At 41.3% G+C, this 141,985-nt stretch overlaps 1 protein-coding gene, 1 non-coding gene and 1 pseudogene across 2 annotated transcripts; 2 read left to right on the forward strand and 1 right to left on the reverse strand.

The window, feature by feature from the left end:
• The first annotated feature begins 924 nt into the window (after nucleotides 1-924).
• Nucleotides 925-116,783, forward strand: SAXO1 (stabilizer of axonemal microtubules 1). Its single transcript, XM_053572052.1, has 4 exons — nucleotides 925-986; nucleotides 96,653-96,832; nucleotides 105,515-105,717; nucleotides 115,637-116,783. The coding sequence occupies exons 2-4, from the start codon at nucleotides 96,810-96,812 to the stop codon at nucleotides 116,638-116,640; spliced, it is 1,230 nt and encodes a 409-aa protein (XP_053428027.1). The 5' UTR covers nucleotides 925-986; nucleotides 96,653-96,809; the 3' UTR covers nucleotides 116,641-116,783.
• Nucleotides 56,723-61,819, reverse strand: LOC128596822 (glycylpeptide N-tetradecanoyltransferase 2-like; annotated as a pseudogene).
• Nucleotides 116,784-129,833: 13,050 nt separating the features above from the next.
• Nucleotides 129,834-129,940, forward strand: LOC128580037 (U6 spliceosomal RNA). The gene has a single exon (XR_008378398.1). It is a non-coding gene; the product is annotated as a U6 spliceosomal RNA (small nuclear RNA).
• Nucleotides 129,941-141,985: the final 12,045 nt, after the last annotated feature.

Here is a 141,985-nt window from a genome sequence, read left to right on the forward strand (position 1 = left end):
TGCAACTTACAAGGGTATATGTGAAACTTAGTAAACGTAGAATATAAATGTCTTAACACAATAACAGAAAATTCCAAGAAGGCTTTGTTAACCAGTGTGATGACAATGTGTCAAACAGTCTATAAAACCAGTGTATGGTGCCCCATGATCGCATTAATGTACACAGCTATGATTTAATAAAAAAAAATTCTTTGCCTAGGCCAGTGTCTAGAAGAGTTTTTCCAATATTTTCTAGAATTTTTATGGTTTTATGCCTTATGTTTAAGTCTTTTAGCCACCTTGAATTCATTTTTGTATATGGTGGGAGGGAGATATAGGTTCTTTTTCTTTTTTCTGCATGTGACTATCTAATTTTCCCAACACCATTTATATATATATGTATATATATATAGTTTGGAGATTCTTCTTTTTTTCTTAGAGACAGTTTCACTTTCTTGCTCTGCTGTGGGGTCACAGCTCACAAAAACCTCCAGCTCTTGGGCTTAGGTGGTTCTCTTGCCTCAGCCTCCAGAGTAGTTGGGACTGCAGGTGCCTGCCACAACACCTGGCTATGTTTTGGTTGCACTTTGGTTGGGGCTGGGATCAAACCTGCCACCCTCGGTATATGGGACCAGTGCCCTACTCCCTGAGCCACAGGCACCCCATGTTGGAGATTCATTAAGGGTACACAGAACCAGATTACACTGATTGCATTTGTTAGGTGAAGTTCCTATTATAATTGTGTCTTGCCCCCAAAAGGTGTGTTACATGACCCTCCACCTGCCTCCCTCCTTCCCTCTCTCTGCTCTCCATTTCCCCCAACCCCCACTGTGTACTAGGTCATTAATTGTCCTCATATCAGAATTGAGTACATAGGATTCTTTTTTTTTTTAGACAGTCTCATTATGTTGCCCTTGGTAAAGTGCCATGGCGTCACACCTCACAGCTCAAACTCCTGGGCTTAAGCCATTCTCTTGCCTCAGTCTCCCAAGTAGCTGGGACTACAGGTACCTGCTGAAACGTCTGGCTATTTTTCGTTGCAACTGTCATTGTTGTTTAGCTGGCCCAGGCCGGGTTTGGACCTGCCACAACCACTGTGTTATGGGCACCAAGCCAGTACATACGATTTTCATGCTTCTCCATTCTTGTGATGCTTTACTAAGAATAATGTGTTCTACTTCCATCCAGGTTAATATGAAAGATGTAAAGTCTTCATCTTTTTTTATTTTTATTGTTAAATCAGAACTGTGTACATTAGTGCAATCAAGGGGTACAATGTGCTGGTTTTATATACAATCTGAAATATTATTAAACTGTTCAAAGTAGCCTTCATGGCATTTTCTTAGTTATTGTATGTAGACATTTGTATTCTGCATTTAGTAGGTTTCGCCTGTACCCATTCTAAGATGCACCATAGGTGTGCCCCACCCATTCCCCTCCCTCCACCTGCACCTCCCCCCTCCCTTCCCCTCCCTTGGCCCTTTCCCCATATTCTTTTTTTTTTTTTTTTTACTGTTGGGGATTCATTGAGGGTATAATAAACCAGGTTACACTGATTGCAATTGTTAGGTAAAGTCCCTCTTGCAATCATGTCTTGCCCCCATAAAGTGTGACACACACTAAGGTCCCACCCCCTCCCTCCATCCCTCTTTCTGCTTCCCCCCCCATAACCTTAATTGTCATTAATTGCCCTCATATCAAGATTGAGTACATAGGATTCATGCTTCTCCATTCTTGTGATGCTTTACTAAGAATAATGTCTTCCACTTCCATCCAGGTTAATACGAAGGATGTAAAGTCTCCATTTTTTTTAATGGCTGAATAGTATTCCATGGTATACATATACCACAGCTTGTTAATCCATTCCTGGGTTGGTGGGCATTTAGGCTGTTTCCACATTTTGGTGATTGTAAATTGAGCTGTAATAAACAGTCTAGTACAAGTGTCCTTATGATAAAAGGATTTTTTTCCTTCTGGGTAGATGCCCAGTAATGGGATTGCAGGATCAAATGGGAGGTCTAGCTTGAGTGCTTTGAGGTTTTTCCATACTTCCTTCCAGAAAGGTTGTACTAGTTTGCAGTCCCACCAGCAGTGTAAAAGTGTTCCCTTCTCTCCACATCCACGCCAGCATCTGCAGTTTTGAGATTTTGTGATGTGGGCCATTCTCACTGGGGTTAGATGATATCTCAGGGATGTTTTGATTTGCATTTCTCTAATATATAGAGATGATGAACATTTTTTCATGTGTTTGTTAGCCATTCGTCTGTCGTCTTTAGAGAAAGTTCTATTCATGTCTCTTGCCCATTGATATAAGGGATTGTTGGCTTTTTTCATGTGGATTAATTTGAGTTCTCTATAGATCCTAGTTATCAAGCTTTTGTCTGATTGAAAATATGCAAATATCCTTTCCCATTGTGTAGGTTGTCTCTTTGCTTTGGTTATTGTATCCTTAGCTGTACAGAAGCTTTTCAGTTTAATGAAGTCCCATTTGTTTACTTTTGTTGTTGTTGCAATTGCCATGGCAGTCTTCTTCATGAAGTCTTCCCCCAGGCCAATATCTTCCAGTGTTTTTCCTATGTTTTCTTTGAGGATTTTTATTGTTTCATGCCTTAAATTTAAGTCCTTTATCCATCTTGAGTCAATTTTTGTGAGTGGAGAAAGGTGTGGGTCCAGTTTCAGTCTTTTACATGTAGACATCCAGTTCTCCCAACACCATTTATTGACTAGGGAGTCTTTCTAGGTAAGTTCTTGTTTGGTTTATCGAAGATTAGGTGGTTGTAAGATGTTAGTTTCATTTCTTGGTGTTCAATTCGATTCCAAGTGTCTATGTCTCTGTTTTTGTGCCAGTACCATGCTGTCTTGACCACTATGGCTTTGTAGTACAGACTAAAATCTGGTATGCTGATGCCCCCAGCTTTATTTTTGTTACTAAGAACCGCCTTAGCTATACGGGGTTTTTTCCGGTTCCATACAAAACGCAGAATCATTTTTTCCAAATCTTGAAAGTACGATGTAGGTACTTTGATAGGAATGGCATTGAATAGGTAGATTGTTTTGGGAAGTATAGACATTTTAACAATGTTGATTCTTTCAATCCATGAGCATGGTATGTTCTTCCATTTGTTAATATCCTCTGCTATTTCCTTTCTGAGGAGTTCATAGTTTTCTTTATAGAGGTCCTTCACCTCCTTCGTTAGGTATATTCCTAGGTATTTCATTTTCTTTGAAACTATGGTGAAGGGAGTTGTGTCCTTAATTAGCTTCTCATCTTGACTGTTATTGGTGTATACAAAGGCTACTGACTTGTGGACATTGATTTTATATCCTGAAACATTACTGTATTTTTTGATGACTTCTAGGAGTCTTGTGGTTGAGTCTTTGGGGTTCTCTAAGTATAAGATCATGTCGTCAGCAAAGAGGGAGAGTTTGACCTCCTCTGCTCCCATTTGGATTCCCTTTATTTCCTTGTCTTGCCTAATTGTATTGGCTAGAACTTCCAGCACTATGTTGAATAGTAAAGGTGACAGAGGACAACCTTGTCTGGTTCCAGTTCTAAGAGGAAAAGCTTTCAGTTTTACTCCATTCAGTAAAATATTGGCTGTGGGTTTGTCATAGATAGCTTCAATCAGTTTTAGAAATGTGCCACCTATGCCTATACTCTTCAGTGTTCTAATTAGAAAAGGATGCTGGATTTTATCAAATGCTTTTTCTGCATCTATTGAGAGGATCATGTGATCTTTATTTTTGCCTCTGTTAATATGGTGGATAACGTTTATGGACTTGCGTATGTTAAACCAGCCTTGCATCCCTGGGATGAAGCCTACTTGATCATGATGCATGACTTTTTTGATGATAAGCTGTAATCTATTGGCTAGGATTTTGTTGAGAATTTTTCCGTCTATATTCATGAGTGAGATTGGTCTGAAATTCTCCTTTTTGTTTGGGTCTTTTCCTGGTTTTGGTATCAGGGTGATGTTTGCTTCATAGAATGTGTTGGGGAAGATTCCTTCTTCCTCAGTTTTTTGGAATAATTTCTGCAGTACAGGAATAAGCTCTTCCTTGAAGGTTTGATAGAATTCTGGAGTGAAGCCATCTGGACCAGGGCACTTTTTAGTTGGAAGCTTTTTTATTGTTTCTTTGATCTCAGTGCTTGAAATTGGTCTGTTCAGGAGGTCTATTTCTTCCTGGCTAAGTCTAGGGAGAGGGTGTGATTCCAAATATTGATCCATTTCCTTCACATTGTCAAATTTCTGGGCATAGAGTTTCTGGTAGTATTCAGAGATGATCTCTTGTATCTCTGTGGGATCAGTTGTTATTTCCCCTTTATCGTTTCTGATTGAGGTTACTAGAGATTTTACTTTTCTATTTCTAGTTAGTCTGGCCAATGGTTTACCTATTTTATTTATTTTTTCAAAAAACCAACTCCTTGTTTCATTAATTTTCTGAATGATTCTTTTGTTTTCAATTTCATTGATCTCTGATTTGATTTTGGATATTTCTTTTCTTCTACTGAGTTTAGGCTTAGATTGTTCTTCTTTTTCCAATTCCATAAGATCTCTTGTGAGATTGTTGATGTGCTCTCTTTCTGTCTTTCGAATGTAGGCATCTAAAGCGATGAATTTTCCTCTCAAAACTGCTTTTGCAGTATCCCAGAGGTTTTGGTAGCTTGTGTCTTCATTGTTGTTATGCTCAAGGAAGTTAATGATTTCCTGTTTTATTTCTTCCTGCACCCATCTGTTATTCAAAAGAAGATTGTTTAATTTCCATGCCTTTGGGTGGGGTCGAGCATTTTTGTTAGAGTTGAGTTCCACCTTTAGTGCCTTATGGTCTGAGAAGATACAAGGTAAAATTTCCATTCTTTTGATTCTGTTGATATTTGTTTTGTGTCCCAGGATATGATCAATTTTGGAGAATGTTCCATGGGGTGATGAGAAGAATGTATATTCTTTGTCTTTGGGGTGGAGTGTTCTATATGCGTCTATCAAGCATAGTTGGTCTAAGGTCTCATTTAAATCTCTTATATCTTTGTTTAATTTCTGTTTAGAGGATCTGTCCAGCTCTGTAAGAGGTGTGTTAAAGTCCCCTGTTATGATGGTATTATCAGATATCATATTGCTCAGACTGAGTAAGGTCTGCTTCAAGAATCTGGGAGCATTTAAATTGGGTGCATAAATATTTAGAATTGAAATGTCTTCTTGTTGTAGTTTTCCCTTGACCAGTATAAAGTGACCATCTTTGTCTTTTTTGACTTTAGTTGCTTTAAATCCACATGTATCTGAAAATAAGATTGCAACTCCTCTTTTCTTCTGAATTCCATTTGCCTGAAAAATTGTCTTCCAACCCTTGACTTGGAGCTTTAATTTGTCTTTTGAAGCCAGGTGTGTTTCTTGCAGACAGCAAATGGATGGCTTGTGTTTTTTAATCCAGTCAGCCAATCTATGTCTCTTCAGTGGGGAATTCAAGCCATTAACATTTATGGAGATAATTGATAAGTGTGGTAGTATTCTATTCGTCTTATTTGGTGAGAGTCCATTGCTTAGTTTTATCTTTTGCATCAGCGTGGAGGTTAGGTTCTGTCCTTTGATTTCTGAGTTCTTACTTTGCTGCTGATCCATTGTGGTGGTCAGTGTGCAGAACAGGTTGAAGTATTTCCTGTAGAGCTGGTCTTGTTGTGGCGAATTTCCTCAATGTTTGTATATCTGTAAATGATTTGATTTCTCCGTCAATTTTGACGCTTAGCTTAGCAGTGTACAGAATTCTGGGCTGAAAATTGTTCTGTTTAAGTAAATTAAAGGTAGATGACCATTGTCTTCTTGCTTGGAAAGTTTCATTAGAGAAGTCTGCGGTCACTCTGATGGATTTGCCCCTGTAGGTCAACTGGCGCTTACTCCTGGCAGCTTGCAGAATCTTTTCTTTTGTCTTGACTTTGGACAGGTTCATCACAATGTGTCTTGGAGAAGCTCTGTTAGAGTTGAGGCGACCTGGGGTCCGATATCCCTCTGAAAGCAGTGTGTCAGAATCTTTGGTGATGTTTGGGAAATTTTCATTTATAATATTCTCTAGTATGGCTTCCATTCCTCTGGGGCATTCTTCTTCCCCTTCTGGAATTCCTATAACTCGTATGTTGGAACGCTTCATAAAGTCCCATAATTCTGACAGTGAACGTTCTGCTTTCTCTCTCTTCTTTTCTGCCTCTTTTACTATCTGAGTTATCTCAAAAACTTTGTCTTCTACCTCTGAAATTCTTTCTTCTGCATGGTCTAACCTGTTGCTGATACTTTCCATTGCATCTTTAAGTTCCCTGATTGACTGTTTCATTTCCTTCAGCTCTGCTATATCCTTTTTATATTCTTCATATCGTTCATCTCTTATTTGATTCTGTTTTTGGATTTCCTTTTGGTTATTTTCCACTTTATTAGCAGTTTCCTTCATTGTTTCCATCATTTCTTTCATTGTTTTCAACATGTGTATTCTAAATTCCCTTTCTGTCATTCCTAACATTTCTGTATAGGTGGAATCCTCTGCAGTAGCTACCTCATGGTCCCTTGGCGGGGTTGTTCTGGACTGGTTCTTCATGTTGCCTGGAGTTTTCTGCTGATTGTTCCTCATGAGTGATTTCTTTTATCTGTTTCCTTGCCCTAATTTTCCTTTCACTTCCTCTTGCTCTTTAAGTTCTTGTGCCTGTGGACTAAGGGTTACAGGACCAGAAGTGTGAGAAGGTTGAGGAGCAAAAAAGGGATGAAAGAAAGGAGTACCGAGTGATAAGAAAAAAAAGAAAGATAGAGAAAGGAGAGGGGGTGGAGATAAGGAATATTGACAAAAAGAAGAGAGGTACAGAAAGAGGGAGACAGGGCAATATAGGTGTACAGTAGGGTACTTTGACACAACCTTAAAAAACCCCACCTTCTGGGAGTGCCCAGTTTGGTGGTTCCCTTGAGGTCAGCAGCTCTTTGCTAACCTGATCAGACACAGTACCCCCCCTCCACCAAGTAGAGAGGAAAGACAAAAATGCTATAAATCAAACCAAAACAAGCAAACAGAAAACTTTACGGGGATACAATTGGGTGAAAAACCAAATGATAGCGGTAGAAACACTAGCAAAAATGAAGTTGTAGTTATTTAAAAAGGCAGCAATGGGAAATTATAATTAAACTAGAAAAGTTGAGAAAGAAAAAGGGATCTGTATGGAAAAGATTGAAATTAAAAAACAAAAGAACATCAACAACGTCAAAATAAACAAACAACAACAACAAAAAACAACCAAACAAAAAAAAAAGAAAAAATACACAACCAAAAACAAAGCAGTTTGTATATGTTATTGAATATTGTCTGGGCAACACGTGATCTTCTGGGGTATGAGATGTTAGTCACAGTTCTGATACGACTGGAGGCTGCTGATTTCTCAAACCCCAGCAGGTAGACACCCTAAATCTCTCTTCAGCCCACTTAAAAGGCACTTTGAACTTGTAAACTTGCTGAGCAGAAGCTTTCCCAGCTTTCTCGCTGGAATCACTGCTTAAGTGGCTATCCGCTTACCCAGTGTGCCAAAACCGGTCTTACTCTGCCCCTGAGGGTTAGGGCTGCAAGGCGGCTCAGACCCCACCCTTAGGCTACTTGGTTGCTGGGTTACAAGCTCCCACCCGTTTCTAGCTCTGCGACCCTGAGGGCAGAGCTTGCCGGGGCAGATCACTGACAATGGTTCCGTGTGACCCACCGCCAAACACTATTAGCTCTGTCTGGCTCAGCGGCTCAGACTGGGGCCCTAGACAACGGCCAAAGTTCTCCGCACTCCCGCTCAGGCCTTCCCCAGGGCAGTTCAACTCAGTGCCAAGCCCAAGGACATCAAAACAGTTCACAGGTAAGGCCTTTCTGGTTTGCAGTCTCGCTGCTACTGAACTTACAGCTGTGGGCGGGTTTAGACAGATTGAACACACGCGACCACTTGCTGGTTTTCCACTGTTTTAGTCCTCCTCTTGGGGTCCAGAAGTCTGTCGCTGACTCCCTGTATCCTCATAGGAGTGATGATCGGCAGTTCCCACCAGCCAGAGATGCCTGGAATCCTATCTCCCCAGACTCACGGTGCCCAGATGAAGGAAGCTGTTACTCGGCTGCCATCTTGCTCCGCCTCCCTCGTCTGTCTTCTTTAGAGAAGGTTCTATTCATGTCTCTTGCCCATTGATATATGAGATTGTTGGCTTTTTTCATGTGGATTAATTTGAGTTCTCTATAGATCCTAGTTATCAAGCTTTTGTCTCATTGAAAATATGCAAATATCCTTTCCCATTGTGTAGGTTGTCTCTTTGCTTTGGTTATTGTCTCCTTAGCTGTACAGAAGCTTTTCAGTTTAATGAAGTCCCATTTGTTTATTTTTGTTGTTGTTGCAATTGCCGTGGCAGTCTTCTTCATGAAGTCTTTCCCCAGGCCAATATCTTCCAGTGTTTTTCCTATGCTTTCTTTGAGGATTTTTATTGTTTCATGCCTTAAGTTTAAGTCCTTTATCCATCTTGAATCGATTTTTGTGAATGGGGAAAGGTGTGGGTCCAGTTTCAGTCTTTTACATGTAGACATCTAGTTCTCCCAACACCATTTATTGAATAGGGAGTCTTTCCCCCAAGGTATGTTCTTGTTTGGTTTATCGAAGATTAGGTGGTTGTAAGATGTTAGTTTCATTTCTTGGTTTTCAATTTGATTCCAAGTGTCTATGTCTCTATTTTTGTGCCAGTACTGTGCTGTCTTGACCACTATGGCTTTGTAGTACAGACTAAAATCTGGTATGCTGATGCCCCCAACTTTATTTTTATTACCAAGAACTGCCTTAGCTATACAGGTTTTTTTTCTGGTTCCATAAAAAACACAGAATCATTTTTTCCAAATCTCGAAAGTATGATGTTGGTATTTTGATAGGAATGGCATTGAATAGGTAGATTGTTTTGGGAAGTATAGACATTTTAACAATGTTGATTCTTCCCATCCATGAGCATGGTGTGTTCTTCCATTTGTTAAAATCCTCTGCTATTTCCTTTCTGAGGATTTCATAATTTTCTTTATAGAGGTCCTTCACCTCCTTCGTTAGGTATATTCCTAGGTATTTCATTTTCTTTGAAACTATGGTGAAGGGAGTTGTGTCCTTAATTAGCTTCTCATCTTGACTGTTATTGGTGTATACAAAGGCTACTGACTTGTGGACATTGATTTTTATATCCTGAAACATTACTGTATTTTTTGATGACTTCTAGGAGTCTTGTGGTTGAGTCTTTGGGGTTCTCTAAGTATAAGATCATGTCATCAGCAAAGAGGGAGAGTTTGACCTCCTCTGCTCCCATTTGGATTCCCTTTATTTCCTTGTCTTGCCTAATTGTATTGGCTAGAACTTCCAGCACTATGTTGAATAGTAAAGTTGACAGACAACCTTGTCTGGTTCCAGTTCTAAGAGGAAAAGTTTTCAGTTTTACTCCATTTAGTAAAATATTAGCTGTGGGTTTGTCATAGGTAGTTTCAATCAGTTTTAGAAATGTGCCACCTATGCCTATACTCTTCAGTGTTCTAATTAGAAAAGGATGCTGGATTTTATCAAATGCTTTTTCTGCATCTATTGAGAGGATCATATAATCTTTATTTTTGCCTCTGTTAATATGGTGGATAACGTTTATAGACTTGCATATGTTAAACCAGCCTTGCGTCCCTGGGATGAAACCTACTTGATCATGATGTCTGACTTTTTTGATGATAAGCTGTAATCTATTGGCTAGGATTTTGTTGAGAATTTTTGCATCTATATTCATGAGTGAGATTGGCCTGAAATTCTCATTTTTTGGTTGGGTCTTTTCCTGGTTTTGATATCAGGGTGATGTTTGCTTCATAGAATGTGTTGGGAAAGATTCCTTCTTCCTCTATTTTTTTTTTTTTTTGGAATAATTTCTGCACTATAGGAATAAGCTCTTCCTTGAAGGTTTGATAGAATTCTGGAGTGAAGCCATCTGGACCAGGGCATTTTTTGGTTGGAAGATTTTTTATTGTTTCTTTAATCTCAGTGCTTGAAATTGGTCTGTACAGGAGCTCTATTTCTTCCTGGGTAAGTCTAGGGAGAGGGTATGATTCCAAATATTGATCCATTTCCTTCACATTGTCAAATTTCTGGGCATAGAGTTTCTGGTAGTATTCAGAGATGATCTCTTATATCTCTGTGGGATCAGTTGTTATTTCCCCTTTATCATTTCTGATTGAGGTTACTAGAGATTTTACTTTTCTATTTCTCATTAGTCTGGTGAAAGATTTATCTATTTTATTAATTTTTTCAAAAAACCAACTCCTTGTTTCATTAATTTTCTGAATGATTCTTTTGTTTTCAATTTCATTGATCTCTGATTTGATTTTGGATATTTCTTTTCTTCTACTGAGTTTAGGCTTAGATTGTTCTTCTTTTTCCAATTTCATAAGATGGAATTGTGAGATTGTCGATGCGCTCTCTTTCTGTTTTTCGAATGTAGGCATCTAAAGCGATAAATTTTCCTCTCAAAACTGCTTTTGTGTTATCCCACAGGTTTGGGTAGCTTGTGTTCATTGTCGTTATGTTCAGGGAAGTTAATGATTTCCTGTTTTATTTCTTCCTGCACCCATCTGTTATTCAACAGAAGATTGTTTAATTTCCATGCCTTTTTGTGGGGTTGAACATTTTTGTTAGAGTTGAGTTCCACGTTTAGTGCCTTATGGTCTGAGAAGATACAAGGTAAAATTTCAATTCTTTTTATTGATAATTGTTTTGTGTCCCAGGGTATGATCAATTTTGGAGAATATTCCATGGGGTGATGAGAAGAATGTATATTCTTTATCTTTGGGATGGAGTGTTCTATATGCATCTATCAAGCACAGTTGTTCTAGGGTCTCATTTAAATCTTTTATATCTTTGTTTAATTTCTGTTTAGAGGCTCTTTCCACCTCTGTAAGAGGAGTGTTAAAGTCCCTTGTCATTATGGTATAATTGGATATCATATTGCTCAGACTGAGTAAGGTCTGTTTGAAGAATCTGGGAGCATTTAAATTGGGTGCATAAATACTTAGAATTGAAACATCTTCATGTTGAATTTTTCCCTTGACCAATATAAAGTGACCATCTTTGTCTTTTTTGACCTTAGTTGCTTTAAATCCACATGTATCTGAAAATAAGATTGCAACTCCTCTTTTCTTCTGAATTCCATTTGCCTGAAAATATTGTCTTCAGTCACTCTGATGGATTTGCCCCTGTAGGTCAACTGGTGCTTACTCCTGGCAGCTTGCAGAATCTTTTCTTTTGTCTTGACTTTGGACAGGTTCATCACAATGTGTCTTGGAGAAGCTTGGTTAGAGTTGAGGTGACCTGTGGTCTGGTATCCCTCTGAAAGGAGTGTGTCAGAATCTTTGGTGATATTTGGGAAATTTTCTTTAGTATGGCTTCCATTCCTTTGGGGCATTCTTCTTTCCCTTCTGGGATTCCTGTAACGTGTATGTTGGAATGCTTCATAAAGTCCTATAATTCTGACAATGAATGTCTGCTTTCTCTCTCTTCTTTTCTGCCTCTTTTACTATCTGAGTTATCTCAAGAACTTTGTCTTCTATCTCTGAAATTTTTTTTCTGCATGGTCTAACCTGTTGCTAATACTTTCCATTGCATCTTTAATTCCCTAATTGACTGCTTCAGTTCCTTCAGCTCTGCTATATCCTTTCTATAGTCTTCATATTGCTCATCTCTTATTTGATTCTTTTTTGGATTTCCTTTTGGTTATTTTCCACTTTATTAGCAGTTTCCTTCATTGTTTCCATCATTTCCTTCATTGTTTTCATCATTTGTATTCTAAATTCCCTTTCTGTCATTCCTAACATTTCTTTATAGATGGAATCCTCTGCAGTAGCTACCTCATAGTCCCTTGGAGGGATTATTCTGGATTGGTTCTTCATGTTGCCTGGAGTTTTCTGCTGATCCTTCCTCATGAGTGATTTCTTTTATCTGTTTCCTTTCCCTAATTTTCCTTTCACTTCCTCTTTCCTTTTAAGTTCCTGTGCCTGTGGACTAGGGTTTTGATGAGTCCTTTTGGTACAGGACCAGAAGGATGAGAAGTTTGAAGAGCAAGAAGGGATGAAAGAAAGAAAGAAAGAATGAAAAGAAAATAGAGAAAGGAGAGGGGGTGGGTAAAAGGAATATTGACAAAAACAAGAGAGGCACAGAAAGAGGGAGACAGAGCAATATAGGTGTACAGTACAGTACTTTGACACAACATTAAAAACAACCCCAACCTTTGGGGGTGCCCGGTTGGGTATTTCCCTTGAGGTCAGCAGCTCTTTGCTAACCTGATCAGACACAGTACCCCACCTCCACCAAGTAGAGCGGAAAGACAAAAGTGCTATAAGTCAAACCAAAATAAGCAAACAAAACTTTACAGGATAAAATTGGGTGAAAAGCCAAGTAATAGGGGTAGAAACACTAGCAAAAATGAGGTTCTAGTTGTTGAAAAAGGCAGCAATCGGAAATTGTATTTAGGCTAGAAAAATGGAGAAAGAAAATAAAAAATCTGTGTGGAAAAGGTTGAAATTAAAAAACAAAAGAACAACATCATCAAAATAAACAAAAAACAGACAAAAAACAACTCAAAACAAAGCAGTATATATATCTTGTTGAATATTGTCTGGGCAACAGGTGGTCTTCTGGGGTATGAGATGTTAATCGCAATGCTGATATAACTAGAGGCCTCCACTGATTTCTCAAACCCCACAGGGTAGACACCCTAAATCTCTCTTCAGCCCTCTTAAAAGGCACTTTAATCTTTTAAACTTGCTAAGCAGAAGTTTTCCCAGGAAAGTGCTTGTCGCTGGAATCACTGCTGAAGTGGCTATCCACTTACCTAGTGTGCCAAAACCGGTCACACTCTGCCCCTGAGGGTTAGGACTATAAGGCGGCTCAGTCCCCACCTTTAGGCTGCTCAGTCACTAGGTTACTAGCTCCTGCCTGATCCTTGCTGTGCAACCCTGAGGGCAGAGCTTGCTGGGGCAGTTCTCTCCCAGTGGCTCCCTGCAGCCCACATCCAAACACTATTAGCTCCTTCTGGCTCAGCAGCTCAGTCTGGGGCCCTAGACAATGCCCAAAGTTCTCTGCACTGCCGCTTAAGCTCTCCCCAAGGCAGTTCAACTGAGTGCCAAGTCCAAAAACGCCAAAACAGTTCACAGGTAAGGCCTTTCCGGTTTGTAGTCTTGCTGCTACTGTACTTACAGCTGTCGGCGGGATTAGGCCGATTGAATACACGTGACCACTTGCCAGTTTTCCACTGTTTTTGTCCTCCTCTTGGGGTCCAGAAGTCTCTCGCTGAGTCCCTGTATCCTCAAAGGGGTGATTATAGGTAGATCCCACCAGCCAGAGATGCCTGGAGTCTTTTTTTTTTTTTTTTTTTTTGTAGAGACAGAGTCTCACTTTATGGCCCTCGGTAGAGTGCCATGGCATCACACAGCTCACAGCAACCTCCAACTCCTGGGCTTAAGCGATTGTCTTGCCTCAGCCTCCTGAGTAGCTGGGACTACAGGCACCCGCCACAACGCCCAGCTATTTTTTAGTTGCAGTTCAGCTGGGGCCGGGTTTGAACCCACCACCCTTGGTATATGGGGCCGGCGCCTTACCGACTGAGCCACAGGTGCCGCCCGATGCCTGGAGTCTTATCTCCCCAGACTCATGGTGCCCATATGCAAGGAAGCTGTTACTCAGCCCCATTTTGCTCTCTCCTCTGTTAGACAGTAAGTTATTGAAGGCTGTCCCAGTGTGATGAAGTTGAGCCCATTTTCAAGTCAGACATGTCACAGCTATTTCTTTTCTTAAAGTTTCATAGTTCTCTTTATAGAGATCTTTCACGTCCTTTGTTAGATAAACTCCCAAATATTTCATCATCTTTGGCACTACTGTGAAAGGAATAGAGTCCTTGACTGTTTCTTCGACTTGCCTATTGGTGTATATAAAGGCTACAGATTTATGCGTGTTGATTCTGTAGCCTGAGACATTGCTGTATTCCTTGATCACTTTTAAAAATTCTAAAAGTTTTGTAATAGAATCCGTAGTGTTTTCCACATATACAATCACGTCATCTGTGAAGAGTGAAAGTCTGATCTCTTCTGACCCTATGTGGATACACTTGATCGCCTTTTGTTCCCTCATTGCAATGGCTAAAACTTCCATTACAATGTTAAAGAGCAATGGAGACAATGGGCAACCTTGCCTGGTTCCTGCTCTAAGTGGAAATGATTTCAATTGAACTCCATTCAATATGATATTGGCTGTGGGTTTGCTGTAGATGGCCTCTATCAGTTTAAGAAATGTCCTTTCTATACCAATTTTCTTAAGTGTTCTGATCATGAAGGGATGCTGGATATTATCAAAAGCTTTTCTGCATCAATTGAGAGAATCATATGGTCTTTTATGTCTTAGTTTGTCTATGTGCTGAATTACGTTTACAGATTTACATATATTGAACCAGCCTTGAGACCCTGAGATAAATCCCACTTGGTCATGGTGTGTAATTTTTTTGATGTGTTGTTAGATTCTGTTTGTTAGGATCTTATTGAGTATTTTAGCATCAACATTCATTAGTGATATTGGTCTATAATTTTCTTTTCTTGTTGGGTCTTTCCCTGGTTTAGGGATCAGGGTGATGTTTGCTTTGTAGAATGTGCTGGGTGATATTCCTTCTTTTTCTATATTTTGGAAGAGGTTTAGTAGTATAGGTACTAGTTCTTCTTTAAATGTTTGGTAGAATTCTGACGTAAAGCCATCTGGTCCTGGGCTTTTCTTTTTAGGGAGATTTTGTATAGTTGATGCTATTTCAGAACTTGATATAGGCCTGTTCAAAATTTCCACTTCGTTCTGGCTAAGTCTTGGTAGGTGGCGTACTTCCAGGTATTGGTCGATTTCTTTTAGATTTTCATATTTCTGTGAGTAAAGTTTTTTGTAATATTTGTTAAGGATTTTTTGAATTTCTGTAGGGTCTGTTGTTGTTTCATCTTTACCATTTCTGATTGATTGAAATTGGGGATTTTACTCTTTTTTTCCTGGTTAGGTTGGCCAAAGGTTTATGTATTTTATTGGTCTTTTCAAAAAACCAACTTTTGGATTTATTGATCTGTTGTATAATTCTTTTGTTTTAATTTCATTTATTTCTGCTCTGATTTTGGTTATTTCTTTTCTGCTGGGTTTGGGGTTGGAATGTTTTTCCTTCTACAGTTGCTTGAGATGTCACATTAAGTTATTAACTTCCTCTCTTTCCATTTTCTTGAGGAAGGCTTGCAGTGCTATAAATTTCCCTCTTAGTACTCCCTTTGTGGTATCCCAGAGGTTCTGGGTTGTGTCTTGATTGTTGTTTTATTCCAAAAATTTGGTGATTTCCTTCTTAATCTCATCTATAACCCATCTATCCTTTAGCATAACGTTATTGAGCTGTCATGCTTTTGTATGGGTATGCAGGTTCCTGTTGTTATTGAGTTCAACTTTTATTCCATGATGGTCTGAGAAGATGCAAGGAATAATTTGTATTTTTTAAAAATTTGCTGAGGTTAGATTTGTGGCCTAGGATGTGGTCAATTTTGGAGTATGTTCCATGGGCTGATGAGAAGAATGTGTATTCAGTTTTGTTGGGATGCAATGTTCTGTAGATGTCTGTTAAGTCCCGATGTTGAATGGTTAAGTTTAAGTCTAAAATTTCTTTGCTTAGCTTCTTTTTGGAGGATCTATCCAGCACTGCTAAAGGGATGTTAAAATCTCCAACTACTATGGTACTGAAGGAAATTGAGTTATTCATGTCTGTTAGAGTTTCTCTTATAAATTGAGGTGATTGTGGTTGGGTACATAATATTAATAATTGAAATCTCATATTGAGTATTACCTTTAACAAATACGAAGTGTTCATCCATATCCTTTCTTATTTTGGTTGGTTTAAAGCCTATGGCATCTGCGAATAGGATTGGAATGCCTGCTTTTTTCTGGTTTCCATTTGCCTGGAGTATAGATGACCATCCCTTCACCTTGAGTGTATATTTGTCTTTTAATGTAAGATGCGATTCTTGTATGCAGCGTATATCTGGCTTGAGTTCTTGTATCCAGTCAGCCAACCTGTGCCTCTTCAGAGGACAATTTAAAGCATTCACATTAATTGAGAATATTGATAAGCCTTTAGAGATTCCGGTGGACATTTTTAATCCTTTTGCAACTGTGGGAAGTTGGAATTTGATCAAAATTTTCTGGGTGGGTTTACTTTTGTGGTGGAGGTTTATGCTGGTCTTTATGGAGGATAGGTCTGAGAATATCCTGGAGAGATGATTTAGTTAATGTGAGTGTCATTAAAGTATTTAATTTCTCCATCATAAATGAAACTCAGTTTAGCTGGGTACAGGATCCTGGGTTGATCCTTTGTTTTAGGAGATTAAAAGTCAATGAGCATCCTTTTCTAGTTTGAAAGATTTCAGCAGAGAGATCTGCAGTTATTCTAATATTCTTCCCCTTGTTGGTGATGGTTTTCTTTCATCTGGCTGCTTTCAGAATTTTCTCCTTCATATTACCTTTAGTGAAATTGGTTATGATGTGTCTATGATTCAATTTCAGAATCTCTTGGCATGTGTGGAAAGTTCTCTTTCATAAGCTCATGGAGAAGAGACACTGTGCTTTGTGAAGTCACTTCATCGCTTTTGGGGATCCCTATAAGATGAATATTGATTTTCTTCGAATTATCCCAGAGCTCTCTGAGAGAGTGATCTGTTTTTACCCTCTACTTCTCTTCTTGTTTGAGAGTTTTGGAGCAATCAAAAGCTTTGTCTTCAGTGTCAGAAATCCTTTCTTCTGCTTGTTCCATTTTGTTACTGATGGATTCTACTGTGTTTCTCAGATCTTTGAGGGCTGCAAATTCTTGTCTCAATGTGTCAAAATCTTTGGTTATTTGGTCTTTGAATTCATTGAATTCTTGAGACATCTTTTGGGTTACTGCTTGGAATTCTAATTCAATCTTATTTGCTATCCGGATTCTGAATTTGATTTCTGACATCTCAGCTATTTGTTTGTGCATGGGATCTTGTGCTGTGTCTGCCCCATTGTTCCTTGGGGGAGTTGATCTACTCTGATTATTTGTATTGCCAGAGTTTTTCTGTTGATTTCACCTCATGATTGTTTTTCACCATTGCCTCTGGCCGTCCTCAGAGTTGGGGAGGTGTCTCTCCAAGATTAGACCCCAGCGGGATCACTCTGTTGTTGCTGGATCTTTGTAGGGAGTGACCCTGTGTAGTTCCTCTATGGCTGCCCCAGCCAGGGAGTTCTGGTTGTGGAAGCAGCTCCGGAGTGTGACATACCCGGATCCAGCAACAGGGTGGAGGGTGGTACACACGGTTCTGGGAGTGCCTGGCACCCAGTGACTTTGGCATAGAGGGCCCAAGGCTCCAGCAGTCTCTGGCCAGGAGAAGGGGTCTGCGCAGAGGCAGGGAGGGCCCCGGAGGGCACACAGCTACTGGAGTCCCTGGCCAGATGTGCGGGCTGGTGTGTAGGCAGGGTGGGTACAGGAGGGAGGATGCATGATTCCATAACTCCGGGAGTTCCTGGTCAGGGCGTCAGTCGCAGGTGGTGGCATAGCTTTTATGGAGGTCTGTGTGGGTGCCGATAGCTGGTCGCCTGAGGCGCAGCTCTTATGGAGGTCCGGGCAAGTGCCAATCCTCTTCATCTTTTTTTGATGGCTGAATACTATTCCATGGCATAGCATATACCATACCTTTTTAATCCATTCCTGGGTTGGCGGGCATTTAGGCTGTTTCCACATTTTGGCGATTGTAAATTGAGCTGTGAGAAACAGTCTAGTGCAAGGGGTCCTTAAGGTAAAAGGATTTTTTCCTTTTGGGGAGATGCCCAGTATTGGGATTGCAGGATCAAATAGGAGGTCTAGTTTGAGTTCTTTGAGGTGTCTCCATACTTCCTGCCAAAAGGTTGTATTAGTTTGCAGTCACAGAGCAGTGTAAAAGTGTTCCTTTCTCTTCACATTCATGCCAGCATCTGCAGCTTCAGGAATGCTTTTATTTTCTCCCCATTCAGTATGATGTTGGCTGTGAGTTTGTCTTATATAGCTTTTATAATTTTGAGATATGTTCCTTCTATGTCTAGATTGTTTGGGGATTTTATCAGGAAAGTGTGCTGGATTTTATTGATTGCATTTTCTGCATCTATTGAGATGATCATGTGGTCTTTTAGTTTCGGTTTATGTGGTGAATCATATTTATTGATTTGCAAATGTAAACTATCCCAGGCATGATGGTGGATTATCTTTTTGATGGCTGTTGAATTTGGTCTGCTAGTATTTTGCTGAGGAATTTTGCATCTATGTTCATAGGGATATTGGTCTATAGTTTTCTTATTGTTTCCCTTCTGGCTTTGGTATGAAGCTGACACTAGCTTCATAGAATGATTAGGAAGGACTCCCTTCTCGATGTTTTTTTTTTTTTTTTTTTCCAGACAGAGCCTCAAGCTATCGCCCTGGGTAGAGTGCCATTGCATCACAGCTCACAGAACCTCCAGCTCCTGGGCTTAAACGATTCTCTTGCCTCATCCTCCTAAGCAGTTGTGATTACAGGCGCCCGCCACAATGCCCAGCTATTTTTTGGTTGTGGTTGTGATTGTTGTTTGGCAGACCCAGGCTGGATTTGAACCCACCAGCTCTGGTGTATGTAGCTGGCGACTTAGCTGCTTGTGTTACAGGCATCAAGCCCCCTTCTTCTCAATGTTATAAAATAGTTTCCGTAGAATAGGTACCAATTTTTTTCTCTTTTTTCTTTCTTTTCTTTTCTTTCTTGATGGAGTCTCAGTTGCTCAATTTAGATGCGGTGTCATCATTATAGTTCACTGCAACCTCAAACTCCTTGGTTCAAGTGATTCTCCTGCCTCAGCCTTCTGAGCAGCTGGGAATAAAGTTGTGTGCCACCATGTCTGGCAAATTTTTTTTTTTTTTTGAGAGAGGTCTTACTTTCTTGCCCTTGCTGGAGTGCTGTGGTGTCATAGCTCACAGTAACCTCAAACTCCAGGGCTCCAGAGATCCTCTTGCTCCAGCCTCTTGGGTAGCTGGGACAATAAGCACTCAATACAGCGCCCAGCTAGTTTTAGAGATGGGATCTCGCTTTGTTTTTTAGAGACAGAGTCTCACTTTATTGCCCTCGGTAGAATGCTGTGGCATCACAGCAACCTCCAACTCCTGGGCTTAGGTGATTCTTTTGGCTCAGCCTCCCGATTAGCTGGGACTATAGGTGCCTGCCAGAACGCCCGGCTACTTTTTTGTTGTTGTTGCAGTTTGTCCGGGAGCAGGGTTCGAACCCACCACCCTCAGTATATGGGGCCGGTGTCCTACCCTTTGAGCCACAGGCACCACCCACAGGGTCTCACTCTTGATCAGGCTGGTTTTGAACTCCTGATATCAAGAAATCCACTTCCCTTGACCTTCCAGAGAGCTAGGATTATAGGTATGAGTCACTATACCTAGATTGCCTGGCTAATTTGTATTTTTTTTTCTTTTTTGAGACAGAGTCTCACTTTGTCACCTCCAGTAGAGTGCTGTGGCATCACAGCTCACAGCAACCTCAAACTCTTGGGCTTAAGCAATTCTCTTGCCTCAGCCTCCTGAGCAGCTGGGACTATAGGCACCTGCCACAACACCTGGCTATTTTTTTTTTTTTTTTTGGTTGTAGTTGTCATTGTTGTTTAGCAGGTCTGGGCTGGGCTTGAACCTGCCAGCCTCAGTGTATGTGGCCAGTGCCCTGTGGGTGCCACCTAATTCATATTTTTTATAGAGACAGGGTCTTGCTCTTCTCAGGCTGGCCTCAAATTTCTGGCTTCAAGCAATCCTCTTATCTAAGCCTCCCAGAGTGCTGGGATTACAGGTGTGAGCCACTGCTTTTGGCTACCAATTCTCTAATTCTGTGTCATCTGGGGATTTTTTTTTGTTGTTGTTGGGAGATTTTTTTTTATCACTGCTTCAATCTTGCAGCTCAATCTCTCTTCAGAATTTCTATTTCTTCCTGATTCAGACTTGGAAGATTGTGTGCATCTAAGAACTTACCTATTTCCTCTAGGTTTTCTAGTTTGTTCACTTAGAAGTTTTTGTAGTATTCATGGATGAAATTTTGTATTTTTATTTTTATAAATTTTTTGAGACAGGGTCTCTGCTGCCTGGGGTAGAGTGCAGTGGAGTCATCTTAGCTCACAGCAAGCTCAAACTTCTGGGCTTAAGCAATCCTTATTCCTTGGCCTCCAGAGTAGCTGGGACTATAGGTACATACCACTATACCTAGCTCTTTAAAAATTTTTTTTTGTAGAGGCAGGGTCTCACTATGTTGCTCAGGTTGGTCTCAAATTCCTGGCCTCAAGCAGTCTACCTGCCCTGACCTCCCAAAGTGCTAGGATTATATATGTGAGTCTCTGTGCCTGGCCTAATATTTTTTATTTCTGTGGTATTGGTTGTAATGTCTCCTTTTTTATTTCTGATTGAGGTTATTTGAGTTCTATTTCTGGCTAATCTAGCTAGTTGTCTATTGACTGTGTCTATCTTTTCAAAGAACCAGATTTTAATTTTTTTTGATCTGTTGTTTTGTTTCCATTTTATTTGGTTCTGCTTTGAGCTTTGTTATTTCTTCTGGGTTTGAGTTTGGTTTGTTCTTTTTCTAGTTGCTTGAGATGTGACATTAAGTTATTAATTTGTGGTCTAAGGTGTAGACATTTAAATCTATAAACTTTGTCCTTATGGCTGCTTTGCTGTATCCCATAGATTGTTTTTTTTTTTTTTCCTTTTTTTTTTTTTTTTTTTGAGACAAAGTCTCAAGCTGCCCCCCTGGATAGAGTGCTGTAGTGTCATAGGTCACAACAACCTCCAACTCTTGGGCTCAAGCAATCCTCTTGCCTCAGTTTTTCTATTTTTAGTAGAGACGGGGTCTCGCTTTTGCTCAGGCTGGTCTCAAACTTGTGAGCTCAAACAATCCACCCTCTTCGGCCTCCTCACAGTGCTAGGATTACAGGCATGAGCCACTGCGCCTGGCATATCCCATAGATTTTGAAAGCTCGCATTCCCTTCGTTATTCAGTTCAAGGAATCTTTTGATTTCTATCTTAATTTCATCATTGACCCAAGGGTTGTTCAGCAGCAGGTGGTTTAATTTCCTTCACTTTGTATAGATTGTTTCTCTAAGAATTGATTGGGCGGTGCCTGTGGCTCAGTGAGTAGGGCTCCGGTCCCATATGCCGGAGGTGGCGGGTTCAAACCCAGCTCCAGCCAAAAACCACAAAAAAAGAAAAAGAATTGATTATTTTGCTGTAGTCTGAGAAGATACATGGTATGATTTCAATTTTTTTTTTTTTTTTAGTTTGTTGAGACTTGTTTTGTGCCCTAAGATATGCTCAATCATGGATCATGTGCTGATGAGAAAAATGATATATTCAGTAGTTTTTGTAGAATGTTCTGTAAATGTCTGTTAGGTCCATTTGTTCTGGAGTTCTGTTTAAATCGAGTGTGTGTTCATTTTCTGCTTTGATCTTCCATTTCTGTCAGTGGAGTGCTGAAGTCCCCAATAATTAAGGTGCTGCTGTTTATTTCTTTGCTTAGATCTAGAAGAATTTGCTTTATGAAACTGGGAACTCCTGTGTCAGGTGCATGTATATTTGGGATTGTTACATGCATGTATCTCCTTGTTTAATTGCTCCCTTAACCATTATACATGTATATTGAACATTTGTCTTTTTTTTCTACTGTTGTTTAAAGTTATTTTATCTAATGAGAATGGCTAGACCTGCTTACTTTTGATTTCCATTTGCATGGAATATTTTTTTCCCATTCTATTACCTTAAGTTTGTGTGAATCCTTGTAGTTTACATTGTGTTCCTTGGAGACAGCAAATATTTGAGTTGTGTTTCCTCATCTTTTAAGCCAGTCTATGTTTTTTAAGTGGGGCATTCAGATTGTTCACATTGAGTGTTAGTATTGATATGTGGGATGGAGATGTTGTTCTGTTCAACATGTTGGATGATGACCTGGTTTTTTTCCTCTTATGCAATTGTTTTACAAGAGCTGTGAGCTATAACTTTTGGGTTTTTACACTGGTTGGTGTCTATTGTTCTATTGCATGTGTGATGCACTTTTGAGCTTTTCCCGTAAGGCAGTTTTAGCAGTGACAAATTCCCTTAGAGTTGGCTTGTTTTGGAAAGACATTATTTCTCCTTCATTTAACTTAGTTTCACAAGATACAGAATTCATAGCTGAAAGTTATTCTGTTTAAGGACAGTAAAGATAGGACCCCATTTTTTTCTGGCTTATAGAATTTCTCTTGAGAAGCCTGCTGTTAGTCTGAATTTTTTTTTTTTTTTTTTTCTCATGGCTCATAGGAATTTCTCTTTCATGTTGACATTAGCCAGTCTGATAACTATATGCCATGGTGATTACCTTGCAGTGAATCTCCCGTGTTTGTTGAGCTTCTTTTATCTGGATGTCTAAATCTGTAGCAAGACCAGGGGAGTTCTTCTCAATTCCTCCAATAGGTTTTCTAGGCTTCTTGTGTTTTCTTCTTCATCTTCTGGGAAGTCTATGGTTCTTTTTTTTTTTCTTTGGTAGAGACAGAGTTTCACTTTATGGCCCTTGGTAGAGTGCCATGGCATCATACAGCTCACAGCAACCTCCAACTCCTGGGCTTAAGCGATTCTCTTGCCTCAGCCTCCCGAGTAGCTGGGACTACAGGCGCATGCCACAACGCCCGGCTAAGTCTATGGTTCTTATACTTGTCTGTTTTACATAATCCCATATTTCTTATAGACTTTGTTCATTTCTCTTGATTCATTTTTATTTTTGAATGGGTTAAATTTTTTTTTTTTTAGACAGAGTCTCAAGCTCTCACCGTGGGTAGAGTGCCGTGGCATCATAGGTCACAGCAACCTCAGGCTCCTGGGCTTAAGGGATTCTCTTACCTTAGCCTCCTAAGTAGTTGGGACTACAGGTGCCTGCCATGATGCCCAGCTATTTTTTAGAGACGAGGTCTCACTCTGGCTCAGCTTGGCCTCAAACCTGTGAGCTCAGGCAATCCTCAGCCTCCCAAGTGCTGGGATTACAGGTGTGGCTTCTGCTGTGTTTTTTTGCATTTCCCTAAGTGAATTTTTCATTTCCAGAAGTTCTATTTTTTTTTTTATCATCTCTTTGTAAATTTTTCATTCATTTCCTGAATTGATTTTTTTGTTTGTTTGTTTGAGTTGGTTTTCCTTTTTCTCTTGAATCTCATCAAACTTCCTTTCAATCGACATTTGGACTTCTTTATCTGAAATTGCAGTCCTTTATCTGTATTTTTATTTTGGTCTATGATTTTTATACTTGGCTGTTTTACACAATTTCATATTTCCTATAGACTTTGTTCATTCCTCTTGATTGAGAGAGAGCTGGTGTCCCTTCACTGTGATTTTTCATATTTACAGAGTTCTTATGCTGATTCTTTTTCATCTGGAGCGGCTATCCCTTCTTGTTTTTGGATTTTCTTTTGCTTATATATGGCTTCCTCCCTTCCTTAAAGGGAGTATCTGTAGCATATGTTAGGCATGGTCTTTTAGTTTTATTTGTGGGTACTTCGGGGGTCTAGGTTCTAGATGGAGGCCTTGGTTAAAGATATCCTTAATGTTGTGGTTTTTTCAAATGCTAGGTATTTGTAGGCTGTAGCAATGGGTGGATTCCCCATCTCTTGTTGAGAAGAGAAGTTGGAGGTTTTTGAGATCCCCCAGCCCTGTGGTCTTTTGAACAGTGTGAATTTTATTGACACGCCCAGTTTAAAACTCTGAGATGGTAGGGCTTGTGGGTAAGAACCAGCCATGCATTGTATAATTGAATCATAAATGTTGTAATGGGCCGTAAAAGTTGTCTTCTCTGCTAGTAGGTAGCACTCATAGGAAAGAGCCAGCTGCAGTGTTGTTTTTTTCTGTGAGACCTGGGACCAGCTCTAGTCTATTAGAAGCACTCAAATGCCCCAGGTTGCAGATGGTACCCTGGATCTCTCAGGGGACTCTTTATTCCCTACCAAAGCAGAGTTGGTTGGAGGAGTGAGGTGGGCAGGGATGGTTTGGGTGAGCCTGCCTTCAGGCTCCACAGGCTGGCACAAGACCTTTCTTGGCAGGGGTCATAGGTCAGCTCCTTGGTCACTTGGTAAAGCCACCAGGGAGGGTCCGAATTGGCCCTAACAAGTCACAAAGTCTGCTGCTCCTGGGGGAGGAGTTTTCTGGAATTCACAGTATGGCAAATGGGAATGAGTTTTATGTTTTCTTTCTTCCCTTGCCCTGCTGATCTTCTTCTGGTGTCCAGCTACAAGCAGCAGCCCAGCTAGCTGAGTTCACCAACAATGATGAGCAGGCTGGGACCTTCCCTGCCCAAGATTCCAATTTGGACTTGAAAGTATGGCTTTCCTATGGGAGAGCCCTGCACTTGCTTTGCAGTTTAGCGCATGCAGGTTCCCTTAATTCCCAAGATTAGTTCACAACTCTCCCCTCTATGCCCCTGACCAGCATAATCAAATCCTGGGGCTATGGAATCTGGCCTGTGGGCCTTCTTCTGATTCCTCAAGTTCAGTTCTGACTCATGCCATAGAGAAGCATCCTGGTCCTGAGTTGCCTATGGGATGCTCAAGGAGGCTCAATGTCTTTTCACTTTGAGGTTTGCCCGGCAGCAGCCAAGGCAAGCAGACACCAGGGAAGGACAATGGTCAGGGAGCTCACAGTCTGACACCCCTTGGTCTGTTGCAGGTCTTTAAGAGAAAAGGTGTGAATCCTACTCTCTGTGGAAGCCTTGATGTAGTGATGCCTCAATAGAGGGGAAGCAGCTGCTCCTGAGAATCTTGGGTCAATTGTCCCTTGGGGCACCTGTGCTACCCAGCAGCAGTGGGTGGGAGTGGGGAGGGAAAGTAAAACTGTCTGAATGGTTGAGAGCTGGCACTCTGGTCATCTTTGTCCCTCTCTCTAGAAAGTAGCCTGCCTGCAATGTCCAAGCTCTGACCCACTGTGGTCACTGCAGTCTGGAAAGGAGTTGGAAAATATTTGTGTGGAAACCAATGACAAGGAGACTGAAGTGCTAAAGCTCCCTGGGCAGGACAGAGGCACATAATGGATGAGGAAGCAGTGTACTGTGCCTGCTGTCTCTGCTCAGGTTTGTGGTGAGTTGGAATGACCTTAAGGGTCTATAGTCTACCACTCTGTTCTCAAGAAGCTCCCAGTTCACTGGCAGCAGCTTTGAGGGTTGTGAGGGTAGAGAAGCTCTTTAGCAGCTCAGGAGCCTATAGTCTGCCAGAAGTGTGAGGGGGTGGAAAACAAAACCCTCACCTACACTTTCCATGGGATTCCAAGTTCCTTGCGGGTTGATTCATGCCAAAATCTTGCTCCTTTCTGATCTGCTCCACAAGTTCTTCTCATGGAATCCCTGGTAGGTTCTGGCACTTTTCCCTCACTTGAGTACACCTGAGGTTTTCTGTTTGTTTGTTTGTTTACCATCTAAAATTTTTCCTTCATAAGACAATCTGGCAACCAATGTCTCTAGTCAGCTATCTTGCCCCACCCTTACTCAAAACCTCTCTAAAATTTTAAAAATCAGTGATCTTCAGACAACAAAGTGGCCCCTGTTCTCTATTGTGGCATTTTTCTAGGTCCAGAAAACTTCCATGTCAGGACCCTGAAGGTGTCTGCAGAGGCCTTCTGGAGCCTCTGCCAGTGACTTTAGAGAAATGAGGAAACGGAGGACATATGTGACAGACCTGAAGGTGGACAGATGTTTTCTTTTTTTTTAATATAGCAGCATAATTTACTTTTTAAAAAATTTTTTTATTAAGTCATATACACATAGATCATGAAGACATTTATGCATAATTTTGCACATTATGCAAATGTGTTGATTTTTTTTATACCATCTGACGCAGTTACATCAAACCAACATAGCTTTCACCTCATTTACTTGATTATTGTGCTAAGACATTTATGTTCTACACTTGACAGATTTGATTTGTCAGATGTTTTCTTGACTTCTTCAAAATTATTTTATTTTTTTAAAAAATTTGTTTTATGGGTAGCGTCTATGGCTCAAAGGAGTAGGGCGCCTGCCCCATATACCAGAGGTGGCGGGTTCAAACCTGGCCCTGGCCAAAAACTGCAAAAAAAGTATGTTTCAGTAAAAGAGAAAAATTGATAAAAAAATTTTGTTTTGTTATTGGGGATTCATTGAGGGTATAAGAAATCAGGTTACACTGATTGCATTTGTTAGGTAAAGTCCCTCTTATAATTGTGTCTTGCCCCCAAAAGGTGTGTGACACACCAAGACCCCCACCTCCTTCCCTTCTTCCCATTCTCTGCTCTTCCCTTCTCCCACTCCCCTCCTTTCTCCCCTCTCTGTTCTCCCCTTTCCCCAGCCCCCACCATGCACTAGGTCATTAATTGTCCTCATATAAAAATTGAGTACATAGGATTCATGCTTTTCCATTCTTGTGATGCTTTACTAAGAATAATGTGTTCCAGGTGCGGCTCCCATAGCACAGTGTTTATGGCACTGGCCACATACACCAGGCTGGTGGGTTCAAGCCCAGCCCAGCTAAAACAACTATGACAACTGCAACAAAAAAAATAGTTGGGCATTGTGGAGGGCACCTGTAGTCCCAGCTACTTGGGGGGCTGAGGCAAGAGAATTGTTTAAGCCCAAGAGTTAGAGGTTGCTGTGAGCCGTGACACCATGGCACTCTACTGAGGGTGGCATAGTGAGACTCTGTCTCAAAAAAAAAAAAAAGAATAATGTGTTCCACTTCCATCCTGGTTAATACAAAAGATGGAATTTTTAAATGGCTGAATAGTATTCCATGGTATACATATACCACAGCTTGTTAATCCATTCCTGGGTTGGTGGGTGTTTAGGTTGTTTCCATATTTGGTGATTGTAAATTGAGCTGCAGGGGCGGCGCCTGTGGCTCAAGTGATAGGGCGCCAGTCCCATATGCCAGAGGTAGCGGGTTCAAACCCAGCCCTGGCCAAAAAAAAAAAAAAAAATAAATAAATAAATAAATTGAGCTGCAATAAACAGTCTCGTGCAAGTGTCTTTATGGTAAAAGGATTTTTTTCCTTCTGGGTAGATGCCCAGTAATGGGATTGTAGGATTGATGGGAGGTATAGCTTGAGTTCTTTGAGGGTTCTCCATATTTCTTCCCCAAGTTAGTAAGTGGCTAGTTAGAGTATATGACTTTCTCAGGTCTCATTACTTTTGGGGCATGTTTGATCTGTTTCCTTCTCCACACTCTAACTTCCTCTGCTTGTTGCCTTTGCACTAGCTTTTTACCACTTCTCATTTCAGGGAATGAAAGAGATTAAGTAGAGTTTAGTGTGCTGTTTACAAACTCCAAGAAGAGGGCCTGGTTTGGCCATCTCGTGACTTGTATGGTTCCTCTGGCATCTGAGCTCCTTCCCAATTGGCTGAACTCTGAGAGGCATGGGGTTATATAATACAGACTGGGCAGCTGGAGGAGGGGGCTGTTTCGTGTAATAGCAGTATGGGTAGGAAGAAAAAATTATTAGAGGAGGAAATAATTGGCCTTCCAAGAACCTTTGCCAAGATATCCTTGAGGATAAAGTCAGTGAAAGACGAGTCGAATGGTAGTATAATTAGCTGGATTTCCAACTCACTGAATAAGCAGGCCCAAAGAGTGTCAATTGATGGCTTTTTTCCTGCTTACAGCATTATCACCAGCACCATGCCCTAGGACTCCACCATTAGCCTTGTCTTGTTCAATATTTTTTATCGAAATTGGGATGAAGATTCAGAAGGCAGCCTTAAGAAATGTATTAGAAATGCAAAATGAGAAGAACATGTTAAAAATGGTAGATAATAAAATGAAGATCCAGAATTATCTTGACAGGCTGGAATTTTGGGCCAAAAACAAGCTGAGACTTAATAAGAAAACATATGAAGTTCTGGGTTTGGGATGAGAAATCAATTACACATATGCGTTATGGAAGAGGTTTGTCTTGGCCATAGTTTGTAAAATGCCTTTGGGTTTTAACTTAACTACAAGTTTAATCTGATGCAATGGTCTGATGTGTCTGTGAAGAAACATTAATTCAGCATTAATTAATTAATACTTAATTTCAGGCTAAATGGGAGATAGGTGTCTAGGTCAGCAGATGTAATTGTTTCATTGAACTTTGACCTGGTCAGACCACTACTGAAGGATGCTTTTCCATGTGGACATTTGATTTTTTAAAGACTACTGTCCAGTGACCAGGATGACCAAGTTATGAAGAATGCATTCTGGAAGTGAGAAGACTTGACAACATCGATGGAGATGGATTGATGGTCAACTAGTATTTGAAGGCTATATTTCACAGAAGAGGCTTTGTGCTTGTTAAGGATGGTTCAGAGTGTAGAACTAAGACCTGTAAATGGTGACTTCATGACTTCATGAAAATGGATTTCATTAGTCAATACTAATAGCATTTATAACCATAACTACTTGAAATAGATATTCTTTGACCCTTGAGCTGAGTGTATACCTGTGGTATGCTGTGGTAAGGATTCCTACAAATCGGACAAAAGATTTGACAAAATGATTTATGGGGTCTTTCAACACTGAGAATCCAGCTTTTTGGGAAGAGAGAGGATATTTATTTTAATATGATTGGAAAAGGTATGATTGAACTTGAAAGGCTACTACAGAGCAAAGAACTATGATATGAAGAATAAGCTGAGATGCATATGTGCCTGAAAACCCAAAGAAATTAAGAGGGTTCTTAAGGCATTAACATAGAAAGCACATGTGCAGACTTTAGCCTCCTGTCTCTGGCCATTCTCCTCCTGAATCTGCCTTTTCAGTGGGTGTCCCTGCTTTATATGGGAGCCCTTTGATAACTTTTGGGTAGTATATAAAAAAGCTTTATCGGTTGCTTCTCCAACTTTCCATGATTATGTCTACGTGTGGCCGTTCATACTAAGGAGGCTTTTGTCGGCTAGCCCGGGACACTAGCCACCATGTGAAGCAATGCTTTTGTGGGAAATGTATTTCAAGCTTCCAATAGCCAGCACATGGACTTTTGAAACATGTTCTATTGCAAAACTGGAATGACCCATGTTTCTCTTTTCCCTTACGATGTCCCACTTCGCACTAACCTTGGAGCCTTTCCTAAACTGGGCTCTGGTCTTGGAAGCTTTCCTTGCTCATTGCTGCCAGCCATGGCAGTTCCTGAAATTCTGACACCTCTGTGAATCAAGTTGTCTTCTTTCTCTTCCACTGCACTATCTAGAAATGGATTTTATTAAGGTGCTTTCTTCTCCAAAAGGAATTTGAAGAATCATAAATAACTTTACATGATCTAGTACAATATAAAGAAAAACATGGTGAATGGTTCTATGACATCTGTCCAAATAGAACACTGAGCATGCATTTAAAGTTTCTGCTTTGATATTCTTAGCTGCTTAGGCTTTTAATCCCTGAATTAAAGGGGGAGGAGATAGGTGTGGATTTTTTTTTTTTGCACTTTTCTGGCCGTGACCGGGTTTGAACCCGCCACCTCTCCCACATGGGGCCGGCGCCCCACTCCTTTGAGCCCCAGGTGCCGCCCCAGGTGTGGATATTTTAAAATGATGCTGCTGATACTAATGGGAGCTACTAGAATGGTTATATTATTCAGGATTCTTGATTTAAATGGACACAGGCTGGTTTAAGCATGCTTAAACAAATGAAAGCAGTTTGAAGGTTTTCTGGGAAGTCTGAGTTTTTGTTTTTGTTTTTTTAAAATATCATTTGTTCTATAATAAAATTCCCAGAGGGGAGCTTCTGACTGGCCAGGCCTTGGTCACATGTTCAGGCCTTAGCACAAACATGGGGGTTCGAGGGTATCCCAGTTTTTGGTTTTCATGGTGGCACATTCCTACAGATTAATATGGTGGGAATTTGCCAAAGGAAAGGCTTAAGATATTAGGTGTCTGAAAAATGGCTAGTAATGAGGGTGGATATGTGGGCACTTAAGGGAAAGTCATATCTTGATGTACTTGCATTGCTAGAAATTGTTTATTAAGCTTAAAGCCAATATTCAATTGTTTATTATAAGTAGGTTAGAAATTGAATTAAGAAAATAATTGCAGATGATGGGCAAAGGGAACAGAGCCAGGAGGGAAGTGGATCAGAGAAAAGCAGGTACACATTCGGACTACAGGACCTAGGATGAGAAATTCCGTCTGTTGTAAGGGCAACAGCTTCAAGTCTGGCCCTTTAAGACAAGCGGACTGTCTAGAACTTCACCCCTTCCCCAGCGCGACTCAGGGCCCAAGGTTCTTGGGCACTTGGAGGCCAGGCTGGCAGGTGGGACTCTCTCTGGAAGGGAGTGAGCTTGGGGTTGGAAGATTTACCAGAAGGCACAGGGCACTGAAATCATAAACGCTTTCATCTCAAAGGAGAGAAAAAAAATTTCTCAGGGAGGTGAGGGAAAAGTGCCCCTCCCCTCCCATTTCTCCGTATGGCGGGGCACCCCACTGCCCACAAGGCTTCCCAGGGGCTTAATTGCTCATCTTGGGGATTGTGTGCGTGGTCTAATTAGGGTCAGCCTTGACGTCCTGCACCTGGACTGTGTTCCTGTTCCAGATTTTGTTTGTATTACAATCAAAAGTAACTGGAGAATGGCTTGGCTCCTGTAGCACAGTGGTTACAGCGCCAGCCACATGCACCGAGGCTGGCGGGTTTGAGCCCAGCCCGGGCCAGCTAACCAACAATGACAACTGCTACAAAAAAATAGCTGGGTGTTGTGGTGGGCGCCTGTAGTCCCAGCTACTTGGGAGGCTGAGGCAAGAGAATCACTTAAGCCCAAGAGTTTGAGGTTGCTATGAGCTGTGACCATAGCACTCTGCGGTAGAGGGCAACATAGTGCTCCCCCAACCCCGCCAAAAAAGTAATGGAGAATGCTAAAAGTAAGAAGTAAATCAATGCAATTAAGGTAGTTAAACAGTTTAGAAAATGCAAGCCCAACAAGAACCATGACTAAGGGTTCAGCACCTCCCTTAATGTATGTAATAAAAACAGAGCTAGCTTGGAGCTAGTGGCTGCCACAGGTCCTCAGGCATGCCTTGGAGGTGGTCAGTCCTCTGACCCAGCTTTTAAAAAAACTTTCTTTTCATGTCGTGACTATTCATTTTCCCCTCATTCTCTCCGCCAGCTACTGGGAGAGAACTCATTGCATAGTTTGAGGCTGGTCCCCAACATAGCTAAATGCAGAAAAATGAACATAAATTATTTTTATTTATGACAGAGTCTCAACTTAGGCTAGGGTTTATCTGTGGCACAAATGGACATTTTTGTTTTGGGGTCCTCTCCTGTGTATTGGAGGGTGTCTGGCGGTATCCCTAGCTACTATCCACTAGCTATCAGAAGTATTCACCCAGTTTTGACAATCAAAAATATTTCTGGACATTGTAAAATGTTCTCTGGAGGGCAAAAGTGCCCTCAATTGAGAATTACTGGGCTAGAGGCATTCTTAAGCCACAGGCTATGATGTGATAGCCTTGCCCTAATGGCTTCACAAGAGGAATAGATCTTCTGCTGTTGATGCACCGTTCAAAGCTCTCACCATGCATGTGAGTATTCTGCACCTGAAGTGTACCTGAGGATTAACTCGAGAACTGTTTGAAGGATGCCAATTTCTGGGCTCTGCCTTCAATGTACTCTGACTCTGCGGGTTTGAGGCCCAGGGATCTGCAAGCTGTCACAATGAGCCTTGAGGATTCTGACACAGGTGGGCATTGGACCGCACTTGAAAGACACACAGCTGTTCCCCTGAGTGTCGATCTCAAACACAAAAGGAATGTATTTCTTTGAAGAGATGCAGTCATGAGACTTCCAAATATTTTCAATCATTGATTAAAAAGAAGCAAAGTAAAGATGGTGTCTGTTCTCAAAAGAGTTTTTTGGCAGAGGTTGTGTGGAACCAGCTTTGATACATCAACACTGGAACTCATTGCTGTCTGTTGCCATCAGGAAAGTATTTTCTCTTGTTTTGAGCTTCGATTCGCCTTCAGTCTTTCTCAGGGAAGAACCTCCCTCCCTTCCCCCCAGTTTTTCCTGCTTTCCCTGTCTCACTGGTCTGTTTTGTGGTCTTGTTCACTGACTTCCTAACCCCTGCAGCAGAACAGAGAACAATGTCTCTCAGCATTGCTGGCTGTTGATAGTGGGAGGTCCGACCTTTTAATTGTGCCTGGGGATGGAGGAGACAGCTGGGTAATACCTATACTGTCAACAAAGTGGAATCAAATCTATGAAGGAAAATTCCATCCACTGACAGAGCATCTTGTAGTTTTTAAACATATTGTGGGTTCTTTCTTGAGCTACTGGGTTCTATTTTTTACTCCTGCCCTACCTAGGACTAATCACAGTGCTGTTTCTGACTCAGAATAATTTTTCTAAAACTATTAGGTGACTTTGACAATTTATAGTTTTCCATCAATTAAGGACGCACACACACCTAAATTTAAGCCCCTATCCTGTCTTTCCAGTTACTTGCCATGGTGAATCCCAGGTTCACCAAACTCTGATGTCTTTACTAACTCCTGTATGCTAGTTGTACTAACTGGCACCTTGCATATTAACTACAAACTAGCAACCTGGATTCCAAACTCAGCAGACTATATAATAGATGAACAGGGCCAGTTTACAAACTGGGTACCTGACAAATATTTTTTTCTAAAAAGTGGAATTGGTTACTAACGTGAAATCTCCTGAATTTTAAAAATGGACTTCTAGTTTCTTTTGAAAAGTCAAAAGATGTGACAGTACTGTGACCTTGTTCCTAAATGGTAATGATCAGTTCTTACCCAGAGATGGGATATTCTATCCCCGGTATTCATAGATAAAGGTAAGGGAAAATATTATGATACTTTACCTTCCGATTTCCCACAAGAGGGCAATCTAATCTCTAAAAAGTAAAAAAGCGTTGGCATTGCAAGCACGGATAGTTTATGACTTTGTTGCTCAAGCTGTGATGATCTTACTTAGATGCCCACCTGAGCTGGCATGCAGCATGCCACGTGCTTTTATTATTCACACTTTCATAAACATTTTGTTTGGTGTGGTTTTCCCCAAGATCCTTTATACAATTCACCAGAAAGCCAACTTGATGGAAATGCATGTCAGGGGGCTTACTGTAACTTCTGGAGGCACCTTCAGCCTGGGTACAGATTGTGGAAGGTTGGCAGAGGACTGATGAGGCATGATTGTTTCTAGGGAAAAGTTCATCTGCAGAAACAACTGCACAACCCAGCATTACTTGGTGGTACTTTTTGCTGGTGCAGAACCTTGATTTCTGTCAGCATCCTGAGATAGGCCAGTCACCCTTGGGGCGTGACTTAATATTAACTAGGCTGATAGAGGCCACTATGTAAACCAAAATGCCAATTTATTAATTTAGAAAAAGGCATATCTGCTGAAGGGGCGGTCCTAGAAACTCACTTTTGCTGGCTAAAGTGTCCTTTTTGGACAAATTAATGGTAGAAGCCAAAATATAATCACAAGTTTGCTTGTCTGAGTCCTAAGCAAGGGGAACGGCCCATTGTGATCTTCTGACGAATCCTGTGGTAAGTGCCAGGTGTGTGAAGCTCCTGGCCAGGTCTCCTTATCCCAGTGGTGCCGTGGGTACCTCACAATAGTTGGCTCTCTGACTGTCTGTGCCCACCTCCCCCAACCCCATAGTGTCCATGCTAGAATCTTTAGATAGACCAACGCCACAAGTTTTACTACATTCACATGTAGCCTTTTCCCTGTACGTCTTATTTACACTTATCTACTTACAGATGATTTTAATAACTTAGGCCTAAGGATTTTGGGAGGGTTAGCTTCTAAAGTGATCTGAGAGGTTTTAAGAAATTAAACTGACTGTTGGCCCCCAGATGGTGACTAAGTATAGATAAAGGAAGAGAAAGGCACCGGTTTAAATCTTACTTTCTCTGGGTTTCTCCTCTTTGCTTGCCTTTGGTCAAAACAAAACAAACATCTCTTCTTTGCCTCATTTTTTCCCCTCATTTAAAAAATTCCATCCTTAATATTGGCAAGCTTTGAAATGGTTTAGTAAGAATGTGAAAATACGGGAAAGAAGAGGAAGAAAAAGAGCCGAAACAGTTCATAAATGGTATAGTTGTATCTTGGGTTATTTAAAAACTGGCTTCAGTTATTAAGATTTAAACAATTTTCTGTATGACTTTGTATTGAATAACCACTAGGTAAAGCTAATAATGAATTGAAAATATGTATATACGTTCTGAATCCTGTTTTTAACCCTAGTTTTTACTAATTTGCCCATAGTTAGAATGTTGACTTAGCTTTGGACCTTAAAATTTAGGACTTAGCTCTGGGTAGACAAGGAGCTTGAGTAAAACTTTTGGTAATTTTTATTCATCTACTTTGTTTAGGGGGAATCTCCCATGTGTGTCTCCTTCAGCCATGTTTTTTTTTTTTTAATTAAATCATAGCTGTGTACATTGATATGATCATGGGGCATCATTCACTAGCTTCACAGAGCGTTTGACACACTTTCATCACACTGGTTAACACAGCCTTCCTGGCCTTCTCTCAGTGACGGTGCCAAGACACTTACATTCCACATTTACCACGTTTCACATATACTCTTGTACATAAGATGCACTGCTGGTGTAATCCCACCAATCCCCTTCCCCCTCCCCCCTCCCTCCCCTCCCTTTTCCCCTTCCCCCTATTCTTAGGTTATAACTGGGTTATACCTTTCATGTGAAAGCCCTAAATTAGTTTCATAGTAGGGCTGAGTACATTGGATACTTTTTCTTCCATTCTTGAGATACTTTACTAAGAAGAATATGTTCCAGCTCCATCCATGTAAACATGAAAGAGGTAAAGTCTCCATCTTTCTTTAAGGCTGCATAATATTCCATGGTGTACATATACCACAATTTATTAATCCATTTGTGGATCGATGGGCACTTGGGCTTTTTCCATGACTTAGCAATTATGAATTGGGTTGCAATAAACATTCTGGTACAAATATCTTTGTTATGATGTGATTTTTGGTCTTCTGGGTATATGCCCAGTAGAGGGATTACAGGATTGAATGGCAGATCTATTTTTAGATCTCTAAGTGTTCTCCATATCTTTTTCCAAAAGGAATGTATTAATTTGCATTCCCACCAGCAGTGCAAAAGTGTTCCCTTTTCTCCACATCCGCGCCAACATCTCTGGTCTTGGGATTTTGTGATATAGGCTAGTCTCACTGGAGTTAGATGATATCTCAAAGTAGTTTTGATTTGCATTTCTCTGATGATTAAAGATGATGAGCATTTTTTCATATGTCTGAAGGCCGCGCACCTGTCTTCTTCAGAGAAGTTTCAGCCATGTTTTGTTAGACACCATGACCCTGGGGTTCCCAATACAAGGGATGAAATGGGGCATGAGTGGTTGGTGATGTTATGGTTGTGCGTGTCCCTACCTCCCTCACTAGGAACAGTGACAATGGGCTCGAATGCCTCAGCGGGTAATTTGATAGGATTTGGAGAAGTAGGATAGTTAGAAAATACATTATTTGGTACTCAAGTGCAGTCAAGCCTGTATTTAAAAGTCTTTTCAGTGCTCTGAACTTGGCTTAGGTTCATGGAGGCTATTAGGATAAGTAGAAAACTTAATTCTTATTTTTAGGGTGTGAATTTATGCAACTGAAACATCTACATAAAGCAATTAGCAATGCTGGGCATCATAGTGTAAGACTTGGGTTAGACAGATCTGATTTTTTTTCCAACCTTTTTGAGCCTTAGTTCTTTAATATGTAAAATGGAGATATTGTAATGATTATATGAGGTAATGTATGTAAAGCACTTAGCCTAGAGCCTGTATGTGGTTAAATGTTCAATATTTGGTAATAATCACAGTAATTGGGTCTAATAAAAGGTTTCCATTGTGTAGTCTTTTATGAGACAGAGTCTCAGTCAGTTGCCCTGGGGTTGAGTGTTATGGTGTTATAGCTCACAGTGACCTCAAACTCTTGGGCTCAAGTGATTGTCTTGCCTCAGCCTCCTGAGTAGCTGGGACTACAGATGCCCACCACAATGCCCAGCTATTTTTAGATATGGGGTCTCGCTCTTGCTCAAGCTGGTCTCGAACCTGTGAGCTCAGGCAATCCACCCATCTTTGCCTCCTGGAGTGCAAGGATTACAGGCGTGAGCCATTGTGCCTGGCCAGGAATACTTGTTTTTCCATTCTTATGATGCTTTACTTAGGGGAATGTCCTTCAAATCCTTCCAGGTTGTTACAAAAGATACAAAAATCTCCATCTTTTTATGGGTGAATAGTATTCCCTGGTATACGCATACCACAGTTTATTAATCCATTCATGTGTTGGAGGGTTGTTTCCACATCTTTGCAATTTGTGAATTGAGCTGCTATCAACATTTGAGGACAAACGTCCTTATGGTAAAAAGAGTCTTTTTCTTTTGGTTAGAATCCTTAGTAATGGGATTGCAGAATTGCAGTAATGGGATGGAAGGTCTGCTTTTAGTTCTTTGAGGACTCTCCATATTTCTTTCCATAAAGGCTGTACTGATTTGCAGTTCCACCAAAAGTGCTTGAGTGTTTCCTTCTCTCTGCACCCACACCAGCCTCTGTTGCTTTGGAATCTTGTGATGTGGGTCATTCTCCTGGGGTTAGGTGATATCTCAAAGTGGTTTTGATTTGGATTCTCTGATAATTAGAGATGAGTATTTTTTCATGTGTTTGTCGGCCATTCATTTGCCCATTGTTGGGTTCCTATATGCAAATATCCTCCTACTTTGAAGGTTGTCTCTGCTTTGTTTGTATCCTTAGCTGCGCAGAAACTTTTTTAACTTGATCAGGTCCCATTCATTTACTTTTGCTTTTGCTGTGATTGCCTTCGGAAAACCCCCCATTTTTAACAAACTGCTTCTATTCTAAAGAGTCAGCTAGGCAAACAATGTGTCTGTAGACAACGGAATAAAGTACAAAAGGCCTGTGCTAGAACTAATATGTAAGGGCTTTGAGACAAATTCAGTGTTTTGGGTGCTGAGAATTCTTTTGTTTCTAACCTTCTTGGCTGTGTTCTAAAAGACTAGTTTCTGAAGTGTGGTTCCTGATTAAATGGAATGTTTATTCAGTGGGACCAGAGGTATAAAGAAACATCAAGTAACCCTGAATCATCTTTATTTCCCATCAGGAGTGAGCTTGATGGAAAGACTGATTCAGAAGCAGGCAGGCAATATGGGTTCCAGCCCTCAAGACGGGGCTGTGACCTGCCGCCAGTGCTCCCTCCCTAGCACGTGGCTTTGGCTGCCTGAGGAGGTTTGGATCCTCTGGAGAGGAGCAGAATACAGAATGAGTGAAAATGAACTTTTGAGGCCTCAAATTTACATAGGGTTGTTTCTTTCTTTCTTTTTTTTTAAGCTTAAAAATGTTTATTTGTAAAAAAAAAAAAATTAATGGACTTCACCTCTTTAGAGAGGGAATATTCTCTTTGAGGTGATGGAAACTGCATGAGTAAAGGAAACTCTGACTGGCTTTGGTAATGAAAGAGTGTAAGAATGTCAGGATTTCTCACAGCTGTTTTAGTAGGCAGAGTTCTTCCACTTGGGGAATAACACCACAAGAAATCTCAATTTTCCCTGATATTTGTTCCATTTCATTCTGTGTACTCCTCTTTGCACAGTTTTAAATACCAAATTGCTTCTATTACTTCACAGTTTCCACCTGGGGTCTCGGGAGTTTGTACAGAGCTAAAAAAGCATCTGCATTTCCCCCCTTTTTGCCACATCTTATAACTTGGGGGCTGCTTTTCGAGCTGTTTATGTCATCATCCCTGTATCTCTGGGTATTCCTACTCAAGTTCTTAGTTTCACCTGAAACTGTAATCTCAGAAGTGGTAGAATTCCCCATCCTTAAAAACCAACATCAGCTGGGGGAGTTTTCTTTTGTGGTTGCGGTGACTTCATTTTGAAACTCTTTTTACCTTGGCTCAGCTCTGCTGGGATTTTTTTTTTCCTTTTTAGTTTGAAATTTGGCAGATCTTTTCTTATGTCAAGATCATGTTTCCCCCCTACAGATACAGAAAATAGCTTTAGCACAATCTTGTTTGCATAGTTTTTAGTCTCTGAACACAGAAGGAAAATTATAGGCAATAGAGACAGATTCAATTCTGTCTGTGGATGCTGTGCGGCACCAATTAAAATGAAGCATCTTTGTTTATTTGAACAACATCTAGGGATTTTGTTTGGAAATAAGTTTGTTGTACATGTAAGTGTGTATAACCATTTGGACTAAACTGATCCATCAAATTAGCTGGATGATCAATTGTCTTCAATTTGGGGATGAATTTTGGGTGTCACGATCACTGTTCCTCTTGCTGAGCTGCTACCCTGTTTTCAGTGTCTTATTTTAAGGTGTCTCCCAAAGATGCGCTAGGTCTTATTTTCAGGGGACATCTTATCTTTCCTGCGAGTAGGTCTTATTTTCGGAGGATGTGTTATTTTCGGGGAAACAGGGTAAGTTGTGTGCATGCTGAGAGGGGTTCCCGGAGAACTTGCCTGTTGGCCAGACACAGCTGTTCCTGAGCCTGTTCTTGACAAAGTTCCCTGCAATGGCTGGGGCACCCTTCTTTCTTCCTTCTGATTTGTCTTGTTCTCCATCTAGTGCCTCACTGCAGTCAGCCTGAGTGGGGTGAGTGTGACAGCCTGACTTGAGGTAAGAGGTCAGCCTGCTGGTCACTAAGATGTCGGACATGAAACCTTAGCAAGTTGCTTTTCCCCATGGTGATCATATCTCTTCCACTTGGCTCTCTCCTTCTTGGCTCTGCAGTTGGCCAAAGACTTCCATTAAGACCCTAATCCTTCCTGCCTCTTTGTATCCCAGGCTTCACAATGACTTCTTTCCTTCCTGTTTTCAAAACTCCCTTTTGCTATCGCATATGACATTTTAATTGTTTAGTGACTGATTAATTATTTAATGACTGATATAATTATTCCTATTATAATAGGATCTCAATAAGTATTTGAATGACTAACTGAACAAATATTTTGTTTTCATTAATTGATGGAAAGTAATATCATTAAACTAATCCACATATTAAGATGCAAATGAATGTCCCAAATCCTTCATCAGTGTTATCTCAAGCATTATAGGGAATTTAGGCTCAAGTTTGCAACATGTGTTTCATTAACTTATTATTTTTATTTCAGAAAGAAAAATTTTTTTTAAAGAAATACAAGTTCAGGGTTATAAAGTTCAAATGGTACTTCAATTTCTTTTACCAAAGGTAACCACCGTTTTGGGTTTCTTAAGAATCTTTTTCAAGAGTTTCCTTAAATATATGAAGATGTGTGTATGTATTGCAGCCCACCTGTTTTTTCTTTTTCTTTTTTTTTTTTTTTTTTTTTGTAGAGACAGAGTCTCACTTTATGGCCCTGGGTAGAGTGCCGTGGCCTCACACAGCTCACAGCAACCTCCAACTCCTGGGCTTACGCGATTCTCTTGCCTCAGCCTCCCGAGTAGCTGGGACTACAGGCGCCTGCCACAACGCCCGGCTATTTTTGTTGCAGTTTGGCCGGGGCTGAGTTTGAACCCGCCACCCTCGGTATATGGGGCCGGCGCCCTACTCACTGAGCCACAGGCGCCACCCGTTTTTTCTTTTTTTTATAATGAGATATAATATACCCAGTTTCTTAGCTTTGTTAAGAAAAGGTAATGTAAGGCCTGTAGCAAATGGACCACCTAGACCTTCCCCCTTAGATTTCTCAAAATATGCTCTATATTTTTCCTAAAAAATCAATCTCATTCAGAACTGTTTTAGTTACCTTTGTATATACCCTTGTAATGTCTAACAGAACGTTTAGTGCTTTATGTTTCAGAAAACCTAACTAAAAGAACAGTGGCTTCAACAAGGTAAAAGTTAATCTATCTCTCACCTCAAAGGAGTCTAGGGCTGATAGGACACCTCATCATATTATAGGGACTAGGCTCCTGTCTTGATGGTTGGTCTGCTGTTCTTAGCACTTTGCCTTATGATCTCAGATGGTTGGTGGGGCACCAGTCATTACGTCCGCATTCCAGGCAGCAGAAAGGAATAATCCTTCTCAGCCCCCGTACCATGTACTGCACACTTTACGGAGACCACACAGAAAGAAGCATTGTGCAAGACTTTCTAGCTGGCCCAGCCAAATATTGGGGATTCTTTTGCTGAGAAAGGAGAGGAAGATAAATATTATAAGTACATGTATTGGGGTAGATTTCTAGCATTTTATGCTCCAATCACTCAGTTCTTTAAATATGACAGCCCCCTGCCTCCATTTTCTTACCATGGGCTTTAACATAGATATCTGCTCCTTTTGGAAACTCCCAAAATTTGATTTGTGAAAGTAAAGGTCAGTTCAATCTGAGAATAGTCACATTGTTCAGATCTTTAAACGTAAAAAAAAAAAAAAAAAAGTAATAAATGGTTGTGTGATTCAGTGTAGTTTGACATTGCAGTTTGGCCTTTTCGGAGTTGATTGTTTAGATCAGGGCTTGGCAAACATTTCTGTAAAGAACCAGATAGTAAATGTTGTAGGATTTGCAGATGGCACCCCCTGTGTTGTAGCTACTCTACTCTGTAGTGTAAAAGCAGCGACAGACACTATATTAAAAAAGCATGCTGTGTTCCAATGAAAAATCCAATTTGGCTTATGCATAATTTTCATGTGTCATGGAAATATTATTCCTGTTGATTTTTCAATTATTTTAAAATACAAAAATCATTCTTAGCTCACAAGCTGTACAAGAACCGGTGGCAAGCTAAATTTGGCTCAAGGGCTATAGTTTGCTAACTCCTAATTTAGATGATGATTATAGAAAATAAGTCCTAAGTAATGTTTCACTGTTCTAAATAGAAGCTAGTTAGCTAGGGTAGGACTCTGGAATGGCACAGAGGGAAGGAGAATCTAAATTTTTAGAAGAACTGAGTCACTTAGTTTTGAGGGAATAGATTCTAAAATGCTTAAAGACATATTATTAGATTAGGAAAATGTCTATATTTGTTAGAGTTGGATTTTTTTATTGTTAAATCACAGCTGTGTACATTAGTGCAATCAAGGGGTACAATGTGCTGGTTTCATATACAATCTGAAATATTCTCATCAAACTGTTCAATGTAGCCTTCATGGCATTTTCTTAGTTATTGTAATGTAGACATTTGTATTCTGCCTTTAGTAAGTTTCACCTGTACCCATTCTAAGATGCACTGTGGGTGTGGCCCCACCCATGACCCTCCCTCCACCCGAACCTCCCCCACTCCCTTCCCCTTCCTTGGCCCTTTCCTCATAGTCTTGTGCTATAGTTGGGTTATAGCCTTCATGTGAAAGCTATAACTTAGCTTCATAGTAGGGCTGAGTACATTGGATACTTTTTCTTCCATTCCTGAGATACTTTGCTAGGAAGAATATGTTCCAGCTCCATCCATGTAAACATGAAAGAGGTAAAGTCTCCATCTTTCTTTAAGGCTGCATAATATTCCATGGTATACATGTACCACAATTTGCTAGTCCATTCGTGGGTCGATGGGCACTTGGGCTTCTTCCATGACTTAGCAATTATGAATTGGGCTGCAATAAACATTTTGGTACAGATGTCTTTGTTATATTGTGACTTTTGGTCTTCTGGGTATAAACCTAGTAAAGGAATTATAGGATCGAATGGCAGGTGTATTTTTAGGTCTCTAAGTGTTCTCCAAACATCCTTCCAGAAGGAACGTATTAGTGGGCATTCCCACCAGCAGTGTAGAAGTGTGCCCTTTCCTCCACATCCACACCAACATTTCTGATTTTGGGATTTTGTTATGTGGGCTACTCTTACTGGGGTTAGGTGATATCTCAGAGTAGTTTTGATTTGCATTTCTCTGATGATTAAGGATGATGAGCTTTTTTGCATGTGTTTGTAGATCGTGTGTCTGTCTTCTTTAGAGAAGTTTCTCTTCAAGTCCTTTGCCCACCCTGAGATGGGATCACGTGTTCTTTTCTTGCTAATACGTTTGAGTTCTCTGTGGATTCTTAGAGTTGGATTTTTTTTTTTTTTGTGATTATATAACTTAAAGTTTAACATTTTAACCAACCTATAAATATATAATTCAGGGATAGCAAGACATTTACAATGTTGTGCAACCACTATCCATTTCCAAAACCTTTAAATTATCAGAGAAACTCTGTACCTGTTACATAATAACTTTCCCTTCCACCCTCTCTCCTGCCCCTGGTATCCTCCATTGTAGTTTCCGACTCTGTTAATTTGCCTATTGTAGGTACCTCATATGCAGAATGATGCACTATTTGTCCTGTTGTGACTGGCTTATTTCACTTAGCAATTTGTCTTCAAGTTCCATCCATATTGTAGCATATATTCAAATTTATTCCTTTTAAGGCTGAATTATAGTCTGTTTTGTGTTTACCTTATTTTCTTTATCCGTTGATGGACATTGAAGTTTTTTCCACCAATAGCCAAAATTTTTGGCTATTGTGAATAATGCTTCTATGGACATTTGTTTGCAAGTATCTGAGTTCATTCTTTCTTTCTGTCTTTTTTTTTTTTTGAGACAGAGCCTCAAGCTGTTGCCCTGGGTAGAGTGCTGGGATGTCACAGTTCACAGGAACTTCCAACTCTTGGGCTTAAGAGATTCTCTTGCCTCAGCCTCCCAAGTAGCTGGGACTACAGGTGCCTGCCTCAATGCCTGGCTATTTTTTTTTTTTTTAGAGACAGTCTCACTTTGTCACCCTTGGTAGAGTACTGTGGCATCACAGCTCACAGCAACTTGCAGCTCTTGGGCTTAGATGATTTTCTTGCCTCAGCCTCCTGATTAGCTGGGACTACAGGCGCCCAATGCCTGGCTTTTTTTTTTTGGTTGTAGTTGTCATTGTTGTTTAGCAGGCCCGGGCTAGATTCGAACCTGCCAGCTCTGGCGTATGTGGCTGGTGGCTTAGCTGTTTGAGCTACAGGTGCGGAGCCATTCTTTCAATTCTTTTGGGTGAACAGCTAGAAGTAGAATTGCTGATCATTTGGTAATTCTGTGTTTAACTTTTTGAGAAACCATCTTACTGTTTTCCACAGAGGCTACACCATTTTACATTCCCACCAATAATGCACTAGGGTTATAATTTTTCCACAGTATCATAAACAATTTATTTTCTTTTTTCTCTTTACTTTTTTTTCCTTTTCATTCTCATGGATATGAACTGGTATCTCATTGTGGTTTTAATCTGTAGTTACCCTAATGTTTAATGATGTTGAATATCTTTTCATATACTTATTGGCCATTTGTATATCTCTTTTGGAGAAATAGCTATTGAAGGTTTTTTTTTTTCATTTTTGAGTCTTTTATTATAATACTTGAGTTATAGGAATTCTTATGTATTCTTGGTATAAACTCCTTATCAGATCTATGATTTGCAAATATTTTTTCTGTTCTGTGGCTTATCTTTTCACTCTCTGGGTAGTGTCCTTAACACAAAAGTTTCTAATTTTGATGAAGTCCAACTTATTTTTATTTTGCCTGTGCTTTTGATGCCATAATGAAGAAATCATTGCCAAATCTAATGTCATGAGATTTTTCCCTGTTTTCTCCTGAGAGTTTTGTAGTTTTACTTTTTACACTTAGGTCTTTGAACCATTTAGTGTTAATTTTTGTATATAGTGTGGGTGAGGATCCAACTTCATTCTTTTGCATGTGGATATCCATTTTTCTTAGTACTGTTTACTGAAAAGACTGTCTTTTCCTCACGGAATGGTATTGATATCTTTTTAAAAAATCACTTGTTCATATATATGATGGTTTATTTCTGGGCCCTATTCTATACCATTAGTCTGTATGTGTATGTCTTTAAGTATCATACTGTTTTGATTATTATAGTTTTCTAGTAAGTTTTGAATCATGAAGTCTGAATCCACCAACTATTTTTTTTTTTCAAGACTTTTGCCCTTTTGCAATCCTTTGAAATTCCCTGAGATTCAGAATGGTTTTTCTATTTCTGCAAAAAATATCAGGGATTTTGATAGGACTTATTGAATCTGTAGATTCCTTTGGGTAACACTGTCATCTTAACAGTATTAAATCTTCCAATTCATCAACTTAAGATGTCTTTCCATTTACTTGTCATCTTTGATTTCTTTCAGTAGTGTTGCATAATTTTTTTTTAGTGTGAAAGTTTTTTGCTTCCTTAGTTAAATTTATTCCAAAGTATCTTATTCTTTTTGATGCTATTGTAAATGGAATAGTTTCTAAAAAATTTCCTTTTCAGGGGCGGCGCCTGTGGCTCAGTGAGTAGGGCGCCGGCCCCATATGCCGAGGGTGGCGGGTTCAAGCCCAGCCCCGGCCAAACTGCAACAACAACAAAAAAATAGCCAGGCATTGTGGCGGGCGCCTGTAGTCCCAGCTGCTTGGGAGGCTGAGGCAAGAGAATCGCGTAAGCCCAAGAAGTAGAGGTTGCTGTGAGCCGTGTGACGCCATGGCACTCTACCGAGGGCAGTACAGTGAGACTCTATGTCTCTACAAAAAAAAAAAAAAAAAAATTTCCTTTTCAGGTTGTTCATTGTACAGAAATTCAACTGATTTTGGTGTGTTGGTTTTATACTTTACAACTTTGAATTCATGTATTATTAGCTCAGATAGTTTTCAAAAAGAGTTTCATGTATGAGGTTGTAACATCTGTGAACAGAGATAATTTTACATACTCCAGTTACATTGCTTTTCTTTTTCTTGTTTCTATTCTCTGGCTAGAACTTCCAATACTATGTTGAATATAAGTTGTGACTGGCTCGGTGCTGGTAGCTCAGTGGTTAGGGTGCTGGCCACATACACCAGGGCTGGCAGGTTTGAACCTAGCCTAGGCCCGCTAAACGACAATGACAACAATGACAAAACAAAAAGCTGGGTGTCGTGGCGGCGCCTGTACTCACAACTACTTGAGAGGCTGAGGCAAGAGAATAGCTTAAGCCCAAGAGTTTGAGGTTGTTGTGAGCTGTGACGCCATGGCACTCTACCAAGGGTGACATAGTGAGACTCTGTCTCAAAAAACAAAGTTGTGACTGTATGCATTCTTATCTTGTTTCTAACCTTAGGGAGGCTGAGGCAAGAGGATCTCTTGAACTCAAGAGTTTGAGGTTGCTGTGACCTATGATGATGCCGCAGCACTCTACCCAGGGCAATAGAGTGAAACTCTGTCTCAAAAAAAAAAAAAAAAAAAGAAAGAAAAATGTTTCACTTTTACCTGGTTAGTGTTCACTTGCCTGTAGAAATGGGTTGAGTTGGTTCTGGTGAACTCATGAGTATTTAGTAAGAATGTGCAGTAAGTAGTTTCTAAACCTGAATTTATCTGGGGGAACTTTGAAAACACTATTGACTTCATGAGGAAATTCATCAGGCCTGGGGTAGGGCTTGGTCTCTGGAAGTGATTGGGATGCAGCCTTGTTTGGAAACCATAAATATGGGCATGGCTTAAGATAGGGGAGGATGGAGACCTCCCTTTGTGCTTCCTTCTACCAGCCACGAGAACATTCTGTTTTAGTGAGAGTAGAACAGGACTTGGACTCCCAAGTCCTAGCCTGGTTTGTAAGCCTAGATGACCTTGGTTAGAACAGGTAACTTAACCTCTCTGAGAAGGCCACTTCACTCTGGGGAAAATAAGGAGGCTGAACTAAAACCACTGGGAATCTCCCTAGAGTAAATTATTCTGCAAATGAGACTTTGGCTGATTGATGCTAGCCAGAGACAGATTGATCACTTGAGTGAGGGGATGAATGTGGAATAATCCTGTGTACTGAAAGGGGAAAATATTTGTGTCTGTACTAGGTTGATTAAATTTTTGCATATATTGCTCAAAGGAAATACCTACAAATTCCCAAAGTATTATTTTGGGTGGGGGGAGAGTGGGGAGGAGAAGCTTGCTTTATTAATGAATCTGTTTTTGTATGAACAAACATACATAGTAGAAATGTGGCATTCTACCATTACTTTCTGTATTTCAAAAAGAAAAATTCTTCTTGCAGATCATGTTGGGCAGGGAAAAAAAGAAAAATTTGATCTCTTCTTGGATGGTCTAGTAGAACCACAACCTTGACATATTCAATAAAATGAAGCAATGTACAATGAACTTTTCTTTTGAGGGCTTTAAGAATGTTCAAATGTGTCTTGTTAGTCCACTAACAAGTCAAATTGAGAGGTATAAGAGATGCTGGCAGGCTGTCAGACCTCGAGGCCTCCAGGCATTGAGATTAGCTTCAGATGGCATCCTGGGCTTAGTGTGGAACTGCTAACAGCCTTCAGGCTTTTAAAATCTAGGATTCAAAAATAAAATGAAATATAAAAAACATCCAGGATTCAGAGATCCAGGAGCACTCTGGGGCAGCACCTCCATTCATAGAAGGCAGAACTGAGGCCCAGAAAGGACGACTGATTACCCGGAATGGAGCACTCTCCTGCTGAGCTGGGGCAGTTTCCATTTCCTCAAGCCTCTGTTAGGCTTGCAGCACCTTCAAAACATATAACATACTTCCCTGCCGGAAGCCACATCCTTCAGTGGTGACACCCAAAGGCAGTCCCCTTGGTCTTTTGCTTGTTTTGGAGAGATGCAGCGTGACTGCTTTTATTGTTACAACACTGGGTGGTCTGCCAGTAAGCACGTAGTATAAATAACAACTAATAAATAATTTTACGGCAAAAGTCCTAAATCTTTCCAGATAGTGCACTGGTGCATGGCTGTCAAATGCCAGACAGATCCTAAGAAAACAGTAACTTTTAACCCATCCATCTTTTATGTACATAGCACATTGTTGTCCTAAAATTTTTCTAAGGTTTTAATGGCTTAAAGGAAAAATGTACACATAAAAACACACGTACACAAACGTACCCAATATGCACAGTTACCCTTGATGACTGTATGATCCTTTCCGTTTTTAAACATGACCCATTTTACACCTTTCTGACTTGTTCTGCTTTGGCTACAGTCTTTAATTTTTTTTTTTTTAATTTCTGCAGTGAATTTGAGCAGACTTGATATTTTTGGGGTTAAAGGATTCTGATTTTTGCATTCTGGACCATATTTTTGCATTTGTTTTAGTGTCAGAATGATAAGTTGGTTTTACTCATTTTGTATGTTTGCCTTTCTTTTCACTCTCTTGAGAGCAGCTACCGGAATTCTGTGCTATCCCCATCTCTGAAATTTTTCAAGCTTCGCCTTCTTCATCTGTCAATTGGGGATAATAATACTGCTGCATAGGGTTATTTTACGGTTTGAAAGTGGTAGCTTCCATGAGAACCCCCAGCGCAGGGTCTTTGTATGAAGGTCTGCATGGTGTTCCTTCTATATTTATATCTTATACACTCTTCTGTTGAAATTCTGTCTATAGCAAAGCCTGCTCTCTTGCAGCCATTTGGATTTGGAAGGAAAATCACACGGACTTTGTATTTTACAGAGCATTGTATTTTGTACCTCTCCTGTACAGTCTTTGATGTGATGTCTTTCACTAGGGTAGGCACCCTGTGCACCCCCTCACCCTCCAAGCTGGCTGAGCCACCAGGCAGAAAGCTGTCTGGGACAGAGGCAGAGCCTGAGCTCTGTAGTCTCTGCAGGGCATCAGCACAGTGCTGCCCACACAGCAAGCTCACAGCAGATGGGGTGTGGGGTGATTTATTAGAATAGTACCTGCTCATCATCTCCCTTGTCCCTGCTACTTCTGCCTATGCCTTCTTTCCTCTGCCCTTCAGATGAGCAGGCTTGGCCTCTCTGTGGGGGAGCCAGGTTTATAGAGTGGCAGTTAGTTGGATGCAGCCTGACTACTTCCTAGTCGCGCTAGGGGTTGAATGATACCCCCCCCCCCAAAAAAAAAGATTAAGTCCTAACCCTCTGAACTCAAGATGTGACCTTATCTGGAGAAGGGTCTTTATAGAGGTAAGCAAAGTACCATGAGGTTATTGGTGTGAGCCCTAATCCAATGCGACTGATGTTCTTTATTAAAAGAAGGAATTCCAACACGGAGACAGACACATACAGAGGGAAGATGATGTGAAGATGCGGGATTGACATCTACAGCCAAGAAGTGCCTGAGGTTACCAGGAGCCGGGATAGAGGCCTGGAACAGATGCTCCCTCCTAGCCCTTAGAAGGGACTGCCAACACTGTGATTTTTGGCTTCTAGCCCCTAGAATCGAGGCAATAGGACATACTCTGTTTAAGGCATCCAGCTTGTGAAATTTTGTTATGGCAGCTCCAGGAAAATAAAACAGATGTGGGAAGCAGGCAAATTTATAAATCTTTTCAGCTTTTTTTTTTTTTTTTTTAATCTACAAAACGGGATAATGTGGACAAAGCATAGCTATCCATTGGGTTCTTAGGGTTAAATAGCGCCTGGCATTTAGGGAAGAACTTCGTACATGGCATCTTTTTACTGTTAACATTCCGTGGACTCTGCCTTCCTTCTTCCTGGGCCACTTTTAAACTTAGCAATCTCTTGTTGAATTTTTCTAGAAACCTGTTTAGCTAGGTTTTGGTAACCATAGATTTAATATAAAGTGAATCATATTTTCCCCATCGGAATCTAGTTCTAATTAGGAGTTTCATTTCTTTCTTTCTTTCTTTTTTTTTGAGATATAGTCTCATTATGTCATGCTCAGTAGAGTGCCATGGGGTCACAGCTCACAGCAACCTCCAACTCTTTGGCTTAAGCGATTCTCTTGCTTTAGCCTATAGCCACCTGCCACAACGCCCAGCTATGTTTTGGCTGCACTTGTCATTGTTGTTTGGCAGGCTGGGCTGGGTTTGAACCCACCAGCTCCTGTGATTGTGGCTAGTGCTGAGCTACAGGCGCGGAGCCATAAGTTTCATTTCCTGACAAAGTGCTTGCCACCAAACAATCTAAAATTATTTCGTCATTGGTTAGTGTGTGCTAACTGCTGAGTCCTCATTCCACTCAAGTAATCATTTTAATTGGTAGCCTTTCTTGTAGAGGGTACACTTTTATCCTTTCTTTTCTTTTGTTACATAGGATACATTTTTTTTTCTTTTCTTTGTTCCTTTTTTTTCTGTTTTTTGAGATAGAGTCTTGCTCCATTGCCCTGGCTAGAGTACAGTGGCCATCATCTAGCTCACTGTAACCTTGAACTCCTGGGTTCAAGTGATCCTCCAGACAGCCTCCTGAGTAGCTGGGACTATAGATGTGTTCTGTCACACCTGGATAATTTTCCATTTTTTTTAATGGAGTCTTGTTGTGTTGCTCAGGTTTAGGGTACCCTTCAAATGAATACCTGTTGATTTCCTTAGTTCTAAATGCCTGTCATTGTAGATTACAGAAAGCAGGATGCAGTTTACTTGGTGGTAGTTAGGAAAACAAGTCCATGAATTCTAATTCTGTGTCTGGAATTAGATGTAGGTATCTGATTCTAGTCTGTCACTTACAGCTGTATTACATTGGGCCAGTTATGTAATCCTTCAGAGCATTTGATTTCCCCTTTGCAAAGCAAAATAAGGATACTCACCCATGTGGCTGTGAGAAGGTTCAACAAGGTAACATGGGTCTGGTGTGGTGGCCCATGCCTGTAATCCTACAGGGTTAGGGTAGAGGCTGGGAGGCTGAGGCTGGTGGATTGCTTGAGCTCAGGAGTTTGAGACCAGCCTAACCAAGAGTGAGACCCTGTCTCTACTAAAGATAGAAAAAAATTAGCCAGGCATTGCGGCAGGTGCCTATAGTCCCAGCTACTTGGGAGACTGAGGCAAGAGGATTGCTCGAACCCAAGAGACTGTGATTGCTCTGAGCTATGATGCCATGGCATTCTACCCACAGTGACAGACTGAGACTCTGCCTCCAAAAAAAAAAAAAAAAAAGACAAGGAGTTGCCTGTGGCTCAAGGAGTAGGGTGATGGCCCCATATACCAGAGGTGGCGGGTTTAAACCTGGCCCCAGCCAAAAACTGCAAAAAAGAAGTCATTTTCTTTCCTCCCTATCACCCCCATTTCTTAACTGTTACAATCTGTATGAGCATCGGTCCAAATCTTTGCCTCTTCAGGTGTGATGTAGAGGTTACTTTTTGACAGGTGAAGTCATGCAGCCCAAATTATGCTTCATAGATAGCTACCCTCTACCTCCATGCTGAGGACCCTTCAGTGGCACAGTTTAGATTTAAAAACTTTATTTCAGCATGGTCTGAACTGAATTTTCTGTCTCACTTAACCTCTTTTGGTAATAGTATAACTTGCAAGTTGCTTATTAAAAAAAAGCCTGCAAGTACTAACATTGAAGAATGAAGTATTATGACATGGGCGTATGTGTATACATAATGGCCAAAAAAGTAAATTTTCTTAAAGCTCATATTCTTTAATTATGAATTGGTCATCTGTATAAATTCAATGTATATTTTTGAAGTTCTTTATGATAAATCTGCATTAATAACTATGGCTATTTGAGCACTTAGGATTCAGATAACATCAATAACCCAAAAATCTCAAAGCTCTTTATAAACATTAAGGCAGACAGTATTAATATCCATATAAAACAGGACTTCAGTTTGAGCTTAATTGAATTAGTCATTTGGTATCCGATGAGGGGTCTGCTCTCCGGTTTCACTTAAAAAGCAATGGAGTAGGAAAAGAAAGAGGCATAGAATGTTATGCTTTGGCATCATTTTATTTGTTTTATTAATTTGCTAGTCTCAAAGCCATTCTCAGATGATTCCATTAAAAGGAGGTGGGATATTTGCCATTTTCCATAAAAGTAATGATAGATAACAGGAGAGGGAGATCGTTCATGCCTTATTGTAACTCACGTAACTCATTCTATAACTTTTTTTGTACCCTTAAAGTCAAATGATCTTATTTCCTATTAAAAATAAAAGGTATAAATTCCATAGGGGAAAGTTCAAAACACGGGAAATTTCCAAAGAATTTTATACCCTCCTCTGATTGATAACGATTTGCACAAACTATGTTCAGGTACACCATGATTTGGGTTACTATATAATCTGGGAGCCAAATGTAATGGAATCATTATAAAGCAAATCCTATTTTCCCATAGGAGTCTCATTTTAATTAGAGGTTTTATTCCCGACAAAGTGCTCAGTATCATATAAATTATAAATGCGGTCACTAATATATCATAAAAGTAAAGATACAATAATTTACATTGCCACAATAATTTAAAATAGCATCATACTCCTAGTTACACACACTGGGCATGCATATAGTGTATACATTGATTATCCAAAAGGCCCAAGTGCTTTATAAAATATACATCCAGAATATAAAATGCACAGCTATGCCATGATTTAATGCATATGAAAGAACTTAATAAACTGTAGAATGCTATACAGATGTAAGCTGAAATTTTATTAGCCTTGTGCATATAGCTTAACATAATACTGTGGGGTGAGGGGATACTTAGGCTTCACCCAGAAGTTTCACTGAAAGATCAACTCACCATAAGGCAGATTAATAAGAGCAAGAGATTTATTTATTTATTGTGCACATGGGGAGAATCACAGATTACACAATACCTCAATGGGGTCCAGAAATTTATATACCCTCGTTTTAGAAGGCAGGGAGAGATGAGGAATATAGGTAACTCTGTTTAGGGGTATTAAATGGTTATAGGGAGGATGAATAGATACTTGGGCGAAGGAATGGATGGAGAAAACGGAATGACTTGTAAATGATTCTCTTTGGCAATTAAATTAGCTGAGAGATAGGTATTACACTAGTTAAGATGATTTGGGCCAGGTCTGGTTGTATTCTTGATCTTCTTTCCTGCAATATATTGAGATAATAGGGAGGGGGAAGGGAAGTCATTTGTTCTTTTGGGTGAGTCTGGTTTTTTATGAAGGAAGAGGGAAGGCCTCTTCCAAGGTGTGCTGATCTTTAAGGGCCTTTAATTATAATACTCTTTATACCATGGGATCATATTTTGGGGTGAAATTTCCTGAGCTCCTTCAAATGGGTAATTAGAAACATTTTTGTTCCCTTCAGAATTTGGAAGGATATTTGGGACTTCAGATGACTTGTTCCTTGGGATATGTAGGGAAATTTGAATAGATGCTTTTTTTCTTTTGTTAATATTTCTTTTTGCTTATATGCTTTGTTTCAAACTGTTTTCATGTGTTTCATAATGTAATTCTTATAAAAACTTTTAAAATAACCTTTTATCTTGATTTCGAAGAAGAGGATCTGATGCTCACAGCAGGTGTGGTTTTTATCTTCTGTTATCTTCTACTCTATTTATACTGACACACGCTTTTTATCATTGATACCTTCAGAGTCACTTTCCTGCTAAGAAACTTCAAAACCTCAACTAAAATCTGTTCTCTCTGACTCCTTAACCTGTGCTCCTTCCAATATATAATAAGAACCTAAAAGTTTTCCTTGTAGTAAGCAGATGCTATTAAAATTATTTCAAGGATCCTAGAGCTGTGTTTAAAGTTGGGATCACTCTTGAAAGGGGATCCAGTACAGAGTCTGAAAATGTGGAGTCCTCACAGGAGACTTTGGTTGTGAGGATGCAGAAAGGAAGGGACTCTTGAGTCTGTTCTCCACCCCCACCAAATAGTGTTACAGGAGGTCACAGTAGGCTGGGCAGGTGGACTACCTGAAGAAGGCATGTGCAAAAGGAAAGCCAGGTCACATTTCTTTGCTGTAATCTATTAGTCAAGTAATATTAGTCTATGCCACAGTAACCAGCCCTGAAATCTCATTAGTTACAACAAAGGTTTATTTATTGATCATACAAAATCACAGCCTCTTTTTCTGCAGTGACTAAGGGATCAGGGCTGCTGCCATCCTGCAATTCTGCTATTTTGGAATTTGTTTTTTCCAGGTGTGAGGGGGAAGGGAGAAAATATGTAGCTCTTTATGAATTAAAGGGTGAGCTCTGGGGTCTCATAGTTCTTCTCTGTGCAGAGAGGATCAGCTTCTATAGTGGAGGTTTTTCCAAGTTCTTGGTGATCACTGAGAAAAGAATTTCAGGATACACCATGTAAGCCGAGCAAGCTTGGAAGTGAAAGGGACAATGGAGAGTGGACAGGCTTAAAAGATCAGCTAGCTGCACCAGGAGGAAGTGTTTTTTTTTTTTTTTTTTTTAAGCCTTACTAATTGAGGGGAGGAATATTCAAGACTAAGGGTTGGCTTCTACCGTACTAAGAACTTGGGTACCAATTCCTTGAATTGGGTTCCCTCTCATGTTTATACTTTACATGGTTGTTTCAGAAGTAGCATGTTGAGTTCAAGGACAGAGAAATTTTATAACCAGAATTATAATTAGCCAAAGTTCCTGTAAGGTGACAAAGATAGCTAACAAGCTGGTTGAAGCCAGTGCTTGCCTGCAGTTAGCAGCCCCTATAGGTAGATTATGCGTGAGGGTCGTTTAATACCTGAACCCAGTCTTTAAGGCTTTGCATCCGGTCTCAGTCCTATCTCCTCCTTGAACAATAAGGTTGATCATCTGAGCTGACCACGCCTAGCAATCAACTTTGTGGCTTTTTGTTTAACAGATAAACAGATTTACTTGGTTAATATATTACAGCAAGGATGTGTGAACTGGCTTTTCTTTTCCGATGCACATGTCCAGTCTACTATGACCTCCTGTAACTCTATTTGAAGTGTTAATACTTATGGAGTGTTTGTGTGTTTGGGTTAAAAGGTTGATTCAATGGAGCAATTCATACCAAAGAATCACTTAGATTGTGTCACATCTAGTAACTAATTTCTCCACCACATGAAGCCTTTGTGCAAATCAGTAATAGGCAAATTGGCATTTCTTTCTCAATGCATTTTACTTCCATTTGTCAGAAAATTGTGATGGTCATTTTATTAGAATAATACCCTTCAGCGTTGTCCCCTGAAACGTTGTCAGAATAAATATACAAATTGACGATGTCTTTGAAGTGAATAGTACCTTCCTAGATGTGTTACTCTTGTGCGGTATACAACCTGCAGAACTATGTGTGGCAGACTTTCCCCCCTTGCTTCCTACTATTGAATATTCCTGAAAGATTGTATTTACAGGTAGAAATCTTTTTACTCTTTGTAATCATGATGGAGTATTCTTTTTTTGAAAAAGATAATTTCAGTTCTGTCAAGCCATAGGAAAAAGGTGTCCTCACTTTTCACAGGGTGAAGTTTCTGTGCCATTTTCTAATTTTCTATGGCAGATAAGATCTGTTATTCATTGTTAGTTTGTTTTTAAATTCTATCTAACTTCCCATTGTTAATTTCTTTGGTCTTTGACTATTTCTAGATTTTAAAAGTAGGGAGTTACCCTGTTACAATAGTTCCTTTTATTCAAAAACCTTTTACTCAAATTGGACCTTAATGGAATATCTTCAGAATGATAAATTCCTGCCCGAGGACTAAAAATTATGGCCATTATTAGGAAAAAAGATTTTCTCTTTGCCTGCATTTGAAATAGTCCAACCCCACAGGTAATGCTATTATTTGTTAAATGAATAAATGAATGGATACATAGTGAAAGACGTTTTAGTCTTAGGTATAAACCGGTTGCTTTTTTTTTTTTTTTGTAAACCCCTGTGTTATGATTGCACGTTATCACAGAAGGACCTAAACCTAAAAAAACCCATTGCTATTTCTTCAAGTGAAGGATCTATGCTAAAAATGAAAGAGCAATCATGTGTGAAGAAAGGATAGCATGTTTTAAAAAATTCCAGCACTGGTCTAATTGCACTTTGATTACTCTCTCTAGGGAGTAATTCTTACTTCTTGGTAGGAAACCATGAGCAAGTCTGACCATTTGGTTTTGTGAAAATAAACTTAGTTTAATTTATTGACACATTAGACATACCTGCCAAATTTTCTCATGCTTTTTCCCTGACACGCGTCTTGCCTGATGGAGTCACTGTAATGCAGTCGATGTGTTTTTAAAGAAATTATGTTTTGCTAAGGAATGTATCAAAATTGTTAAACCCTGTTGCACCTTGTTCTCATTAGTCTTTGGAATGCAGCTGCCGGAACAGAAAGGGCAGGGGAGACAGGGAGTAGTGGCTGCACGTGCTCTCACCTCTTTTCCTCAAAGAGGCCCTCTGGGCTCCATTTTGAGCTGCTGGGTCTTAGCCTTGCTCAGGCAGCTGTGCAGGAGAGTGTGGTCAAGGAGCCCTGTCACCCAGCTGATTGCTGCTCAGCTTAGCCGAAAACCTAGATGACAAAATGAATCTCACTCCTATGTACAATCCTGCTATGACTGGCATAGTGTGTGTGCAGGTATACCTTTTTTTTTTCTGTGCTTACTTTATTGTGCTTTGCAGATATTCCCCCTTCCCCTTTTAACAAATTGAAGGTTTGTGGCAACCCTGCTTTGAGCAAGTCATTTTTCCAACAACACGTGCTCCCTTTTATGTCTTCGCGCCACATTCTGGTAGTTCTCACAATCTTTTGCACATTTTCATTATTGTTATATCTGTTGTGGTGATGTGTGGTCAGTGATCTTTTGATGTTACTATGATAACTGTTTTGCGGTGCCATGAACGGTGCCCATATCAGATGGTAAACTTGATAAAGGTTGGATGTAGTCTGACTGCTCCGTTAAATGGCTGCTCCCCTTTCTCTCTCTCCTCTAGGCCTTTTTTTGTACCCTCAGACATAACAATATTGAAATCAGGCCAATCAGTATCCCTCCAATGGTCTCTAAGAGTCAAATGAAAGAGTCACATTTCTCTTGCTTAAAAAGCTAGCAGAGATTAAGCTTCGTGAGGAAGATGTGTCAAAAGCTGAGATGAGCTGACTGCTGGTCCTCATGGGCCCAGCAGTTGGTCAAGTGGTGAATGCAAAGTAAAAGTTCTTGAAGGAAACTAAAAGTAGTGCTTCAGTGAACACACAAATGATAAGAAAGCAAAACAGGCTTATTATTTGATACAGAGAAGGTTTTCATGGCCTGGATAGAAGATCAAAGCAACCACAGCATTTCCGTAATCCAAAACCCAATTCAGAGACAGACCTTAACTCTCATCAATTCTGTGAAGGCTGAGAGAGTGAGGAAACTGCACAAAAGTGTGAACTGGTAGTTTTGTGAGGTTTTAGGAAAGAAGCCGACTCCATGACATAAAGCTGCAAAATGAAGCAGCAAGTGCTGGATAATGTAAGCACATTAGCCAGAAGATCTACCTAAAGTCACTGATATAGGTGGCTACACTAAATAATAGATCTTTATGTAAAGAAGCCTTGTGGAAGAAGCTACTATCTAGGAATTTTATAGCTAGAGAGGAGAAGTCAATGACTAGCTTCAAACGACAGGCTTACTCTCTTGTTAGGGGCTAATGCAGTTGGTGACTTGAAGTTGAAGCCAATGTTCATTTACCATCCCCCCAATCCTAGGGCTCTCTTTTTGAGACAGAGTCTCAAGCTGTTGCCCTGGGTAGAGTGCTGTGGCATCACAGCTCACAGCAATCTCAAACTCTTGGGCTTAAGTGATTCTCTTGCCTCAGCCTCCCAAGTAGCAGGGACTACAGGTGCCTGCCACAACACCTGGCTATTTTTTGGTTATAGTTGTCATTGTTGTTGAGCAGGCCTGGACCGGATTCGAACTTGCCAGCTCCCGTGTATGTGGCTGGTGCCCTAGCCGCTGGGCTATAGGCGCCGAACCTAAGTTGTGCTTTTATTCTTTGGAATAACAGCTCCAGAAATCATTAAATAGAATATTAACAAATGATGAGGTCAGAGTTTTAGAAATAAAAATATCCATCTATTGTAGTATAAGTCCAACCTTCTCAAAATCCATTCCTGGACATCTCCAATTGTACAGCTAATACTGCAAATTGCCATCTCCTATACCAAACTTGAGTTTTTCCAAGAATGTCCTATTTTCTGTATGGAGACTTCTCTAAGATCTAAATGTAGACCTTCCATTTGACCCTGCAATCCCATTATTAGGTATCTACCCAGAAGAACAAGAATCATTTTACCACAAAGATATTTGCACTAGAATGTTTACTGTAGCTCAGTTCATAATTGCCCAGCTGTGGAAGCAACCTAAGTGCCATCAACCCATGAATGGATCAATAAACTGGGGTATATGTATACCATGGAATATTATGCAGCCATTAAAAAAGTTGGAGACTTTATATCTTTTACATTTACCTGGATATAGTTGAAATAACATTCTTCTTAGTAAAGTATCCCAAGAATGGAAAGATGATTATCCAATGTATTCCATACTAATATGAAACCAATATATAAACAATTACTTGTTCCTAAGAACAATAAAACACTATTAAGTCCAGTTTGGGGGTAGAGGGAAGTAGGGGAGGAGGACATTTGGCAGAAGGAGGGAGGGGATGAAGAAGGGAGGGCAGGCCGCGGGATCTCACCTAATGTGCACATTGTGAGGGTGTACAACACGCCTCCTGGGTGAGGGGCTCTTCTACAAATGGAACTTTACCCTGGAAGTGAGAACAATGTAACCTAAATATTGTACCCTCATATTAATTTGAATAAAGTTTTTAAAAAGCCAGAATGTCTTGTTTTCCATCAAATCCAATGCATTGACTACATCAAATCCTTTCAAATTAGCCAGGATGAGTGCATCACTCATCAGGTCCATCAGGGGTGTCTCTGTATGAATGTTGTAGAAAGAGTAGGAAGGGTTGAGGGTTTTGTGAACTGGGGGGTGCATCACCGTGGAGGGGAGTGTGTAGGAGCTCAGGAAGTTGGTCAGTTTTCCACTGGAGCTGTCCAGAAGTCTCTATAACTTCATTGTTCTCTGTACAGTCATATTTCTACTCAAGGGAGAAAATGTGACTTCTGATTTTCTGTAGGTTAGTGATCATGCCGGTATCTGCACGTAGCCACCGGCTTGGGCAGGACGCCGCCCCTCGCGTACACGGCCTGAAACGTTCCCTCCAGCTTCACCCTTCTGTTTATTTCTCTGATTAACACTCGAGCTACCCTCTTTGATCTCAGTTTCTTAGGAACCCAAAGAAAGTTGATTTCTATCCTTTTCTTCATACTGTCACAAATCCGAATGTGCTGGGATGGTGCTTATGAACCCCGCCAGTTTGTCTGAAGACACTCTGACCCTACAGTGCCACAGGAGAAGCCAGCCCAGGGGACGCAGAGCACGCAGGAGGAACTCGGCGAGTGTGACAGCGGAACGTGTTGTCACTTAGCAGCGTGTAGGGCTCCTGGAGCACTCCAGCGCCACTCAAGTCTGAAGTGTCCCACATAAAACCCTGAGGCAAAGAATCCGGTTCTGGGCGCACGTTGTCCTCATCTGGTTCAATTGCACCGTGAGATGTTACGACTTCATTTAGTTTGGGTACTGGCTGTGTGTCCCAGAACTGGTATCTGTGTTTTGCAGCCTCATCGATGTTGCCCGCTGGGCCTTGGCATGGAGATAACAGCTCCATGGCTCTCTGGATATCCTGCAGCTTCTGCATTGGGATGGCGGGATTCCTGGAAGGCTGCTGAAGTTTAATCTCCTGGGAATCCGAGGTGGCGTCTGACTTGGTGTTCCGGGAATTTGGTTTCTCCTTTTTCTTTTTGGCTCCCACATCCCCTCTGGGACTTCCTTTGGCGTTCTCCGTCTCCTCCTGATGGCCCCTGTCTATCTTGCTCGTTTTTCTGGTTGTCCAGCTGCAGGCTGGCTGCACACTCGCTGTCCTCCGCCGTTGCTGGGCAGGGGAGGTGGCACTCGGGGCCTGGCTGGGAGGTGAGGAGAGGCGGCGTTGGGGGCCTGGTCCGGGTGTGTTGGGGTGGGAGGGACGGCGGGGCAGCAGCTCCCTGTAATGCCGCCCGGAGTCCTGCTGGAGTCCACTGGCCTGGACGCCATGCCCGGCCCCAATCCTAGGGCTCTTAAGAGTTATGCAAAATCTGCTCTGCCTGTGCTCTCCATATATGAAAGAACAAAGTCTGGATGATAGAATATCTGTTTACAGCATAGTTTACTGGCTATTTAAAGCCCACTATTGAGACCTGTTGCTCAGAAAAGATTCCTTTCAAAAAATGACTGTTGATTGACAGCCGATTCCAGCCCCATGGATGATTTTGAGGGGTGCCAGACTTCAGTGGAAGAAGGCACTGCAGGTGTGGGGGAACAACAAGAGAACTAGGAGTGAAGCCTGAAGATGTGACTGAATTGCCATAATCTCATGATGAAACTTGATTGGATGAGAAGTTGTTTCTTATGGAAGAGCAGAGAAAGTGGTTTCTTGAGAGGGACTGTTAGGTGTGAAGACTTCAGTGGAGACTCTACCAGATCTGGCATCTCTGCCTGATTGTCCAGCATCTCCCAACACTTCTCACCTGTTTTATCTGCCTGGAATATATGGTAATTTTAGAAATATACATCGTTCTTTCACACTTCTACATTTTTGCTCTTGTTTTTCTTTCTTCCTTGAATATCCTCCCAGCTAACAGTCTATCTGGCTAGTTCTACTTAGCCCGAATGTCCCCTCATCTTCGAAGCCCCCTCTGATTTCCTCTGCTGATATGGGTGCTCAGCACTCTGTGCTACATTAAGCTTTATGAAATGCAGCCATCAAAACAATTACTTTGGGCTGGGCTCCTGTGACTCAAGCATCTAAGGTGCCAGCCACATACACCTGAGCTGGTGGGATCGAATCCAGCCCAGGCCTGCCAAACAACAATGATGGCTACAACCAAAAAAAAGCCGGGTGTTGTGGCGAGCGCCTGTAGTCCCAGCTACTTGAGAGGTGGAGGCAGGAGAATCGCTTGAGCCCAGGAGTTGGAGGTTGCTGTGAGCTGTGATGCTATGGCACTCTACCCAGGGCGACAGCTTGAGGCTCTGTCTCAAAAACAAACAACAACAAAACCCCCCAACAGTTACTTTGGAGCATAAATACTTGTTTCTCCCAATTGGACTCTGAGCAGTTACTGGATTTAGATGTGCAGCACCCTGTGCGCCCGCTAACCTTTATGAAATACAAGCAGCAGAACAATTGCTTGTTTCTCCTGATTGGACTCTGGAATCTAAGACTGTAGCTTTTAATTTGCATCTTCATAAACTCTGTGTCACAGAATGAAATGAATGAATGAATGAAGGCAAGATTGCCAAGGAACTTCTCAGTGAATCTTCAAAAATAGTTCTTTTATAGGAGATATGGCTAAATCCAGTGAGTTAATATAGGCAAATTGAATGGCTTTGGCATAAAGTTTAATTATCTGAATGGAAAATTAACTGAATTGCTTTATTGCCTTGCTTACTGCTTTCTCCTATATCGACATTATACATGTATGCAAAGTCACCAGAAGGAAGATTCTTCTCAGGGTCACCTCCTAACACAGGACTGTAGAGGTAGCATAGCAGCTCTTATCCTTAAACCTTTTAGCTTGTGTGTTTCAATGTGCTTTGCAGAGATTTTCCCAAGAGACTAGTTGCCTGCCCTGATTTGTCAGAGCTCTTGCCAGGACCCCAGATTTGAGCTGCCTCAGGCACCCTATCTGGGAAGGGGACTTTTATTACCCAATAAAAATTGCCATGGAATTCCAAGAAATGTGATCTCTCAATTCATCAGGCTGTTGTCTACTGAGCTGTTTTCTTGTCTTGGGACTGGCCACCAGGAGAACGTGGGTGAAAAACGGGAGGGGCTCTCAGGGATGCAGGTCCCCTGCTGGGGTCTGGGAGTCTGTGTTGGGGTGGGGTTTTCTTCCTTCCTTGAGGTCAGGATCTAACTCACCGAGCTTGCAAGAGCCAAATGTCTCTAAACTTCAAGAGTGTGGCAAGAAGTAGAGGAATAGTGTTTTGAACTTGGGCAGAGTTGAAGTGGATTTTCTTTTTCACTTCTGAGATAGAGCCCAGGATCCCTGTGGACTATTGGGAGGACTCAGTGCAGGAATGTTTGGTAGACCTCTTGAGGCCTCTTGTAGGCCCTCAAGATTTAATACTCAACATTTGTGAATATCAATTCTGACAAAACATCTGAGAAATACTTGAGGGCACAGAGGAGAGTGGATTTTTCATTTTGCATGCTGGATTAGTGAAGTGGCTGCAATTACTAGTATCATGTTGACTCAGCAAGGCCTTGGGCTCTGTGTGAGTTTTAGTCCTTTCCCCAGAGGATCTGCTCACAGGGGGGCATCTCCCGAAAGGAGCGGGAGGGCAGGAAGCCTGACTTCTCATCCTGGCTGTGCCACCAGCCACGTGTATAGACTTAGTGAATTGCTGCCTCTGCTTCCAGACACGGTTGGAATGATGGGAAATATCATTATGAGCCAATTGCAAGGAATTTTATAACTGAGAATGGCTGCCACGGCTGTGGGTAGGGGCTGTCTCTTCCCTTTCTCTTTTTCTCCTTTCTATTAGCAAGCTACTTAACTATCACAATCACAAAGAACTAACTTAGAAGCCCAGAGGAGAAACACTGCTGTTAAAGTGATTTCACATCCATTCCAGAGGTTCTGGGGAAAGACTTTGAAGTTGGTTTAAACATTTTACACCTGCTTTCCTGTCAGGTATTGGGCTAGTGGCATTTAGATTTGAATTTCACAAGTCCATGAGTCAGTTTATTCCTTAGCCCTTAGATAATGCAGGATAAGCACATTTTAGAGGTGAAAATCTCTCAATTGTGTTAAAAAGGCAGGTGCAACTGACAGGACAGTAATATACTAAAATGTTAACTGATGGGTGAGTAGTAGGTTCTGGGTGAATTTTTCCTTTTTCCTTATACTCATTTGTACTTTCCGAGTTTTCAGTACACGTAGTTCCTGGGTCACGAACAAGATAGGTTCTGTAGGTGTGTTTTTAAGTTGAATTTATATGTAAGTTGGAGCAGGTACATTTACCTATTACCTGTAGTAGCTTCAGTTTGTAAGTGTGGGTCATAGTCGGATGTTTGTAGCTCAGGGACTTACTGTAATAGGTTCTGTTCCAAGTGTGAGTTGTATGTAAGTCAGATATTTATAACTCAGGGACTGCCTGTAGTGGGTTTTGCTTTAAAAAATATACGCACCTCTACCCACAATGCAAATGTAGTGCTATTATTTAATATAAGAACTACGGGACTTAAAAAGTTTGTGACTTGGCAGGAAGCTAAAGAGAGCTAATATATCTGGAAAATCCCAGAAGGCAGGTCCAGCAGGCTGTGAAACTGTTCGTTAGTCCCTCCTCCTCCCCGCTCCTGCTCAGAGCTGGATGCAGTGACAAGACTCCCCTTCTGGCTCAACTTGCCGTATGAGCTGGGTGTTTAGCAAGCATCACACACTAGTTTCAGTGAGTCTGGAGGATTAATGAGCTTCTCAAACTCAACTTTGTCTCCTAAAATGTCCTTTCAAACTATAGATTGTAAATATGACCTATCCCAGCCATTTGCCACCTCCCTCTATACTTCTGATTTGTACGCGTGCTCTAAAACATCTCAAGCAATGCCTGGATTCCTACTGTGGAGTCAGAGTTTAAGGCCAAAGTTGCCAGGAACACAGCTTTGTCAATGAGCTCAGCAGTCTCACAGCATGGAAATGACTCTAGACTAACCCAGTGTCCAGGCCTCTGTGTACATGAAGCTTTTAAAATTGTTCTAATTTGTTCTAACGTGTAAACACGTGAGCAAATCAGAATGTTCAAAGACCTGAAATCTTTTCCTCATTTCACACAGTGATGCCACCAGGCTCAGTTTCCCTCTTGCACCAAGTCCTGGTGAGATGTCTCTTCAGTGAATGCTTTACACCTCCACACCTCATCAGGTAACCAGACACCTGTCATTGATCTCCACTTCTAGACTTATTCCTCCACTCCACGCTCTATTGTCAGATTAATTCTATCAGACAATAGAGCTGATCAGGTCACTTCCAATCCTAAACCTTCATCAGCTTCTTATTGCCCTCACTGAAGTAACCAGATAACTCAGCCCTTCCCAGTATTAACTGTGGCCTCATGCGTACCCCCAGGCCAAGGGCTGTGGGCTGTCCCATCAAGTGCCTCATGTCTTCTCCTCCCTGAGCCTTTGCTCAGACACCCCCCTTCACCTTTTCCACACATCCCTCACATGTAAAAGCCCGCCCATTATCATCGCTTGGGTGTTACTTCCTCATGAAGTCTGCATTTATCACATACCTTTATATTTCCCTTCCCACATGAAAACAAATATGTCCCTATTTCTTTCCTCTTAGGTCCATTTAGCATGCTATAAAATTCTTCCTTTTGTTTTAATAGTATATTAAACAATGTGCATATTAATCTGCTCAGTTAATTGGGAGATCTGTGGGTGGGGTGGTAGTGGCAAGACTATCTCTCTGTTTTGGGTCTTTTCATACTGTCTAGCTCAGTGCCTAGATCCTATATTTGTTAAATGTAACTGAATACTAGGCATTCAAAAGTGGCTTTTAAGGAGGCATTTAGAATACATTCAAGACACATAAGAGTCTAAGTTTTCTTAACATTATTTGTCAAGAGTGAAAAGCAAAAATTTTATGCTCTCCCATTATAGTACAGTCCTATGTATGAAGTGATATTCCTTTGCAGCTAAGATGATCAGGCCTAGAAATATTTCTTACTTTTCAGCCTGAGTAAACATTCCTTGAAAAGAGAGTAGCTTCAGTTCCATGAGAAAATAGGAGCATGAAGAAATGGGGAGGTATGAAGAGATCTCTGTTCGTGGGCAAATTATTTAATTTCTCTGGCAGGATTCAGGTTCCCCATCTGCAAAATGTTGGTACATCTGCCTAAGCTATTGTGTGAGTTGTGGATGATGGATGTATGTATCTCAAATGGTCACTGGTGTACAGTAGGCATGCCAAAAATGCAATAACGGGCAATTATTTTCCTAGCCAACAAACATCGTTCCGTTAGAAAGTGGGATATCTGCAGGTGTAGCTGCAGACTGAAAATCAACTTTATTTCAAAAGCTCACCTTGCACAATGGTTCTTATTAAAATGTGAGATTGTTTATAAAGCAGAAGATTACTTGACAGCTGACCCTGAAAATAACAGCTTGAGCTCAAGCAGGAAGGGCCAGATGTGTTGTGCTTTTCCAATCTGGGCGTCTCCTTAGCAGGTGAGCTCTTTAGCCCAGAATGAGCAGATGTTGGCCTTCTGGGGCAAGAAGGCAGGGCAGGGTCTGGTTTGCTCTTCCACAGTGGGAGTGGCTGTGAAAGATTTGGCTTGGGAACTGTGTTAAGGGAGCTGTCACATGTGCAGGGCTTAAAAATAGTTTTCAAAAATTCATCATGCTCTTTGCATCTCTGTTGCAGAGCAGGTGTGAGCATAGGTTGGGTGTGGATCTAAGAAAGGACCAGAAAAGAGAATTGAGTCAACTAGACAGTTGGGAATTGGATGCCTACCAATTAGAAGCAGTATCAGGCACTGCTTCTGGGTGCTTGGGGCAGTGAAGGGGGGAATGGTGGTTCAGAATACAAAGATAAGATCTAGTCTCATCTGAGTCTAGAATAATGTTTTTTAACCTTTATTTTTCATGAGTCCTGGACTCCTTTGTAGAAATGGTTGAAATTTTGGATTTTCTCCAAGGAAAAATGCATATATACACACACACACACACACATATATACACACACATATATATACACACATGCTATTTTATGTACAATTCCAGGAGGCTCATAGGTTCCCTGAAGTTCAAGGACCCTCATTTAAGAATTTTTTATTCGTTAATAGTAATTACAATCTAGTGGAAAGCAAACATGGATGTTGGATTCAGACACGCCTCTTGGTTCAAGTTCATGTTCCACCCCTTACCCACTGTGTATTTCATTGAATGTGAGAAAGATCTTGGATAACTTAACCTCTCTAAGCCTTGGACACCTCAGGAATAGCAGCAGCATCACATGGAGTTACAGTGAAGCTAAGTTAATAAGTAAAACAGCCATAAGCACTGTGCAGGTATGTGGTAAATGATCTCTATACATGCTAATGCAATGATCATCAGTGAGCCTGTGATGAAGGAGGCACTTAATATATAGCGGAGATACATCTGGGCATCTGAGAGGAAAGTGTGAACCACAGTTTTCAGTTGCAGTTTTGTATGTAAAAGAATTGTGAAAATCAACATAGTGGGGGTTTCTATCTGTTGTTATAGACAACAAATTCATGGTAACTTTGTCTTATGCCAGTTAATAAAAGAAGGCAACCAGCAGCCTTCCCCAGGGGTGCGTCAGTGGTTAGATGGCCCATGAAGATGACCTCATTGGCAGGAATAAATCTTTCTCTGTGACAGTTAAGTACTGATGGAGTTAAGATTCCTCGGCAATAATGAAGACAAATGTTAAGATGATGATGATAACAGCCGTGGGCTTTTGAGTGTTCTGATGGGCCAAGCGTCATGCTAAGTGCTTCATGTTTGTTTCGGTTTGTGGTTTCGTGGGGTCCTTCCTGACAAAGCTGGAGGACTTTCACTTGGTGCATCAGGGGACAGCAGGTTGCGTGTGCACGGGCTAAACCAGTTTCTTATCAGTTTTCACTCATTCCACTTCTTTCAGAGCCAGGAGTTTTTTTTTTTTTTTTTTTTAACATTTTTGGAATGTCCTTGTTGAAAAATGAACGTTTATCACGGAGAGTGTAAGATTACAACCACAAGCTTCAGCAAAAGGTTTCTGAGCTTGGGGGTGAGTTACAATTAGCCTCATAAAGAGCACAGATGAAAGTCTTTCCCATAGTTACAATCAAAGACACTTTAGGCCACTTTTTCCTCAGAGGAATAGTTGCTTTTTATGGCACATTTTAAAGTTTTATTTCAAAAACAGTCAGCATCTTAAAGCAGAATGCTCTCTGCTCCCCAGGACTTCCCCAACAATGTGTTTGCAGTTTTCTCCATCGTATTACCATGTTTCTGGCGACAATGTGAGTGGCTGCCCTCATGGACCTGCAGACAGAATGAGTTAGCCTGACTTTCCTGAGCTCATAGCAAGAACACCACCCCTATTGTCTCCCTGTTATTTTCTTCTGAGAGGAAAGTTCAGAGTCAGCATTATTGTGTTAGAGATTGCCCTTTTCAGTCAGGGAAACTGAGGCTTAGAGAGGTGATGAACCCCAGACCTGTCTCCAGTACTCCTTTTTTATATTCTGTGTTCAAGTGCCCCTCAAACTCAAGAGATCAGTGCCTTGCCTGTCTCTGGGTCGGGATGCTTCCTAATTCTATCCTGTGTCTGTCTGCACACACTGGGTGGATTTATGTGTGTGTTTTAACTTAAATATCACATGTCTTTCCCTGGGACGCAGGCACTGTGACTGACTGCCTTTTGATAATGACTTTTCCCCGAAAAGTCATTATCAAAAGGCATGTGGGAGGGAATGACCCATGTGGGAGGGAATGACTAGCTCTGACAGCACCCGGGCCCTGCAGCGCTGCCGTGCTGAGTGTGCAGCTGAGTTTGCCTGGGGTTTCGGGGGAGTGGAGCCTCCTTCCCACTCACGGGGTTGGCTTGCTTCACTTTGGCTCCAGTCCTTTCTGTGGATCTCGCTTTCCCTCAGCGTGGTTTTCTGTTTGCCCTGGGTTCTGTCTTCCAAAAAGCATTTTTCATACTCCCTCTACCATGATGTGGTTTCTGGAACTAGACAAAAGCCCAGGCTGACTTCTTGTGGGAGTGTTCCTCTCTTACACGATGCACAGAACCTCTGCGGGGCCTTCTGTGAGTCGCTGTGCCTGCAGCTCGTTCCTGATCCCTCCATATTGCTATCAGGGTCTAGCTTTGTACACACCAAATCACATCAGCCACTGGTTAAAATCCTCTCAGCTGCGTTGTTGCCGAGAGTAGGGAGGGCGAATGATTCCATTTCAGGTGCCAATTCCAGTGGATTGGGTGGTGGCTGGCTGAAGTGTGGGCTGGCTGAAGTGCCATAAAGTGCCATGATTAGTAACGTCTGATGTGTGCAGAGAGGTAGTGGTGGCAGGTGGGCCACTGGTCCCCAGCCAAGAGGACAAGGTCTAAACGTCTTGAGCACAGCCCCGAAGACAGACTCTCCAGGTCTGGTGTCTGTCCACTTGCCTAGAATCTCTTACCTCTCCCCAGCTCACCCCTCCCTCCAGGCACTGCTTACCCAGCTCCCATGCTGGCACCATTGACATGACTTTGCACTTGTCTAGCTTCTGCTGGAAACCCCTTGCTTCCTGTTTCTCCGTTGCCGCCTCATCCTTTGACACCTGATTCTAGTATGAGTGTGAAGCCTCTCCATGTTCCTGCCCGTGAGCCACACCTGACAGGTTACTTTCTTCCATTTTCTCGCTGCACTCTGCATCTACGTAATACCATCAGCAGATCATACTGTGCTCATTTAATCATGTTTGCTCTCCAGCTATCCTCCTGGGAGGAAAGTGAATACTGATTGAGCGCCTTCAGTATCCCGAACTCCTGGGGAAGCCCCGTGGAGTACAAAGAGGGGGCTTTTAAAGCTGATGCTGGTATAAACCCTGTCCTCTTCTGCAAGGATATGTTATTTCTTTGAGTCTCAGGCTGCAGCACTCCCCCCATCTGTGGTTTTGCTTTCCAAAGTTTCAGTTAACCTGTGGTCAACTGTGGTTCACAAATATTAACTAGAAAATTTCAAAATAATTTTTTTTTTTTTTTTTGAGATAGAACCTCAAACTGTTGCCCTGAGTAGAGTGCGGTGGCATCACAACTCATAGCAATCTCCAACTCCTGGGCTCAAGCGAGTCTCCTGCCTCCACCTCCCAAGTAGCTGGGACTACAGATGCCCACCACAACGCCTGGCTATTTTTTGGTTGCAGCTGTCATTGTTTGGCGGGCTGTATGTGGCTGGCGCCTTAGCCGCTTGAGCCACAGGTGCCAAGCCCAGAAATAATTAAGTTTTAAATTGGGTGCCCTTCATATAGCATGATGAGATCTTGCACCATCCTGCCCTGGACATGACTCATCCCTTTGTTCGGTGTATCCATGCTTGTATGGGGATGCCCAGCATTTTCTGTTGAATATGGGAAGAATAAGAGTTATCTTGGGCTACACAGTAAATATATAAACACTAATGAAAGCTGATTAGGGGCAGTGCCTGTGGCTCAGTGAGTAGGGCGCCAGCCCTATATATGGAGGGTGGCGGGTTTGAACCCAGCCCCAGCCAAACTGCAACAAAAACAATAGCCAAGTGTTGTGGCAGGTGCCTGTAGTCCCAGCTACTTGGAAGGCTGAGGCAAGAGAATCAGCTAAGCCCAAGAGCTGGAGGTAGCTGTGAGCTGTGATGCTACAGCACTCTACAGAGGGTGACAAAGTGAGACTGTAAAAAAAATAAAAGAAGAAAAAAGAAAGCTGATTAGCAAAAGAAATGTGTGTGCATACTTTTTGTGATATCTGACACCACAAATAAGCAAAACAAGTCCTCACAAAATCAGCATGCACCTGGCAGGCTGCAGGTTGGGCTCCCCTGCTTAGATGCTACCCGCCTGTTAGTCCTTTGGTAGTCGTCTTGGTTATCAGAGAACATAGTGTATATAGGGTTCCAAACTAGCTGCAGTTTCAGGTATCTGCTGTAGGTTTGGAATGTACGCCCTGCAGATAAGGGAGCACTAAAGTATTCACATGATAAATTGGAAATCATTAATCCTTACATTGCCAAGTTCATGAGGGGTTTAGAAACAGTAAGATTTTAGCACATAGTAGTACGTTCTCAATAAATGGTAACTTTTTATCTAGTTTATATTTAGACCAATTCTGTGAGATGTAGGAGGAGGACTTATTTAATTCTCTAAAAATAAATGCAACTGAGACTCAAATTATTTCATTTGGGTCATAGATCAATAAATGACTGTTAGAGTTTAAACTCAGGTCCATGTAACTCCACGACCAATTCTTTTATCATTTTTTAAGAAGACATAGTTTTAAATTTAAAAGTTGTGAAACAGGACAAAAATTCTGTGTCCCCATCACATTGCCCAGATTTTCCAGTTGTTCGTACATATCTTATCCTAATTTTTTGGTCAAGCTCTCTTCCTCTCTGCCTACCCAGGCAAACAGACACACACACACACATCTTTTCTGAAACTGACTTCTCCAGCCCAGTACTAAAAATCCTCTTGTATTATCGTTAGAGAGCCAGCCCAATTATCAGCATATACACAACACTCCCCACCATGTACTTCACATTCCCTGTTCATATTTCAACAAGTGTCCTAACAATGTCATTTTCTTTTTTTCTTTCTGGGCCACGATCCTATCTAGGCAGTTGTTGTATGTGATTACCACATCTCACAGTACCCTTCACTCTGGTATTGTTTCTCAGCCTGTTCTTGTGCCTCGTGCCTTTCACAGGTCTCCTCTTCTATAGGGTGACCTTCCACCAGTGTCCACCCAGGGTTTCCTCATCATCCCTAAGCCATTCACTCTTGGGAGGAAGTTATAGACATGGTGCTGAGCTCTTCTTGGTGCATCACATCCAGGGGCATGTGATAATGGCCCGTCTTACTCCTGATGATGTTAACATTGAGAATCTGGTCAGGGATCTCCTAGATTCCTCTACTATAAAGTTACTACGACCCCTTTGTATTTGATTACTATGGGGAGACATTCTGATACTACACCAATGTCTTGCTTCCTTTTTTTCTTTTTTAATATCTTGCTTCTTATCAAAACTTCACCCATCACCCTTAGCATCTGTCCTTGGTTGAATAGCTCTACCTAAATCTACCACTACCACCACCACCACCACCACCATGATGGTTGCCAGATAATAATCTGGTGTATCATTTCTTCTGCATTTATTCTACTGTAAGAAAGAGATTTCCCTTCTCCATTATTTATATATACATACATATATATATGTATATGGGTATTTCAGTATAGACTCATGAGTCTACTTTATTCAATGGGTTCTAACCTATTGCTGTCATTACTTATTTTAATGTTCAAATTGTTCTTTGAGCTCCTTCAAGCTGGCTCCCATGTCCTTGAGATATACCCATAATTCATTATTTCCTGACTTTCTGACACAAGATGTTCCAGGCTTATATTTTTTCCCTGTACCAATCCTCATATCAACTTCTAACAGATTTGATTCCTTTTATTGGAGGAGATATTTAGAAACCAGGATCTCATTGCTCACTATGCTTATTGCTTCTCTCTATATACATATGTGTACATGGAAAACAACTATCCCTATATCTGTGTATATACATTAAAAACCTATCGGTTCATACCAATACTTCCAATTCTAATCCAACACTTCAGAGTTCTTTTTAGCTTTCTTCATTTCATGTTTAGAAATCCTTTCTCAGAGTGAGAACCTGCTCCTTTTACTTGGAATATATTTACTTATTTGTTCAATGTATCCTGTCTTCTTATCTCTTCTGACTGCCTCTCAGTCTGCCACCATTATACTACTTGACCCTTGACTGCCTGATTTCTTGGCCATCAGGGTGCACTGCCACCAAAGTCCTCATAAGGCTCCAACTTTTTGCATACTAGGCACCAATGTCAAGAAGGGGAGATGGTGCTAGGTATCTGCTTTTAAGTCAAGGAATATGTGCATTATTTTTATTTCTAATCCTATCAATCAACAAAGCACATAATATATAATAGGAGCTTTGTGATGATTGTAAGAATGAATAAATGGGCAGATAAATGAATGAGAAAACCATACAATTATTGTGCATTGTATAGTTTGTGAACATTACATTTGGATTATCAGAGAATAAGGATATAATAGGTAAGAACAAGAATCTTCTGTATCTGAGAAGATAAGATTTTTGTCTCCTTTTCACCCAAGCAAGTAGCTTTGGAAGGCTACAAAGGAAAGTGACCAGATACAAGAATATCTGCTCAAGCAGCCAGGTGAGCTGAATGAAACTCCGATAGGCAGTCAGTTGACAGATGAAGCATCCAGCTTGTCATCTTGTCCAGCCCAGCACTAGGCACACAAGGGCTCCTTAACCAGAGGGTATAATGATGATAAGCATAAGACATGGTCTAAGCTTTGGTTGTTTTACTCTGAGATTCCCGTGTGTGTGTGTGTGTGTGTGTGTGTGTGTGTGTGTGTGTGTGTGTGTGTGTGTGTGTGTGTGTGTGTGTAGAGAGAGAGAGATAGAGCTAATACAAGGCAACATTCTGGAGAAAATAATTCCTGTCCACCTATGTGTTCCTGAATTTCATTTGACTTGCAGTGTTCCATGGTATCCTTTCCAGCTCTACTGGGATGTACAACTTTATGGCAACCTTGTTGAATGCTACTGTAAAGGTTCTAGTAATTGCTAGTACTTTGGAATCAGTGGTTCTTTGTCATAGTGGATAGCTGTAAATAAACATACATACTATTTAGCTTTGTGCATAACTAATACCAGTCATCATCCCATTAGATTTCTCACTAATCCTTACATGACAATGACCTGTACTCTGTTGACAATACATAAAAATGCATTATTTTGTTGAATCATTTTAACAACAGATTTTGTTGGTTGGTCATTTAAACTACTCCCCAAACCCCATTTCTATTTTCCACCATTGGTGACCAAAGAAGCCTTGATTTTGCAGCTCTTCCTGCAGCTGCAGAACGCTTTCTGCCCTGATTGTAGTTAGTGAGTGGGCTTGTGAACGCATTTTTCATTTTTCCTTTGTCTAGTTTCAGAGGATGGGCTTCTGAGTCCCTGGGCTGCTGATGCTGAGTTCTCTAAATAGACTTTTCCTCCCTGTGTGCCCTCTGGGTTGGAAATGGTCATGGCCTTACACCCTGCAGGACTCATGACTTAGTGCAGGGTGGATACGGGAAAGAGAAAAAGACATAGAGATTGGGCAGGGGGAGAAAGAGCAAAAGGGAGAGAATGAGGAAAGAGAAGGAATTTGTAAGAAGCTGGGGGAGGCCTGAACTGGGTGCCTAAGGCTTTTTAGAGACTCAGACAGGGAGGCTTCCTGTCCATGCCCTGGTGAGGGCCCTTCTGTGCCTTTTTGGTTGAGTTGGTTTTTTGGTATAACATGACTCACCAGCTCAGATTTTGAGTCTTTTTGTAGATCTTGAAGTCTAAGAATGGTTTATTTTAAAGATAAAGTGAGATAATAAAGAATTAAGAACTGGGCGTGGTAAATAGCACTCAGTAAATATCAACTATTCATATCGTCATGTTTGAAGCTGTACAGATTCTACACATTTATGAACAAAAGGCCCTTTTGCCCTATGGAGAACAGTCTTCAATTAGTTTAATAGAAATGTATGGGTATTTGTTATTATAGAGATTTGAGACAAGAAAAAAAAGAGGGTTACTCTGCAAAGATTATAGAGAGCCAAGAATTTAATTTTTATGAATCTTATTTTTTTTTGGTAAAGGAAAGCTGTCTTCTACCAGAAATCAGAAATGGAATTAACACCCACTGTATGTGTAAATCTGCCTGTTCTCTCCTAACACCTCCTCGTTCCCTTGAACTTTGCCAGCATCTGGGAGGTCCAGTAAGAAATGCTCTTTAAATCCTCTGCATTCTTCCAGAAGCCCAAGAGATTTAGCAAGTTCTGATTTTAGCTAAAACACATAAACCAAAAAGTACAATTACAAAAACATGGAAGTTAAATAACCTTATGCTGAATGATAGCTGGGTCAGAGATGAGATTAAGAAGGAAATTGCCAAATTTTTGGAACAAAACGACAATGAAGACACGAATTATCAGAACCTCTGGGATACCGCAAAGGCAGTCTTAAGAGAGAAATTTATAGCACTGCAAGCCTTCTTCAAGAGAATGGAAAGAGAGGAAGTTAACAACTTAATGGGACATCTCAAGCAACTGGGAAAGGAAGAACAATCCAACCCCAAACCCAGTAGAAGAAAAGAAATAACCAAAATTAGAGCAGAATTAAATGAAATTGAAAACAAAAGAATTATACAACAGATCAATTAATCAAAAAGTTGGTTTTTTGAAAAGGTCAATAAAATAGATAAATCTTTGGCTAACCTAACCAGGAAAAAAAGAGTAAAATCTCTAATCTCATCAATCAGAAATGACAAAGATGAAATAACAACAGACTCCTCAGACATTCAAAAAATCCTTAATGAATATTACAAGAAACTTATAACTGACTAATACTTGGAAGTACGTCACCTTCCAAGACTTAGCCAGAATCAAGTGGAAATGTTGAACAGGCCCATATGAAGTTCTGAAATAGCATCAACCACACAAAACCTCCCTAAAAAGAAAAGCCCAGGACCAGATGGCTTCACGTCAGAATTCTACCAAACCTTTAAAGAGGAATTAGTACCTATATTACTCAACCTGTTCCAAAATGTAGAAAAAGGAGGAAGACTACCCAACATGTTCTATGAAGCAAACATCACCCTGATCCCCAAACCAGGAAAAGACCCAACAAGAAAGGAAAATTATAGACCAATATCACTAATGAATATAGATGCAAAAATAGTCAACAAGATCCTAACAAACAGAATTCAGCAACACATCAAACAAATTATACATCATGACCAAGTGGAGGTTTCATCCCAGCGTCTCAAGGCAGGTTCAATATACGTAAATATAATTCATCACATAGACAAATTAAAAAACAAAGACCATATGATTCTCTCAATTGATGCTGAAAAAGCTCTTGATAATATACAGCATCCCTTCATGATCAGAACACTTAAGAAAATTGGTATAGAAGGGACATTCTTAAACTGATAGAGCCATCTACAGCAAACCCACAGCCAATATCGTATTGAATGTAGTTAAATTGAAATCATTTCCACTCAGATCAGGAACCAGACAAGGCTGCCCTTTGTCTCCACTGCTCTTTAACATTGTAATGGAAGTTTTAGCCACTGCAATTAGGGAAGAAAAGACGATCAAGGGTATCCATATAGGGTCAGAAGAGATCAAGCTTTTGCTCTTCGCAGATGATATGATTGTATATCTGGAAATCACCAGGGATTCTACTACAAAACTCTTAGAAGTGATCAAGGAATACAGCAGCGTCTCAGGTTACAAAATCAACATTCATAAATTGGTAGCCTTTATATATGCCTACAATAGTCAAGCTGAAAAAACAGTTAAAGACTCTATTCTATTCACAGCAGTGCCAAAGAAGATGAAATATTTGGGAGTTTATCTAACAAAGGACGTGAAAGATCTCCATAAAGAGAACTATGAAACTCTAAGAAAAGAAATAGCTGAAAATGTTAACAAATGGAAAAACATACCATGCTCATGGCTGGGAAGAATCAACATTGTTAAAATGTCCATACTACCCAAAGCAATATACAATTTTAATGCAATCCCTATTAAAGCTCCACTTTAAAGATCTTGAAAAAATAATACTTCGTTTTACATGGAATCAGAAAAAAACCTCGAATAGCCAAGACATTACTCAGAAATAAAAACAAAGCAGGAGGAATCATGCTACCAGACCTCAGACTATACTATAAATCGATAGTGACCAAAACAGCATGGTACTGGCACAAAAACAGAAGTAGATGTCTGGAACAGAATAGAGAACCAAGAGATGAATCCAGCTACTTACCATTATTTGATCTTTGACAAGCCAATTAAAAACATTCAGTGGGGAAAAGATTCCCTATTTAACAAATGGTGCTGGGTGAACTGGCTGGCAACCTGTAGAAGATTGAAACTGGACCCACACCTTTCACCATTAACTAAGATAGACTCTCCTGGATTAAAGATTTAAACTTAAGACATGAAACTATAAAAATACTAGAAGAGAGTGCAGGGAAAATGCTTGAAGAAATCGGTCTGGGTGAGTCTTTTATGAGGAGGACCCCCCCTGGGCAATTGAAGCAGCTTCAAAAATGCACTACTGGGACCTGTTCAAACTAAAAACCTTCTGCACAGCCAAGAACACAGTAAGTAAGGCAAGCAGACAGCCCTCAGAATGGGAGAAGATATTTGCAGGTTATGTCTCCAACAAAGGTTTAATAACCAGAATCCACAGAGAATTCAAACATATAAGCAGGAAAAGAATAAGTGATCCCATTGCAGGCCGGGCAAGGGACTTGAAGAGAAACTTCTCTGAAGAAGACAGGCACATGGCCTACAGACATGAAAAAATGCTCATCATCTTTAATCATCAGAGAAATGCAAATCAAAACTACTTTGAGATATCATCTAACTCCAGTAAGATTAGCCCACATCACAAAATCCCAAGACCAGAGATGTTGGCGTGGATGTGGAGAAAAGGGAACACTTCTTCTACACTGCTGGTGGGAATGCAAATTAATACACTCCTTTTGGAAAGATGTTTGGAGAACACTTAGAGATCTAAAAATAGATTTGCCATTCAATCCTATAATTCCTCTACTAGGTATATACCCAGAAGACCAAAAAGCACATTATAACAAAGATATTTGTACCAGAATGTTTATTGCAGTCCAATTTATAATTGCTAAGTCATGGAAAAAGCCTAAGTGCCTATCGATCCATGAATGGATTAGTAAATTGTGGTATATGTACACCATGGAATATTATGCAGCCTTAAAGAAAGATGGAGACTTTACCTCTTTCATGTTTACATGGATGGAGCTGGAACATATTCTTCTTAGTAAAGTATCTCAAGAATGGAAGAAAAAGTATCCAGTGTACTCAGCCCTACTATGAAACTAATTTATGGCTTTCACATGAAAGTTATAACCCAGTTATAACCTAAGAATAGGGGGAAGAGGGAAAGGGAGGGGAAGGAGAAGGGAGGTGGGCGGAGGGAGGGTGATTAGTGGGATTACACCTGCGGTGCATCTTACAAGGGTATATGTGAAACTGAGTAAATGTAGAATGTAAATGTCTTAACACAGTAACTAAGAAAATGCCAGGAAGGCTATGTTAACCAGTGTGATGAAAATGTGTCAAACGGTCTATAAAACCGGTGTATGGTGCCCCATGATCGCATTAATGTACACAGCTATGATTTAATAATAAAAAAAAAGAATTGAAGCAAGTGGCATTGGGATATGGGTAATATTTAGGTTATGATAGAGTTGGTAGCTTAGGAGCTGAGGAGAAAATCCCCACTGTCTGAATTAGGCATCGGCTACTGGATTCAGATCTTTTGTCCACACATCTTGCTCTGCCTCTTATTCCTGTTCTGAGCAAAGTGACCAGTCAGGTGGGAGGGAAGGTGGGGGATGGGTAGGAGGACTGGGTCATGCAGACCAGAGTGGGCGGAAAGCCCAGCAGAGCCACTCCTCTCGGTTACTCACACAGTGAAGCAGGCTGTGTGTAGAGAAGGAAAGTCCCCTGGAATCTTAATGTGGGAAGACCCTGCAACTGAAAATTTGAAAATCTGGCCTGTAGGCTGAAAGAACTCAGCACCAAGTTTGGGGGCTTAAGGCAATAGGACATCTATAAACACTGGGAAGTGTCTGATAAGCTTCTTGAGAAGTGGATTTCGGAAGGCACGTGAAGACTCCAGGACTTTGAGTAACTCTGTAGAGTCATAAATAAAAAGCATGCTGGCACCTCAGAGAGGGATGCAGGGACCCTGGACGTTTGCGTGAGGGGGATGGAATGTAGCTGTTCCAGGAGTCCTGCTCTTTCACGGTTTGGCCCTACTCACCTTGTCACCAGTTCACCTGCAGAAACTCAAAGCAGAAATCTAGAGCCGTGTCATGTGCATGCAGGTAGATTTGGGTAGGGAGCAGCGGCAGCCATCTCTGCAGCCCACCGCCGGTGTTTATTTACAGACTCATCTAAGGGCTTCCAGTTTTTTCCTGAAACTTGGAGCTAAGAGAGGATTTTAAGAACTTTTAAGAACTACTGCTTGGGGGTAATCTGACCTCAAAGAGGACAGCTCAGGGTAATCCTAGCCAGCCTCTGAGCATCCCCTGGAAGGGAGTAGTGAAAGCTCAGCACTTCATTCTTATTTATGCAAAGTGAGGATGGGTGTGTGCTGGGAGACATTATGAAACAAAGGGTACTTGCCGAGGACAGTCAGCTGGCTGATGGGAGTTAATGTGGTGTCAGCATAACTGTTATCTTTTTACCTTAATTATGAGACATTTAACATGTTGACACATTAAGCCAAATATCTCAGGTTTCATGGGTGGTGGCATTTATCCAGCTGTTTATTCCCCTGTGCTTTCCAAGTGAGATTTCTGCTCACTGGGTCTTATTCATTCACAAGCTTAGGAAGGCAGAGGACACATCATCCTCAACTCCAAGCTCTGTGCTGATAGATAGAGGAATGTTCTCATAGTCTGAGTGATGGACTCAAGTTTTCCTCAGAAAATACTGTGATACGAAGAAAAGAGCATCTTTTTTTGTTTTTTTTTTAGACAGAGCCTCAAGCTGTCACCCTGGGTGGAGTGCTATGGCGTTACAGCTCACAGCAACCTCCAACTCCTGGGCTCAAGTGATTCTCTTGCCTCAGCCTCCCAAGTAGTTGGGACTACAGGCGCCTGCCACAACGCCCAGCTATTTTTTGGTTGCACCTGTCGTTTGGCGGGCTCAGGCTGGATGTGAACCCACCAGCTCAGGTGTAGGTGCCTAGTGCCTTAGCCACTTGAGCCACAGGTGCCGAGTCAGAAAACAGCATCTCTTTAGGAGTCAGCAGAACAGGCATGAGTCCTGGTTTTAGTGCTGACTGCTCTGTGACACTGAGCATGTCATTCGTCCCACTGGCCTCGCTTCCTCATCTGGGATGTTAGTGGCAGTGGCAATGGTAATGGTTTCTGTCCTGCTTAGCTCTAAGGACAGCAGGAAGAATAAAATAAGACTGTATGGCAAAGGTCTAGGTCTAGGCACTGAATGTTTTACAAATTGCTTATCCACAATGTCTCATTAAGCATGTAGGTGTTCTAGGCATTGTGCTTAGCTGTTTATGTAGTAGTGAAGAAGATACCCCAATCTCCTCAAAAGGAGTCTAGTTTGAGTGACAAATAAGCATTTTTTAATATTGTGGAATTAATACTGTGACAAGAGTAATTACAATCTTGGGTAGGAGTGAAGATGGTGGGTCAAATCCCTATTTTAAATCTTAAAATAATCCCTATTTTATGTCTTAAGATAGGGATTAAAGAGGCTTTGGTTGTTTTTTGAAATGCCTGGAAGAAAGCCTTGGAAAGATTTGTTTGGAGCAGCTGTCAGGTTACATCCGAAATTCTCAGGATCTGAGAAGAGCGTAAAACTCCAGTGAAGTATGCACGCTTGCTGATTTTTGGCTGGAGGACACGAAAAGGCCATGTGGGAACAAGCCTAGCACAGCTGACACAAACTTCAGAGTGTGAGAAGGGAAGCCTCCTTTGGTTGTTGGCTCTGCACTTATCATCAGCTTAAATCAAGATCCTGCTTTGTCCCAGGTGGTTGGACTAAAGCCCTGTGAGCCTTGAGGGATGTTCTTGCTTAAGCAGATACATGCTTGCTTTGTGTAGGCCCCACCTCTTAGGGATCTGTTTTCATATTTGCTTAATTCAGAAAAAAAATTAAATCTTCAAAAGGGAGGGAATAGAATGACAACCTCCTTCCACGTGTCCAAATCCCAGCAGCAGCAATGATTAAAATTTTCCCACGTTTGGTTCATCCATCAACCCAGCCATCATGTCCTTTCACCTGCGTGCTTCAGGGGTGTCTCCGCAAAGCACAGACATTTTCTTATGTAACTATAATGCTGCAATCATATCAAAAAAGCTGGGGAGTTTTTGAATCTTTTTGGGGGGTTTATTTTCCTTTTATTTCCTTTATTTTTCATTTTATTATGAAAAATTTCATATAACAGTTGAGGAATTCTAAAGTGAGAGGCCCTGTATTTGTCATCTAGATTTTATCATTAACATTGGCACATCTCTTCATTCCATTATCCATCCATCTTTTAAAAATATTATTCAAAGGAAAGCACAGAAATCAGGAAACTTCTCCCCTAAATAGTTCAGCTTTCATTTTGTTTCTTATAGTTCAATAGGTTTTTTTCTTTTGAAGTAAACTTTGCAATGAAATGTACAAACCTTTGGGTGCATTTACTGAGTTTTGACAAATTCGTGTATTTATGTATGTTTGTAACCCGAATCCCTATCAAGGTAAAGAGTACTGCCAAGGGTGTGGAAAATTTCTGCATGTCCCTTCCTAGTCAGACCCCTTTTTTCCCCCAATAGTATTGATTTGATTTTTCCCCCGTTTTAGATTTTTATATAAATGAAATTATAAAGTATGCACTCTTTTGATTAATTCTTTATTATTATTATTATTTTTTGAAACAGTCTCACTTTGTTATCATTGGTAGAGTGCTGTGGCATCATAGCTCACAGCAATCTCAGACTTTTGGGCTCAAGCGATTATCTTACCTCAGCCTCCCAAGTAGCTGTGACTACAGGTGCCCGCCACAATGCCCAGCTATTTTGTTGTTGCAATTGTCATTGTTGTTTAGCTGGCCCGGGCTGGGTTAGAACTTGCCAGCCTCGGTGTGTGGCTGGCACTGTAACCATTGTGCTATGGGCGCTGAGCCTGATTAATTCTTTTTTCATTCAGCAAAATGTTCTTGAGATTGATTTATGCTTTTGTGTGTGTGTGCACAAGGAGTTCATTCCTTTTCATCTTTGCATGATATTCTATTGAATGATTATAGCACAGTTTGTTTATCCATTTTCCCATTGATGGACGCTTGAGCTGTTTCTATTTTTTAGTTACATGAATAAGCTCCTATGAACCTTCTTGTCCAATTTTTTTTAATGTATGGTTTTTACTTCTTTTGGATAAATATCTAGGAATGGAATTGCTGAGGTAGGAGGTAGCCCAGCATTTTTGACAATGGTTGTACCTCCAGGTGTGGTGGCTCATGCTTGTAATCCTAGTGCTCTGAGAGGCCGAGGCGGGCGGATTGCCTGAGCTCAGGAGTTTGAGACCAGCCTGAACAAGAGTGAGGCCCCGGCTCTAAAAAATAGCTAGGAGTTGTGGCAGGTGCCTATAGTCCCAGCTACTTGGGAGGCCGAAGCAAGAGGATCACTTGAGCCCAAGAGTTTGAGGTTGCTGTGAGCACTGAACCCCAGGGTGACTGAAATTCTGTCTCAAGAAAGAAAGAAAGAAAGAAAATGGTCATACCATTTCACAATACTACCAACAATGTATGAGAATTCTAATTGCTCGAGTTTGCCAATAGTCGGTTTATTTTTTATTTAATTTGATTAATTAATTACTTAATTTTATTTGTAGACAGAGTCTCAAGCTGTCTCCTTGGGTAGAGTATGTGGAATCACAGCTCACAGCAACCTCAAACTCTTGGGATTAAGCGATTCTCTTGCCTCAGCCTCCCAAGTAGCTGGGAGTACAGGTGCCTGCTACAATGCCCGGCTATTTTTTTGTTGCACTTGTCATTGTTGTTTTAGCTGGCCCGGGCCAGGTTCGAACCTGCCAGCCTCAGTGTATGTGGCTGGCGCCATACCCACTGAGCTACGAGGGCTGCCCCAACAGTAGGCTTAGTTAATCTTTTTCATTTTAGTTATTTTGGTGCATGTCTAGTGGGATCTCATTAGGGTTTACATTTGCATTTCCCTGACAAATACTGGTAAGCACTTTTTAATACATTTATTGGCCATTTGTATGTCTTTATGATGTCTATTCAAATATTTGCCTAGCTATTTTTGTACCTTTTTTATTGAGTTATCGTTGAAGAGAAAGCAGCTGGAGGAGCCTGGAGGTTCTCCCCAGCAGCCCCTGACGATGTTCTTTGCTGCTGTCTCTTGGCCCTCAGCTCCTCCCAGGGACCAGTGGTTCTTGCTGATATTTCTCCTGCCCTCTCAGCCTGACCATGGCTGTCCATGCCAACAAAGCCTCTCATCTACCTGCCACCTCCTCGTGCTTCTGGCTTTCATTGCTACCGAAGGTCCCAATGCTGGGCCAGCTGGGCGGTCTCACTGGCATCACTGCTCCTGAAGCCAAGTCTGCTGTTTTCTCCTAATGTTCCTTCGAGTATTCTGTGCACACCTGGAGCCTCTTCCTGCCTCATCCACTTTCTCTCTGTGGTTGCCCGTGCCCTGGGTTGAGGCCTTCACATTTGTCCTCGTCTCTCAATTGTCTCTTTCTCTCCTAATTTTTTTTATTTTTATTCAAATAGAGTCTTACTTGGTTGCTCTGGCTAGGAATCATAGCTATGGTATGGTATCATAGCTCACAGCAAGCTCAAACTCTTGGGCTCAAGAGATCCTCTTGCCTCAGCCTCCTGAGTAGCTGGGACTATTGGTGCCCGCCACTACACTTAGTTAATTTTTCTATTTTTAGTAGAGATGGGGTCTTGCTCTTGTTCAGGCTGATCTTGAAATCCTGAGCTGAAGTGATCCTCCTGCCTGAGTGCTAGGATTACTAGCAGAGTGCTAGGATTACAGGCATGAGCCACCATGCCTAGTTTTCTTTTATTTACTTATTTATTTTTTAATTTTATTTTTTATTGTTAAATCATAGCTGTGTACATTAGTGCAATTGCCTGTACCCATTCTAAGATGCACCATAGATGTGGCCCCACCTATTACCCTCCCTCCACCAAAACCTCCCCCCTCCCTTCCCCTTCCTTGGCCCTTTCCCCATAGTCTCGTGCTATAGTTGGGTTATAGTCTTCACGTGAAAGCTATAATTTAGCTTCATAGTAGGGCTGAGTACATTGGATACTTTTTCTTCCATTCCTGAGATACTTTGCTAGGAAGCATATGTTCCAGCTCCATCCATGTAAACATGAAAGAGGTAAAGTCCCCATCTTTCTTTAAGGCTGCATAGTATTCCATGGTATACACGTACCACAATTTGCTGGTCCATTTGTGGGTCGATGGGCACTTGGGCTTCTTCCATGACTTAGCAATTATGAATTGGGCTGCAATAAACATTCTGGTACAGATGTCTTTGTTATATTGTGACTTTTGGTCTTCTGGGTATAAACCTAGTAAAGGAATTATAGGATCGAATGGCAGGTCTATTTTTAGGTCTTTAAGTATTCTCCAAACATCCTTCCAGAAGGAACGTGTTAGTGTGCATTCCCACCAGCAGTGTAGAAGTGTGCCCTTTACTCCACATACACGCCAACATTTCTGGTTTTGGGATTTTGTTATGTGGGAAACTCTTACTGGGGTTAGGTGATATCTCAGAGTAGTTTTGATTTGCATTTCTCTGATGATTAAGGATGATGAGCTTTTTTTCATGTGTTTGTAGATTTTGCGTCGGTCTTCTTTAGAGAAGTTTCTCTTCAAGTCCCTTGCCCACCCTGAAATGGGGTCACGTGTTCTTTTCTTGCTAATAAATTTGAATTCTCTGTGGATTCTGGTTATTAAACCTTTATCGGAGGTATAACCTGCAAATATTTTCTCCCATTCTGAGGGCTGTCTGCTTGCTTTACTCACTATGTTCTTGGCTGTGCAGAAGCTTTTTAGTTTGATCAGGTCCCAGTAGTGTATTGTTGATACTGCTTCAATTGCCTGGGGAGTCCTCCTCATAAAATATTCACCCAGGCCGATTCCTTCAAGAGTTTTCCCTGCACTTTCTTCAAGTATTTTTATAGTTTCATGTCTTAAGTTTAAATCTTTTATCCAGTGAGAGTCTATCTTTTTTTTTTTTTTTTGTAGAGACAGAGTCTCACTGTACCGCCCTCGGGTAGAGTGCCGTGGCGTCACACGGCTCACAGCAACCTCCAACTCCTGGGCTTAAGCGATTCTCTTGCCTCAGCCTCCGGAGCAGCTGGGACTACAGGTGCCCGCCACAACGCCCGGCTATTTTTTGGTTGCAGTTTGGCCGGGGCTGGATTTGAACCCGCCACCCTCGGCATATGGGGCCGGCGCCCTACTTACTGAGCCACAGGCACCGCCCAGAGAGTCTATCTTAGTTAATGGTGAAAGGTGTGGGTCCAGTTTCAATCTTCTACAGGTTGCCAGCCAGTTTACCCAGCACCATTTGTTAAATAGGGAATCTTTTCCCCACTGAATGTTTTTAATTGGCTTGTCAAAGATCAAATAACGGTAAGTAGCTGGATCCATCTCTTGGTTCTCTATTCTGTTCCAGACGTCTACTTCTCTGCTTTTGTGCCAGTACCATGCTGTTTTGATCACTATGGATTTATAGTACAGTCTCAGGTCTGGTAGCGTGATTCCTCCTGCTTTGTTTTTATTGCTGAGTAATGTTTTGGCTATTTGAGGTTTTTTCTGATTCCATATAAAACGAAGTATTATTTTTTCAAGATCTTTAAAGTATGACAATGGAGCTTTGATAGGAATTGCATTAAAATTATATATTGCTTTGGGCAGTATGGACATTTTAACAATGTTGATTCTTCCCAGCCATGAGCATGGTATGTTTTTCCATCTGTTAACATCTTCGGCTATTTCTTTTCTTAGAGTTTCATAGTTCTCTTTGTAGAGATCTTTCATGTGCTTTGTTAGGTATACTCCCAAATATTTCATCTTCTTTGGCACTACTGTGAAAGGAATAGAGTCCCTGACTGTTCGGCTTGGTTATTGTTGGTATATATAAAGGCTACAGATTTATGGGTGTTGATTTTGTAGCCTGAGACATTGCTATACTCCTTGATCACTTCTAAAAGTTTTGTAGTAGAATCCCTAGTGTTTTCCAGATATACGATCATATCATCTGCAAAGAGTGAAATTTTGATCTCTTTTGACCCTATGTGGATACCCTTGATTGCCTTTTCTTCCCTAATTGCAGTGGCTAAAACTTCCATTACAATGTTAAAGAGCAATGGAGACAATGGGGCAACCTTGCCTGGTTCCTGATCTAAGTGGAAATGATTTCAATTTAACTCCATTCAATACGATATTGGCTGTGGGTTTGCCATAGATGGCCTCTATTAGTTCAAGAAATGTCCCTTCTATACCAATTTTCTTAAGTGTTCTGATCATGAAGGGATGCTGGATATTATCAAAAGCTTTTTCTGCATCAATTGAAAGAATCATATGGTCTTTATTTTTAAGTTTGTTTATGTGTTGAATTACATTTATAGATTTACATATATTGAACCAGCCTTGAGACCCTGGGATAAATCCGACTTGGTCATGGTGTATAATTTTTTTGATGTGTTGTTGGATTCTGTTTGTTAGGATCTTATTGCATATTTTAGCATCTATATTCATTAGTGATATTGGTCTATAATTTTCTTTTCTTGTTGGGTCTTTCCCTGGTTTGGGGATGAAGGTGATGTTTGCTTCGTAGAATGTGCTGGGTAATATTCTTTCTTTTTCTATATTTTGGAAGAGGTTTAGTAGTATAGGTACTAGTTCTTCCTTAAATGTTTGGTAGAATTCTGACGTAAAGCCATCTGGTCCTGGGCTTTTCTTTTTAGGGAGATTTTGTATAGTTGATGCTATTTCAGAACTTGATATAGGCCTGTTCAACATTTCCACTTCGTTCTGGCTAAATCTTGGTAGGTGGCATGATTCCAGGTATTGGGTCAATTTCTTTCAGATTTTCATATTTGTGAGAGTAGAGTTTCTTGTAGTATTCGTTAAGGATTTTTGGAATTTCTGTGGGGTCTGTTGTTATTTCATCATTACCATTTCTGATTGATGAAATTAGAGATTTTACTCTTTTTTTTCCTGGTTAGGTTGGCCAAAGGTTTATCTATTTTATTGATCTTTTCAAAAGACCAGCTTTTGGTTTTATTGATCTGTTGTATAATTCTTTTGTTTTCAATTTCATTTAATTCTGCTCTGATTTTGGTTATTTCTTTTCTGCTGCTGCGATTGGGGTTGAAGTGTTCTTCTTTCTCCAGTTGCTTGAGATGTTCCATTAAGTTATTGACTTCCTCTCTTTCCGTTTTCTTGAGGAAGACTTGCAGTGCTATAAATTTCCTTCTTAGGACTGCCTTTGCAGTATTTCAGAGGTTCTGGTAATTCGTGTCTTGATTGTTGTTGTGTTCCAAAAATATGGTGATTTCCTTCTTAATCTCGTCTATAACCCATATATCCTTCAGCATAAGGTTGTTTAGCTTCCATGTTTTTGTATGGGTATGCAGGTTCCTGTTGTTATTGAGTTCAACTTTTATTCCATGATGGTCTAAGAAGATGCAAGGAATAATTTCTATTTTTTTAAAATTTGCTGAGGTTAGATTTGTGGCCTAGGATGTGGTCGATTTTGGAGTATGTTCCGTGGGCAGATGAGAAGAATGTGTATTCAGTTTTTTTGGGATGAAATGTTCTGTAGATGTCTGTTAAGTCCAGATGTTGAATGGTTGAGTTTAAATCTAAAATTTCTTTGCTTAGTTTCGTTTTGGAGGATCTATCTAGGACTGCTAAAGGGGTGTTAAAATCTCCAACTACTGTGGAAGTGGAGGAAATCGAGTTGCTCATGTCTGTTAGAGTTTCTCTTATAAATTGAGGTGCAGTGGTTGGGTGCATAAATATTAATAATTGAGATCTCATCATATTGAGTATTACCTTTAACAAATATGAAGTGTCCATCCTTACCCTTAATTATTTTGGTTGGTTTAAAGCCTATTGCATCTGTGAACAGGATTGCAACGCCTGCTTTTTTGTGCTTTCCATTTGCCTGGAATATAGATGACCATCCCTTCACCCTGAGTCTATATCTGTCTTTTAATGTAAGATGCGATTCTTGGGTGCAGCAGATATCTGGCTTGAGTTTTTGTATCAAGTCAGCCAACCTATGCCTCTTTAGAGGACAATTTAAACCATTCACGTTAATTGAGAGTATTGATAAGCCTTTCGAGAGACCAGTGGACGTTTTTAATCCTTTTGTGACTGTGAAGTTGGAATTTGTTCAAAAATTTTTTGGGTGGGTTTACTTTTGTGGTGGAGAATTACGCTAGTCTTTATGGAGGATAGGTCTAAGAATGGCCTGGAGAGCTGGTTTAGTTGTGGCAGATTTCTTCAGCATGTGAATGTCGTTGAAGTATTTAATTTCTCTGTCATAAATGAAGCTCAGTTTAGCTGGGTACAGGATCCTGGGTTGAAAGTTATTTTGTTTTAGGAGATTAAAAGTCGATGACCATCCTCTTCTAGCTTGAAAGTTTTCAGCAGAGAGATCTGCAGTTATTCTGATATTCTTCCCCTTGTAGGTAATGGTTTTCTTTCATCTGGCAGCTTTCAGAATTTTCTCCTTCATATTAACTTTAGTGAAATTGATTATGATGTTTCTGGGGGATGTCTTATTTGGGTTGAGTCCTGCTGGAGTTCTGAAACTGTCTGCTATCTGAATTTCGGAATCTCTTGGCATGTCTGGAAAGTTCTCCTTCATAATCTCATGGAGAAGAAACTCTGTGCCTTGTGAAGCCACTTTGTCATTTTTGGGGATCCCTGTAAGACGAATATTGGTTTTCTTCAAATTATCCGAGAGCTCTCTGAGATAGTGGTCTGTTTTTGCTCTCCATTTCTCTTCTTCTTTGAGGGTTTGGGAGCGTTTGAAAGCTTTGTCTTCAATGTCAGAAATCCTTTCTTCTGCTTGCTCCATTCTGTTACTGAGGGATTCTACAGTGTTTCTCAGATCTTTGAGGGATGCAACTTCTTGTCCCAATGTGTCGAAATGTTTGGTCATTTGGTCTTTGAATCCGTTGAATTCTTTTTTTTTTAAATTGTATTTTTTCTTTTTTTTTTGTTTTTTTGTTTTTTTATTTTTTTTCATTGCAGTTTTTGGCTGGGGGTGGGTTTGAACCCACCACCTTTGGCATACGGGGCCGGCGCCAACTTGTTGAGCCACAGGTGCCACCCTAATCCGTTGAATTCTTGAGATAACTTTTGCAATTCTAATTCGATCTTATTTGCTATCCAGATCCTGAATTCAATTTCTGACATCTCAGCTATTTGTTTGTGCATGGGGTCTTGTGCTGTTTCTGCCCCATTGATCCTTGGGGGAGTTGATCTACTCTGATTATTCATATTGCCAGAGTTTTTCTGTTGATTTTGCCTCATGATTGTTTTTCACTGTTGCATCTGGCTGTCCTCAGAGTTGGGGAGGTGTCTCTCTAAGATTAGACCCCAGCGGGATCACTCTGTTGTTGCTGGGTCTTTGTAGGGAGTGACCCTGTGTAGTTTCTCTGGGGCTGCTCTAGCTAGGCAGTACTGGTTGTGCAAGCAGCTCTGGTTTGTGACACACCCGGACCCAGCAACAGGGCTGGGGGTGGTGCGCACGGTTCTGGGAGTGCCAGGCGCCCAGTTTCTTTGGCACAGAGAGCCCAAGGCTCCAGCAGTCTCTGGCCAGGAGAAGAGCTCTGTGCAGAGGCAGGGAGGGCTCCAAAGGGCACCAGCTACCAGAGTCCCTGTCCAGATGAACAGGCTAGTGTGGAAGCTGGGAGGACACAGGAGGGAGGACGCAGCGTTGCGTGGCTCCCGCAGTTCCTGGTCAGGGAATGAGGAGGCCCGGTGGGTGCAGGTCATGGGTCGGGGGTCGCTGCACAGCTCTTATGGAGGTCTGGGCAGCACAAAGCCCAGTAGTTTGAGGTTGCTATGAGCTGTGATGTCACGGCACTCTACCCAGGGCAACAGCCCAAGGCTCCAGTGTGCCAAAACCGTCTCACTCTGCCCCTAAGGATTAAGGCTGTAAGGCAGCTCAGTCCCTGCCTTTAGGCTGCTCAGTCAGTAGGTTACTTTGACCCCCCCAATCCTTGCTCTGAGACCCTGAGGGCGGAGCTTGCCAGGGCAGTTCTTTCACAATGGCTTCCTGCGCCCAGCTCAGTGGCTCAGTCTCGGGCCCCAGACAATGCCCAAAGTTCTCCACACTCCTGCTCAAGCTCTCCCCAAGGCAGTTCAACTGAGTGCCAAGTCCAAGAACACCAAAACAGTTCACAGGTAAGGCCTTTCCAGTTTGCAGTCTCACTGCTGCTTGTACTTACGGTTGCCTGCGTGATTAGGTCGATTGAACACACGCAACCACTTGCCAGTTTTCCACTGTTTTTGTCCTCCTCTTGGGGTCCAGAAGTCCCTTGCTGGCTCCTTGTATCCTCAAAGGGATGATTATAGGCAGATCCCACTGGCCAGAGATGCCTGGAGCCTTGTCTCCCCAGACTCGCTGTTCCCAGTTGCAGGGAAGCTGTTACTCGGCCGCCATCTTTAATCTCTCTCCCATGCCTAGTTTTCAGATTGTTTCTTTAACCTCACCCAACTCCCTTCTTTAATCATATCTCCTGGCAGTCCAGAATCTTGCTCCATCAATCATGTTTGCTCATCAAAGTATACCTATTTGTGAATCTGTTCCTTTATCTACAAAGATGATGTGACTTCACTTTTGTTCACTCCCCATGGTGATTGTCACATAGTTCACATTTATTGTGTACGTCCTGGTCCTACCTATCTCTAATTTCTTGATTAGAAAGAAATTGTTCTACCCTTCTCCTTGTTTTTGCTGCCATATTTTTCAGAATGATAGTCTTTCGTCTCTCCCTCAACTTCTCCCTTGCTCCTGCCCCATCTACTCTACTGCAGCTGATTTCTAGCCACCAAATAAGATGCTTTTTTTCTTTGCCCTCATGTCTTTTGATTTTTTTGGTAGCATTTAACCATTGCATACTTAAAAATCTTTTCTTTTCTTTCCTTTTGTTTTGGAAACAAGAGTCTTGTTCTGTTGCCCAGGGTAGAGTGCCATGCCATCACCCTAACTCACAGCAACCTCAAAGTCCTAGGCTCAAGTGATCCTCCTGTCTCAGCTTCCTGAGTAGCTGAGACTAACAGGCACCTGCCACAACACCTGGCTAATTTTTCTATTTTAGTAGAGATGGGAGTCTTGTTCTTGCTCAAGATGGTCTTAAACTCCTAAGCTCAAGGGATCTGCTCACCTTGGCCTCCTAGAGTGCTAGGATTACAGGCTTGAGCCACCGTGTCTGGCCCCCAAATCTTCTCTTTATTTGATGTCTGTGATACTGAATTTTCTTACTCTTTTGTCAGTTTTTTTTTAATTGAAACTACTTTCCTGTACCCCAAACATGAATTTTCCAAGGTTTTCTTTTTATTCTTTTCTCTTTTCTTCTTGGCAGCTTATATTTTTATGGCTTCTTTGTCATTCTAGATGTCTTCCAAATGTGTGATTCCTACAAGTCATCATTTTCAACAGCCTGTGGGCAGACATTTCTGTCAAGATTCTCTCTCCTTCCGTTCCTTCATGTTTCACCCACCCCACTGCCCTAACCCAGGGCCCTTGGCTGATGTGGCTAATCACCCAAGGTAGTCTTTCCTGCTAAACTTGGTATGGCATCAGAATATTTTCTGTACAGTCCCTGGCAGCAGCTGCTAGTTGGTATATCAGTTACCTCTGTTTGTTATGTTTGCACCATTGCACCAGATAATCACTAAGGTTGTTTTTTCTCTGACTTATTTTTAAGAGTTTGACCCTGCTTTCTGTTGCCTGGGCTTAAGAATTAGTCTCTGCCAAAGGGTTCTGGTTTATCATCCCTGCCTATTTCACCATGGGTAGAGTTCCTTCAGATTTTTCACACTCTTCTGATTCTTTAAAGAGCTATATAGATGAGATGTCGAGAGGGAGTATGACATGTCTTGTCCCAAGATTGCCATGAAATCTATCTATGTTCGCAAATTATCTTATTTTGCATTTCATAAAAGCATTCTCACTTGTACTTTGGCCTCTGGTTATGTTATAAATGCAAGAGAACAAATTTTAGAAAATAAATACTTCATAAGTTTTGAATACACCTACATTTCAGGAGAAGCATCAGCTAACTAGGGTGTGGGGCTATTAAGAAGAACACCATTCCAGGCTCCCAGGCCTTCCTCTGAGAATCCCCTGGCTCTAGCATTTGCTATTCTAGGCACTCCAGAATCTTTGTGAACTATTGGTGTGGAGGATGACTTTTATGACTTTAGGTTTGGCAATCCTTGCACCTTCCCCTCTCTTACACTAAGTGCATTTTCTGTACTGTTCTCCTCCCTCGCATGGCAGCTGTGATAGGTCACATGCTCTCCACTATTGGGAAAGAGAAAACATGGGCTGCAAATCCTTTAAGAGTCTGCAATTTGGTTTTGGAATTGAAGTGTAAATGGAAGTCAATTACACTGGAGGTGATATGGGCCCTGGGGTGACGGCTGCTGCTGACCAGCGGTGTGACCTGGGATGGTGACTTAGCATCTTTTGGTCCTCAGCGTCCACATTGGTATGGGTGGTAGGACTGGCCAATCTCCAGGGCCCTTCTAGATGTAGCATTCTATATTCTTTATTTTCCTGGTTGTTACTGTTTTTACTTTATCTGATGACATGGTCTTGTTTAGGCAGCGGAGAAAATTCTGGGAAAAGACCAGAGTTTTAAAGAGCAGTTGGAATTGTATCTATCTGTTGGTCTGTACTAGGATATTTTGGGGGTCAGTGGGAAAGGGAAGAATGTCCTGTCTTAGAAGATTCTGAGTATAGCTGAGGGGACTTGGAAGGGGCAGGTGACTTCGTTTTAGCAGGGCAGCCAGGAAACAGAGGTATTTGGTACAGGCTGGCATCCCATTAAGCCATGTAGTATATGGCTGTGATTAAGAGCATGGGGTTTAAAACCAGGGAGACTTGGAGTTCTCAGTCTTGGCTTTGTCACCTTCTGGCTGTGTGGCCTTGAGCAACATAATATCTCATCAGCATCAGTTTTTATGTTTATAAAATGGGGTGGATAAAAATGGTGCTGCTCTCCTAGCATTGCTGGATTAGATGGGATAATGTATGTATAAACTCTTAGCCCAAGTGGGTGCATAGTAATTATTTCATAAATGTAGTCTATTAATTACAGAATCCTTGCTTTGGACTGGGCTATGCATGTGACCTCCACTACCTGATTTAATCCACACAGTAGTACTAATAGTAGGAGTTGTTATGCACATATTAATGAGAAGTAACTGAAGCTCAGAAGAGTTATTTTCTCAACACAAATAGTGGCAGAGCTCAGATTGGAAACCAGATCTTCCTGCCTCTGGAATCCCTTTTCACTATGTGCTCTGCCTTCCTGAGTGAAGGAGACTCCTCTTCACTGCCCACACCAGGCAAGGCTCCAAAGTCCCCTGAATGCAGGGCTCGCTGGACATTCAAAGCAGTGGAGGTCATCAGTATCCACAGATGCTGCCCTCCTTAACACAGGTGAGCTGTTAGAAGACTATAGGAAGTTCATTGGTTTAAAAGCCCACAGTTGTTTTACTCCAGACAGTCTTACTCTGTTGCCCTGGGTAGAGTGCCATGGCATCAGCCTAGCTCACAGCAACCTCAAACTGTTGGGCTTGAGTGATCCTCTTGCTTCAGACTTCCAAGTAGCTGGGACTACAGGCAGCTGCCATGATGCCTGGCTAATTTTCCTATTTTTAGTAGAGGTGGGGTCTCATTCTTTTTTAGGCTGGTTGAGAACTCCTAAGCTCAAGGGATCCTCCTGCCTTGGCCTCCCAGAGTGTGAGAATTACAGGTGTAAGCCTCTGCACCAGGCCACCATCATGATTATTCTTAACATGAAAGTTAATAGGTAGAGGACTGTGCATTCCTGTGGCTGGCTTTTGAGCACTTGAGGTGTGGCTAGTCTGATTTGAGACATGCTATAAATGAAGATCAAGGGCCCCGAAAGGGGTAGGAACACAACTCCACACACTCTCTGAACCTAGAGCGTCCCAGCCAGTAACAGTGTGTTGTGGGATCAGCACAGCAATGTGGGGAGATGGTGGTAGTGGTGGCCTTCAAGATGGGCTTTGAAGAAAGGGAAGCATTTTGGGAAACTGGGAGTGGCAAGAAAGTGAGCAGCAGCAGGGAGAATTACTGGTATGTAAAACTGAGGCTTGATGCCATAGACTGAGGTGAGTTATGGGAAACTCTTTAATTTTTTGTCTTTTAAAGCCTCTCGTTTTTTCACATGAAGGCAGGTCAGAGAGTTCAAGAAGGAGACAAATATCCTTTTGGTCAGCAAAAATAGTTCTTAGCATCTTTGTCTTTGCTATACTTGTAGAGAAAGCTTTCAGTGTCTGGGTACTTGCAATTCTTCTATCGATACCTTCAAATTCTCGAAGCATTTCCAGCAGGGAAGCCACTGCCTCCTGTGGCTGGCTGGTGAGCACTTGAAGTGTGACTAGACTGATTTGAGACGTGCTGTAAATGTACAGCACACTCTGGATTTTGAAGTGTCATAGGAAAGTCAAATATCTCATTGATTTTTTTATACCAGTTACATATTAAATAATATTTTAGATATACTGGATTAAATAAAATGCTATTATAAAATTTCACCTGTGTTTTTTTACCTTTTGTGTATATATATTTTTTATCTATTTATTTTATAAAGATGGGTTTTGCTATGTTGCTCAGGCTGGGGTTTAGTCAGTGGCTATTAATAGGCATGGTCATAGCACATTACAGTGTTAAAATCCTGGGCTCAAGTGATCCTCCTGCCTTAACCTCCTCCTAATTGGCCCCCTGACTACAGGTATGTACCACCATGCCTGGATTTTTTTTTTAACCTTTTTAATGTGGTTACTAGGACATTTAAAATGGTGTATATAGTTCTCACTTGTGGCTTGCATTCTATCACTCTTTTTCTTAGATGGCATTACTCTAGAGAGGTACTTGTTATATCTTTAAGCTTATTTTGGTCCCCTCTAGCTTTGTTGAATCATAAATGGCTTGAGCAAGCTGCATGTTAGGAAGTCTGCCTGGTCACTAAGACCTGATAGAGATCTATGTTATATCTGTGGCTAGGTCACATCATTCTGAGCTTCAGATTTTTCATCTCCATGGTGGAGACATTGGATCAGATAGTCTCTGTGGCCCTTTCAATTTGAAAATTCTGATTCTAACTTGGAGTCAATGCTCAGAATCAAGTCTTATTAACTTTTTCTTGGTTCCATTGATAGGTCTCTACTACTCCCTTTACCAAGTATCAGAGAAAGTTGACGTGTATTTCCTTTTACCTTGGGGTCATAAATTCTGGAGTGGAAGACTTTAGAGCAGGCATCCTCAAACTGCAGCCCACGGCCCACATGAAGCCATGTGAATTGTATTTGTTCCCATTTTGTTTTTTACTTCAAAATAAGATATATGCAGTGTGAATAGGAATTTGTTCATAGTTTTTTTTTTTTTTAAACTATAGTCCGGCCCTCCAATGGTCTGAGGGACAGTGAATTGGCCCCCTGTTTAAAAAGTTTGAGGATGCCTGCTTTAGAGATTCAACTAGATAAAAGAAACCTGCTCCTTATTTTCCTCCCCTGACTATTGGCTCTATCTGGGTTTGTTGAGTGTGCACCTGAGCAAAGTGGTCAAAGCAGCTGTTAAAATGATACAAGTGATACCAGAGTTTCTTCTTCAGTAGATCCTTGATATCTGGGATTCGAAGAATGAATTCATGGACCACAGGTCAGTGGTAAGACAGGATTTATTTTACAGAAAAGAATACAGAGAAAGCACCAGAGCTCCTGGCAGAGGGAAAGGCTTAAGTCAGAAAATCTTCTCTCTGCTTTCTAGGAGTATGTATAGTCGCTTGGGTCCTTTGTAGTTACATTTGGCCTGGACTTGGTAACAAATCAATGGATACAGTCTTTTCAGCCCGGGCAAGACAAATGAGTGCATTAATAAATAGATACAGTCCTTTCAGCTGGGGTAAGATGAATGCATTAATGAAAGGATACAGTTCAATCCGCTAGGGGAATGCATTAATGAATGGATACAGTCCATTCATGAAATTGCCCAGGCCTAAGAAATGAGAGGGTCACCTGAATGGGGAAACCCTGTATCACCCTTGCGACTGTGAAATGCTCACAGGGAGTACTACAGCCAGATGAGGGCTCTCTAGGTCCAAGGGTGGTTCTGGGGTTGGCACCACCCGCAGTGTGAGCTGTACCCTGTTCTCCCTCAACTAACTGGGGACACTTGGGCTTCGGCTGTGCTCGCCCTCTCTGTGGTGCTTGATTTTCCAGCTCTGCCTCCCCTTGTCTGCTGTCTGCTGCACCAATACCACCTGTGGAGACGCAGAAGGCACGGCAGGTGTTCCTGGGTAGCTGGCGCTAACCAAGCTGGGGTGCACCCACCCTGTATCACAAGTATCACAGAGCTTGGAGAGATCTTAGTTCTTTGGTTCATGGCCACGAAGTCTACTTTTAAATATCCCAAGCACAGAGATTCTACAAACTAACTTAGACACTTAGTTCTATAAACACTGACTAAGTCTTTTCCCTTTTGGCTCTCCTAATGTTAGAACAAATCAGTCATTTCCCTTTTCCTGATGACTTGTAAACATCTGTCAGCAGTTTATCTTCCTATACTCTGTCCAACTGTACATCCATCTATGAAATTAATGTATTAGCACTGGACTCGCTTCCAGGACACAGCGATGTCAGGCTTGGTTTTTATCCACGAGGGACTCCTGGTTAATGAAGGAGCAGGCAGACCTGCAGTGAGGAATTGCAATGCTAAGTGTCTCGAGGGGGCGTTCAGGTTTGGGGTGCAGAAGGGGAAAGGAGGCAACCCCATGAGCTGCTGCCTAGTTTTGAATAAGAATTTTTGATATTTCAAAGCAACACAAGGTTTTGGTTAACTAAGAAGTCAAAATCTTCCCTATAAATATATGTTGGTATAATTCCATTTAACTTCACTGTCTAGATGGAAGCTTGTTGCTGTACTGAAATCCCCTTTCAAGGTACTGATCATATTGCAGTATTTTTCCCCCAAATATATTTTTCTTTTGGAATAAATCCTTACAGTATGTTACATTTTGTAAAAGTAATGATATGGAAAGGGAGTTATATAGGAGTGAAGTTTTACTGGTTTAAAAAACAGGGGGCACAAGAAGGGGAATATTGCTATGTCTAGATAGTCCCTTTTATTGTGAATGCCTGAATTTTTCTTATCCTTAGTAACATCTTGACTTTTCCCTCAAAGAGTGTGGGGAGAATAAAATATATACACAGAGGTATTTTGGGTAGGCAGTACTTCTTGGCTTGTGATTTGAGGTTTGTAGGAATCCTAAAATGATAGGGCGTTGGTTAGCTTAGACTGAAATCTCAGATAATTGGACTGAGTGAGAGCATAGAAATCGTAATATCTCACATTTATATACTGTGCGAGATGGTTATTTTGTTTACTATACAACACAGCAATTTATCTCTTGAGTGGACAGAAGGTAATTTAAAATACTCATCAACTTCTGTACCAACCATTAAGAGATAATTTTATGAAATATATATAAAATATATGAGTAGTCAATGTAGAAATAGCTTTGGATGTTAAATGTCACCAATATGCATTTAGAAGAGAAACTAAACTCTTTAACACTGTGAAATTTAGATATTCATACTATAAGGATGGCATATTTATGGGAAATTTCCTTATATGGGGATTAATATTACTTTTATAATAAAAACAAAAAGGAAATGAGACAATTTCATACCACCTTACGGCTTTTCAATACACAAATCTACAAATGAGAAGAAAATAAATAGGAATATCTCTAAAGGACCCTGTTACTATGCATTCTAGCTGTTTGATCAATACAGGCATTGGTAATTTTCTCTGGGGTGCTGGGGTTGCAGAGAAGTATACAGTAACAGCAGTGAGGGTAGCAACATTTACATCAGGTTGAACTTAGGAATTACAGGAGAAGCTTGCCAACTCTCTCTTTCTCTCTGTTATTTTTTCTGTCTTCCCTTCTGGGTGCTGCCCCAGAGTACTGTATTTTAGTTTCTGTGATTAAAATTAGTTCAGTGTGAAAACATAAAAATAATTCTATGCCATTCCCTGATATAACTAATTCAGAAATCACTCACATGCACTTGTTTCAGATATTCTGGTGCCTAATGACAGGAGGCATCCCAAATGGCCTGTAAGGATTGTCTGTGGGCACACAAATAACTGCTTGCTTAGTTCATGACGGCTCCCTCAGCTGCCCTTAGCCCAGCTGTAGGCAGAATAGTAAGTTTCATTTATTACCCTGCATGTAAAATGGAAAAGCTCCCTATAAATTATAACTTCAACATATTCTCTATTTCTCATCTGGTCCATTCATAACGAGGCATAAAGTTTATTTAATCACTCAATTATTTACCCATTCATTCCATGAATGTTTACTAAATGTGTACCGTGCTACATGCCAGGCAGGATATGAGGTACTAGAGATGTAGCAGTGAATGAGATTGAAAAGGTCTGAGTTTTTCAAGGGAGACAGACAATAAACAGATAACAGGAAGTGATAAGAAAAGCACGCACAGGGTAATGAAAGACAGAGTGTGCAGGAAAGGGGTGAGGAGAGGGTCCGGGGTGATGGGGTATGTTTTAGGTATAAGATGATCAGGGAAAGTCTTTATAAGAATACAGTAATTGAGGCAAGAACTGAAAGAATAGAACCAATGAGACTCACTGTGAAAACAGTTTCACATGGTGTTCAGTGGACGCAGGACTGCAGTGATTTTGCTTTGCCTGATGTTACGTGTGTGCGATGCTGATATTCTGAATTGACCAAGGAAGCACCAAGTTAGCAAAGCTGTTAACCTGGCCCTAGAGCAGAGCCTTGGAGCACCCTGTTAGGTTAGGATGAAGCCTTTATTTACAGGGTGGTTGGGAGGGTCTGGGGCAGCTGGGTGGCACTCGGAGAGCTCGAGGACCACAGCCACTTGCTATATGGTATGGAAGTATTCCAGTGTTTACAGAAAGTAGTGTGACACGTGTAACAGCTGAACACCAGTCATGCTTGTGTGCAATTTTATGACCAAAGGAATTTTGATTAACCACTGCAGTTATAGACCACCTTCTAAATTCTGGCCACTTCACATAGTTTAGCTAAAAAAAAAAAAAAAAAGGTTAAATTCTGGTTTTCAATGCTGGTAGTCATATGGTTTTATAGTCTGGATGGAGGAGGTAGCCTCCTGGATGTAACCTTCCCAAGAAGGTAACCAATCTCATTCTGTGTGTCTTTCACAGGCGGCATCACTGTCCACATCTCCCTACCAAGATATACGATAAAACAGAGAAACCATGTCTTCTCTCCGAGTACACCGAGAACTACCCGCTTTATCACTCTTACCTGCCCAGAGAATCCTTCAAGCCCAGGCGGGAGTATCAGAAAGGGTTGGTGCCCATGGAAGGCCTGAGCACGGCAAGGTGAGGACAGGTAGCACTAATGGTGCTTGTATAACACGAAAGCAGAAATGTCTGGTATGAATGCACAATATTAGTGCAATGTGCAGTGTTAACGCATTAATGTACAGTGCCAACACGGACTTAATGCCTCACTGCTATTGTACCGTATCTCTGGGGAAAAAAAGTCTTGCATTTATTAGCCTGCTCAGTTTTTCCCAAACTTCCTCTTAAAGAAAAAAGGATTTCTGCTTGCTGGGGTTAGGTGTACGGAAAGACTAAGTTGCTCTATGTAATAAAGGTTGGAGGATAAGTAAAATAATAAAGGATGCAAAAAAGAGGGGGCTGCTGCTGACGAAGGAGGTTTGGACTTGATCACATGAGAGGATCCAGTTGGTGTGGGTGGTGGAGAAAGAACTTGACAACAGAGAAAAAAATGAGCTTTACTGGGGAAATTATGCTATAGGTTTTGGAGTTTTCCTAAATGTTTTTCAAGAAATATGAACAAAAGAGGGACTTTACCTAACAATTGCAATCAGTGTAACCTGGCTTATTGTACCCTCAATGAATCCCCAACAATAAAAAAAATAAAAAAAAAATAAAGAAATATGAACAAAATGGCCAAGTTACTCACATCTGTAATCCTAGCCCTTTGGGAGGCTGAGGTGGGAGAATTGCTTGAGGCCAGGAGTTCGAGACCAGCCTGAGCAAGATCAGGACACTATCTGCCAAAAATAGAAAAAAAATTGTTAGTGCATGCCTGTAAGCCCAGCTACCCAGGAAGGTGAGGCAGGAGGATCAGATCACTTGATCCTAAGAGTTTGAGGTTGCTGTGAGCTAGGCTGACGCCATGGCACTCTAGCCAGGGCAATAGAGTGAGACTCTGTCTTTTTTTTTTTTTTTTTTTGCAGTTTTTGGCCGGGGCTGGGTTTGAACCCACCACCTCCGGCATATGGGGCCGGTACCCTACTCCTTTGAGCCACAGGTACCGCCAAATCAGGTCACTTTTATTCTTAGCATGTGTCTTAAATGATTTAGTTTATAGCACAGTTTTTCTGAGTCCTGATGTGTTAAAAAAATTGTCATTTACTTCACCATTTTTTTTCAACCTATGACTTATTAAATCATAAGGACCATAAAGTCTGGGTTTCATTTTGCCAGAAAAGCAGCATCCTTCATCTCTGAGAGTCTGCAGACCATGATGAGAGATGTGGACTGTTCCTGAACGCAGCTTTCCTTGTAAGAAACCCTGGTCAACAATGAAGTGTTCTAGGCACATGGATAAGAGACATGTAATTGGTAGAAAGGATGAGAGAGGTGTTGAGGGATGGCCTGCAGACATCACGTTCAGCTTCCTACCTAATTTACGGGAAATCAAGAGCATAGTGTGAGACGTAAAGTACAGTTGACTTCAGATGTTGGATTTCCTATCCCGAAAGTATAGAGAAGAATGCTCTAAAGGCTGGATGTCAGGGGATGCTCTTTGTTTCTTGCCCACAAGCTTAGGAGGATGAGGACAACCCTCAGCTCTGGCAGGAGCCCTGCCCCATCACCCTCCCTCCTCCTGATGGTGCTTGCAAAACAAAAACTTACCCTCTGACCTGTCCTAAATTATCCTTGCCTTGTGTCACTTGCAACAATAAATATATCACCCAGAAGGCCCCTCTGCTTCTGCCAGAGGCAGAGTAACAATAAATATCATTTACATCAAGATGTGGCTAGAGTGGAGGAATGCAAATACTGCAAGAATTTTCAAAATAAGCTGTTAATGATCAAAAGGCCATTAAAAAGAGAAATTGGCTGTATCAAGGTTATTCATGGGGAAGAACAAAAGCAGATGGAGTTTTCTCTTCTTTATTTTCTATCCCAAAATGAGAAGGAGGAATTGAGCAGAAGGCATCTATTTTCTCCCTTCTCCCTTGATTTCGTTATTTCTTAACCCTATGCCTGCCTTGCTGGGCACTAATTTTCATAGACTGAGAACAGAATTGTGCTGATTTTAGGAAAGGAAGAGAAGCCTCCATCTGAGTGTTCCACCAGAGGCTTGTAAGGGAAGGGATGGGTCAGCACGCTTTGCACCCCGTATCTGCACCCCCCCTCCCATATCTGTACATATTATCATCCTTCTACTTGGAGGCCTCATTACTGGAACATCCCACCCACTTCTTTATCTAAACTTCAACCCTGCTTTGTTTCTGAGGTTGGACGTGGGATTCCCACCTGCTAAATGAAGAAGTCATGAGGCCCAGGGCTTGGCTTGGTTTGGTGATTAAGCCCAGACACAAAAAACACCTGGTTTCTGGAAAGGTTATCATCCCAGCATGAGGCCTGATTACAGCTGCACACAATTCTTACTGACCATAAATCTTGGCAATTTATAGCAGGTGCCATGAGGGGAATGCTTGCGATTTCCAGCCCTTAGTGTGAAACTGTTTCTTGCAGCTCTTGGTTATTCTCTAGTATAGGGTCTGCCTTTGGTTCGGATAGCCCTGAGATCAATTTATGAATAAGAGGTTTGCACTTCAAGCTTCATTTCCCCTAAGGCATGTTGCCATGTAAAAATTTTGGCCCCAATTTGGGCCATTTATTTGTGTTAGCTAAGCCAGCTCCCTAAAGATGGGCAAAATGAATAGCCTCTGAGGACAGAGACCTTTATCCTAAAGAAATCAGGACTGCAGGTAGAGGGGGGAGGCCCAGAGGGGTTCAGACTTGATGGGTTTGGCTGAAAGTTGGAGGGCAGGAGTTGGTGGCATAGACACATTTATTGACGAGACTCCTTGGTAAACTGAAGAGAGTAAGAGAGGGCAGAGGTAAGAGAGAACGGGCATTTGTATCCTCCAAAAGCCAGGAGAGAAGCAGGAAAGCTGCTAGCAGGCTTGAGTCCTGCCTTATCCATTTAAATTTATGCATGTTTTGTTCAAATGCTTACTTAACTCCCTTACTCACAGCTGTACCTTACTCATATACTTCCCCAGCTCCACAGACTGGGGCTGAGACCTAAAGACATACAGATACAGTTCCCAGCTTTGCACTTGCCTGGGCAGTTTAAGAGTCTTTGAATTGTCTTTGATTAAATGTGCAAAAATTTTGCCCATTATTTCCTCAAGTATCTTTTCTGTCCCTGATGGTCTATTTCTTTTCCCAAATCCTTTTTTCTTCCCTGTTTTTTCTTCAGGTTGGGTGGTTTCTATTAAATCTAGCTTCAAATTCACTGTTTCTCCTCTTCCTTTTTTTTCCTGCTATTAAGCCCATCTACAGAATGTTTTATTCTACATCTTGTATTTTTCCATTTTAGCATTTACATTTGGTTATTTTCATGTAGTTTCTATTTCTGTTCTGTGATTTCCTATCTTTTAATTCATTATGACCTTATTTTGCTTTTCCTCGTTGAGCATGGTTAACATGTGTGCTTTAAAATGTTTGCTAAGTCCAACATCGGAGTCTGCTTGGGGGTTGGTCTCCATAACTGTCTTCTTTTTTTCTTTTTTTTAATCCAGGGTCAGATTTTCCCATATGTATATATCAAGTATTTTGGACTGATTCTGTACATTGTGAATGTTATTTGTTATGCTGTGGACTTTCCAGGTATTTTTTACATCCCTCCAAAGATGATTGTTTTGTTTTTTGGGTAGGATTAAAATGTAAATTCTGTGTCTGGGTTGGTATTTCAAGTCTCTGACTTGTTCTTGAGCATAGTTGCTTGAAATCTGCCTGCTTATGTGAGGTCAAACAGAGATTTCGACCCAGTTTATGTACAGAATTTGAGGCTTCCTATTGTTGGCTTTCTCCTTTCTGGGATTCCTTCCTCATTTTCTAGCACATAGGATTGTCTCAAACTTGGTCCTCCGATTCTTTATTCGAGAAAAGATAACCAAAAAAGACTCACCTTTTAGCTGGCCTGCCTGGTTCATGCAGGCTGCCGTTTTCTCCTTCTGTCTGTTGACTCTCCTCCAAAATCTGCCTGTTTTGGTTACTCTCTAGTGCTTTTGGGTAGCTTTTTGTATTTTGTCCAGAGTGTATGTGAAGTGATGATGGATGTGAGCCCCAGCCTGGGTGGAGCTGAGGCACTGAGAGGGTAGAGGAAGAGGTGGGTACTGTGTAACTTGGATCCTGGAGGCCGTGTGTTTAGAATCTCATCTGTTACGGTGAAGATGAGCCTCTTCTGACTCAGCTGAAAGATCTTCTTTCACCTGCCTGGGATGACAGAATGGCTTCCTTAGAGCAGCTGTTCTCAGCCTGTGGGTTGCGACCCCTTTGTAACAATGAAAATACATTGTGGCATTAGGAAGGTTGAAACCACTGCCTTAGAGGGTGCTTTTGACCCTGGGAAATTTGAGAATTATAGATGGAAATAATGAAAGAAATTGACAAAGAGCAAAATTCCATAGGGGAGAATCAAGAGAGAATAAGTCATGAGGAACAAGAGAGGGAGTCTATAAAAAACGAGTGAAAGGGTAGGCCATGAGGACACAGGAGGAGAAGGAGAAAAAGTGATTGGATCCAGAAATGGCAGGACTTGGAGGCCTTGGCTAGAGCCAGCAGTGAGTGGAGTCAGATTTGAAGGGTGGCATGAGTGGGAGGTGAGGTGCTTGCAGAAGGGGTGGAGGGGTGGGGAAGAGAACTGGAGAACAGTGGAGTTCAGTGAGGGTTGTGTAGAGTTTTATTTCTTACCCTTAAAATGGGAGACAACCTTGGGTGACACCTGTGGCTCAGTGAATAGGGCATCAGCCCCACATACTGAGGGTGGCAGGTTCAAACCTGGCCCCGGCCAAACTGCAACAAAAAATAGCCACGTGTTGTGGTGGGCACCTGTGGTCCCAGCTACTCAGGAGGCTGAGGCAAGAGAATCGCCTAAGCCCAAGAGCTGGAGGTTGCTGTGAGCTGTGACGCCAGTACACTCCACCAAGGGTGACAAAGTGAAACTCTGTCTCTTTAAAAAAAAAAAAAAAATGGTGGACAACCCTTACCGTAGGGAGGAGGTGGAAAAACTAGACTAGGACAGTGCTTTTCAACCTTTTTTATCTCATGGTACACTTGAATCTGTACTTAAACTTCCCAGCACACTTAAATTATGTTGATTAAAAAAAAAAAAGAAAAAAAGGAATATACCTACTGTGCTTTGAACTTCTTCTTTTTTTTTTTTTATGTTGTGAGGCAGAGTCTCAAGCTGTCACCCTTGGTAGAGTGTCGGGGTGTCACAGCTTATAATAACCTCAAACTCCGGGGCTTAGGAGATGCTCTTGCCTCAGCCTCCTAAGTAGCTGGGACTACAGGTGCCTGCCACAACACCCAGCTATTTTTTGGTTGTAGTTGTCATTGTTGTTTGACAGGCCCAGGCTGGATTCAAACCGGCCAGCTCTGGTGTATGTGGCTGGCGCTCTTAGTCGCTGAGCTATAGGTACCAAGCCTGAACTTCTTTTGAAAATACTTTAATTAATGATCTTTAAAAATTTTTACAGCACACCTAAGATCCTCTCACAGCACACTAGTTGAAAATCACTGGTCTAGGACATGGTCTGGGGACGAGCCTCCTGAGAAAGAGAGAGGAGGAGGGGATTCAGGGTAGGGGTAAAAGATTTGCTTTGGGCAAGAGTGGGGACTCCTCTTACTCAGACACACTAACAAATTCCAAAGTTTGTACAGATAAACATTAAATGAAGGTTTTTTTTAAAAAGTGCTGTATGGGCCTCTTTGTCATGGTGAAAAATCTCATTTCCCACTTCCAGGCTCATGACCCTAGTTAGCTGTTACGTTCCCGTTTCCTGGGATTCTTGTCAAACACCTTTCTTTAGCTTTGCCAAGCAATTTGAAGTCAAGTTGTTATGACTTCCCCAGCAGGGCCACTTTAACCTTCACTTAACTCTGAGTTTAACTCTTGGCCTTCCATACTATATAACTTTTATAGCTACTTACCTGAAAGAAACTTACATCTTTGAACAATGTTTTTTTTCTTGGTTCATAGCCACAGTGGGCACAGGGACTGGGGAATGTACCACAGGAAGAGGGGAGAGCCATTGTCCTTCAAATATAATAGTAAAAAATGCTATCCAATTTGAGCAACTGTGGGGAAGAATAAAGACTTTTCTTTTACATGAACGTCAAGGATGTAAGGTTAGGTGTGATGGGGGACATGCAGGTATGTTGTGGGTAATGATAGGTTTCAGTGAGTGTTCTCAACATAAAAACATAATGAGGAAACACATCAATTCTCATTAAATTCACTCGTAAGCTACAGTAAGTATTTTCAGGTAGGGTATAAATAAATAGAACTTTAAATTTAACGTTTTTCCTCTCTTTAGAAGTAGGTAATTTTTTTTCCTCATAATCATTTGCCTTCATGATAGCTGATCAATAGATTCAATCATAGGTGCACATTTACAAAGGCATTTACTTTTTATACTGGAGAAGGAGATTAACAATTCATTTCCTAAAACTGGTGAGCAAGGATTTTGCTGTACTGGCTTTTGTCTTTGAGAAACCAACTTCAGGATAGTTTAGTCTGGCAGGTTTGGTTGTGAGCATTTATCTGCTCCTTTTGGGTAAGAGCATTGAGTGTGCTTTAGTTCTTAGAGACCCTGGCGGCCCTTGAAGGAAGGTTCTCCCAGCATCTCTGGGAGGAAGTTGGCTTCCCCAGTAGCAGTGACATCGGAAGAGGATATCATGGCCTCCGTGTGCAGGTGTGCAGGGTTTGTGAGTGTGGCAGGTCCATGACTGGAAGGTACCCCCAGGTGCTCTGAGGTTGGAGGGCTCAACTGCTGCACCAGCATGGGATTTGTTCCTCATCACTTGCCCTGGGTATTTCCTGATGCTCCTTGGAAGTGAAGAGGGCTGAAGGCTTGGGTAGCCATCACTGAATGTGGGTGTATGAGGGTGTAGCAATGTATAGTCTCAGGTTGCTCCCCACCCCCATTCCATCCCTTCTGGAAGTGAGTACAGAAAGTCCAACTTCCCTTGGGAGCAATCCATTTAGAAGTCAAACTTTCTTACCAAAAGCTCCTTTCCAGTTAAATTGGATTTCAGGCAGGGTTTTCTGGGCATTTCCACTTGTCTGTGTGGTCTAAGGTCTTAAACTAAGGTTTAGTACTGAATAGACCTCAGGGTGAGACACTTGTTCGCTAAGAAGGGTGAAAGTGTGAAGCTGACCCTTGGCTTCTTGCTCAGCCTGCTTGTTTGCTCCATAAGCCCCGATATCCACAGTCGGCTTCCAGACACCTCAGGCCAGCAGTGGGGCTCTTGGGAAGGGAGTCCAGGTTGAACGTTCTCTAACTGAGGCTATGGTATATTTTGAAATCTACCCAGAGGGTGTGATGGGAGTTCAACTGAAGCATCTCCCATTTCCTCCTTAGAGCCCTCGAGGGACTAATTCTCATGCTTCCTAACTCCTTCCTCCCACCCCACCTAGCAGGTTCAGGGCTCGGTTTGTGTTTATTGACAACCATGTGTATAATTCATGCAAGACAGGTTACACTGGAGCGTGTCACCTTTGCTAGTCAAGCATGGCTCAGTCATGCTGCTCCAGATTTTGGCCGGGAAGTGGGTTTTATTGGTTTTTGAGCCTAATGTTTTCCTGTCCGGAAACCTTCCCCTTCCCTTGGTGGGCCTGTTCTGGCAAGCACCATCAGGGAAAAGCTACCTTCCTCTTGTCTGGTTGGATAAATGGGTTCCATGCAAAAAGGGGCTGTTGTATAAAGCGGAAGCCCTTGATGGGAAAGTGTTAGCATTGGGAAGTGGGAAGCTGAGATGGCCCTGGTGGCAACACGAGCCCAAGCCAAGGCCTGGTGTTGCCGCTGGTTCCCAAGGGTGTTGCATTGAGCATCCGAACCTTTTTATCACTGTGGGAGGGACTGCTTCCTGTTTGGTGAAGACCATCATGCTTTTTTGATGCTGTTGTTCTCATGCTCCCTGAAATAATGGGGGTAATGACACTAGATAGCAGAGAAATAAAAGACCCAGCGTCTCCATTTAATGTGCTTTTTTCTTTTCTGGGTTTCGTGTGATGTCAAATAGAGGAAGGAAATAAACATTTGCAGGAGAAGCAACTGGGAGCACAGCGAGGGAGGTGAAGTTAGCTTCATGGTGAAGAGGTCGGGTGGGAGGAGATGGAGAGAGCAGGCCTGGAAGGGGGGCCCTGTATGGTGGTGGGAGTGCAGTGTGGTTGGGGGAGGTGGGGATGGAGGGAGATGAGGATTGGGGAGGAAGGCAGGGCCCGGGTCTGGAAAAGCTTATAAATTATGGTAGAAAGCTAGATTTTTATCTGGAAGATTTTTATGCTGAGAAGAGAAATGATCTGATTTTTCACCTAGAACGTTTATTCTGGTCACACTATGGGGTTGGAGTAGAAGATATGGGAGTGAGGTGGGAGGCTCAGGGGTTGGCTGCCTCCTGACTCAAGTGAGAAATGGCTCTAGTTTGGGCCAACGGGGAAGGAAAAGCTGATGGGGTGGAGGGGGCCACACTTGGTGAATGACAGACCCTGGGACATGAGGAAAGGGAGTCAGGGATAATGTCCAGGTGTCTGGCTTGGGTGAGAGGAAATGGTTGTGTCTTTCCTGAAAGTAAGAGATAGAGAAGGAAGAGCAGTTGGAGTTGGGGGGATAAAGTAGAAGATGACTTCTCAGCAAATGTTTGTAGAGTTGGGTTGACTGGAGAACTTAAGCCTTCTTCCAAGCTCAGGACCCCAACGACATGTTCTTATTTTCCTTACAGGAGGGATTTTGGGCCTCATAAAGTGGGACCAGTGAAGGCCTACCAGCACAAGCCATTTGTCCCAGCTGAAGAGAATATGGATTTGGTCACAACATACAAACAAGATTACAACCCTTACTCCGTCTGTCGAACGGACCCCATCAAACCTCGGGATAGTAAATATCCATGTGGTGACAAGATGGAGTGTATGCCTACTTATAAAGGTGGGTGGACGCGTGAGGGACTGACAGTGGTAGGAGAGGCCATGCTGGTGTGCAGGCCAGGAAATGTGTTGTATATGCTCATCCCTTAGTACAAGGGTCAGCAGCTAACTATTTCCCCCAGGCCAGCTCTGGCCAACAGTCTTTTTTTTTTTTTTTTTTGGCTGGGGTTGGGTTTGAACCCACTACCTCCGGTATATGGGGCCGGCGCTCTATTCCTTTGAGCCACAGGCACCGCCCAACAGCCTGTTTTTGTATAGCTGAAGAGCTAAGTAATGTTTTAAAAATTTTAAATAATTAAAATCAAAAGAATATCATTTTAGGACAGTGTAAATTATGAAATTCAAAGTTTAGTATTCATAAGTATGTTTTGTTGGAGCCAAGCCATACTCGTTCATTTATGCATTATGTATGGCTACGTTTTGTGCTATGTGGCAAAATTGAGTAGTTGTGACAGAGCCCCTATGTCTGGTAGGGCCTTAAGATACTTAATATCTGGCCCTTTGTAGAAAATATTTGCCAACCCTTGCCTTAGCTTGCTCTTTGAATCTTTTTTTTTTTTTTTTTTCTTTTTTTTTTTTTTATTGTTGGGGATTCATTGAGGGTACAATAAGCCAGTTACACTGATTGCAATTGTTAGGTAAAGTCCCTCTTGCAATCATGTCTTGCCCCCATAAAGTGTGACACACACTAAGGCCCCACCTGCTCTTTGAATCTTAAACCAGGGAAACATTTGAAATTCAAGCTAAGTTGGTTTCTACAACTAATCAAGCAATTGATTCTTTCATGTACTTAAAAAAAATTGAAATGTAACAAACATACAGAAAAGTATGTTTTCTGATCATAATTATACAGACCAGAAAATTTTGACTGAACACACCCATATAAATAGCACCCAGATCTAGAAATATAACATCACTACTCCCTTCACTCACCCTCGCCGACCATGATGTGACAGTTATGCTGACTTTTAATGTCTTAGATTAGTTTTACTACTTTTGAGCTTTGTGTAAATAGATTGTTTTATTCCTTTTTGAGTCTACCTATCATGCATGGTCCTGGGAACTGTGATGGAAGTATAATGACCTGCCCTTGACGCTCTTGTCTAGAAGGAGAGACCTGACGTGCAGCCATAGTTTTGGGCAAGCAGTATAGTGGATGCCCATTCTGTGGAGCTCAGCCACAAAGACTGAAGCCGTGGGGATGGAGGCCAGGTTTGCAGTTGATAACTCCTGCTTGTGACACCCACTGTTGTCCTAGGAAGACATGTTAAGTAGTTCATGGACTTCTAAATGACTGTGGTGAGGGTTGCTTTTATCAAGTCACCCCAAGCATTCAGGCTGCAGTGGTGTAAGGCTCTTCCTAGAAGGAGCTCTAAAGCTGTCATTCTGGAAGACCTTCGGTATGGGTGAGCTGCTTCTAGGGAGTCAGGACTGAACTGGTGTGGGCCTTTTCAGCACCCTGGGCTCTGTCCTTTGACTTTCTTATCTTTAGCTTCGTTTTCTAACTCTCCCATAGCCACCTTTTGTCAAGTCATATTCTGGATGTTATCCTACCCCCCAAGTGGCCCCACCTCTGAAGCCTTTGTGTACCCCAATATCCTGTCCTCTTAGCTTGTTCCCTTATCTGCCCCCAGCACAACAGTCCCTGCCTTGCTGGCCCCTCTGGTCTCCTGACATCTCATCCTTCTCTCTCCCCTGGGACCCTATTCCACATTACATCATTGCAGCCCATCTCCTGCCAATGCCCTGAACTCGCTTTGCCTTCTGTCCTTTTGTTGTTTCCTTCTGGCAGAGCCCTACTCCGGCCTTCCCTATGTCTGCATCTGGGCACACACCTGAGCATTGCTCCAGAACTTGTCAGCTCTTATCCGTTTGCTACAGAGAGGAAGCATAGAGATCTTTTAAAAATGGCAATCTGGTCTGAGCTCTCTTTTGCTTACAACCTCTCAAATAATCATTATGATTTTTAGGACAACATCCCAAACCTTTAGTACCTCTGCTGACATCATGGAGGTCCTAGCTCCTCTCCCTGAGTCTCTGTTCCAGCTTCTTTCCAGTTCCCTTCCCCCATTTCTTTTCTGCTTTAAGGTATTTAGCACATGTGATTCCTTCTATATAGAACCCTTTGTTTCCTCCTCCTAGAACTCACCCTTCAGCTAGTAGAATGAGTTCCCAGACCTTCTCCCATGCCAGCCTAGTGCTGTCTGAGTACCTTCCACTCTGTCTTGTCATTCATTTGTTTTACTTAACTTTTGCCTCCTTAGCCAGACTGTAAGCTCCAAGAGGGCAGGCATTTGTCTGTCTTTTTGCCAATTATGAACCTTGCCCCATGGCAGGCACCAGATAGGTGCTTTACAAAGGAGTCCATTCAAACAGGCTCATGGTGGGGCAGCACTTTTTCCTCTGTATGGTATGTTCTTTTCCCTTTACAGCCAGTGTTTGCAGGAAGACCAGAAATGGGGCACCATAGACCCAGAACAGATGGGATGGAGGAATGAAAGTGGAACGAGTGCTTTCCTGCAGTGGGGCAGGGAGCAAGGGACAGAGGAGGTAGACAGGACATGTCACCTTCATGCTCCCCTTTCTTCCACACCCTCTTTTCGGGCCTCCCTGCTGTACCAGTCTTAGCATAGTGGGAGGCTCTTCAGAACAGCTCCCTGCTCAGCTCAGTCTCTCTCGCTCACTGTGTCCTAGGCGCAGAGTGAGGTCTGGGAGTGAAAACTGCTCCTTGCTTGCCTGGGGATTGGTGAGATGCAAAGAAGGGCCCAATAATGTTATTTAAAGAATAGCTCTCCCGAATTCTCCCAGGCAAACGACTTACCCTTCAAAATAAAAACACACATCACAGCTTCTGTGGATGTCTTAAATTAAAAAAAAAAAAAAAAAAGAAAACCACAGCTTCTCTGGTTCTCATAAGAACACTCAACAAAATAAAACACACCCAGAGGAAAAACCAACCTGATACTTCTGCTTTAATGTCTTCTACCTCCAGCTTTCCTAAATTTCTTTCTTTGTCCATATAGATATGTCTCAAACTGTCCTTTGCAAATCGTAGAAGAGCAAGTATTTCACTGTTAAAACTCAATCATAGCTGACTTTTCCCTACTGACAAAGTTAAAACTGAGAAAATCCTATTTTCTTTTCCTTCATTTTTTTTTTTTTTTAACTTCTGGTACCTATCACCTGCTTGCCTACTTAAACAGAATTAATAAGTATCAGCTAATATATATAGGACTGCTTAGCATCAGGCACGTATAGAGAGGTAGGGTTTTTGCTTTGGGAATATATGGACTTGAGGTTGGATTTCACAGCTGTCCTCTGAAATGCAGATTTAAAAACAAATTGGTATGTAGTTAGAGGAAACATTTGTAGTTAGATTAAACGATGGGTGCCAGTGTGCAACCTATGTGACTTAATGGATTTTTTTTTTTAACACTGTCATTGTCTGCTTGTGCTGCTATAACAAAATACTTGAGGCAAGGTGACTTATCAGTAACAGAAATTTATTTGTCACAGTCATAGAGGCTGGGAAGTACAAGATCAAGGCACTGGCAGGTTTGGTGTCTGGTGAGGAGTGTGTGCTTCCAAGATGGCACCTTATTTCTGTGTCCTCACATGGTGAAAGGCACAAGGGAACAAAGATCCTAAGCTGTTCCTTGCAGTCCTTTAATGGCCCTAACCTATTCATAAGGGTGGAACCCTCATGAATTAATCATTTCTCAAAGGGCTCACCTATTAATAACACTACAGTGGGGATTAATTTTCAACACATGAATTTTGGGGAGCTTTCAAACCATAGCAAATACTTATCATATTCTATTAAAGTGGTTTATTTGTTTCACTGATTCCCTGTGATATAATGACTTCCAGAACTGGGCCTTGAATGTTCAACATCTGTATTCGCAGCATTTAACATAAGGAATGGCACAATGAAGAAACGTGTGTCAAGTAAAGGAATAAATGAATGAATGATTCTGGGCCATTGTTTACAAGGGTTCCAGGAGACAGAGTTTGGCAGTAAATCTCTACAGATCCCTACCTATCCTGTTACCCTGTGGGTTCCTGGCCAGAAGTGGGAGTGAGGTTTGGAAAGGCCCGTGACGGTTACTCTGCCCTTGGGGCAGTCCCAAATAACCTCATGCATGTGTGAAGGACCACACCCTTGTCTTATCTTTTGATATATCACCCCTTTGATGACTTTTTTGTCAAAAATTTGCTACTTTAGTAAGTCATTGCCATAGTAACCTTCCCATCTTAGGATATGGCTATTGATTCCTTTTCCAAAAAAAAAAAAAAAAAAGAGAAAATCAACAGATCAAGATCATTAAATATATGTATCTGAAAGGGTGCCATCTGTATTTTGTCTATATGCTCTGCTTACATTGGTTCCACAGAAAAAATATGCACACTGTTCCCTTTCCATTCTTAGGCCAGCACCTTTACTGGGGTCCAGAAAACCACCAATAAAATATGCTGCAGCAGCATTTGGTTGTAATTTGTGACATTTTCAAAACACTGTGCAATTGGAAAGATTGAGAGTGTAATTACTTGATGCTCAGCTTTAGGTTTAGCTAAGTTTTTTTTAAAGACACATTATTGAATGGAATCCCTTTTCAAGAGGTTCTTGCCAATTACCCACATGACACTCTGGCCCTGAAGGGCTTTACTGGTGTGTGAATAGTTTGTCATGTGGAATTCTGAGGTTTTCAGGGTCTTGTGGAGGTTTTTTGTAATAAATGCTGGGTGGAGGAAGTCAGAAGGCTGGGTAATAATGTGGTTTCAACCGTATTGTTGGGTATCAGAAATCACATGAGGCAGCTTTACGCTTAGGAACCTGTTTTCTTAACACTTCATCCATCATAGAAGGGGGCCAAAAAAGCTGTCCTACCCACCCCTAAGTACCTTGAGGCAGTGTGTAGGCATCCACAGGTAGATGCCCCCCTTTCAGTGATGGTGGGGAACATGTGGTTTATATTCAGCAAGATGGTTGCCTGTAAGGCCTCTTAATGCTTTCAAGATGCTGATAGAGCCATTAATGGCTCTTGGAGAAAGATTAGATTTTCAATTAAAATGAAGCCAATTTTGAATAAATAGTTGGTAGTATTATTGGCTTAAAGTAAACTTAGGAGTGTATGCCTGGGGCTGGGGGGTGTATGTCAGGACTTCTGGAGTGATGAAGTAAGGAGCTTGGCAAATTCTCTTTTCAAAAAGCAATGATGAAACTGAAATGGTAAAAATCAACCATTTCAAGATTATAGAATTCAATCAAAGCTATACAAAAATTGAGGAACATTTATAAAAGGAAAACTATTGAACTTTGGTTATTAACACTGGGAGTCTGTGGTGTTTGATCCTGGGGTTACTTCCATCTTCCCCACACTGTTGTTCCATTTGTGTGGTAGTTCTGCCTGGGCATAGGCTAGAATGAAAACAAGCAGTTCTGCTGTCAGTAGGGCCTGACTTGATTGTGAATAGAGTGCATATCCAGGGTTTTGATAAAAACAATAATGATCTCAATGGCAAAATGTCAGGGGAAACAGTTTTTTGAGTTAGTTTGAGGTTGTGGTACTAAATGTGGTAAGCAACAGACCTGCAAACCAGCTGAAATTTAACAGGGAGATCCAGAGAATGAGATAGACAAAGTGGCCAGGACTTGATAAACTCTTATGTATTCCTGGTCATCCGGAAGGCTGTGCACATGGGCAAGGGTGTGTGCCAGCTCAGACGAGATCAGGGAGAGGGGTCTATCTACTCATCATTCCTGGCTGAATGTGAGGCTTAGTGCCTGTGCAGAGGAGATATGAGGAAGCCCAGCAGAAAATAGAAGCCAATTCAGACTTGTAGACTGCCTGACATTTGTGTGAATGTGTCCTAATCCATACACAGATCTGTTGGAAAAGGGTGAAAGCCTTCTTGGCTTATGGTGTTTAGGTATAACTTTTGACTAAGCATTGGTTGAGCTAATATAGGATGACCCTTAAGAAGCCAGGCATTTTTTATTGTTGATGTTTTACTTTTTATTTTTTATTTTTTTTTAATTTTCTTTATTTTTTCAAATTAATATGAGGGTGCAATTTTTAGGTTACATTGTTCTCACTTCCAGGGTAAAGTTCCATTTGTAGAAGAGGCCCTCACCCAGGGGGCGTGTTGTACACCCTCAAAATGTGAACATTAGATGAGATCCCACCTCATGCCCTCCCTCCTCCTGCCAAATGTCCTCCCCCCAACCCCCGCTTCCCTCTACCCCGGAACTGGAACTGGACTATCTACATTAGTGTTTTATTATTCTTATGAGCATATAATTGTTTATATATTGATTTCATATTAGTATGGAGTACATTGAATATTTTTCCATTTTTGTGATACTTTACTAAGAAGAATGTATTTCAACTATATCCAGGTAAATGTAAAAGATGTAAAGTCTCCAACTTTTTTAATGACTGAATAATATTCCATGGTATACATATACCACAATTTATTGATCCGTTCATGGGTTGATGGCACTTTGGTTGCTTCCACAACTTGGAAATTATGAATTGAGCTGCAATAAACATTCTACTACAAATGTCTTTGTGGTAAAATGATTTTTGTTCTTCTGGGTAGATACCTAATAATGGGATTGCAGGGTCAAATGGAAGGTCTACTTTTAGATCTTTGAGGATTTTCCATACTTCTCTCCAAAAGGGTTGTATTAGTTTGCAGTCCCACCAGCAGTGTAGAATTGTTCCCTTCTCTCCACATCCACGCCAGCATGTGGTGTTTTGGGACTTTGTGGGCTAATCTTGCTGGGGTTAGGTGATATCTTAGAATGGTTTTGATTTGCATTTCTCTGATGATTAAAGATCATGACAATTTTTTCATGCGTTTGTTGGCTATTTGTCTGTCATCCTCGGAGAAGTTTCTGTTCAAATTTCTTGCCCACTTATAGAGAAGGTTGTTTGCACTTTTCTAACTGTTTAATTTGAGTTCTCTGTAGATTCTAGTTATCAGGCCTCTGTCACAGTCATAATATGCAAATATCTTCTCCCATTCCAAAGACTGTCTGTTTGCTTTGTTTGTCGTACCCTTAGCTGTGCAAAAGCTTTTTAGCTTGATCAAATCTCAGTTATTTATTTTCGGTGTTGCTGCAATTGCTGGGGAGAAGGGGGGTGTCTTCCTTATATAGTTTTTTCCTAGGCCAATATCTTTAAGTGTTTTCCCCATACTCTTTTCTAGAATTTTTATTGTTTTGTGTCTTAAATTTAAATCTTTTATCTAATGAGAATCAATTTTTGTCAGTGATGAGGGGTGCAGGTCCAGTTTCAGTCTTCTACATGTGAATAACCAATGCACCATTTGTTAAATAAGGATTGGAAGTGATCAAGGAATATAGCAGCGTCTCAGGATACAAAATCAATACCCACAAATCAGTAGCCTTCGTATATGCTAACAATCGTCAAGCCCGGAATAAAATCAAAGACTCGATTCCTTTTACAATAGCACCAAAGAAGATAAAATACCTGGGAATTTATCTAACAAAAGACGTGAAATATCTCTATAAAGAGAATTATGAAACTTTGAGAAAGGAAATAGCAGATGTCAACAAATGGAAGAACATGGCTAGGAAGAATCAACATTGTTAAAATGTTCATACTACCCAAAGTAATCTATAGACTTAATGCAATCCCCATCAAAGCACCAGTGTTTGAAGAACTTGAAAAATAGTACTAACTTTGATTCATATGGAAGCATAAAAAACCCCAAATAGCAAACACAGTTCTTAGAAATAAAAACAAATGTGAAGATATCACGCTACCAGATTTCAGGTTATATTACAAGGCTCCTATTCAAAACAGCATGGTACTGGCACAAAAATAGAGATGTAGATAAACGGAATAGGATAGAGAATCTAGAGATGAACCCAGCCACACATCGCCATTTATGATAAGCCTAACAAAAACATGTAATGGGGAAAAGGAATCCAGGCTTAAAAACAAAAATAATTTTTAAAAAAGAAAAACAAGTAAAAATATCAATGGTTACACAAGGTAGGAAAGATAAGACTCTATAGAATTCATACAGGTAAGTTACTAAGCATAAGCAAAAACAACTCCCAATGGGGGATTAGAATCCAAAGTTGCTACAACATATTATCTAAAGTATTGCATTTTTTTTTTTTTTTTGAGACAGAGTTTCATTATGTCACCCTTAGTATAGTCCTATGACATCACAGCTCACAGCCAACCTCAAACTCTTGGGCTTAAGTGATTCTCTTGCCTCAGCCTCCCAAGTAGCTGGGACTACAGGCACCCACCACAACACCCAGCTATTTTTGTTGTTGTTGTTTTTGTAGTTGTCATTGTTATTCAGCTGACCCAGCCCGGGTTTGAACCCGCCAGCCCCGGTGTATGTGGTTGGTGTCATAACCATTGTGCTACGGGAGTCGAGCCTAAAGCATTGCATTCTTAACAAAAAATTATAAGACAAGAAACAGGGAAGTATGACCCACACATGGGTCTTTCTTTGTTATTTTTTCTTTAATCTTTAATCCCATCTAGAAATATAGTACCCCTAACTGTGATATGAGCTGCCAGAAGAGCATGGCTTTGGAATCAACTATGTGGCTTAAATTCCAACTTAGCTTACCTGTCCTGTAACTTTTGGGCAAGTTTTTCTAAGCCTCTCTGAACGTTGCCTTTAGAAATCTGTAGATAGAATGGAGACAATCATACCGATCACAAAGGGTTATTGTAAAGATGAAACAAGATTATGTATGGAAAGGCTGAGCACAATTGATGAGCACAAAGTTGGTGTTCCTTAATTTTTAGAACCAGATAGTAGAGTGGGTCAGATCGTGGTCTCTGGATCTGCATTTAAATTCGTGCTTTCCCCCTTCTGTTCAAATGACCTGGGCAAATTCCCTAATTTTCTTTGCTTTTGTTTCTGCATCTATAAAATGGGCATTTTGAGAGAACCCACCTTATTAGGAATGTCTGAAGATTAAATGAGTTAATATATAAAGCACTTAGATCATTGCCTGTTTACATAGTAAGTTTTATGCAAATGGCAATGGCTATTCTCTCCCCAGACCATAGAATACCTGTATTTCTTAGAAGCAACATGTTTAATTTATGTAGTTTGGATGTGAGGATTATAGGGACACAATGGCTACCACAACACAGATGACCAGGTAGGCCTGGTTGGTCCAGCAGGTGGTGAGTTATGAATCCTCTGTGTCACTACATCAGAAGCATCTTCCCATTAACTCCATGCTGAGTCAGGGTGGGCGCCTTCTCCACAGAAGAAAGGAACTGTTCCCAATCAGGGTAAGTCAGTGGTTCAACTTGTCTGCAAGAATGTATTCCCTGGATTTCCCATCACCATGGGCTTCTTTTTTTTCATTATTTTATGTTTTCTTTTTTGAGACAGAGTCTCATTCTGTGCCCTGGGTGGAGTGCTGTGGTGTCCTGGTCACTACAACTCAAGCTCTTGGGCTCAGGTGATCCTCTTGCCTCAGCCTCTGGAGTAGTTGGGACTACAGGTGCCTGCAATGACACCAGGTTAGTTTTTTCCATTTTCAGTACAGATGGGGTCTCACTCTTGCTCAGGCTGGTCTCAAACTCCTGAGCTTAGGTGAACCACTGACCTCAGCCTCCCAGAGTGCTAGGATTACAGGCGTGAGTCACTGTGCCCTGATCGACCATGGACTTTTAAAAATCCCTGCGGGCAGCAGTATGTGGGGGATGCGTGGGTGGGAGGTGATGACAGCTCCTGTAAATCTGTCTCCTCTGTACAGTAGCTGGCGTAAAGTTGAAACATCAATCTCTCGGTCCTGGCGGTGGCTGGGATCCTCTGTTCTTCCCCTGTCTCAACACCTCATTGGGATATATGCAAATCGGTATAATTTGTTATTAATTAGCTCCTTTCTGAATTAATTTCAGCTGATTATTTACCTTGGCACCAACCCAGACGAGAGCTGCTTCGTCCACAACACCACCACCGGCCATCATCCACCAAGTTTGACAGCAGAACCACGCACCAGGATGACTACCCCTTAAAGGGCCTCGTGCACGTCACGAGCTGTAAGCCTCCGCCGGTGCCGAAGCTCTGCAACATCCCCTTGGAGGATCTGACTAACTACAAGATGAGCTACGTGGCCCACCCTACGGAGAAGCGCTTTGTGTATGAGGCAGAGAAGTTCAAGCCCTGTGAAATCCCCTTTGAAAGCCTCACTACCCATAAAGAGTGCTTCCGGGGCCTCACTGGGGAGCCTGCCAGGAGTTCGAAACCTCCAGCCAGGCCCTGTGTGCTAGATGTACCTTTCTCTAACACCACCGAGTTTCGAGATAAGTACCAAGCTTGGCCAACACCCCAGATCTTCTCCAAAGCTCCCAGCGCATACGCCCCTCCGGAAGAGAAGATGGATCTTCTGACGACAGTGCAGGCCCACTACACATACCCGAAGGGGGCCCCGGCTCAGTCCTGCCGGCCGGTGCTCTCCGTTAAGAAGAGCTGCCGCTTCGACAGCTCCACCACCACCAAGGATGACTACAAGCCGTGGGCCAACAAGCGCACGGAGATGGCCAAGCCCAGTCACCAGCTGAACCTTCCCGCGGAGCCCTTGGACTGCCTGACCACCAATCGGGCCCACTACGTGCCCCATCCACCCAGCAATACCAAAAGCTGTAAGCCCCCCTGGTCTGGCCCTCGAGGGAATGTCCCTGTGGAGGGCCAGACCACCTATGCCATCAGCTTTACTCCCAAGGATATAGGCAGGTGCCTAGCTTCGTATCCTGAGCCTCCTGGCTATACCTTTGAGGAAGTGGATCCTCTGGGGCACAGGATGTACAGGCCGGTCTCCCAGGCCGGCTCTCGGCAGAGCAGCCATCTTTCCGTGGGTGATTCAGAAAACCCCAACCAGAAGGAATTGTCAGTGTCAGCCTGATTTTGAAAAATAGTTATTTAGAAATTGCACAATACTTATAAAAGCAGATGAGTGAGAATTATTCATTGGACAAAAAAGAATTCCCCAAAATGAGAAAAAAAATTTCATCACCGTTTCCAGGACGCTAGAATAAAATGAGAATCTCTTGATTCAAGGAAAATGACATTTAATCACTGGCTAATTAAATCTCTTTAACCCTCTCTCTACTGTCCTCCACCTCTTAACCCCCCTCCCAAGGCCTCTTACTTTGTGCTCATGGAATCAAAGCTGGTCTCTGTGAGGTTTTCTTTGATCCCAATGTATTTTATTAACTTAATCATTGTGCGAAGTGACATAATGATAAACCCTTGTCAAGTATGAAGTGGCAAAAGAAGAAATTTTACTTTGGGGGATATTCAGTCTGTAGGTCTGTGTGTTTACCCCATGCACTGTCTGTGCAGAGCGCATGTTTGTGCAGAGAGCAGCCTGTACTGCTTGGTACCTTTGGGGAGATTTTATGCTTAAGTCCCCATTGCATCCCAACTCTAGTGGGGAATCTTGGGTCTGGGTTGAAGTCTTGTTTTGGGATCTCTGTGCCAAACACAGGGCATCCTTCTACCTGTTCACTGCATGACATATGTGGGTCATTACAAAAATTTTGAGATACACAAAAATCAAGAAATGTAAAATCCATGTGGATGGAAACAAATGAGGCCCTCCCAGCAACACTAATAAGCTGAGCAGGTTTGAATTTGCACTGGTGAATCAGAAAGGACACTGTCAAGTATATTTTTTTTGGAACTAAAATAATGGACCTTAACACTGTCTTGAAATGTTTCTAGTGACCCATGTACCAGCAATAATAGTGCTGTCTGATGGGGCGGATCTCTAGTCATAGGTGATGAAGGGGAAGGAAGAGGTTCTATGGTGAATGGACCTGCCAGGCCTCTCCCTACCTCTAAACCAGGGGTAGGTTCCAGTTCCATGAGAAGGTGGGAGAAAGGCAACCAGACAACCGGCAGCTGGTTCCTGATCTTTGAGAAGCAGCTGTGGGTTCTTTGAAATGCTTGTGGTACAGGAAAGTGGATCCCCAAACTTAACCTGAAGGCTAAGAGTGTTCTTTTTTTAATTTTTTTTATTTTATTTTCCAAGAGTGTTCTTGTCTTGCTGCAGGAAAGAATTCAAGCACAAGCCTTTAGTTGGAAATAAAAGCCATGTTTATTAAACAACAAGCAAACAGCAAGTAGGTGACCCCAGAGGCACAGTAGCTGTGTGCATTGCTCTATGTTTGGCTTGATTATAGGCTAAATAAGGGGAGGAATATTCATGGTTCTCAAGGGAAAGAGTGGAAAATGGTTCTCTGGGAAAAGACTGGCAATTTCTAGGAATTTGGGGATTCCTTCTCTTTTCATACCGTCTAGGGCTTGTCATGGTGATTGTAAACGGTCCTAGTGGGGCAGGAGTTTTGTAGTATGCTCATATATTATAAGCAGGGAACGACAAGTGACAGGGTAGCGCAGAGGTTGTTTATGTCACCATCTTGGCTCTTACTGGTTTTAACCAGTTTCTTTACTGTATCCTGTTTTCGTCAGAGACCTTGCTTTGGGTCTTAAAACTTTTTAATGACTTGGACCTGCTAGTTCCCCATCTTGCTCAGAGCCTGGAAGAAATTGTCCCACACTGGGCTGGTTTCTGGGAAGGCTGGGCCTGCTTGTCCTAAAATGACAGGTGTCATCAGGCCTGTAACAAAGTTTGACACAGAAATGAGCCAAGTTCTACCCTGGAGGTTACTCTTTGGAGCCCTAGATTTTACTGGGTTTGATTCTAAGGCCAAGTAATTTTAATTTTTTTTTTTTTTTTTTTTTTTTTTTTGAGACAGTCTTGCTCTGTTGCCCATATTAAAGCAGTGGTATCATCATAGTTCACCGTAGCCTCAGACCTCCTGAGTACTGAGACTATAGATATGTGCCACCATGCCTGGCTAATTCTTAAATTTTTTTGTAGAGATGGAGTCTGTCCATGTTGCCCAGGCCAGTTTCAAACCCCTGGCCTCAAGAAATCCTTCTACTTTGGCCTCTCAAAGTGCTAGGATTATAGGTGTGAGCCACTGCACCTGGCTTGAAGACTTTTGTGTTAGATGGACTTGAGGAAGAATTTTGTTCAAGAGGACCCTACAAGTCCAAGTAATTAAGAGGTTTTCCTCATTGGGCAAAATTGAGGAAAGACTTTGTGTTAGGGTTATTTGGGCCCATAGGTCTATGTTGAGGATCACACAGAAAGATGCAGACTAAAGCCTGGGATGGACATCTCTCTTTTGAGTGCACAGAATCCTAAAATATACTTTACAGCCTCAAAAACTTGAGCACAGTGTGGAGATTCCAGGTCAAGTCTAGAGACTTCTATTCTTTTCTAGGGCTCAGTCTTCCCAGACCTCTCACCTACCTGGCCCAGGCCTCACAGGTCCCCATACCTCGAATCCTCACCATGAGCTTAGTATATTTCTCTGGGGTGGGATCTGCATGATTCAGTCCTTTCATTGGTGATTTGGGGTCTCAATGCACTTAGGGGTAAAGCAGCTCAGAATGGAAACTTACAGTCCAGACCTGGCTACAGAGCACATGTAAATAGCTTGTTCATGGTTCACAGTTAATATAGGTGAAGATGGGGTGATGCTGAGTTCTGACTGGCTAAATCTACTTAGGATTTCATCCATGAGTCTTTACACTCATGCAAGGAAGGATAACTGCTCATGTTCATCACCTTACATATTTTACAAAGTGAAATTTTTTTTGTTAAATTACTCATTAGTTGTTTTGAGTTGGGGTTGCTAACTTGCTCCAGGGAAATCCGCTTTAAGAAGGTGACTTGTCTATGAAGAAGAAAGAGGAGCTGAGCAGATGGGGCAGTGGTTCCCTCCCCTGCTCTGGTCCATCTGTGCAGTGGGCTTCCATAGTGAGTTTGCTGGGAAAAGGCTCTGCTGTTAAAGCATGTGCACATGTACCCATGCATACTCCCCTGACACTTGCTGCCACCGTATTCAGCAAATCCCAGCAATGGAAACCTTTAAAAACACTGTCTTCTCCAAAACATGTGCATGGGTTTGTATTTTATATTGCACTTGTGTGACTGAAGTGGGAACTTAATCACCTACAATAGCCCAGGATTCCTGAAGCTTTAAGTGTGTCAAAAAATAAAATTATTAGAGATCGAAGATAGAATACGAACCAAAAATGTTTCATGGCTATGCAGGAAACCTGCCTCAGTACATAAGCCAGTAGGTTCTTGGGGATGAGGTTCTTGGGAGGAAAATGAGAGTGGAGCTTTACCAGCTGAAAGATGGCAAACTGTTCTGTCAGAGAAGAGCAGAGTCTCTAAGTGGGGCTAATTGGTTGGAAATAGCGAGCTGGCCAAAAGTGGTCTGCTAGTTTAGGGTATGGTGTCCAAGCAGGGCCATCTGCTGGGTACTAGGTCCCTCTCAGGTTGGTGGTTTCTTCTTGCCTTGGGCTGTCGGCAGGTCTGCTGCTGTCAGCATCCTAGGTGGCCAGGGCTGGACTATCCATTGGTTCATATTACAGCAGCGTCATCTCCACGGGTGAAGATTCTGGTACTGTGTCCACATTTTGTGGGGGATCAGGAACTCATTCCCCACCCAAATCAGTTTAAAGGACACTTTGTTTTATAACTCAGTTACATGTTTTGGAGAATGAACGTCTTTAAAGATGAGACTCCACTTTTGGCCTGGCTTCAAGCTCTTGTGCTGCGTGGTGGTTAGAGGATGTGAAAGGATAGGTCTGTTGTTTGTGATGCCCCTGTTTATAGCACCATCTGCCACCCTGCCCTCCGTGGTGCCTGACATTTCAAATCTTGAGCCCCTCCAGGTTGGGCCATACAGCCTGCTCCTGGAAGCTCCAGCTCTCTGTGGCTTAGCATGCTAGGTTGAGGCTTCCTTATGTCCACTTGCCAGTTATTACTCTATCATCTACCTCCTGTCCTCTTCAGATTTCTTGAAATCCTTGTCTCTTGAGACCTTCCCCCCATTTTCTTCATTACCACATTTTATTTCTCCTTTCATATACCTTGATGTGTGTGAGGGTGGGAAGGAGGTAAGCACAGGCAGCCAGCCCGGCCTGGGCCCTGGCCTGGAGCTAGGTGAAGGTGTGAAGCCCTAATGGGGTTTCATTAGTCTTAGCTGTGGAGCATACCTGGAGGGTGATTTTTTTTTTTTTTTTAATTCAAAGACATACTTTATTCATGGATTAGAAAATTTAACATAGTAAAGATAATTTTTTCCAAACCAACGTACAAATTTAACACAATTCCAGTCGAAATCCCAGAAGGATGAACCTGGAGGATATTATGCTAAGTAAAAAATGAAAAAACAAACAAAAAAAAATCCCAGAAAAACATTTTTCTTTTTTAACAGCTAGAAGTTGTCAGGTACAGAAAGAATTTTTATAGATATATAAATAAGATTATTCTAAAATTTATATGGAAAGGCAAAAGAACAAGCATAATGAAAACATTTTCTTTTCTTCTCTTTCTCTCTTTTTGAGACGAGGTCTTGCTATGTTGCCTGGGCTGGAGTACAATATAGAGAGGCTATTCATAGGCCTGATCATAGCTCCCTGCACTCACTGCAACTCAAGTGATCCTCCTGCGTTAGCCTCCTGAGTAGCTGGGACTATAAGCATACCATCCTATCTGGCTGTAACTAAACATTTTTTTTTTTTTTTCTGAGACATTGTCTCATTATGTCTGGAGGGCCATTTTTGTCCCCTGACTGGGCAGAAGAGCAAACCTGGGATAGAATGTACCAGGTTAGCCGTGAACCCCCGACCCTTCCTGAGGCTGTGCAGCCAACATCACACAGTGCTCTGACACCTCCATACTCTGTCCCACCAGTTGTCCTCCCTACCCCTCTCATAGCTCAGGTCTGGTATGGTATGGGGGTGTCAGTCCTGTGCTGTCGGTGGTGGGGATGGAGAAGCAAGCACTCCCTGCCCTGTCTCAGGTCTTGCTTTCATGTGATGACCTCTGAATACCTTTTCATGACAGTCTCACTGCTCTCACATTGAAGTACAAGGACCTAAATGTGAATATGCACCCCCGCTCCCCCCATCCATCCTCTTCTGCTTTTAAAGCAGGAGTGGTGCTAACCACCCCAGGGCAAGGAGGTCTGCCCCAAAAAAAGCTTTCCAAAGTGAGTCCTCCTGAAGATAAACTGAGGGATCTTATTCCTCTAAAAGCACTTTTTAGCTCTGCAGTTGTCAAGAGGAAGTAGGTGGAGCAGGTGGGGCATGCACAGTCCTAATTGCAGATTAATGGCCCCTTGGCTCCTTGGGCCTGCCCTGCCTTCACCCAGGCCCACATCTGGTCAGCAGGCTTCGAAGTGGGAAGACAGAAGCCCTTCTGAGCAAGAATGCTGAGGAGGGGTGACCAGGGGTGTTTTCTTTGGCAGAGCTGGCTCAGAGTTGCACACGGCTGTCTGAGCAGGTGCTTGGCTCCTCCTCACTTTTGGGGTGCAGTGGGAGCTCAGGAGCTTGTGAACCTTCCAGAACATGTGCTTTGGAGTCTGGAAAAAGCATCAGGGCAATGACTCCTCTTTAAGCCATACTATTGGGCCACAGGTGCCCCCAGTTCTTGCCTCTGGATCTTTAGATACTGACATGAAAAATCCTAATGCATTTTCCTTGTCAAGCCTCTAAGTGTGGCTGAAAATTTAGCTTGATGCTAACCAAAAAGACTCAGGAGTTTCTACTCCTGTGACTGAATCTAACACTGATTTTCATGGGCCTTACTATCCAGACCAGCCAGTCTGCCTGCCTGTGCCTCTGCCTGCCTGCTCAGGGCCACGCCTGTACTTTCAGTGACAAGAAGGGAATTTGGTTATCTCCCTGTTGTCCCAAATCCCCATCTGTTTTATTACAGAGTCATAAAACAGGGGAGCCCACAAATACCCTTTAAACAGGCAAACAGCTACTTGAGAGTTATGGGCAGACAAAATGCCTGAAAAATGACTGAAATTTGACTTCTGTGCCAATGGATGACTTATAAACTAAAAAATGAAATTTTTGGACTATAGGTTCTCCTTGACTTACAAAAAAAAAAAATTAAAAACCTTTCCATTTTTAAGATCTTAAGGAGTGTTCAGTGCTTACTTACTATACATTGGAGCAGCTCTTTTCTTGGCTAAGTATTGTAACAATTCCCACAGTTGAAGGTCAGTTATTTGGAAACTTTAGCTGTCCAAAACCAAAGCAAAAACCTGGAAATAAGCAGCCTTCAGGTTGCCAGAATCGTTGACATGGATTTCACGTATAGAAACCCAGGGACGTCAGTCAGTAGTCCCTCCGACTCTGGCTCGCTGTCTTAGCACACGATGCCCACACTCCTTTTATTTTTAAACACACAGTTCCAAAGAGTTTCTTTTATTTGTTTTACCAACCCCCAGAAGAGCACAAGTGACTGCTGCTAGTGGTAGACACATTTAGAACAAAGCAGAGTACAGTGACAGCTGATAGGCTTGGCAGTCAGAATAGAGGCCAAAAGTATTTTAAAATGCAGAACTCAAAAAATGTAACAATTTTGGAATTATGACCTTGGTATAATAAAAAAAAACTGTATATATACACATGTTTTATTAAGTCTGGAAAAATATGCCATGGTTTGTGCTTATGACCCCAATTTAGTAAAAAGAATAAAAAATTATATACATACGATTTTAAAGTCTGGAAAAAAGCATCAACAATGTTGGATAAATGAATTCCCGTTTGTCTCATTTATCCAGAATAATAAGGGAGTGGGGATTTGCAATATTTTAATATTAGGTTAACCCATAGGTAATATGTATTACCCTTTCCCAAGGTGTTTTCTATGGAATATGAGTTCTATGATTTGGTCTTTGAAAAAAAAGTTTACTGGATATAAGTTTGGGAAATGTTGCCTATTATATCTCCCTGTTGGAGATTCATAGTGCGTATTAATATTTTGAAGGCTCTGTGAAGCCCTGTAGTAAAGAAGACATGTTTAACTTTGTATAACCCAGTGTATGAGTCAGCATTCTTGCAATTACAAGTACTTGAGGGAAAAATAATTTATTGATTCAGGCTTTGTCTGTTGGCTGTAGACACTGTTGGAACTAGGGGCTCCAGTGATGTGATGAGGTCTTGATCTTCATCTTTTGGCTTTATTTTCTTCTGACTTGCCTTCTTAGGCAGGCCTTACAACATCCTTTTAGCTAGCAATCTGCATAGAGAGAAAAGGGTATCTCTTTCCCAGTGGTTCCAGTAAAAAATCCCTGAGTTGAGGCTTGCCTGGCTTGAGTTCCATGCTGATCATCACAGTAATAAAAAATACTAATAGTCCAGGTGTGAATTGGGGTCCACCCCTGCGCTGAGCAGTGTGTATGTGTGGGGTCATCCTCGTGTGAACTATATGGACTGCAGAAGGGCTGTGGGTGGGGTAGATCCCCAAAGGAAAATCGAGGTGTAGTTCCCAGGGAAGGGAGGGATGAATACTGAATAGGAATAGTATTTTTCAACTCTGACAATAGAGCCCTTTGATTGTGTCAGACCTGTTGGAACACACATGGAAAAATATTGCCAAGTACTCATCATGAATTTTTTCAAATAAAGTTAGAATACAATATAATACACATGCCATGCAAACTTGTAGTTTAACCTTTTTTTTGATGATTCAGAAATCTCATTGGATCCTCAGTGCCTCAGGGTCAGCTTTGGGTGCTAACATGTCCTGGTCATCGATTATTTACATGATTTGGCTTTTGATAAATAGGAGGTTATGGTACAGCCAAAGGGCAGGACACAGTGCCTGGGAAAGTTCATTTATGGTGCGCGGTAGACTCACACAAACATCTCCTGTACAAAGCCATTTAGAGTTCTGAATGTACCAGCTCATGCTATATTATTTAATCTGTACAATCCCTTTCTGTTACTGTTACCCCTGCCTGTCCAGGTAGGCAATCGAGGCTCAGAGAGGTTAAGCAACTTAACAGATTTCTCATAGGGTTGGCCAGGGGATTAGAGGAAATGATGTTTGTAAAACAAACCTGGTAGACAGTTAAGTTTTTTTATTTTTTGGAATTCATTGAGGGTACAAAGAATTAGGTTTCACTGATCGTATTTGTTAGGTAAAGTCTCTCTTATAATTGTGTCCCACCCCTGAGAGGTGTGACATACACCATGACCCCCCTATCCCCCACTTTTCTCTCCTCTCCCCACTTGCTCATTCCCCTACAACCCCCTTGTATTAGCTCATCTACTGCCTTCATATTAGAATTGAGTACATTGGATTCTTGCTTCTCCATTCTTGTGATGCTTTACTAAGAAGAATGTGTTCCACCTCCATTCAGGTTAATACAAAAGATGTAAAGTTTCCATCTTTTTTAATGGCTGAATAGTAGTCCATGGTATACACATACCACAACTTGTTAATCCATTCCTGGGTTGGTGGGCATTTAGGTTGTTTCCACGTTTTGGTGATTGTAAATTAAGTTGTGATAAACAGTCTAATGCAATGTCCTTATGATAAAAAGATTCTTTTCTTCTGGGTAGATGCCCAGTAATGGGATTGCAGGATCAAATGGGAAGTCTAATTTGAGTTCTTTGAAGATTCTAAAGGCTTCCTTCCAAAAAGATTGTATTAGTTTGCAGTCCCACCAGCAGTGTAAAAGTGCGGGGTCCCACCTCAGGGGCAGGGGGATCTGGTGGTGATTGACTGAAGAAGTATAAAGTTAGAAACCATGACAAAGAAACAGACAAAACACCAAGAATAGAATTTTCAAAGGTGGGAATACAGAGGACCACGGCCCTTTTGTGGGGTTTTGGTGAGTGGCCCTGACTGTCAGTTCCACTCAGCTTTTATTGAAGGCTATTTGCTCATTAGCCCAGAGGGTAAGCTGAAGAAGGGAACAAATACCAGCAGTTTCTCTGAGCAAGCATATCAGCTTCTATTGTTTCTATAATCATGAAACTTAAGGATCTGAGCAGTCTTGAGAAATCCAGAACCTGAGACTTATGTGGGGGCAATCTCCTGTCTGTGGTCACACATGCAGATTCTTAGGTGGGTATTAATCCCACTAGTTCACTGTGGAGTAAAAATGGTACTGGTGTCAATCTCCTCTGAAGAATCAGTTTGACAGAAGAATCTTCCTCTCACCACCACCACAGAGGGTCTTCCTCTCAATAAGGAATGTAAGTTCTCCTATCCATATATTTCAGGGCCTGAGCTATTCCCTTGATCTCTTCCCCAGCCAAATATCTCCGCAATGGGTATTTGCTTTGACTGTTTACTGGGCAGGAATTGGCCTAGTTAATGTATCTTGCCAGGCCTTGTCACAGCATCTTCTGTGGTCATTATTTTCCTCAGAGTGTTCACAGACCCAGTAGGGATGTTTGTAAGCTGTATCCATCTACAGGCCAGGCTTCCAGGAAAAGCCTCAAAAACTTGCTCAAAATTTAGCAGCAGCTGGTTTAAAGGTAAATTAGCTGACTTTTCTTTATTCTCCCTCACTCAGCTAACTTTTTATTTTCCTTTTTCGCTTGCCAAGAAATGGGGTTTTTCATCCCCATTCTGTCTGTAGTTTCCTTCTCTCCACACCCATGCCACCATCTATAGCTTTGAGACTTTGTTATGTGGGCCATTCTCGCTGGGATTGGGTGATATCTCAGGGTAGTTTTGATTTGCATTTCTCTGATGATTAGGGATGATGAGCATTTTTTCATGTTTGTTAGCCATTCATCTATCTTCTTTAGAGAAGATTCTAGTCATCTTGCCCAGTGATATATGGGATTGTTGGGTCTTTTTTTGTTGATCAATTTGAATTCTCTGTAGATTCTAATTATTGTTTGTCAGATTCATAGCATGCAAATATATTTTCCAATTCTGAAGGTTGTCTGTTTGCTTTGGTTGTTATTTCCTTAGCCGAACAGAAGCTTTTAAGTTTAATTGAGTCAAAATTATTTATTTTTGTTGTTTTTGCAATTGTAATGGAAGTCTTCATAATGTCTTTCCCCAGGCCAATGTCTTCAAGTGTTTTACCCACACTTTCTTCAGGGATTTTTATTGTTTCATGCCTTAGATTTATATCTTTTATCTATCTTGAGTCAATTTTTATAAATAGTGAGAAGTGTGGGTCCAGTTTCAGTCTTTTACATGTGGTTATCCAGTTTTCCCTGCACCATTTATTGAATAGGGATTCTTTTCGCCACTGTATACTTTTGTTTGGTTTATCAAAGATCAGATGGCAACTGGAGACTGGTTTCATCTCTTTGTTTCTATTTGTGCCAATACCATGCTGTTTTGATCTCTATGACCTTGTCATATAGCCAAAAGTCTGGAAGGATGATACCCCTGACTTTGTTTTTATTACTAAGAATTGCCTTGGTGATATGGGGTTTCTTCTGATTCCATACAAAGCGAAGAATTGTTTTTTCTCACTCTTGAAAGTGTGATTATGGTATTTTAGTGGGGATTGTATTAAATCTGTAGATTGCTTTGTATAGTATAGACATTTTCATGATGTGGATTCTTCCCAGCCATGAGCATGATATGTTTTTCCATTTGTTAATATCTTCTGCTATTTCCTTTCTTAGGGTTTCGTAATTTTCTTTGTAGAGGTCTTTCATCTCTTTTGTTATGTATATTCCTAGGTATTTCATTTATTTTGAAGCCACTGTGAAGGAAATTGCGTTCTTGATTAGCTTTTCATCTTGGCTGTTACTGGCATATACAAAGGCTACTGATTTGTGGACAATAATTTTATATCCTGAGACATTACTGTATTTTTTGATCACTTCCAGGAGTCTTGTGGTTGAGTCTTTGGGGTTCTCTAAGTTCATATCCTTGGCAAAGAGGGAGAGATTAACCTCCTCTGTCCTGATTTGGATTCCCTTTATTTACTTCTCTTGCCTGATTGTATTGGTTAGAACTTCCAGCACTGTATTGAAAAGTAGTGGTGATAGAGGACAGCCTTGTCTGGTTCCAGTTCTAAGTGGAAAAGCTTTCAGCTTTATTCCATTCAGTATAATATTATCTGTGGGTTTGTCATAGATGGCTTCAGTCAGATTAAGAAATGTGCTGCCTATATCTAAATTCTGAAGTGTTCTATTTAGAAAAGGATGCTGAATTTTATTGAATGCTATTTCTGCATCTCTTGAAAGAATCATATGGTCTTTGTTTTTGCTTCTGTTGATATGGTGAATTACATTTATGGACTTGCATATGTAAAACCAGCCTTGCATGCCTGGGATGAAACCTACTTGATCATGATGAATGATTTTTTTAATGTGTAGCTGTATTCTGTTGCCTAGGATTTTATTGAGAATTTTTGTATCTATATGCATTAATGAAATTGGTATGAAATTCTCCTTTTTATTTGGGTCTTTTCCTGGTTTTGGTATCAGGGTGATGTATGCTTTTTAGAACATGTTGGGGAAGATTCCTTCCTTCTTAATTTTTTTGGAATAATTTCTGAAGTATGGGTATAACCTCTTCTTTGAAGGTTTGATAGAATTCTAGTATGAAGCCATCTGGACCAGGGTTGTTTTTTGATGGGAGACTTTTTATTGTTTCTTTGATCTTAGTTCTTGAAATTGGTATGTTCAAGAGATCTGTTTCTTATTGATTACGTCTAGGAAGAGTGTTTGATTCCAGGTGTTGATTCATTTCCTCCACATTGTCAAATTTATGGGCATGGAGTTTCTTGTAGTTCTCAGAGATGATCTTTTGTATCTGTGTGAAATATGTTCTTATTTCTCCTTTATAATTTCTGATTGAGGTTATTAGAGATTTTACTTTTCTGTTTCTAGTTAATTTGGCTGCATGTTTATTGATTTTATTTATTTTTTTTGAAAAACCAACTTTTTGTTTCATTAATTTTCTGAATGATTCTTTTGTTTTCAATTTCATTAATCTCTGATTTAATTTTGGTCATTTCTTCTGCTGAGTATGGGATTAGAGTGTTCTTCTTTTTCCAATTCCATGAGATGGTTTGTTTTTCAAATGTTGGCATCTAATGTGATAAATTTCCCTCTAAGACTGCCTTTGCTATATCCCACAGGTTTTGGTAACTTGTGTCTTCATTATTGTTATGTTTTAGTAATTTAATGATTTCCTTTTTATCTTTTCCTGAACCCAAATATCATTCAGGATAAGGTTGTTTAATTTTCAAGTCTTTGTGTGGGGATGAACATTTTTATTGTAGTTGAGTTCCACCTATATTGCCTGGTGGTCTGAGAGGATACAAGGTATAATTTCTATTCTTTAAATTTTGTTGAGGTTTGATTTGTATCCTAGGATGTGATCAATTTTGGAGTATGTACTGTGGGCTGACAAGAAAAATGTATATTCCTTAGCTTTGGGATAGTGTGCTCTGTATAAGTCTATTAATCTCATTTGTTCTAGGTCACATTTAAGTCCTTTGTATCATTGTTTAGTTTCTGTTTATTGGATCTGTCCAGTTCTGTCTGAGGGGTGTTAAAGTCCCCAATTATGATGGTGTTATGGGATATCATATTGCCGAGACCCATCAAGGTCTGTTTCATAAATCTGGGAGCATTTAAGTTGAGTGCATATATTTAAAATTGAAATGTTTTCTTGTTGAATTGTTCCTTTGACTAGTATAAAGTGTCCATCTTTGTCTTTCTTAACTTTAGTTGTGTTAAATTCTCTTGAATTTGAAAATATGATTGCAATTCCTCCTTCTGATTTCCATTTGCTTGAAGTACTGTTTTCCATTCCTTAATCCTGAGTCTTGTATGTCCTTCAAGGCTAGGTGTGTCCCCCGGAGACAGCATATGGATGGCTTGTGCTTTTTATTATCCAATTAGCCAGCCTGTGCCTCTTCAGTGGTGAATTCAGTCCATTGACATTTATTGAGAGAAATGATAAATGTGGTGGAGTTCTATTTTCTTTATTTTGTGAAAGTCCATTGTGTAGTTTTATCCTTTGCACCATTGTTGAAGCTAAGTTTTGACCTTGAGCTTCCGGTTGTTGACTTTGCTTATGGTCTGTTGTGGTGGTCAGTGTTGAGAATAGGCCTAAGTATTTCCTGTAGAGCTAGTCTTGTTGTGGCAAATCTCCTAAGTGCTTGCGTATCCACAAAAGATTTAATTTCTCCATCAATTTTGAAGCTTAGTGTAGCAAGGTACAGAATTCTGGGCTGAAAATAGTTTTGTTTAAGAAAGTTGAAGGTGGTACTCACTTTGGCAGCACATATACTAAAATTGGAACGATACAGAAAAGATTATCATGGCCTCTGTGCAAGGTTGACACACAAATTCGTGAAGTGTTCCATATTTTTACAAAGCTTTCAAACGCTCCCAAACTCTCAGAGAGGAAGAGAAATGGAGGGCAAAAACAGATCACTCTCTCAGAGAGCTCTGGGATAATTCAAAGCCAACCAATATTCATCTTATAAGAATCCCTGAAAGCGACAAAGTGGCTTCACAAGGAACAGAGTCTCTTCTCCATTAGATTATGAAGGAGAACTTTCCAGAAATGCCAACATATTCTGAAATTCAGATAGCAGACAGTTTCAGAACTCCAGCACGACTCAACCCAAATAAGACATCCACCAGACACATCATAATCAATTTCACTAAAGTTAATATGAAGGAGAAAATTCTGAAAGCTCCCAGACAAAAGAAAACCATTACCTTCAAGGAGAAGAATATTAGAATAACTGCAGATCTCTCTGCTGAAACCTTTCAAGCTAGAAGAGGATGGTCATCGACTTTTATTTATTTATTTTTTTTCAAAAAAATATTTATTTATTTATTTTTTTCCAGGGGTGACATTTGTTTTATTTTATTTTTTTCTTCTATTTTTTATTGCTAAATCATAGCTATGTACATTAGTGCAATCACCTGTACCCATTCTAAGATGCACCATAGATGTGGCCCCCACCCATTACCCTCCCTCCACCAACACCTCCCCATCCCTTCCCCTTCCTTGGCCCTTGCCCATGTCTTGTGATATAGTTGGGTTATAGTCTTCATATGAAAGCTATAATTTAGCTTCATAGTAGGGCTGAGTACATTGGATACTTTTTATTCCATTTCTGAGATAGTTTGCTAAGAAGAATATGTTCCAGCTCCATCCATGTAAACATGAAAGAGGAAAAGTCTCCATCTTTCTTTAAGGCTGCATAGTATTCCATGGTATACATGAACCACAATTTGCTAGTCCATTCGTGGGTCGATGGGCACTTGGGCTTCTTCCATGATTTAGCAATTATGAATTGGGCTGCAATAAACATTCTCGTACAGATGCCTTTGTTATATTGTGACTTTTGGTCTTCTGGGTATAAACCTAGTAAAGGAATTATAGGATCAAAAGGCAGGTCTATTTTAGGTCTCTAAGTATTCTCCAAACATCCTTCCAGAAGGAACGTATTAGTGTGCATTCCCACCAGCAGTGTGGAAGTGTGCCCTTTCCTCCACATCCACGCCAACATTTCTGGTTTTGGGATTTTGTTATGTGGGCTACTCTTACAGGGGTTAGGTGATATCTCAAAGTAGTTTTGATTTGCATTTCTCTGATGATTAAGGATGATGAGCTTTTTTCATGTGTTTGTAGATTTTGCATCGGTATTCTTTAGAGAAGTTTCTCTTTAAGTCTCTTGCCCACCCTGAAATGGGGTCTTTTCTTGCTAATAAATTTGAATTCTCTGTGGATTCTGGTTATTAGACCTTTATTGGAGGTATAACCTGCAAATATTTTCTCCCATTCTGAGGGCTGTCTGCTTGCTTTACTCACTATGTCTTGGCTATGCAGAAGCTTTTTTGTTTGATCAGGTACCAGTAGTGTATTTTTGATACTGCTTCAATTGCCTGGGGAGTCCTCCTCATGAAATGTTCACCCAGGCCGATTCCTTCAAGAGTTTTCCCTGCACTTTCTTCAAGTATTTTTATAGTTTCATGTCTTAAGTTTAAATCTTTTCTCCAGTGAGAGTCTATCTTAGTTAATGGTGAAAGGTGTGTGTCCAGTTTCAATCTTCTACAGGTTGCCAGCCAGTTTACCCAGCACCATTTGTTAAATAGGGAATCTTTTCCCCACTGAATGTTTTTAATTGGCTTGTCAAAGATCAAATAGCGGTAAGTAGCTGGATCCATCTCTTGGTTCTCTATTCTGTTCCAGACGTCTAATTCTCTGCTTTTGTGCCAGTACCATGCTGTTTTGATCACTATGGATTTATAGTACAGTCTCAGGTCTGGTAGCGTGTTTCCTCCTGCTTTGTTTTTATTGCTGAGTAATGTTTTGGCTATTCGAGTTTTTTTCTGATTCCATATAAAATGAAGTATTATTTTTTCAAGATCTTTAAAGTATGACAATGGAGCTTTAATAGGAATTGCATTAAAATTATATATTGCTTTGGTCAGTATGGACGTTTTAACAATGTTGATTCTTCCCAGCCATGAGCATGGTGTGTTTTTCCATCTGTTAACATCTTCAGCTATTTCTTTTCTTAGAGTTTCATAGTTCTCTTTGTAGAGATCTTTCACGTCCTTTGTTAGGTATACTCCCAAATATTTCATCTTCTTTGGCCCTACTGTGAAAGGAATAGAGTCCTTGACTGTTTGTTCGTCTTGGTTATTGTTGGTATATATAAAGGCTACAGATTTATGGGTGTTGATTTTGTAGTCTGAGACATTGCTATATTCATTGATCACTTCTAAAAGTTTTGTAGTAGAATCTCTAGTGTTTTCCAGATATACGATCATATCATCTGCGAAGAGTGAAAGTTTGATCTCTTCTGACCCTATGTGGCTACCCTTGATCGCCTTTTGTTCCCTAATTGCAATGGCTAAAACTTCCATTACAATGTTAAAGAGCTATGGAGACAATGGGCAACCTTGCCTGGTTCCTGCTCTAAGTGGAAATGATTTCAATTTAACTCCATTCAATACGATATTGGCTGTGGGTTTGCCGTAGATGGCCTCTATTAGTTTAAGAAATGTCCCTTCTATACCAATTTTCTTAAGTGTTCTGATCATGAAGGGATGCTGGATATTATCAAAAGCTTTTTCTGCATCAATTGAAAGAATCATATGGTCTTTATTTTTAAGTTTGTTTATGTGTTGAATTACATTTATAGATTTACATATGTTGAACCAGCCTTGAGACCCTGGTATAAATCTGACTTGGTCATGGTGTATAATTTTTTTTGATGTGTTGTTGGATTCTGTTTGTTAGGATCTTATTGCATATTTTAGCATCTATATTCATTAGTGATATTGGTCTATAATTTTCTTTTCTTGTTGGATCTTTCCCTGGTTTGGGGATGAAGGTGATGTTTGCTCTGTAGAATGTGCTGGGTAATATTCCTTCTTTTTCTATATTTTGGAAGAGGTTTAGTAGTATAGGTACTAGTTCTTCCTTAAATGTTTGGTAGAATTCTGACATAAAGCCATCTGGTCCTGGGCTTTTCTTTTTAGAGAGATTTTGTATAGTTGATGCTATTTCAGAATTTGATATAGGCCTGTTCAACATTTGCACTTCATTCTGGCTAAGTCTTGGTAGGTGGCGTGCTTCCAGGTATTGGTCAATTTCTTTCAGATTTTCATATTTGTGAGAGTAGAGTTTCTTGTAGTATTTGTTAAGGATTTTTTGAATTTCTGTGGGGTCTGTTGTTATTTCATCATTACCATTTCTGATTGATGAAATTAGAGATTTTACTCTTTTTTTCCGGGTCTGGTTGGCCAAAGGTTTATCTATTTTATTGATTTTTTCAAAAGACCAGCTTTTGGATTCATCGATCTGTTGTATAATTCTTTTGTTTTCAATTTCATTTAATTCTGCTCTGATTTTGGTTATTTCTTTTATTCTGCTGCATTTGGAGTTGAAGTGTTCTTCTTTCTCCAATTGCTGGAGATGTTTCATTAAGTTATTGACTTCCGCTCTTTCCATTTTCTTGAGGAAGGCTTGCAGTGCTATAAATTTCCATCTTAGGACTGCCTTTGTAATATCCCAGAGGTTCTATTAATTCGTGTCTTGATTGTTGTTTTGTTCCAAAAATATGGTGATTTCCTTCTTAATCTCGTCTATAACCCATGTATCCTTCAGCATAAGGTTGTTTAGCTTCCATGTTTTTGTATGGGTATGCAGGTTCCTGTTGTTATTGAGTTCAACTTTTATTCCATGATGCTCTGAGAAGATGCAAGGTATCATTTCTATTTTTTTAAATTTGCTGAGGTTAGATTTGTGGCCTAGGATGTGGTCAATTTTGGAATATGTTCTGTGGGCTGATGAGCAGAATGTGTATTCAGTTTTTTTGGGATGAAATGTTCTGTAGATGTCTGTTAAGTCCAGATGTTGAATGGTTGAGTTTAAATATAAAATTTCTTTGCTTAGCTTCATTTTGGAGGATCTATCCAGGACTGCTAAAGGGGTGTTAAAATCTCCAACTACTATGGAAGTGGAGGAAATTGAGTTGCTCATGTCTGTTAGAGTTTCTCTTATAAATTGAGGTGCATTGTGATTGGGTGCATAAATATTAATAATTGAGATCTCATCATATTGAGTATTACCTTTAACAAATATGAAGTGTCCATCCTTATCCTCAATTATTTTGGTTGGTTTAAATCCTATTGCGTATGCGAACAGGGTTGCAACGCCTACTTTTTTCTGCTTTCCATTCGCCTGGAATATAGATGACCATCCCTTCACCTTGAGTCTATATCTGTCTTTGAATGTAAGATGCAATTCTTGGGTGCAGCAGATATCTGGCTTGAGTTTTTGTATCTAGTCCACCAACCTATAGCTCTTTAGAGGACAGTTTAAACCATTCACATTAATTAAGAGTATTGATAAGCCTTTTGAGATTGATGGACATTTTTAATCCTTTTGCACCTGTGGAAGTTGGAATTTGATAAAAAATTTTGGGGGTGGTTTTAGTTTTGTGGTGGAGAATTACACTGTTCTTTATGGAGGATAGGTCTGAGAATGTCCTGGAGAGCTGGTTTAGTTGTGGCAAATTTCTTCAACATGTGAATGTCGTTGAAGTATTTAATTTCTCCATCATAAATGAAGCTCAGTTTAGCTGGGTACAGGATCCTGGGTTGAAAGTTATTTTGTTTTAGAAGATTAAAAGTCGATGACCATCCTCTTCTAGCTCGAAAGGTTTCAGCAGAGAGATCTGCAGTTATTCTGCTATTCTCCCCTTGTTGGTAATGGTTTTCTTTCTTCTGGGAGCTTTCAGAATTTTCTCCTTCATATTAACTTTAGTGAAATTGATTATGATGTTTCTAGGGCATGTCTTATTTGGGTTGAGTCGTGCTGGAGTTCTGAAACTGTCTGCTATCTGAATTTCGGAATCTCTTGGCATGTCTGGAAAGTTCTCCTTCATCATCTCATGGAGAAGAGACACTGTGCCTTGTGAAGCCACTTCGTCACTTTCGGGGATCCCTATAAGACAAATATTGGTTTTCTTCAAATTATCCGAGAGCTCTCTGGGAGAGTGGTCCTTTTTTTCTCTCCATTTCTCTTCTTCTTTGAGGGTTTGGGAGCATTCGAAAGGTTTGTCTTCAATGTCAGAAATCCTTTCTTCTGCTTGTTCCATTCTGTTATTTAGGGATTCTACTGTGTTTCTCTGATCTTTGAGGGCTGCAACTTCTTGTCTCAATGTGTCAAAATCTTTGGTCATTTGGTCTTTGAATCCATTGAATTCTTGAGATAACTTTTGGAGTTCTAATTCAATCTTATTTGCTATCCAGATCCTGAATTCAATTTCTGACATCTCAGCTATTTGTTTGTGCATGGGGTCTTGTGCTGTTTCTGCCCCATTGGTCCCTGGGGGAGTTGATCTACTCTGATTATTTATATTGCCAGAGTTTTTCTGTTGATTTTGCCTCATGATTGTTTTTCACCATTGCCTCTGGCTGTCCTCATATTTGGGGAGGTGTCTCTCCCAGATTAGACCCCAGTGGGATCACTCTATTGTTGCTGGATCTTTGTAGGGAGTGACCCTGTGTAGTTCCTCTGGGGTGCTCTATCTAGGGAGTTCTGGTTGTGCAAGCAGCTCCAGTTTTTGACACACCGAGATCCAACAAGCAGCTCTGGTTTGTGACACACCCGGATCCATGGCTGGGGGTGGTGCGCACGGTTCTGGGAGTGGTAGGCGCCCAGTGACTTTGGCACAGAGAGCCCAAGGCTCCAGCAGTCTTTGGCCAGGAGAAGAGCTCTGGACTGACTCAGGGAGGGCTCCAAAGGGCACGTAGCTACCAGAGACCCTGTTAGATGAATGGGCTAGTGTGGAAGCTGGGAGGATACAGGACGGAGGACGCAGGGTTGCGTGGCTCCCGCAGTTCTGGTCAGGGAATCTAGAGGCCCGGTGGGTGTGGGTCATGGGTTGGGGGTCACTGCACAGCTCTTATGGAGGTCTGGGCAGCGCCAAGCCCAGGAGTTTGAGGTTGCTATGAGCTGTGACATCACGGCACTCTACCCAGGGCAATAGCCCAAGGCTCCAGTGTACCAAAACCATCTCACTCTGCCCCTGAGGATTAAGGGTGTAAGGCAGCTCAGTCCCCGCCTTTAGGCTGCTCAGTCAGTAGGTTACTTTGACCCGCCCAATCCTTGCTCTGAGACCCTGAGTGCGGAGCTTGCTGGGGCAGTTCTTTCAGAGTGGCTTCCTGCGCCCAGCTCAGTGGCTCAGTCTGGGGCCCCAGACAATGCCCAAAGTTCTCCACACTCCCGCTCAAGCTCTCCCCAAGGCAGTTCAACTGAGTGCCAAGTCCAAGAACACTGAAACAGTTCACAGTAAGGCCTTTCCGGTTTGCAGTCTCACTTCTGCTTGTACTTGCCTGCGTGATTAGGTCGATTGAACACACACAACCACTTGCCAGTTTTCCACTGTTTTTGTCCTCCTCTTGGGGTCCAGAAGTCCCTTGCTGGCTCCCTGTATCCTCAAAGGGATGATTATAGGCAGATCCCACCGGCCAGAGATGCCTGGAGTCTTGCCTCCCCAGACTCGCTGTTCCCAGTTGCAGGGAAGGTGTTACTTGGCTGCCATCTTTAATCTCTCTCTCTCAATCTGTAGCCTTTATATATACCAAGAGTAACCAAGCCAAAAAAACAGTCAAGGACTCTATTCCTTTCACAGTAGTGCCACAGAAGATGAAATATTTGGGAGTTCATCTAACAAAGGATGTGAAAGATCTCTACAAAGAGAACTATGAAACTTTAAGAAAAGAAATAGCAGAAGATGTTAACAAATGCAAAAACATACCATGCTCATGGCTGGGAAGAATCAACATCATTAAAATGTCTATACTACCCAATGCAATATATAATTTTAATGCAATTCCTATCAAAGCTCCATTGTCATAATTTAAATATCTTGAAAAAATAATACTTCATTTATATGGAATCAGAAAAACCTCGAATAGCGAAAACATTACTCAGAAATAAAAACAAATCAGGAGAAATTATGGTACCAGACCTGAGACTGTAGTATAAATCAATAGTGATCAAAACAGCATGGTACTGGCACAAAAACAGAGAAGTAGATGTCTGGAACAGAATAGAGAACCAAGAGATGAATCCAGCTACTTACCATTATTTGATCTTTGACAAGCCAATTAAAAAATTCAGTGGGGAAAGGATTTCCTATTTAACAAATGGTGCTGGGTGAACTCTCTGGCCATCTGTAAAAGACTGAAACTGGACCCACACCTTTCACCATTAACTAAGATAGACTCTCACTGGAGAAAAGATTTAAACTTAAAATCTGTAACTATAAAAATACTTGAAGAAAGTGCAGGGAAAACTCTTGAAGTATTCAGCCTGGGTGCATATTTTATGAGGAGGACTCCCCAGACAATTGAAGCAGTATCAAAAAAACACTACTGGGACCTGATCAAACCAAAAAGCTTCTGCAAAGCCAAGAACATAGTAAGTAAAGCAAGCAGATAGCCCTCAGAGTGGGAGAAAATATTTGCAGGTTATACCTCCGATAAAGTTTAATAACCAGAATCCACAGAGAACTCAAACGTATTAGCAAGAAAAGAACACGTGATCCCATCTCAGGCTGGGCAAGGGACTTGAAGAGAAACTTCTCTAAAGAAGACAGACGCATGATGTACACGCACATGAAGAAAAGCTCATCATCCTTAATCATCAGAGAAATGCAAATCAAAACTACTTTGAGATATCACCTAACCCCAGTAAGAGTAGCCCACATAACAAAATCCCCAAACCAGATGTCGTGGATGTGGAGAAAAGGGCACACTTCTACAGTGCTGGTGGGAATGCACACTAATACATTCCTTTTGGAAGGATGTTTGGAGAATACTTAGAGATCTAAAAATAGACCTGCCATTTGATCCTATAATTCCTTTACTAGGTATATACCCAGAAGACCAAAAATCACAATATAACAAAGGCATATGTACGAGAATGTTTATTGCAGCCCAATTCATAATTGCTAAATCATGGAAGAAGCCCAAGTGCCCATCGACCCACGAATGGACTAGCAAATTGTGGTACATGTATACTATGGAATACTATGCAGCCTTAAAGAAAGATGGAGACTTTACCTCTTTCATGTTTACATGGATGGAGCTGGGACATATTCTTCTTTGCAAATTATCTCAAGAATGGAAGAAAAAGTATCCAATGTACTCAACCCTACTGTGAAGCTAAATTATACCTTTCACATGAAGGCTATAACCCAACTATAGCACAAGACTATGGGGAAAGGGCCAAGGGAGGGGAAGGGCCGGGGGAAGTCAGGGTGGAGGGAGGGTCATGGGTGAGGCCACACCTACGGTGCCTCTTAGAATGGGTACCAGCCGAAACCTACTAAATGCAGAATACAAATGTCTACATACAATAACTAAGAAAATGCCAGGAAGACTACATTGAACAGTTTGATGGGAATATTTCAGATTTTATAAGAAACCAGCGCATTTTACCCTTGATTGCACAAATGTACAGAGCTATGTTTTAACAATTAAAAAAAAATGTTGAAAGTAGATGACCATGCTCTTCAGCTCTTCTGACTTGGAAGGTTTCAGTGGAAAAGTCTGCCATCATCCTAATGGCTCTGCCTCTGTAGGTCAGTTTATGCTTACTCTTGGGTGCTTGCAGAATTTTTTCTTTCATCTCGACTTTGTACAGGTTCATTACAATATGTTTTGGAGAGGCTCTGTTTGAGGTGAGATGACTCAGGTTTTGATATCCATTGGAAATGAGCATGTTGGGAAGTTTTCCTTTCCTTTCCTTTTCCTTTTTCTTTCCTTTATGGTGGTGTTTGGGACAATCTTCTGCCTCCTCAGGAATCCCTATTATTCATATATTTTAATGCTTTATGAAGTTTCATAGTTCTCTAAACACCTGTTCTGCCTTCTCTTTCTTCTTTTCTGCCTCTTTAGCTACCCGGCTTAACTCAAAAACCTTATCCTCTAGCTATGAGATTCTTCTCCTTGGACTAACCTATTTTTGATACTTTCTATTGCATCTTTACATTCCCTGATTATCTCCTTCTTTTCCTTAAGGTCCACTATATCCTTTCTATATTCTACATATCTCTCATCCAACTTTTGGTTTTATCTTTCCATTTTCTCATCCATTCCTTTTTTTTGTCTTTATCATCCATATATAAATTCGTTTTTCTGTCAAGTCCATTAATTCTTTATAGATGGAGTCTCCTGTAGTAGCTATCTCATGGTCCCTTGGGGGAGTTCTTCTGTTGTGGTTTTTCATGTTGCCTGAATTTTTCTGTTGGTTCCTCCTCATGTGTTGTTCTTGTTCACCTCCCTGTCCTCCTTTTTCCTTCTCACTGCCTCCTTTGTTTCTAACAGAAATTCTTGTTATTGATGACAGTATGTTGCAATACATCTCCGGGACACCAGGTGGCACTCTGTTGTTTTTTTTTAGCAGACAGCACAGCCTGCAACCTCTTTATTCATCATTCCAAACTTAATTGCCTTTGGTGATCACCTGATTGTTTCTTTAGCATTCGGATCTTGCTGGGTTGGGATCTTAAAGCTCACAAGAATACTTCAGTGGCAGTTCTCACATTGCCACCTGACTCCAGTTCCCATGGGGTATGGGAGTCCCTCAGCCTGTCCCAAGCGTGGAGTTCTGATCCTGACAGGATTAAGACAGCCATGCTTCAGTCTCCTGCTAAGACAGTCTCCTGCTAAGACGACCTTCCCACTATGGCAGCCACCTGGCCACTGAGACCTTCTCTATATGGCTGCCTCACCAGCTACTGAACTTATGGTAAGTCCACTCCAACCGGCATTCAAATCTGGTTGCTGTATACCAGGCATCCTCAAACTTTTTAAACAGGAAGCCAATTCACTGTCCCTCAGACTATTGGAGGGCCAGACTATAGTTTAAAAAAAACAAACAACTATGAACAAATTCCTATGCACACTGCATATCTTATTTTGAAGTAAAAAACAAAACGGGAACAAATACAATTCACACAACCGCATGTGGCCCGCGGGCCGTAGTTTGAGGACCCCTGCTGTATACTGTTTAAGTCTGCCCATTCTTCTAAGCTTTCCATTCAATACTTAGCTCCCCCAACAACTGAAAACTCCAGAAAGGCTTCCTCCTGTCCTGGACCTCTGTGGGGGACCAGCCAATCCCAGCTGGTTGCAACCACTAGCCTAATTCATCAGATTTCTACCACTCCAGATCATACGCTGTATCCAGCTCACCACCTCATCACTGTGCTCCCTGAGCTTTGACTCTGGGTAAGGTCTCTGTGCCAGATATGTCTGGATTCTCTCTTTTTTTCCCAGTTGTTCTAGGACAGATCAGCTGAATGATCCTTGTGATACACCATCTTGCTCTGCCCAATAGTGAAGAAGTTTTTGAAAGACACCATGGAAGAAGGGCTGTGCTAGAGATGCAAGAGGATATTCAGATTAAGAGAAAAGAATGAATTTTGGAATGCTTTTAAAAGGGCATGCAGTTCACAGGTATATGACTTAAGAAATAATTAGATTGAAAAATCTTTGGGAACAGTAATTGTGTGTGCGCACTCATGATCCATTGTGTCTACCACAAAGTAAGTGTTCAGACCTATCAGACAATTGCTTCTGGGAACACATACAAACACATCAGTTAAGTTGCAATAGGCCTTTATACAATGCTTCTTTACTCACAAGGCTAATGCATAAGAAGAAATGATTACATGCAGAAGTTGAAGTTTATTTGAAGAGATCCTTACATTTTTAACTCTTGGTTTGAAACAACCACTTTAGAGTTGATTTTCTTTACTGGATCCCTTGGGATGCACTGAGGGAAATGGTATTTTCATCTTGTGACTTGGTAATGTAGAGTCACATATTGTGTGTCTTATTATAAAACTCCAAACAATAGAGTGGTATTTAGGGAATTTTTGTCTTCTTGGTTAACAAGTTCCCGAAGACCCTGTGAGTCTCCAACCTTTATTTGTCATAGGTTCCAGGAGTCTGCTAACTTGGCACCCTTTCCTGGCCTATGCAACTCCTTCAGAATTGGAGTTAGTCATGTTTTTCCATATACTCTTACCCTAGTTGCATCTCCCAGGAAGCCCGCCCAGATGGCCCTCACATGATCTCCAGTGGGCCCTGACATACATTTTATTCATTTGGCTGGTGGGTTCCCTGTGTGGTGGATGGTGACTCAAGAATCTTCTTGCTTCAGCCTTCTGAGTAGCTGGGACTACAGGTGCCTGCCACAATGCCTGGTTAGTTTTTCTGTTTTTAGTAGAAACAGGGTCTTCCTCTTGCTCAGGTTGGTCTTGCTCTTATTTAAGCTGGTTTCAAACTCCTGAGCTTGAGCAATCTACCTGCCTTGGCCTCCCTGAATGCTAGGATTACAGGCATGAGCCATTGCACTCAGCAGGAAAAAGTGCTTTGAAAGGTGGACTAGGCACTAGCACTGGTACATACCTTCCCAAGGAGAGTTCTTTGGAGGTGACTATAGTTATATTCAGTAATGAAGCATATAGTACTTTTTTTTTAGAATGAGTTTGAGAATTTAATTGTCCTATTTTGTATGGTGGAGTTGTGTATCAATAAACCTATCATAAGTCAAAAATACTATAAGCCTAAAGTGCATTTTCAACTTAAGATATTTTCAACTTATGAGGGGTTTATCTGGACATAGCCTCATCATAAGCTGAGGAGTAGAATGAATGCATATCACTTTTGTACCATTTTAAAGTCAAAAAACCATCACGAGTTAAGAATGTCTGTCTATACATGGATGACTAAACAATTTTGTCATTCCTCACTGAACTCAGTTAAGTCATTTCCTTGCCTTCCATTGTTATTTAAAAAATGATGGTGAAGGTTGAGGGGAAGAAAACCAAGCCTACAACAGATTTTGTCACCACACTCCCAGG

This window comes from Nycticebus coucang, chromosome 2 (genome assembly GCF_027406575.1).
Source record: "Nycticebus coucang isolate mNycCou1 chromosome 2, mNycCou1.pri, whole genome shotgun sequence".
Classification (NCBI taxonomy): Eukaryota; Metazoa; Chordata; class Mammalia; order Primates; family Lorisidae; genus Nycticebus; species Nycticebus coucang.

Excerpts from the sequence above, each read along its gene's own strand:
- SAXO1 (XM_053572052.1), top strand. The coding sequence starts at position 96,810 with ATGGAAGGCCTGAGCACGGCAAG. Across the intron at positions 96,833-105,514 it reads GAAGGCCTGAGCACGGCAAG|GAGGGATTTTGGGCCTCATA; the intron begins GTGAGGACAGGT and ends TTTTCCTTACAG. Across the intron at positions 105,718-115,636 it reads GTGTATGCCTACTTATAAAG|CTGATTATTTACCTTGGCAC; the intron begins GTGGGTGGACGC and ends AATTAATTTCAG.